Source organism: Manis pentadactyla, chromosome 2 (genome assembly GCF_030020395.1).
Source record: "Manis pentadactyla isolate mManPen7 chromosome 2, mManPen7.hap1, whole genome shotgun sequence".
Classification (NCBI taxonomy): Eukaryota; Metazoa; Chordata; class Mammalia; order Pholidota; family Manidae; genus Manis; species Manis pentadactyla.
Window position 1 is genome coordinate 162,037,957 of NC_080020.1, and position 144,179 is coordinate 162,182,135.

Here is a 144,179-nt window from a genome sequence, read left to right on the forward strand (position 1 = left end):
TACACACACTGCACATATGCATGCATCTGTATATCAGAGATCCACTGCTGTGAACCACAGTCACAGTCATCATTACAAAAGGTTTGTCTTCTCTAACCTCTGTCACCTTCCATCTGAAAATGTTACATGTACTGGTACAAGTCTTCAGTGTTACAAATAATATTGAATCTACTAGAGCCTTGCTAATAACTGTAAAAATTGCTTGAGGAACTGCTTGAATGTCCATTAATAGGAAAACTAAATTATGGAAACCATATAAAACACACCCATTTAGGAGAGTGGGGTAGAGTTACATGTGCTGACATGAAAAACTTTCCTTCTATGGTTAGATAACAAAGATAAAGTTGCAAAAAATGTATGCATAGTACAACCCCATGTGTGCAAAATGATGTATAAACACCTGCTCATGCACAGATATCTGAGGGACACACTCAACTGTAACACTGGTTTTCAGGATGGATGGATGATGGTCTGGAGAGTTGAGTCAGGGTAATTTCCCTGTATTATTTTTTGCATTGTCTGAAGATTTTCAAGGATATATAACTCTTATAATTTAACAGACCCTTTAACAAATATTTCTAAATATAAAACGCTAAATGTTCCATGTTACAGTAAGCACCTTGAATGCTTTGAGAAGGGGAGTGTGTCACATTGAAATCAAAGCAATAAAAAAAAAGCCCATCCAACACTTAAGCTGGGACCTCATAGAGGAGTGCAGTTCCCGAAAACACAGCTCAGCCCCAAGCTGTGATGTGACATCCTCACTGGGCAGACCTCCCAGGTGGGGCAGACATAGGAAGCAGATAATGCCATGTGGCTTAACTCCAGAATCAAGCAGTAGCAGTGGGAGGCACACCCACTCTGGGATTCAAAAGTGGGAAGAACCCGGAACCATGAAGAAATGGGAGAAGGGCACCCACCATGGCTGGAAGTTTTCAGCACAGCAATAGGCAAAAAGAAGGGGACACTTGTGTGCCAGGGCCAGAGAGGGAAAATTGCCTCTACCCAAGCATTAACCCAGGCTACATGCATGTCCCTAGCCCCACCCCCAAAGCCAGGGAGACAGAGAAATGAGGTCCAGTCCCACAGCACTGAAGCTGGCCCCGACGGCTTTAACACATGGCATTTCAAGCAAAGGCAAGAGGAGCCCCGAGCTGAGATAATCTCAGACCCTGTGAGAATGCAGCTGTGGGGCCTGGGCAGAGACTGGAGCAGGCAGCTCCCCAGGGTGCTGAGCCAAGCCAGGCTGAGCTTCTATCCAGTCCTGGGAGTCATGGGACCACAGGAGTGACCGTCAGATCCCCCTTAACAGAATAATCATCACAGCAGGGTGGCTGGAGGACTGGCCAGAAGAGGGACTAGGGTGGAGGCTGTTGATGGCCCCAAGAAGGAGTGCGGCTGGTAGAGGAGGCTTAGCAGCAGGAGAAAGGCCCACCGGTGTGGTGGGCAGGGGACAGGGCCCGGAACAAAGCCTGGGTGGCCGCTGCCCGGTGGGAGTCTCCTCAGTGGAAGGAAGAAGGTCCTTCCTCAGGGAATACCTGCACTATCCTCACCCACGCTTCTTGACGTTATCTCTAATCTCTTTGCCCCTTCTCTGTCACCCCACAAGAGAGCCCTTTCCAAGGGTCATTTCCAAACCCCTTTCCTCCTCAAATCCGCAGTTCCCATCGGCCCCCAAACGCCCGCAAGGCTGCCTAGACAGCCCCCATTCACCGACCCCAGCCCCCTCACTGGGCTGGAAGGTGCCAACCGCGGAAAGGAGGGCCACTGTCTCCTCGGCGGGGCTTCGGGTGACATCACATCCTCCGAACGCGAAGTCGGGCTAGGCGGCCGGCCCAAGGGCGCAGCTTCCCGCCCGGCGCCCCGCAGCTCCCGCACGCAGCCGCCGGCGGCCGGGCTCCGAGCCGCGCCGCGGGGGGCACGCCATGGCCTCGCGGGCGACTGCCCTGCTCCTGCCGCTGGCCCTGCTGCTCCGTGAGTTTGCGACCCTCGGGGAGGGAGGCGGCGCCGGCGGGGGGCGCGGGGCCTGGGCTCAGCCTGGCTGCCTCCCTCCGCAGACCCCGCCGCGACCCGCGCGCTGAGCCAGTTCCGGATGTCCCCGCCCGAGGTGCGCAAGCCTCTGGGCGCGAAGGTGGAGCTGCGCTGCGAGGTGCTGCTGAGGAACCCGGCGTCGGGCTGCACGTGGCTCTACCAGGACCCGGGAGCCAAGGCCAGCCCGGTCTTCCTGATGTACCTCTCCAAAAGCCGGACCAAGACGGCCGACGGGCTGGACAGCAGCCTGATCTCCGGCGAGAGGATCGGGGACACGCTCTTCAGCCTCACCCTGCACCGCTTCCGCGAGAAGGACCAAGGCTACTATTTCTGCTTGGTCTTGAGCAACTCGATACTGTACTTCAGCCCCTTCGTGCCGGTCTTCTTGCCAGGTCGGGGCGGGTGTAGGGCTCACCTCTGAACCCGTTTCTCACACGGACGCCCCGCTTTCCAGCCTCCTAGCGCGCTTGCGGGCCCACTTAGATATTGTTCCCATTTCACAGTCGAGGAAACTGAGGCTAAGGACTGGCTGGGTTAGGGACTGAAGATGGCTTTTTAGGTCCGGCAGATCTGGGCTCGAGTTCGGGCGCTCGTGTGGTGCTGGGCAAGTTACTTAAATTCTCTGAGCTTCCGTTTGCGCTTCAGTAGAATGGGAGTATCAGCCCAAGCCCACAGCGCTGCCGGGTGAGCCCCGGAGCGAGGCTGGGCAGCGAGGGGGTGGGGGGCTCCGGCGCCATCCCGGGAGGCCCCACCCCACGTCCACCCCAAGTGCAGAGTTCGGCGCGGGCAGCGACCTATGGCTCCTCCAGGGGAAAGGCGGGGAACGGTGCGGAAGGTTCTCACGAGAGGCCGAACCCGGTCCCAACTACACTCTGTTGCTCCTGCAGCGAAACCCACCACCGCGCCGGCGCCACGATCATCCACGCCCGAGGCCACCAGCGCGTCGCAGCCCGTGTCCCTGCGTCCTGAGAGGTGCCGGCCCGCGGGGGGCAGCGCAGGTCGGGGCACAGGGTCCCGGGGCGCGGGTGGGCCGTGGGCGATGCGGACCGCGGAGAGCCCCTGTCAGGGCAGCCCTAATCCTGGAGGTAGAGCCTCCGGATGTCCAGGGAACGGGGACACCGAGACCGGGAGCCGGGAGCCGTGCCTGGGCCGGCGGGGTGGTGGGGGAACTCGGCCAGCTCCGAAATGTCTCTGGTGTCTGCAGTGGCCGAGAAGGGGCTGGACTTCACCTGTGACATCTACATCTGGGCGCCCCTGGCTGGGACCTGCGCGGTCCTTCTCCTGTCATTGGTCATCACCGTCATCTGCAACCACAGTAAGTCCTGGGGCATCACGGCGTGTGGTGCGCAGCGGCGCTCCACGCCCTTCCCTTTTGCTTCTTGCTCCAGGCGGCCCTTGAGGGGAGATGACGCTGAGATTTCTGGGACTCTGAGCTACACCGCAGGGTTAGGCATAGCTCATTTCCTGGAGCCTTGGAAAAGCCCCTTTGAGACTTTCTTTACACTCCTTGGTGGGTTTTTAGGGAAACCGAACCCAGTCCCCCGAGCGGCGGCAGCGGATGTGTTCCATCCGCGAAGCCCGCAGCCAGAGCGCAGGTCCTGGTTTGTAACAGAAGCCTGCAGGGGCAGGGGCCTCTGGAGCCCTGGGACCGGTGCCCAGGCGGGCTGGGTCAAAACCATGACGGAATGAAAAACAAAAGCAAACCAGGACGGGTTGAGATTTACCCTTGGCCCCCTCCCTGCTTTGGGTCCCGCGCTGGTGAGTATAGTAATCCGCATTCACCCACGTCTATATTTGCAATGTTTTTTTAAGTTGATGAGAAGAGGGATGGAAAAGAAGCCCTCACCTGGGCTCTCAAAAGTTAAAATCCTAAAGAATAGGAAAAAGGAGGGGGAAACCATATTTGGGGACTACTGGGGGTCAGGGTGGGGGGAGAAGGCAGATAGCCAGTCACTTTACTCCTTCTTTTTCTTATCCAGAGAACCGAAGACGTGTTTGCAAATGTCCCAGGTGAGTCTCTGATAACCCCTGGGCCTGCTAACCCCTGGCAACCCTGGGCACTGGACCCTGGCTTCCCAAACAGCAGGTGGTGGGAACCTTTCCCAGGGAGAGGCCATAGCAGTGGAGTCCTGGGGCCCGGAAGTCAGCATAGTGCCTAAGCAAAGAGAGGCGGAAGGGGAGTAACCTGGAGAAGATGGATGTCCAGGTTGGGCTAATGAGGAGAACAGTGTGACTTGAGTAAATCTCCATCTTATTTGGTCTAGTGCTAAAAATCCTATAGGGAGGAGTCTGCCACTTAATCCTAGCTCATCAAAAGACCTGGTCTCTTTATCTGGATGATTCCAGCTGGGTTTTTTTGTTTTCTTAGAAAACTTTTTTGTCCTACTTGCTTGTTCTAGTTTTTTTTTGGCTCATCTTTTATCACCTGCACCAAATGATGGCCCTGGTGCCAAATTTCCCCATGCCAGCGTAGGGCCTTGATTGCTGCCAAGGGCTGGAATGGAAGAAAGGGGGAACAGAGGCAGGGCAAGTAGCCACCAGGCAGCTCAGGTGACCCCTCATCCAATCCCAGCCATGAGTATTCTAAAATTATCAGGAAACAAATGAGAACAAAACAGTATCAGGAAGGGAAGCCTCAGCATCCTCTCTTTCTTTGTGTTTAGGCCAAGGCAGCCCTAGGCTAACATCTCACAACCGCCCACTTTTGCCCCGCACTGTGATGAGGGTTAAGCTCAGAATCTCTCTTATCCTCCGAGCAACTTCGTGTGGCAGACACCATGGCCCATTTCACAGTGGTGAAAGCTAGGAGCTTTTGGAGGGAAATCATCGCTTATCTCTTTTCTGAAAATTCTCATTTTGAAATGAACTGAGAATAAAACTCTGCCCTAAAATACAAATCTGTACAACTAAACATATCTGACAACTGACTCCACCTACCTGAGTTAACATCCTCAGTGATTGATGGTGACTCAGCTTCAGCCGAGAGGTTTTGGAGGACTGTGTGTGCAGACACGACGCTCACGATGACTTTGCCATTTAGAAGGCACTAGACCAGTACGGAATTAACACACATTTTTAATGTAACATCAAATTTGGGTGTCAAAGGGACTTCTAGAAAAAGTAGTTCTACTTGGCTGACGGCGGTGGTTTGCGCACATTGTCCCCTAGCCCTGTGATCCTCCCATGGACTGAGAATCCCAGCTGATGACTGGTTATCAGCCTGTTTCTCTCACCTCCACGGGGACCTTGAGAAAGGCTCCAAGAAGCTTGGACTAATGGAGCTCAGGTCCTGGCTCTACCACCTCCCGGTCATGGGGCCTTGGGCAAGCTCTCCAACCTCCCGTTCCCAGTGCAGCCCCTCAGGTTGCTGCGAGGATTGAACAAGATGGCCCGTGGCAGGGTTGCCGTGGTCCTTCACCCAGTCCCACGCTGGTGCCCCAGGGGCAAGTCCTCAGAGCCTACATAGGCTGGGGGGCTGGGGGAGCTCGGAGACATGGGTGGAGCTACACTGCACTGCAGGGCCTCCTGTTGCAATAATGGTCACCTGCCTCTCTTTCAGGCCCCTGGTCAGACCGGAAGGCAAGCCCAACCCCTCAGAAAGATACATCTAACTTGCTGATGGGCCCTGTGCAACAGCCACTACAAGACTTCAAACTGAGAACTCTCCTTACAAGGAGAGCAACAGACTTTCCCTTTCAGTTTTGCCAGAACATTCTATATTCATTCTCATTATTATCATTTTCATAGGGGTGGGATGGGAAGGGTTACTTTATGTGTTGACTTTACTTGACATCAAAAAAGCCTATATAATGCACCACAAGGCTTGCAATACTATTGTTCACACATATTGGGGTCAAGGAGTGGAAAGGCCAGAGATACCACGAGCTATGTTCTCAGAAGCAGGTTACTAGAGCTGCCAGGGCCTCAGCACCCACTCCATCCAAACCTCTTTTCCACCAGTTTTGCAAAAGAAGAACAGTCCTGATGGGGAGTAGCTCTGTCAGGGTCACCACCAGGCTCTGGGCTCTTCCTGCACACCATTCAGGCCTTTCTTCAGGAGGCTTCTTTCTTGGCAGGAGTGTTGTCTCAAACCACAAGGGAACAAGTTATTTCTTGGGCACCTGTGGTAGACCCATTACTGAGCCAGAGCCCTGAAGACAGAACCAATGCTCACAGAGTTCTATGTTGAAAGGTATCAGACTTTTCTGTAGTCAGGCATGAAACTGTATAGACAGTAGGGATTCCTCAAAGTGGAAAGGGTGAACCGAATTCTGGAAAATGAGTAACTCCATCCCGGAAGAAAATGACTGAGAAACCCCAGAGTGGGGGCAGAATTGCTCTCCCAGCCCTTGCTTCGCAGGAGGACCCATGAAAGAGAGGCCACCCCCTTACAAACATGGCCTGAGCATCAATGGAGCTGAACTTGAGATACCGTATTTCAACATGTTCATGGGATCGCTGGCGACTCTCTACAGTTTGTGAAGACAGAACTGTCGTCGAGCAGCCAGCACAGTCCCCAGGTTCCCCTCAACCAGCAGAGGTGGGGTGTGACAGAAGAGACTCTGATGAGAAAGAAGCCTAAGACTCAAAACTGCTGCTCTGCACACGCATTTCCTCTCTTAAGGTGTTACACAAGAAATTTGTGCTCGTTGGAAGAAAAAACTTAGGTAAGGAAGTAAGAATCATCTATAGTTCTTTACCTCGGGTATAATCCATTGTTGATATGGTATATGTCCTTCCTGATTATTTTCTATGCATATATATATATGTAATACATACTTTGATTTTTAAAAAATGGGATCGCATATGCTTTTATAAGTGGCCATACTGAACAAACATTCATGGCTTACTTTTTAATGACAAAACAGCATTCCATTTTGGGTTGCGCCTTCAGTTATTTAGCTAAAGCCTTGGTTTCCAATTTTTCACCACCTAACACCGCTAAAACTTAGCACACATCTGTGTTGCTTTAGATTAAGTACCTAAAGTAAAATACTGGTTGGTCCCCATTTTCTCTTTGGATCCTCCGTTTTCCTATCAGTCAAAACAGAACAGCCTCTTCTTGTGTCACCTTCCTTTGTTCTTTCTTGGTAACAGATGAGTGGATGCTCCTCTCCTAATAAATCACAAAATCTTCATTCTTGTTGTCAAGAGTAACACACGCACACGCACACACACAATACACAGATCACAAGTGTGCTGCTCCAAGACACCATTAAGTGAACCCACAGCACCGGGTTAAAAATAGAACTTTCCCTGCCCTCCAGAAACTGCCTTCAGCAACTTGAATTTTTAAAATCAAGATACTTTAGAGAACAGAAAGCAAGAAAGAAAAAGTGTGAGAAAACAGAAGTGAAAGCTGAGGAATGTCTTCAGAGACAAAGTCTGGCTCTTGACCCCTCCTCCCTGAACTTAGCCAGCTGACCAGAACTAGGGACACCCCCCCCCCCCCCCCCCCGGCGCTGAGGCCCAGCTCGGAGCAGGCACCAGGCTCTGAGGCCTCCTGTGGAGGCAGGGCTGGGCTCCAGGCCGGCTCTGAGCTCTCTGGGAGGCTGAGGAGGAACATCCTGCAGTAGGCACCCCTTCCTCATGGGAGAAACTTGTGAGATGGCTGTGGAGAACCAGTGTCAAAGAATCTGGGCCAGGGGGAAGACAAGAAGAGGGCATTCACATCACATGGGGCATTTCTTCTTGATCAGGTGGTGGGCAGCTGCGGAGTCACACTGGGGAGGCTCTGGAGAGGTTAAATACTGACTGATTTTTTTTCATACCTTCTAAAGAAGGCTTTTATTTACCACAATTAAAATGGTGAACATACCAAAATACCAACACAGGAAAAGGCATCCATGAGAGTGGGCCCTCCCTGGGGACCAGGGAGAAAATAGAAAACTAATCTGTAAGCCTGAGGCCTGGAGCATGCAGACCTAATGCATACAAAAGGTAGGCTAAAAGGATTTAGGCTCAGGGCTTGCTTGGTGACCAGAGACATCCAACCCTCTTGTTCTACCAATGGGAAAGGGGCACCCAACTGTTATTATTTCACTTGCCAATCTCTTTGGTTCTACATATTTTCCTACATGGAAGATGCCCACAATATATTTTTTGGACCCTGAAAAATAGTTAAGTAGAGAGATGCTTTAATATTATGCAGTAAACTTGGTTATCAATTAGCTGGAATCCTGCCTCAGTGTGGTTCATTCAACAAAAACATCCTTTCGGTGGAAGAAAAAAAACAAAGAAATTTGCTAATTCTTTCTCCAACTGGTAAACTGCTCTTAAGAGAGCCCACCTTCCATTTGGGAGACCCCTGTGACTCTTCCACAGGGAGAAGACATTTCTCAGTGGGTCAGATATCTCACTGCTTTTCTACCAGCAAGAACCTGCTTCTCCCTCCTGCCCTAGGCCTGTTTTAAGACTAGTAGCAGGCACTTCACCTGCCTCTAAAAGCAGGCTTGAGCAGTGTTTCTCCACCAAAAGGAAGTGGGGAGGCCACAATTGCCTTAGGTTAGGTTAGATTTGGAGGCTCTGAAAGCACTTCCAGGCTCTACTACTTTTTTTTTTTTTTTTTTCAGGCTCTACTACTTTTTAACCATGTGTTCTATATGAAGCGACTCAATGTCTTGATACCTCAGTCTCCTCATTTATAAAATGGGGTAGTAACAGTCCCTACCTCAAACCGCTATTGGGAAGAATATGTGTTTATATATCATTTGTTTTTAAGTGCCTAAAACAGCTCCAGGAACAGTAACATATACTGAAAAAATGAACTTGTCCTCAACTTTTCAAAACTGGTGTCATAGCATTACACTCTGAATGCAGCCACTTGTGTCTGATTGTTCCAGTCTGTTCTCACAGAGGCGTACACAGTAACCATCCTCAATGGATGCACTTACAGTTTACCCAGGGGTCTCGGTGCCCCAAGGCCAGGGAGGACACCCCTTCACACACATCTCACAAGAGCTCAAGTCCCAGATATACTCAGCTCTGCACGGTCATTTGAAGCTTCCCCCAGCCTCACATCCTGAATGCACCCCTGTCCCCCACCCCATGCTGTGGATGGCTGTGCCTCTCTACTGCACAAGAGCTCTACCCCCCACCCCCTTAGTGCAGTTGGATGAAGCTGGCAGAGCAGGAAAAGCACGTGCTCTATCGTTATACCATCTCAGCATCTACTGAAGTCCCATCCCTTCGGGCATATTCCCTTTTCTGTTCTCCCTTAGGCTGGTCATGATCTGCAGATGTCATCTGTCTTACTACACTAATAATAGCTACCAGTTATTTAGCACCCACCATGGGGCAGGTATCTCATTTACGTGCCATCAAAACTATGAGGTAGGAACTGCTATCATTCTATTCTACAGATGAGGAAATGAAGACATAGTAAGTTTCTATCATGTGCCCAAGATCACACAACTAGAATGTGGGGGGATCAGAATCCGAACTCAGGTCAGTCCCACAGCCCAAACTCCTAACTGCTCTGCTATATTGACTATTTTATAGTCTGCTCTTAATTTTTAAATTACACGAATAAAACATTTAAAAATTCTCTTAATATCTATAAGCACCTCAAAACCAAAAGTACTTTTTGCCTGTGTAGCCCAAGAGAGGAAACAAAGGCCACTACCTGCTCTGAAATGAAGCAAACGGGCAAGAAGAGAACCAGAGCAGAGCAGGAGCCCTGCCCGAAGTTAGGGGAGTGTCGTCTCTAACACAAGTGCCACCTGGGGCCAAGAAAGGCAGCTGGAGGAGGCTCAGTGACCACTCACTCACTCCCTACCATCACAGGGCAGGCAGAAGGCTGCACCGATTGCCAGTGCTGCTGCTTCATCCCATCATGTGAGTGGATTTCCCATTTCCTGGCTGAGACGTCTAAGTGTGGCAGAGACTGCAAGCTGATTTCCTAACAACCATTCCCCCCTTCTTCACTAACAGAACTGAACCCTCATTTTATTGTAAGTGAACATGTGCCTAGCCAAGACTACATTTCCCAGACTTCCTTGCAGCTAATTACGCACAGGGGCCCTTTCCAGGAAAGACTCTTCATAAGGGCTAACTTACCCGGAAGCTTTCTCTTTTCCCACTGCCTTCCTTCTGCCTCCTGACTAGAAGTTACAATTAGACAAAGCAATGAAACTGAGGCCCCATGTTAAGGCCGTGGAGAAGGACTGGAGCCTGGGTCCCTGATGGTACAAAGCCACCATACAAAGCCTAGCCTGCCCACTTTGCACATGCTACTGACTAATACCCACTAGCAAAGACAAAAGCCCTCAGCCCCAATTTCCTGAACCGCCTGAAAGGCGCTTTTGTGACAATAATTTTCTGTGAATTCCTCTTTGTGGCTGCTGATGAGTTCACTAATCTAAAATAACTAAAAGCAACATGGTCTGGTGCTAAGAATGAAAGGAAACCTGAACCGCATTTCTAATCTGTTCAGAAGGGGAAAGCTCCTGAAATGATTAGTCTTTAACACTGACAAGTTACCTATTTCCTTTTAAGTAACTATTTTGCCTTAAAGGGGAAACAGTATCAAGGTCCTTCATTCAAATGGCAGCCCTCAGGGATGTGGCTCAGAGCAGTCTTCAAATGGAGTGAAACGACCAGTTCTCACTGGAAATTGGAACATTACACCACCGACATAGCACAGGAGACCAATATAAGTAAGGACAGTGTGGAGTTAGAGATTCACCCTTCTAGCAAGTGTAAATGATAGAAGGAAATGGGAATATATTTTAGAACACTAGAGCAAGGAAGCCCATCACTTTACAAACAAGAACACCTTATCATTTCTCTGAATTACTCAAGGTTCAGAGCACTTTGTGTGACAAACATTGCCTTGCTCTATTTTTTTCATTACATTTCTCACTCTCAGATTATCCTCATCCCCACTGAAAGTAGAGACCAAGTTTGTCTTGTTCACCATTCTCTCCCCAGGACCTACAATGCTCAACAAATAACACTCACTCCCCTTAATTACCTAGTCTACTGGCCTCCCTGGCTCTAGCCTCACTTCCATCCCAACCCACTTCATCCCACTGCAGCCAGAGTAGGCCTTAAAAACATTTAATTTACTGCATCTTCCTCTTCTCTTCCCTCCCAGAATCCTCCAGCAGTTAGGTAACTGGTAAAAACCTCACTACAGGGTCTTGGGACTCTGCTTTTCTGTATCCCCCAGAAGTCCATAGGCTCCAGGAAGCCAAGAACCGTTTCTTCTCAGTACCAGGCACTTAAAAAAAATCCCATGATGTATGACTGAAGAAGCCGTATCACTGCAAGTTAAATGTTTTCTACATTGAACACACACATCTGTTTACTGAATAAAGGATTCCATTGCCAAGCCACTATTTAGAATGAAGCACTGCACTTTTCTAAGCTGGAAGGAAGCCTAAATTCAGACACTCAGAATTCCCCTGGCACACAGTAAGTTCTTGCATAGACAATCCTTATCAATGTTTAGGCATATAACATTTGCACCGGAGTGTAAGAAACACCCCACTGCGAGGAAAAGCTTTTTTTTGGAAAAAGTAAAATATTTCCTGTCACATATATATTGACAGATTTCAAAGAAGCTTTGTGAATGGATCATTTCATCATTGTCCCTTAACAGAACGTTTTTTAAACTGTGGATCTTGACCCATCAGCAGTCATGAAATCAATTTAGAGGTCTGGTGAGCATTAAACAAATAACGGGAACTAGAAAAACCAAAGTGCATTACACACAGTATTAGTCTTGTAAAACTGTGTCAGAACTCTAAACTTTGCATATACAGGGTTATATGAAATTTCTTACTGGGTGCTAGAAAAAAAAAGTTGGGAAACTGTGTCCTCTGGGAAGTGACATTTGTTTGCTGGGTATTATTAAGTTTCTCAGCTGGAGGCTGAGGGGCATATCAAGCTGTTTTGTCTAAAGGTGCATTTTCAGTCTTTATTTTGCCAGTATAAAAATCCATTATTTCACATCTTTGGTGTCCCCTAGTCCATTTTGGTGAGGAGAGGGTAAAAAATGCATTTCGCCATGCTGCAAATGCCAACACTTCTTCAATTACGTGGATGCTTTTTAAAATAATGGTACTAAAACAGAGTTCAGAGCACAGTAAATTTAACTTTTCTTGATTACTCAGAAATGGCATGAAGTAAAACAGGAAGCATCCACGAGGCTCCTTGTATGGGAAGCCAGTTTTCTCAGGTGTGCAGATTCTGATTAAGTAGATCTGGGCCAAGGCCCGAGATCCTGAATTTCTCCAAGCTCTCAAGTAATGCCAATGCTGCCTGGGGCTACACTTTTGAGTCCTAGACAGCCCCCAGGGCTGCAGGCAGGCCTCCTCTGTACCATACACCTGGGGCCACTAGCTCCAAATGCAACTGGGTGGGACCCACACAGATTCCCACAGGTAGGAATCATTTGAAAACCTCAGAAAAGAATGAGTCTAAAAAAATTTACAGAAGCAGCACAAATAGATTCTTAGCCTCTACCACCTTAGCTCATCAAGTAGGACAGGCAATTCAACCTGTTCCTGGCAAAGCTGCGTGTACAGGCCCCACTCCACCAGCAGCCTGGGGAGAACTGTTTCAGGGCTCCTCTTCCCGGTCACACACTCTCCGTCTGGTCATCCATCTACAGGACAGGTGGGAGGGTGCAGGAGCTGGCAACACTAACACAATCCCCTCCTCAGAAGCTGGAGACAGTGCCAACCACCTCCTCTTCTCACATTGCTAGCAGGGCAGTAACAGGATGAGATGGTGACAAAGATATTAAATTCTTTAGATGCAGATGCTGAGCAAATGGAAGATAGCAATGTTCTCTTCTCACAGTGGACACCTTTGTACCCCCTCCCTCATGCCTCTGTCATCTGTCACATTTATACAGACTGGTTCCATAAAACACTTTTTAAATGTGCATTTCTTTAATCTTTAAAAATATACACAGGATAAGCCATGTGTTTTACATAGGAATACACACATTAACAAAGCATTTCTTATAGTTTTCCAAAACCCTATTATATCAGTCTGAAATTTATAAATTAAATACACCAGAACTTTTTAAGTTAAAATGGAATCCCTGAAACTACTGGGTATGCTAGATTTTTTTCCAAAATCAAATGACAGAGAATATGAATATGGTTTGTGTTAAATAAGGTTTATTGTTAGCTTTATTGCCTATAGTCTATAAGATGCAACTTTATTGTGCCTTTGCAAACAGGATACATTTCTTAAAAAACTGATCAAAATTTTCCATACATAGAGCTCTATATGATAGATTACAGTGCAACACTATTGTTAAGTAATTATAGAAATACTACAGAACCCAAGAGCACAGGGTAAGCAAAAGAAATACAATCCTGAGCCATCTGAACAAGATGATTTGATGAATCCTTTTAGTGTAAGTTTAGAAAACACAGAGGAGAAAAAAAATACATGCACACTGCAGTCATGAGCAAATACATCAAATACCTGTTCCTTGCTAGACACAGGTGGGGACAAAGGTGAATTTCAGACAAATGCACACTCACCCTCCCATCTTCTCTTGCTTCCCTCCCATTCACAATACATCCACTCCCACCCCTTCCCAGAAAAAATGATCAGGCACTAAATCCTAGTGAATCCACATCTGCCTTGCTGGAGGACATAAGCAACTGCTAAAATTAGAATGTAGGTCCTCACCCATAATATGAAACAAATCATGTGCTATAAGCCAATTCCAGCTGCTTTTGCCTCTTTGGAAATAACTCACTACAGTTTAAAACTGTAGAGGGAAACATCTTGAAAACAAAACTGTTTTCTCTCCCTATGTCTTGAAGTAAAATCAACAGCAGAAAACTTGCCCTAACACTAATTGCCTCATCTGCTATAAAATACATTTTGTCATTCTATTTTTTGGTATTTATTCAATTATAGTTCAATAAGTACAGTTCATAAAGTTTGTACCTACTTATGGTAAACACTATTTTACCACATAAAACCCACCACAGTTGGACAGGCTTATGAAGCACCAAACCTTCTACGTGTTCCGTGCTAACATTCCCTCAAGACCCCAGCATTCTAGCGTTACCGAAGAGAATGTACGCAGTTCAGTAATGAAAGGTATTTGGTTTGTGTCTTCACCTTACATATCCTAATGATGAAATTAACCAAACCATGCCTCTATGCCTTCCCTGAAAATAACCTGAGTCTGCTGACTAAGCTGACTGACCTGCTTGATAGTAGTCCACTTAATCAGAGGTTGGGCTGGAAAACCAGAGGGCTCATGTCTACCAAGCAGCCTGTCTTGTGCGGATAACCAAGAATCCTTGGATTTTGTAGTATGTACTGTCCCAAAGGCTAAAACAACTGAGATGGAAATAACTCACAGTATAAAGAGTACTAAACTTAAACTGTGTAACCTGTGGGACTACCTAGACAGAAAAAAGGATCCTCATTCCCCACATAACTTGGTGTGGGTCTTAGTGTCTCTGAATACATCAGCTGCTACAGAAAAAAAAAAATCAAAAGATTTACTTTGTTTCTTATCTTCAATCAAATGTTCATACACTCATAAATCACTCACACACCCTATGAATATGAGGTGGCTCTTCAAAATTTTTTAAATCAAGAGGCACCAATACCCGTTCATTTATGTATTACAAATCTCATATAATCACCACTAAAACAACAGAAAGGGAATCTGTGATGATCACACAAAGGAGAAAAATAGACCAAAAGACAACCTTAGCCACTGTGCTTCAGATTATACTTGAAAGCACAGATGCTCTGGCTAAATCAGAATCTAAGGATCTAATAAGGTTTTATTGGTTTAGCATAGTCCCATGGCCTTTGTCCATGACTGTTAAATGGAAATGGTTCCTAAAGAATTCAGGAAACCACTCTGAAAATCTGTTGTCGATGTACATTATAATTAGTCTGACTGTAAAAAACCTTGCTTCTATCGTGACCCACTACAAGTGGAGGCAGTGTGCGATGGACAGCACCCTCCCACACTGCTGACATTCTTAGCCTCAGCGACGGTATGGTCCTGACACCACAGGTGAAGGTGTTTCTGCGGTAGGAAGGACAGCATCTTTGGTTAAGGTCTGACTTCTTCAAATCTACCTCTTCTCACATTTAATCACCAATACATTTTAAGTCCACTCATTGAAAGGTCTTATAAGACATAATTTTCACATGAAACTGGCAGATCAAGAGTTTCAAATTTTTGGCCCTAACCCTGCCTAGTAGGACTACAAGGACCTTGCACAGGAAACTGTAAAGTCAAATGTTTCAGTTAAAACGTATTCTTTTATTCTTTATAAAGTTCCATGAACTGCACACAAAACTGTCAGCAGGATCCTCAACACTGGGAAAGGGACAGAGCAGAGCTCTGGCTTTGTTCTTGAAAGCGGTCCAAGCCAACTATGTGAAGTGTCTGGCTGCCAAAGTATTTACCACCAGCCTCTAGAGCAACATCTCTATCATTCAAACCTTACATGAAGCCTAAATGCTTCACAGGTGTTTGAGGTGGAAAGGTGAGAATAGTGAATAAAGCTGAATCTGGCCTAGCGAGAAAAAGGTAATTAAAAAAAGACACTCTGGGTTTTAATTCAAAAGGAAAAAATATATAATAAACCAGTTTTACATCCTTGGCCAGAGCAGCGCCTAGAATTCTCTACCTTCACTGCTTTAGTGGAGCTATAGAGACCTTTAGAGAGGGTTCCAACAGGAAAGCAGAAACAAAGGGCAAAAAAATTGCTATGGGGCCAAAACTGAGGTCAGACAAAGCAAGCACTATGAGCAGGCCAATTGCAATTCCTGGCTATCCCACAGTAGCCTCAATGTGTGCCTGCCCACATGCAGCAACCAAGTAGGGCTTTTCTGCAGCACCCTCTTCCTTTCCAAACCCATCCCAGCTCTCCCAGGTAAACACTTCAAGATAAACCATCCAGGCTGGTATATTACTGCAAATGTTGCCACTTACCAAGTAACTTAGCACCAAATCTGTTATTGCCCTCCCCCCAAAACTAAGTCAACTGTATAGTTCAAAATATGAAGTGTCACAGTTCTCTTTGCTTCTGTGTTTTCTTCTTTCATTTTCTCATGAAAGTTTCCCTATATTGATGGTCAGTTTCATGTCAGATGTAATAAAGTTGCAAGATATTTGGTGATTTCCATAGAACATTCTTCTCATAATGAAGTAACAATGGGTTTAAGTCAGAATTATGTCCACAGAAGTCTTTTCCATGTAGTTCATCATACAGAGACTCTTACACATGGCTATTTCTGGACAGTGCCTTAAATGAAGATACCTCACAAGAGAAAAGATTGTTATCTGTATCCATTAGAATAATACACAGATTCACAGTCAATGAGATGATACACTTTGCAGAAGAGAGGCATTGAAGAGTATACTATTCAAATACAAAAACAGCAATAAACATATTCTGCACTACAGAAAATTTGCTAGCTTCTAACTTTAAGGATTTAAAGTAATAAGTCTGCATTTTAGGACTGGAACATGCTTTTTCCCTTCCAGATACACAATGTTTGATGCTGGTGCACATATATATACACACACACACAACACTGTGTCTGCAATGATGTACAAATGAAATAGATAGCCGAGTCCTGAAGCAGATTTCAGAAACTAGGGCTATCAAGACCAAGAGAGCAAGTATCAACTTAACACTTCTAACTTGAGAAGTTCATTTTATTGAACACTTTTAAAACAAGCACCTCTTGGAAATAAAATCAAAGAAACAAGTACTCTTTCCACTCTATTCTAGTGGAAGACTTCTCACACCAACCTGCCAAATTCATGATGGGATTTAAACAGACAGCCCACTGGGGCTGCAAGCAGAACTCAAATGCATGTCTGCTAACTTCTTGGTGACAGCTGGAGCAGAGGAAAACATCAAAAAGCAAATTTGGAATCTATCACAGCTTTCTTCCTTAGGCAAAAAAAATGCAAATTAGTTTAATAGCCACAATTCAGTTTTTCCAACTTCTTCTGAAGAGTTTTCATTTAATTATGTATATGTCACAGGAAATAAAACTTTTCACAAACATTCTCAAAGCTTACAATTGTTGGAAAAATGACAAAAGTAAAAGCAGGATAAATATTAAACACATGGCAGGGAGTTCAATTTCTGTTTCTGCTCTTAAAAAGTAAAAAAATCACCATTTAATTAAGTACAAAAACCTGCATTGAATGACAACTGCTGGTGTATTTACTTGATCAAAAATGAAGACCAAGAATATAATAAAGCCCTGTGATAATATTTATCTGGAGCACTCCCCTCGGTGTGTGTACACTAAAATGTTGGCAAAGTTTCTGGAGCATTAGCTTATATAAACACGGGAGTCCTTGGTTAGCTGCATTAAATGGAACGTTCTCTTCTGAAATGTGCCCCCAATTCAGTTTCACTTACAAATTGCAAACTAAAGATATTTCTTCAGAAAAATATCTGTTTGGCATCTCCTGGACTTTGTTCCATTGGACAATATGGACATTTTAATCTAAAGACAAGAAAACATTGGATCAAAGAACAGGATCAGTAACGAGCATTCAATTTCACTAAGTTATAGAAAATAATTGTGTACACACACACACACACACACACACACACCCTGTATTTTCCTTTGAGGGTTAACTGTTTTTCTTACAAAGAACAGTTTCGCTTTTAAGGGTCATAAATAAATATCCAAGACAGACCCTAAACTGACAGGCTCTTCTTCAGTGTCAATCAATGAAAACCAGTTTGTAAACAAAACAAAAAAAACTGTTCTGAAAGTTGCTTTTGGGGTTTAAGAAGTAAATTCAATGTTTATTTTCCAAGGCTTGGGTTGCACCTATCTCTAAATGAGTTTCAAAGGCACTGATCACAGCATCAGCTCAAGTGCAGCACATCTGATGCCAGCTGCTGAGCCGACAAGGCATGCGGCCTACCCAGAGTGGCCTTACATGCCTCCAAGTGGCACATAAACTGGCATGGTCTGAACCAAGATCAGTATCTGGCTGCTAGTGACTACTGACCTGCAGTATCGGGGTCTCTGTGTGGCCTGGAAAGGGCACAAACAGCTTCATTACAATGCCAGGGCCTCCTTTCAAAATAAAGACTACCATAATGGGTTTGAGATGAATTACAGTAGAAAATGCTCTAGCTGCCTCAGCTAAACAGGCTTTCGAGACTGTTTTTAAAAGTTGGGCTCATTATATGTAAATATTATAAATGTAGTTTATAGAAATTATAAATTCATAAAATTTTTAAATTTATAAAATATAAAAATATAAATGTCATGCCTACTGCCCGAGATCTGGTGGAAACACACATACAATGACCTTGGTCACTACACATCATAACTACTAAGGTAGGACAACTTGAGGACCTACTGTGTGCCAACATTATCCTTTGAACCAGCAATTCCAATTCTATAAATTTATGTATCACACACAGATAATTCACTTTATAGTAACAGCTAAATGCTCATCAATAGGGAATTGGTTAAATAAATTATATTTCCATATGGCAGAATTCTCTGCAGCTTTTAAAAAGAATGAGGGCTCTTTCTGTAGCATATAAAAGATCTCTAAGATAAATTATTAAGTGAAAAAAAGCAAAGCTCAGAGCAGTATACAGTATGCTACCATTTGTGTAAAAAGGGAGGTGTTGGGGGAAAGACAACACACCACTATCCAAAAAAGTGCTGGAGATCATGCTTATTAACCTAATCCTCAAATTCACAAACAAATTAAAAAGATCAGATACCACCCACTATGCCAAATGAATAGCTATGAAATCTATTAATTTCCAGATTCTAAGCTACATTTATTTATCCTCATTACCTCTTATCCTCCCACTAAGTTCCCAAAGACATTTTTTTCCCCAGCAATTAAAAATCAGACACTTACTTGCTACCATTAAACATTTTATTCAGGGCATCTCTTGATATAATATGACCACAGACCAATTTCATGGGTGGATTATTATCTGTTGTTTGCTGACGAAGAATAGGACAGGCAAATATAGAGTGGTACCAGCACTTTTTGCCAAGGTCCACTTCAATCTGTTAAAAAAAACAGGAAAGAAGGCTCATGTTTTATTTCAAAAAACCCATCCACATGTTAATATACACTCTGCAACAAACAACATTTACACAACCTACTCATCTGAAGGTAGCACTTTCTATAGCACTCTTTCAACTCAAAGATGGAGAAACTTAGAGATTCAAGTATTACTCTGTAATTCGCAATTAACCTTCAGAATTATTTCTAACATCAGCTTTCAAACCAATTCCACGTCTACCAGTGAAGGTAAGGCAGTGCTCTAGAAGTCACTCTTGAAAATTTGTCAGGATATATGTAAGAGCAAGACGACTTACGCACTTAACTAGGGGGATAACATTCAGTGTAGTAATTCCTTTAAAAGCTGACTCAACAAGATTTACTTCTGTGTGAGCTTCAAATCAGTTTCCCATGTTTTTGGTATAATGGTCCAGAGAACCCACCTGAAACAAGTTTCAGCTCAAGTTCAGCTGGACTATCACAATCTGTGTATCAGAGCCTATGGCACTTACACCTTATTTTTCTTTGCAGTGAACATAAACAGCTATAAAATCACCTGGCATGGCAGTTAGCACATGACAGAGGCTCCACACGTCAGGCATTTGTTTTCTTTCCTTCTAAATCTGAAATGGACATTGATAACCTAAGAGTCTATTCTCAAGAAAATGTATAAAGTGTAACAGAATAATCCAGAGAAAAAATGGCCAGATCATCACCTCCAACTGATCCGTGACCTGACACGCAGGCTTTAGGTGAACTCAGACTTTGTTATGCTCTGTTCTAGCGCAGAGTGTCAGAGATGCTTACAGCATTACTGGGAAACTGCCAGATTCTAGCATGCAGCTGCCCCAACAAAGCAAGTGAAGGCTCAAGTTCCTTTCCTTTGCTCCAATGAGCAGCAGTCAAGCAGGGGTGCTGGCTGTGGCCTGACCACACTCAGGACTGGGAATGCACCTGCGCCTTTAATCAAGACAGATCTCTGAGGAGAAGCAACCAACCAACAGACTTACCAGCTGGAAGAACAAGGTAGCTGCAGAAAGCTGCGTACAAGTGTGACAAAAACGTAGCAAAAAGCTAAATGGCATATTTTCGCCCTTTAGGGTCTGTGACACAATTGTGACAGGAATGCTAATTCCAGTCAGTTTGGGTACCTACTGTCCAAGGTCTGGTGGAAACATACAATGACGTTGGTCACTCCACATCAGAACTACAAAGGCAGCACAATGTGAGGACCTACTATGTGTCAATATTATGCTAAGCATACCTATGTTCTCTCTGGAAAGAGGATGATCCCCATTTCAGTTTGTCTACTGTATTGCAGAACACACTGCATGCTACAGTACCCACCCTCCCCACTTGTTTTCCTTCAATAGCTTTCACTGCCACTGTCAAATATTAAGAAAACTTCTCCAGTGCCTCCAAAATGTGCTAGCTCCCCATTTCTATTGTTTAATCATATTTACATATACATAAAAAAGTCCCTGTTGAATGGCTACAATAAGCATTTTAAACCCTTAACATCCTAGTTCTTCCAAATGCAGGAAAGGCAAATAACCAATAGAATATGGAACTCACAGGTAATTCATCTTTCTGGTTCCAAACTCCAGTGCACTGCCTCTGTTCGATCACAGCTTTGATATTAATTAAAGCTGGCAGCGCCACACAACCTGCTGAGAAACTGGGAGAGCAGAAGAGAAAATGTGTCAGGCCAGATGTCAGACAGCATGGTCTAAGATGTCAACTCCTCCAGTCTCCATGTGCAGAGGGCCCTGGCCACTGGACAGAGTACACAGCCCTCTGCTTTATAAACTAGCGCTACTCCCCCCTAAAAAATGTTTCAAATTTTATAAAACCACCAGATTTTAATGGGCCCTGCCTATCATTAATGACATTCTGAAACATTTTCCTGCATGGTTCCTTGTAGATGTGAACCATTTTCCTATCCACCTTGGAAGTGCTAACTTCCCAGACATGGAAATGCAGGCAGCACTGAGTCCCTCTTCAGGACTGTCCTCAGTTGAAAAAAGCCACATGACCAGGGTCCTATCTGATGGCTGGTCATGTGAGGATACAAAAGCCCAGCCCTATAGCCCCAGTTCGGGACAACTCCACAGGCCCATGTAGCAACAGAGCTCCTCAGGGATGGGCTGAGGCCTCTGGTAAGAATGCATCACAGTCCAGCTTTTCCTTCTGCCTAATCCTGCTTTCATTTCCCACCACTACTCCCTTGGAGGCTGATCCCAATAAACTTCTTGCATGTCAGTCTTCATACATTTCAGAGTCTTTTCCCCAGAGAATCTGCCTTGCGGTCTAGCTGTTCATTATAATTAACTCCATGAGAGTTTCCCACACTCAGATGGAACACCCTATATGGAATGCAGATTGTACCTTGTCTCGTATCCCACACAATCCCCAGCACATAGCAGGGATTCAAAACACTTGATGAATTAAACAGAAAGGCTAAAAAAGTTATTTTCTTAAACCTTTTGGTGTCAGGTTCTCTTTATATGCTTAAATAGTAAGTATCTCAGAGTATTTGTTTTTGTAGTTTATATCTATCATTACTGTATTGTAAACTAAAACTGAGAAATTTAAAAAATATTATTTTAAAACAAACATGTCATGTTATCATAAACATTATAAAAAATAATTTTCCAAACAAAAATAAATTTGTGAGAAAAGTGACACTGTTTTACATTTATACAAATCTATTGAATGCCTCATTTAATAGAAGACACATGTATTCTTTTCTTAAATGTATAGTTGACAGAGTAAGTTTCAGGTGTACAACAGTGACTCTGCATTTATTTTAAATTATGAAATGCTCACCATAATAAATGCAGCTACCATCTGTTACCATACAAAGTTATCACAGTATTATTGATTATATTTCCTATGCTGTACTTTTCAGGACTCATTTTATAACTGGAAGCTGTTGTACCTGTTTCCCCTTCATCTCTTCTCCCACTTCCCCCTCCCTTCGGCTAACCATCAGTTTGTTCTCTATTAATGAGTCTGTTTCTGGGGTTTTGTTTGTTGTTTTGTTTTTCAGATTCCACATATAAGTGAAATCACGTGTTATTTGTCTTTTACTTATTTCACTTAGCACAATACCCTATGGGTCCATCCAGGTTGTTGTAAATGGCAAGATTTCCTTTGCTTTTTACGATTAACAGTTCACTATATATTATACACAGATCTTCTTTAGCCATTCATCTATCAATGGACTCTAAGGTTGCTTCCATATCTCGGCGATTGTAAATAACACTGCAGTAAACCTAAGGGTAATATATCTTCAAATTAGTGCCTTTGCTTCCTTTGGATAAATACTCAGGAGAGGAATTGCTGGATCACATGGTATTTGTTTTTAATTTTTTGAGGAACCTGTTTTCCAAAGTGGCTACACCAGTTTACATTCCCACCAACAATGCACAAGGGTTCCCTTTTTTCTACATCCTCATCAACACTTGTTACTTCTAGTCTTTTTTAGACACTAGCCATACTGACTAGTGTGAGGTGATATCTCACTGTGGTTTTGATTTGCATTTCCCTGCTGATTAATGATGTTGAGCATTTTGCATGTGCCTGTTGGCCATATGTCTTCTTTGGAAAAATGTCTATTCAGTTCCTCTGCCCATTTTTAAACTGGACCTTTTTTCTGGTGTTGAGTTAGTATGAGTTCTTTATGCATTCTGGACATAAACTTATCAGATACATGATTTGCAAATGTCCTCTTCCATCCAGTCGGTCGCCTGTTTCTTTTGCTATACAGAAGCTTTTTAGTTTGATGCAGTCCCCACCTTGTTATTTTTGCTTTAATGTCTCTTGCCTAAGGAGACATATCCAGAAAAAAAATGCTAAGGCTGAGTCCAAGAGTTTACTGCCTATGTTTTCTTTTAGGAGTATTACGGTTTCAAGTCTTACATTTAGGTCTCTAATCCATTTTATTTTCATGTATGGTAGAAGAAAAGAGATCTAGTTTCATTCTTTTGCATGAAGCTAATTTTTCCAGCACCATTTATTAAAGGGACTGTCTTTTCCCTGCTGTATATTCTTGCCTTCTTTGTCATAGATTGACCATGCATATGTGGGTTTATTTCTGGACTGTCTATTCTGTTCTACTGATCTATGTGTCTGTTTTTATGCTAGTACCATACTGTTTTGATTAGGTCTTTTGTGATTCCATATAAATTTTAGAACTATTTGTTCTAGTTCTGTGAAAAATGTCATTTATATTTTGATAGAGATTGCACTGAATCTGTAGACTGCTTTGGGTAACACAAACATATTAACAGTATTTTTAATTCTTCTAATCCTTGAGTATGGTATATGTCTATCTTTCCATTTATTTGTGTCATTTTCAATTTCATCAGTGTCTTATAGTTTTCAGAGTACAGGTCTTTCACCTCGGTTACATACATTACTAGGTATTTAACTCTTTTTGGATGCAACTGTAAATGGAATTGTTTTCCTGATTTCTCTTTCTGGTAGTTTATTGTTAGTATATAGGAAAGCAACATATATCTGTGTATTGATTTTGTATTGCAAATTTACTGAACTCATTTATTCTAATAGATTTTTGGTGGAAACTTTACTGTTTTTATATAAGTATCATGTTGCCAGTAAATAATGGTGATTTAGAAAAAAAAAGAAAGAAAAACAACAACAAAATAATAATAGTGATTTTACTTCTTATCTATTTGGATGCCTTTTACTTCTTTTCCTTATAGCTGATTGCTATAGCTAGGGTCTCCAGCACTATGTTGATTAAGAGTGGTCAGAGTTGACATCCTTGTCTTCTTCCCAATCTTAGGAAAAGCTTTCAGCTTTTCATCAAGTATGTTTGCTGTGGGTTTGTCATGTATGACCTTTATTAGATGAGGTATGTTACCTCTATACCCACTGTGTTGAAGAGTTCTTATCATCAACAGATGTTGAATTCTGCCAAATGCTTTTCTTTATCTCCTGAGATGATCATATGGTTTTCAATCTGCCCTTTTGTTAATGGGGTGTATTACTGTTGATGGACTTGCAGATACTGAACCATCCTTGCATCTGTAGAATAAATCTCACTTGGTCATGGTGACTGATCCTTTCAATTTTTGAATTTGGTTTGCTAGTATTTTGTTGTGGATTTTACATGTATGTTCATCAGAGACAATGATCTGTCATTTTATTTTTCTTTGTAGTGTCTTTTTGCCTGGTTTGGGTATCAGGGTAACACTGGCCTTATAGAATGAATTTAGAAGCATTCTTTCCTCTTTATTTTTTGAAATAGTTTAAGTAGGGTAGGTATTAATTAGCTCTTCTTTAAATGTTTGGTAGAGTCCACCTCTGAAACCATTTGGTCCTGGAATTTTGTTTGTTGGGAATATTTTTATTACTGATTTAATTCGTTACTAGTAATCAGTTTGTTCAGATTTCCTATTTGTTCCTAATTCAGTCTTGGAAGACTGTGTATTTCTAGAAATTTATCCATTTCTTAGTCTAGACTGTCCAATTTGTTGGCATATGACTTTTCAAAGATTTCTCTCATAATCCTTTGTATTTCTGTGGTGTCAGTTGTAACTTCTCATTCATTTCTGATTGAGTCTCTTAATGAGTCTTAAGATTTATCAATTATCTTTTCAAAGAACCAGCTTTTAGTTTCATTGACTTTTTTTTCCTAGTCTCTTTCATTTATTTCCATTCTGATCTTTATTATTTTTTCCTTTTACTAAACTTTAGGATTTGCCTGTTCTTTTCTTGTTCCTTTAGCTGTAAGGGTAAATTGAAATTTTTCTTGTTTCTTGAGGTAGGACTGTATCGACGTATAAGCTTCCTTCTTAGAACTGCTTTGGCTGTGTCCCAAAGATTTTGGACAGTTATTTTTCTGTTTTCATCTGTCTTCACTTTTTGATTTCATCTTTGATTCCTTCACTGGCCCATTAGTTTAGTGGTGTATTATTTATCCTCCACATTTGTTTTTTTCCTTATTTTTTCTTGTAATTGATTTCTAGTTTTATACCACTGTTGACAAAAAAAATGCTTGGTATGATTTCAATCTTCTTCAATTTATAATACTTGTTTTGTGGCCTAACATGTGATCTGAACATTCCATGGGCACTTGAGAAGAACATGTATTCTGCAGTTTTTGGATGAAATGTTCTTTATAAATCTATTAAGTCCATCTGGTCTAATGTGTCATTCAAAGTCACTGTTTCCTTACTGATTTTCTATTTGGATAACCTAATTATTGATGTAAGTCGGGGGGGGTGGTGTTAAAGTCCCTTACTATTATTGTATTACTGTCAATTTCTCCCTTTATGTCTGTATTTGCTTTATATACCTTAGGTGTTCCTATGTTGGGTGCATAGATACTTAAATTGTTATATCCTCTTGATGGATTGATCCCTTTATCATTACATAATACCCTTCTTTGCCTCGTGTTAGAGTCTTGTCCTGAAGTCTATTTTGTCTGATATATAAGTATTGCTACCCCAGTTTTCTTTTCATTTCTATTTGCATGGAATTATCTTTTCCATCCTTTCACTTTCAGTCTACATGTGTCTTTAGGTCTGAAGCAAGCCTCCTGTAGGCAGCAGACAGATAGACCTTTATTTTTTATCCATCAAATCACCCTGTCTTTTGATTGGTACATTTAATCAATTTACATTAAGTACTTATTGACAGGCTATATACTTATTACCATTTTGCTAATTGTTTTCTGGTTGTTTTTGAAGATCTCTGTTCCTTCTCTTTCTCTTCCCTGGTGATTTGACGACTTCAATGTTATGCTTAGATTCCTTCCTCTCTATTTTTTGTGTATCTATTGTAGGTTTTTTGTTTGTGGTTATTTATCATAAAGTTCATATACGGCATCCTATATATAGCACTTATATTGGGTTGATGGTTAAGTGCAAACACATTATAAATTATTCCCCTCTGATTTTATATATATGTCATAATTTATATATTTTTGCATATGTACCTAATTTTACTACTACTGTGTTTTAAACTTCATACTAGCTTTATAAGTGACTAATTGCTGTCTCTACTATATGTTTTTACCAGTGAAAATTTTTTCCTTTCCTTATTTTCTTACTCCTAGCTATGGCCTTTTCATTCCCACTTCAAAGAAGTCCCTTTAACATTTTCCATAAGGTTGGCTTAGTGGTGATGAACTCCTTTAACTTTTGTTTGTCTGGCAAAGTCTTTATCTCTTCTTCAATTCTGAATGATAACCTTGCCAGACAGTTTATTATTGGTCATAGGTGTTTTCCTTTCAGCACTTTGAGTATCATGCCACTCCCTCTGGCCGGCAGAGTTGCTGCTGAAAAAGTCCTATAGGATTTCCCTTGTACATAACTGTTTGCTTTTCCCTTACTGCTTTTTAAGATTCTATCTTTAATCTTTGTGTGCCTTAGGGTGGACCTCCTCGCGTTCACCTCGTTTGGGGCTTTCTGTGCTTCAGTACTTGGATGTCTGTCTCCTTCCTCAGGTTAGGGAAGTTTTCAGTGATTACTTCTTCAACTAAGTTTTCTGCCTCCCTCCACCTCTGTTCTCCTTCTGGGACCCCTATGATGTGAATATTTTGCTTGAAGTTGTCACTGAGATCTCTTAGCTCCTCATTTTTTTCCTTCCTTTTGCCTGTTCAGTTTGGTTGCCTTCGGCTCCCTGTCTTCCATATCACTGATCTGTTCTGCATCCTCTCATCTGCTGTTATTCCCTCTAGTGTATTTTTCATTTCAGTTATTGTATTCTTCAGCTCTGATTGGTTTTTATATTTTCTGTTTCTCTGTGGACATTCCTGCTGAGTTCATCTGCACTTCTCTCTAGTCTGGTGAGTATCTCTTCTACCATTACTTTAAACTCTTTATCAGGTAGATGGCCTATCACCATTTTGTTTAGCAACTTTCCTGCACTCTGTCTTGTTGTTTCATTTGGAACATATTCGTCTACTTTCTCATTTTGTCTGGCTGTGTTTGTTTCTATGTTGTTATTAGGTAGGTCACCTTTGTCTCCTGGTTTTGAAAGCAGTGGCCTTAGAAATGTAATAAATCCTGGCCCTCAGAAGGACCAGGTGCTCCAGGGTTATTTCCTGTGTGGATTGCAAGCACCCTCCTCTTGTGCCTGAGCCACAACTGCTGCAAATGGCTGGTGGGTGAGGCCAGCCCTCTGCCTGGCTGTCAGCAATGGCTGGCACTACTGGTTTGCTAGGCTCACTCCCAGTGCTGGCTGGAAGGCTCAGCTGCCGTCCCTGCTGGTGCACTGGTAGATAGGGTCAGCCCTAAGCTGGCTGCCAGCAATGGCTAGCCAGACTACTGGTGAGCTTGCTGCTGGTAAGGGGTTTATTCCCAGCAAGGCTGCCTGAGAGGCCCTGCTATATCTGCTACTGGGTGTGCTGGCTGGTGGGGCTAGCTTCTCCCCTCCCCCAGGGCAGGAGACACTTCAGAGGGGTAAGGCTTTGGAGGGGGTGCTGGGGCTAGTGGGTTGGGTGGGGAGAATCTGCAGGGAAACGCTAGGGTGGGGCAAGCAGTGCTGGCATAGTTAAGTGGAGAGTGTCAGAACTGGCTCCTGCAAATGTCCAGCCAGCTAGGCTGAGGGAGGACAAGAAAAATGGTGCCCTCCTCCCCTGGAGGACTCTCCTTATCAATCCCTGCCCCTCTGGCACATGCTGAAGTTAATCAGTATATCTCCATGCATAACTCAGGTGCTTTGTAAACTGTTGCTTCTGCACTGGGCCTCAGACAGATGGGCACAGAATGCCGGCCTTCCAAGAGAAAAAGACTCAGCCTCCCACAGCCCTCCAACTCACTCAGAGTTAAGCCCCAGTGATTACCAAAGCCAGACATTATGCGAGTTCATCTTCCCAGTGCAGAGCTCCAGACCAGGCATGTCAGGTGTAGGGCTTTAGCCCCTTACCTTCTGTGCCTTGCTCCCTCCACTTAAGGGCTAAAGTGGGGGAAGAGTTTGGGTGCCAGTCAAGGCTCTGCCCCTTTTACCCTTCTTGATGTGGCCTTCTCTTCATAATTAGCTATGGAAGATCTGTTCTGCAGTCTTCAAGTCATTTTCAGAGTGAGTTGTGATACATGTAGTTGCTGCCTTGGTGTGTACATTGGAGGAGGTGATCACAGTGACCTTCTGGTTCATCTTCCCAGAATCCTCTGGATTCTTTTATCTCCCTCTGCAGATATTCTGTAGCAATGTTTTCTTTGGGTTGAAACAAATGAAAACAGTCTAGCCTTACACAAATATGTAATAATTTAGTTGCCTCTTGAGATAATTGTGAATTTTTGTGTGTATATGATGGCTGTCTTTAATGCCACACCAAAACTCAAGTAGTAGTTTCTTAAAGGTTAGTAGCAGAGGACTCAGAATCCTTATCACTTAATTTTTATACCCTGCTACATTAAAATCCAATGGTTTGTCTCATACATTCACCTTTTATTACTCATGCATGATTTTTTAAGTTCTTACTGAATTATGATCTTCTAAGTGCTAACATATTATCCTACTGTGCATTATTTAAAAAAAAAGAAATTCATTAATATCACCAATCTCATTAGGAAAGTCTATGAATACTGGAGACATTCAAGCCCACAGTGGTGGGTACAAGTTCTCCAAAATTTCTATTTTAGTTTAAAATCCTGAATTTTATCACTGTGGCAAAAGATACTGTCAGTTGTTTTCCTTGACGTGACAGCCTCACTTCATTTGAGAAAAAGGCTGCCCCAAATCTAAGTATGAATAACTGCAGTTTGTCTTCTAGTGATCCTTCCTTCCAAGTAAAAACTGTGTTTCATGAAAAAACTAGTTTATTAATGCACAACTCGAGCAACACATAGGTGCTTCTTCTTGAGACAATTATCATACTTGGCAAGAACCTGAGGTACTGTATGTGAACTTCCCTTTTTGTCACACAGAGTATTAAGAAGATGTGTACTCAAAGGTAGAGGTTTAATAAAACTAGTAATTTTTAATGTTTTGTCAAAAACATTTATAAGTAAAACTAGCAAGTCTTAAGCTCCAAGTGTGTTGTGTTGAGAAACACAGCGGGTCCTTGTGGAGTCTGGGACCACTGCACCTGTCTGTGCTGAGGCTCAAGCAGCTTAATCCACTGTTTCTGTACCACCTGCAAATGTCAACACCATGGGGAAAAGGGTCTTGGGGACCCATAGAGGTTCAGAGCCCATACTTGGGAGAAATGTTGCTCTAAAACTGTTCCACTGCCAGTTGTGATGGTCTCTTGAAAATACCAACTGCATTCCTTTTCAGAAAGACAAACATTCTTTTGGCCTTAACATCAAGAACTAGACAAAAAATTAAGAATGGCCTAATGTAGTGCATATTTCAATAATAGGACCAATTTCCGTACCTGACACTGAGAGGGGACTCCACGGAGAGCCCCAGGAGGGCACAGGCATCCCGTGTGAAGATGTCACAGATGTCAGCCCACTGGTTTGCATCGAGCAGGTGGACATATGGTGAGTTCTCAATCCCTTGTCTCAGATACACAAGGCTCCCCATCAAAACCTGAATGTCTAAACAAAAGCAGCAGCAATTTGGGGTGTGAATGATCGCATCTGAAATACAGCTGGCTTGCAGGTAACAGGCTGAGAAAGGTAAGAATTCCCCCAACTAATATAGCCTAAGTGAATATATTGATGTCTTTTTAAATTCTGGTCTTTAAGCTTGGTTTTGCTCTTCTTCCTAAAGTAAAGCAACAGCATAGAGAGAAAAGGAAAGTACTAACTAATGATGCAAATGCAATGTCTTTTCTGGCTTTAATGTTTTAGTTTTGTAAAGAAAAAGCTCTGAAAGTGATTAACACCTACAATTGTTTTAGCTTATTAGTAAATACATACTAGGTCTAGGTAAGATTAACTTAAATGTCTATAGACCTGGTAGCTGTAAACCTGTCCCAAACAGGAAAAAGACTCCAGTCTCACCTTTTTGATGATTTAGGGCAAACGGCTGAAAATTTTTAGCATATTGTAATGCCTCTCGCTGATTTGTAGTTCCACCCATTAACAAGCTAATAAAATACAGTCTGTGTAGCTTAAATTCCAAGGAGCTGTTTTGGGCTATGAGCATTTCTCGGTTTGATACTGCCCATCTAAAGAAAAAATAAGAAAGATTTCAACAGTAATTAAGAGCAAGGTGTGTTAAACTAGGTTTGAAACCTAGTAACATGGAAAAAAGGTTTGGTCTGCCATCTCGTGGACGCCATTGGTAACATCAATCCCTAGGCCCAGAGAATGTTGTAAAAATAAACGTTACCTGTACACTACGAGGACCTTCAGCCAGTGAAAGAAATTAAGTATTAAGTCAGATGACAACTACACATTTAATAAGGTTTACACCAAGACAAGACTGTCTCTGATAAGTCACATGATATATTCAGAATTGTACAAGGTCATACATACTTCGAAGCAAGGATCAGCCATGAGATTCACCATTGAACTGCTGATATCTACTACTATTTTCCTGTTAAACTGGCAAAACATATATAAATGAAGAGCAAGATTCTCAAGGGGAACCATCTGCTTTTAGACTTTTGTTAGGTACAACATTTTGTGCTATACATTTCTGGATTAGAAACAATAAACATAGGTATTTACCCCCAAGGTGCTTTCAGTCTAATTAGGCAGATAATACTACATAAATATCATATGGCACACCACAATGTGCCAAAAAGATTTGTACAAACAAATAATGCTAATGAGGGGAAGAGCAATTTCAGTTGAGTGATCCAAAGTACGGTAACTCAAGACCTCTCTAGTACGACCAGCTGGAGTAAGCAACCTTTATCTGGGGCAGGTTACGCAGTATAGCAAAAACGCAGGCCAGCCAGAGGTTAAAATCAATTTGCAATTCAGTGCTAAGGAAGCACTGCTTTATTTCTCTAAATAAATTCAGATAGAGAAACTGTTAGTACCACATTCTTCTTTAATTTGACCTTTATTTGGACAAGTATTCCCCACCAAACCTAATTCACTAAGGACCAATGGAAACTGAACTGGGTGTGAATATAAACTGACAACCCTACAAACTACCCCAAGAGTAAAACGCTTCAAGTTATTCGTAATCAGTCAGCTGACTTCACAGACCTGCACTTTTACTGGCCCCCCACCCATCCCTGAAGGGGCTGCACATGCATATGAATATTCTAATCAACATATTTACACATCCACATTTTAAGAGACCCATCATGAAGTTTCTCTAACCTCAAAATCAAAACGATCTTTTAAAATATTAATTACCTATACCTTGGAAATAATTACGTAAATTTAAAGAAGTCTTGGATCCTTACCTGGCACTAAGATGAATGCAGCCAGGTTGCAACACCGGGTTCCATAAACCCTGTTGACACCAACAAGGTACTTCCAGCAGCCACCTTCTGCAAATGTCCGACACCAGTCATCTGTACCCAAATCACTGCACTCTGGGAGCCTCTAGTCTACCAGAACCCTTCCTGGCTTCTAGTTCCAAGGAGTGCATTTAAATCAGGCCACTCACCAAACGTTTATCTACCCCTCTCACTTGTAAAAGCGTAAGTGTATTTTCCTACTAACAAGTAAGGAGAGGTAGTAAGCCTTTTCTCTTTTCTGTTTCTGATGGTATTGGTATATGTGCAAGAGTGTGCAGAGTCAAAGAGGGGAGCTAATGAAAGAGAGTACTACAAACTTACAGCTAGCAGAAAAAGGGCAATGTCCTTTAGTAGGCAATTCACAAAAGAAGAACACAACCTGTTTTACAGGCAAGTGTTCAAGATATAATGTTAAAAGGAGGAAAAAGTTGTGATATATAGAAAAAAATAACTTCCAGTCACCCAAAGTTAACAGTAATAACTCCAGGGAAGTTGGCTTTCACACATTATTTACTGACTAATGTAATGGGCTCACAAACTACAACAGGGCACTCACTAGTAGCGCAGCACCAGCACCAGGCTATAAATCACCAGGTAAGCACACCAGTGAAGAGTAGCTAACAGCAGTCCAGGTGACAGTGATTTGTAAAATGGCCTTGCTGTCCCATGCTTTCTAAGTCTTCTAAACAACATACATTACTTTTATACTTTAAAAGGTAGTAACTTTAATGCAAAAGTAAAAATTTCTTAATTTCCCTTTTTTCATCAAAGCAAGCACTAACAGAGTAATCACAAGTTATTTTTCCTAAATGTAATTCAAGCTACAAATTATGAATTAAAGCTTTTCAAGCTGTAAATATATGTACCTAATTTTCTAAACCCAGAGAGGCATTTATTTAGACCATTTGGTTCCTTACTAACCACTTGAGTTTATTTTTACATATTTTCAAATTTTTCTATAAACAAGACTACAAAATAAGAAAAAACTACCATTGTTAATTTCCATTCCCTCATGAATAAATTTTTAGAAAAGTAAACAGATATCCATTAAAAAAAGGAACTGGGGGAGTGTGGAGAGAATGTAAAATCCAAATTCATAGAATACAAGTTTCCACATGAGTCCTAAAGTCCTATTTCTTCTCATTCTATCCTGAAATGATGTATTACCCACATTTAACTTCTGAATATTATATTAAGCCTAAATCTCACAAAGCAACCAATTCTACACTTTTCCCTCCCTGGCAAAATGTCATTCTGAGACTGATATACCGCATTTTGCCCCCAAACCCATAAGCACATTTGAAGATGAAGGTGAAACCCTTGCCCAATGGGACCTCTCCCTCATACTCCCAGGACTACACCCCCAGCATTCACATTTGCATTTGTATGACCCCAATTCCACAGGTGGCTACAGTTAGTTGGCCAGATAAGCATAAGTTTTAAAGTTTTAAAGTTACCCTGTGTTGCCTCTTAGTTTACTTCCTTTATGATCCCTTCACAATCTAGCATCTTTTGTTATACTTAAGTTCTTGATGGGGTTGCCTTTCTTGACGATAATCCTAACATCTGCCTTATCTCTGGGATCTGGTACAGATTTCAGAGCAGCACTACCCACACTAGAGGGCCTCCCCAGATAGCTTAACATTAGTCAATTCATGACTTCTGGAATGATGAAACTATCTTTTACTGGCAGTAAAGTTCTTCAATCTCCTTGTAAGTACTGTTTTCTTTCAATGAGGCAATTAACTTCACAACTTTGGCATGAATGTTAGCCAAACTGATAGAGGTTTGTTTTAACAGTCTCCGATACAAAACAGAAGTAAACACTCCATTTGAACCATAAGCAGCTTTCTGTTCCTGGTGTGACTTACACTAAAAGTTGAAGTGACTTTACCTTGGTATAACTCTCACAGGAGTTTTTCAATATGCTTTGTACCATAACTTCACGTAGGCCTAGGTCTCATCCTAGCTTCACTTTGCTGTCAACATTTTCCAATCTCTCTAATCACACTCAATTTCACTTCTAGCAATTCATCCTTGTTAACCAAGTCCTCTCAGTTATCCATTTCTGTAACATGTTGCATGGGTTTTTAACTGGGAGATGAGGAGGTAATACAACTACACACTTGCTGTCCAGGGCAAAATGAATAAGATGCACAGTGACCCATCACTGACAGACTTAGAAGGGATGTGACTGGTTATGATCCTGATGTGCATCTTTTGACTTAAGTGCTCTGTGGACTGAAGAGCTAGCAGACTGAAGTTTGTATTTTAAGCAATTTCTCATGGTTAATATACTGTGGTAACTGAAATTTGAACCACGTTGTTTGGTTCAAACTATGGTAAATGAAATTTGGACATGTTGGAATTGTGTAGAGAGGAATGCCCAGAGGTTCAACAGAGAAGACAAATCGGAGAGAAAGAGAAGGAAGATAGGGATCTCAGAGGCAGGAGGTCACTTCATAAAGACAAGGCAGGCCAAGAGTGGGACAGTGGGAGACACATCAGTCTGAGGAAGTGAGCAAGCCAGGGTGTCTATGGCCTACTATCATGGGCCGTAAAGAATCAGAAGGAAAATTAAGATTAGTTTTCTATTTCTCACCCACATACGTGCCCCTCCACTTTGCTGAGAGGAGGGAAGCTGGCTGGAAAACCAAGAGGTTTATGGCCGGAGGGGTTATGCTACACCAAGCAGGGGTGGGGGCAAGAAAGCAGTGGCTGGCCAACAGGGTAAGTTAGGGCATCTGTCATGTGAAGAAATAAAGAAAAATAATAAGCCTGCTGAGAACAGACCGGAGTTAGAGAGAGGGGCAGGCCTAGAAAAACATATGTGAACATCTTCAGATAACCTGATCTAGCAACTCACATTACCGTCAACAGTGACATGTCCAGGTGAATTAAAGCCGGTCCAGATAGGAGACTTGTTTGCTCTGTGAAATTAGAAGCCACAATCCTATCTCCCAGTGTAGGTGCTAGTTATAATTTTTGTAAAGTACAATAAACACAAAGTTTGTAGTTGAGAATAGAGTTGAAAAATTCAAAGCCCAGGCTCAATTACGTTTTCTACAACGTTCCTAATCATCGCTCTGTTCACAAAGCTCTGGCTGTTCTTTATTTGAACCTCTCCCATGGCTCATCTCACAATCTGGTAGGAGAGTTTCTGGTCTCTTCAAGTAGGGACTCTGTCTTGCTTGCCTTGGCATGCCCCCTGCTTTGAATGGGGTGTGCTGATAAAGAGCACTGGTTGGCAGAGTCAAAAATGCATGGACTCAAATCCTAGGGCTGCAGTGTGAATCTGGGCAACCTGTTACTTAATTCTGTTTTCCTTACTGTAAAATGGGGCACTTCAAAGGGTGTGGGCACTAAATGAGGGGGCCAGTAAAGCACAGAGTACAGAGACTGGCACAAATAGACATTCAATAATAAGCTACTTGATTTGTGTTTACTGAATAAACAGTTCCTCAGTCGCTATTTTTAATAAGAAAATTATATTTAAAAAACAAGAGTTACTTGAGTCCTTCCATGTAATATGCAGTACCACTTTGATTTTTATAGCGCTTTTATTTTATAGGGAATATGATGATATGCATGTATCAGTTAAATCCCCTTCAAAAAATTCTGAAGTTTTCTTAGGTAGAAGTATCTGCAAATTTGATTCACCGAGCAGCAGTAAGGGATAGAAGATAGTCACATCCTTAATTAACCTGATAACAACCAAATTCAAAAACTGTAGAGCATGTGCAAGTAAAAAACACAAAACTATATAATCAGCATCAAAAACTTTACCCACTGTCTACAAAACTACTAGAAGACGTAGGTCCAGACAACACACAAAAAAACTAGTTAGATACTAGAATAGGGTGTTGTGTTCTGGAAATCAGCATTTCCAGCAGAAAACTTCTGACTTTTCGTTTTTAGAATATCAACTACCACTATACCACAACCAACAAGCTACCTAAATATTCAGTTAACTATAACTTTACTGTGATTAAAAAAATTAAGTTCTGCTCCCAAATCCATGTGGGGCAGGAGAGCACTATCAGCTTTGTAACTAGTTCTTGTTTAGAGAAACACTGTAGAACAAAAAAACTGACACCCAGTAAGGTCACCAATGTCACAATTACCTCTGTTCACTACTACTGCATTCTCCTAACAAAGAGACCTTTGGTGCCCTTTCATAAAAAGTCCCCAAAACAATCCTACTGACTTAGGTGATAAAGTTAGATGCAACCCACATCTGCACAATTATCCCACAAAACATTAAGCACTAATTATCCTGTCAGGCCTCTGAAAAGACTTGGCACGTTGTTAGCTCCATATTTAGAATTTCCATATTATTCCAAAAATATAAAACAAGATTCCACCTTCGTAATTAGCTATTGTCCCCTAGGAACCTAACTGACAGCATTAGTCTATTTCTCTCTCTCCTCTCACAATTTTGCCAATCCGGGTTGGTGTTTATTTCTGCTAATACTGAAATAAAGACACTTCTCGCCAATCTCCACACTCTGCTCCAACCTTTACAGCATTTTTAAAGGCTAACAAATACCTCCTTTTTCTACTCTCTTTTAGGGCTTTATTCTTGGGGGTGAAAGCTGAAGTTCAGGGAAAAAAGTGACATTTATTTACTCCACAGGGGTGGACCTGCCTGAACAATATTGGTGACTGAATCAAGTGCATAAAAAAAGGCAGAGACTGGCAAAAAGGACAAGAACTACAAGTTGGACAAAAGAGTTAAGAACCCTATAACTTTGATTTTAGAGACTGAAAAGGAGAGTTAACATTCCATTTCTGAGGTATTTTCAAATGGCAATTTCTCAGATAGTGTTCACTGGAACACTAACATTTTACTCACCTCAGAGTTGGCATGAAATATTTCTCGTTATGTGCCATTTAGGAACCCACACAAACTACAGTGTTACACATCTGAATCTAGTTAAAAAAAACACACACACTCCAACTTTACATGAGGTTCCCAGTAATGTAAAATTTGGTTAAGAATGCCCAACAGCTACAAGAGGCAACTAGCCACCATACTGGACAACACAGTTCAACAGATTTGTGATTTTTAAAGTAAAGTACTTAAATATGACATTGCTTTATTTATCACTAGTTTCCTACCACAATAACAAAGATATTTTATAAACCTAAATTAATAACAGATCAGCATCCTACAAGCACAAACTCCATAGCCTTTCCTCTTATAGCTCCCCCTTGCCAGCGTGCTTTAGCACCTTATTCTTTTAAACACTCAATCTCAGAAATAGTTTATTTCAATTTTCCCTTTCTTTTCAATAACGTTAATTTATTTATAGGCATGGCTTGCTCACCCATTTCCAATAATGCTCAGTCCTTGGTGAGGATGTATCCAGATAAGAAATGGCCATGTCTATTTTCCTCCTGAGGAATTACCTTGTTTTGGAACATCATATATAAACTTTTGCCAGCAACAAACATAAAACAATAGAAAATGAGGTTATCATCCTAAACATTTTTTCTCTTTTGGCCTTTATATTCTTTTGTACTATCTTCTCTTCTGTATCTTTTCCACCAACTACCTCTTTCCATTTTCAATTGGCTTATTTTAATAGATTAGCCTCTCTCCAACAAGCTAGCTGCATGGGCACAGACATTTACCCCATTAACTCATCTCTTTCGCCTTTTCAGAATGAAGAATCACCCCCAACAAAATAAAAACAAGAAAACAACAGAAACTCCAACTCTGGAAAAAAATACAACTTGTTCAAACCTTTTCTCCAATGGTACATCTATCAGAGCCTTCTTTCTTCTGTGGTTCTGTATGGCTATTAAAAAAATGCCTGAATTGGCAAGACTGTCCACCTACAGGAAGCCAGAAGTAAGAGCAAGAAAACAGACACCAGAAACTGCTTGATCACTGTCACTCTCACTTCCAGTGGTAGTCCAGGGTCTATGATCAGGCGCTTTGCCCTGCTTCCATCATTTTTATTTTCTTACAAACTGTGCCTTATTTACAGCAAGCTCACCTCACATCCCTCTGGGGTTTTTATTTCTAACCCGGACTAATTACTTGGCTTGGAGATACAGTCCTCTCATATTTCAAAAGCCTGCTTGATACTGGTCCTGGCCTGTCCAATATAGAACCCTTTAGTGGTCTAAATTAATACAGATTTTTTCTCTCTTCTTCTGTGAAAAGTTCCCTAACTTATCTCTCTTTCTCATGACCATTCAGTTATTTTCTTTTCCCTTATGGCATTCTACCGAAGCTTTGCAAACAGAACTGTAAATTCTTCTACACAAGTGCTTTGAGGCCCCTGAGCCTGCTGTCAGTGTTGGAAAAAAACAAAAACAAAAACAAAACAGGCTTCCAAGTCTGCAAAGGTTAGATCTGATCCTAGACTGCGGCAAGCCCACCAAGGTACCATTACTCCTTGAAAAGCCTTTCAGAAGACACCAAACTGACTTTCCCCAAAGACAGCACTTTTTCTCAAAATGTCAGTAACTGGCACATAGCTAACAAGGATGGTTTCTGTTTTTCTAATATTTCTCCATCTCTTTGTATTAAAGGTTATTGTTATTCTATTACTGACACTAGTTATTTTTGACTTTGCTTCTCTCTACTACATGAAGGAAGAGGTCATGTTTGCTCAAAGTTTTCCTTCAAATTATTCCATCACTGAATGCCTACAATGAAGTAAGCTAGGTGCCAAGAAGAATTTAAAATACAGATAAAGCAATCTGGAGAAGAAAAACCTGAACACAGACTCAGAAATAGAAGGACAGTAACAAAAGAGCAGGCAGGGTCCCGACTAGATCTGTATATAGAATAAGCTATTCTGCCACTTCTCTCTGGCCACATCACCATTCTTTTCTGCCTCTTTCCATTGTCTCTCATTATCTGTATGTAATAGCTAAAACTCTCCAAACTTCCTTCTCATCTAGTGCCCCCATGGCCTCCATTCATAATTGATTTTTTGGTTGGCCTCTGCCTCCTAGACTGCCTAGAATTACTGCGAACCTCTCTCCTTCCTCTTTTCCCTCGTCATTCTACAATGCTTCCTCCCAGAATGTACAAACAGAAGATGCCACATAAAACATACCTTCCCCTGTATCTGAATGAGATTTCCCCAAATTGATATCCCATGTCTTTCAACTTTTGCTACAAGTTGAGTAAAATCAACTTTCTGTACCTTGCCCATAAGAGATGCTGAGTAAATATTTGCTTTGCATCCACCAGTAATGGGCAACAACTGGAAAAGTCTGATTTCATTTCTCAAACATATTCTATAGAACTCCAATTCTATGGGTGTTAATAGGTGTTATGGGGGCGAGGGCAGGGAACAAGCATTCTTTGGTCAAATATGTACAGGAAACACTGAGTTTTACAAAGTTAAATGAGTTTCTTTATGGTAGGCTTGCTGATGGCTCATCTAATATACGTCAGTGAATCTCTCAGAGGAGAGTATTAAGGGAATTATCATGTGAAGCATTTCTCATATGACCTTTTTTTCATGGAGTCTTTCAGGCCTCAATTCCTCCTCTGTAAGATAAGTACTTATTTCATAGGGTTATTAATGAGGATTGGATACATTAATACATGTAAAATGCTTAGAACAATGCTAAGAATATTATAAGCACTCAAGAAAAGCTAACTGTAATTACTACTACATTCCTCAATGCTGGTATTTAACATGATAATATTCCCAGAAAAGTGAGAAAATTTTTACTGTACTGTCCTACTGTTACTACCAAGTGGATGGAACAAGTCCTCCCCTTGCCTAAGAGGCACTGTTTGGGACTACAAATAAAACATTTATGTTAATAACTGATATATATGTAATTATCAGTAAGAAGCTTAGATCTTACAGAAAAAGCACAAAGTTAAAATGGTCTTACAGATTTTCTTCATTCTGAAAGGAAAAAGACTTGAGTACTTGGAGGGCTGAGGCAGTCCAAATACTCAGCACAGTCTGTGGTACACAGTAAGCACTCAATAAAAGTTTGATGGGAAAAAAAAACTAAGAAATTAATGGACAAATAAAAATTACCTTGAATAACAACTCAAATATTATTTCCAAATCACTATACAATAACTGGGACACCCACTGCATTTTTATGTTAGGTGCCCTTATTCCCTTTACACATGTTTAATCACATAGGTGGAATATGACAGTGCAGTTGATTATTGAAGAACGCAGGGGCTGGGGTGCCAACCCTCTACACAGTTGAAAACCTACAATGTATATCACTTTGACTCCCTAAAAACTTAACTACTAATAGCCTACTGTCAACTGGAAGCCTTTCTAATAATAACATAAATCATCAATTAACAGAAATTTTTTTTTTGAGAGGGCATCTCTCATATTTATTGATCAAATGGTTGTTAACAACAATAAAATTCTGTATAGGGGACTCAATGCTCAATGCACAATCATTAATCCACCCCAAGCCTAATTCTCGTCAGTCTCCAATCTTCTGAAGCATAACGAACAAGTTCTTACATGGTGAACAAATTCTTACATAGTGAATAAGTTCTTACATGGTGAACAGTACAAGGGCAGTCATCACAGAAACTTTCGATTTTGATCATGCATTATGAACTATAAACCATCAGGTCAAATATGAATATTCATTTGATTTTTATACTTGATTTATATGTGAATCCCACATTTCTCCCTTATTATTATTATTATTATTATATTATTATTATTTTTAATAAAATGCTGAAGTGATAGGTAGATACAAGATAAAGGTAGAAAACATAGTTTAGTGTTGTAAGAGAGCAAATGTAGATGATCAGGTGTGTGCCTGTAGACTAAGTGTTAATCCAAGCTAGACAAGGGCAACAAAACATCCACGGATGCAGAAGATTTCTCTCAGAACAGGGGGGGTGAGGTTCTAAGCCTCACCTCTGTTGATCCCCAATTTCTCACCTGATGGCCCCCCTGAGACTGTGCCTGTCTTAGGTTGTTCCTCCCTTGAGGAATCTTACCCTTCTCTGCCTAACCAGTCATCTTCCGGGGCCATACAGGGAAATGTGAAGTTGGTAAGTGAGAGAGAAGCAATATTGTTTGAAAAGGTTAGCTTTTTACTTCTTTGCAGATTTATGCCCTGTGGCTTCTATGCCCAGCATTTGTCTTGAGGTATCTTTACCACTTGGAAGAATTATGATACTTGGTAAATTCGATATGAATTAACAGAAATTTTTTATGTCATAGGTATCATATATTGTATTCTTACCATAAAGTAAGCTAGAGAGAATGCTTTTCCAAACTGTCACCAATCTCCAAAAAATTTTCCAATGTATTTATTAAAAGAAAATCCATGTATAGGTAGACCTGCACATTTCAGACCCATTCCAGGATGAACTGTATATAGAAGAGTGGTTGCCATATTTTATTTAAGAGGTATCAGAGGTACCTGACTGAATTTAATCCTCCAGGTATGTCACAATCTCAAATGCTAAAAACAAAAACCCAAAAAACTGTAACAGTGATATGTATCACATATACACAATGATACTGCTTAAGTGACAACTATCTTTAAAGATATAGTACCTACAACCTATCTAACAGTTGTAATTTATATAGGGATTTATAACTTACAAATTTACACAGATATCTCTACCTATTCATCTGGGTTGGTTTCAGAACTCTGCATAATTTTCTAAGAACTGAGAAATGATCAGAAACAGAAAAGTAAGCTATGAAGAATTAATGGATTAGTAGAAGAAAAAAATGCATTATATAAAAATCAACAAGTATCTTCCCAATTATTTTCTCCTGATTAAAATGATCTCAAATACCTCCAAATTTAAAACATCAGGATCCTAAGGCTATGACCTCATTACAGTATCACTGCTTCTATCATCCAGTTTCTTTTATTTTTGAGCTTTTCCTTTCTTTAGCCTGGTAATCTGCACATTAAAAAAATGTAGGATAGGGGTCAGCAAACTACGGCCAGGGGCCAAATATGGCTTACTGCCTGTACTATACACCAGATGGCCAAGATGGCTTTGCACATTTTTAAAGAATTGTGACATAAGTCAAAGAAGAATATGCAACAAAGTTTTACTACGTGGCAAAGCCTACACTATTCACCATCTGGCCCTTTACAAAAACCTCGCTGACCTTGTTCTAGAAGATTATGTATCATAGCTCCCACAGTAATTTCAGATAATTCCAATCAATGAATCATTACATTTTACAGTGATTAAGAAAAACAGAATGCCTTCCTAACAGTATTTGCTCTTTTCATGAATACCACTTATTCCAAAACCAATTAAACTGTTTTTTAGAATGCTAACACAAGACCCAGAACATTGGGGAAGTTCAAATTTCAAACTCAGACTGCCTGAACAAGGAACTTCAGTTATGCTAGTCTAAAGTGGTGGTATGGATTCGGGAAACCCCTTTCTCTTGTGGGAATTCACACCAACTGGTAAGTGGAATATGCTGCAACCATTTTCTCATATTGCCCATCCCACATATTCACTTAGTTAAAAGAAATAAAATAATTCTCCCTTTATTTCCCTGAAGTCTATCCCTGGTGAGATACATATATAGCTCAAAAATCTCTGATACGTTTTCTACTTAAGTTTTCTTAAAGAAAGTTCTCTCAAAGTATTCAAAAGAAAACAAACTCAGTAACTCACTCCAGAGCAGGTCTCAGAACTCTGACTTTTAATGCTTCTAATATTCGATTTAATTCCACAAATGGTTCTTTCTGACTTGGATCTACAGAAAGACCAGATTCCTGAAAAAAACAGAAAGAACTTTTGTTAGCAATAATCAGTAAAGATATACAATAAAGTATATTCTAAATTATAACATATGGAGCAAGCCATTGATTTCTGTTTACCATGTATTTTTATAGTAGAGACTGATGATTGAGCCCTAGAATCATTCTTCCCCCTTTTCTAAAGTAGTAGGACCCCCAAATTTTACAGGACACACAACCATATGGAATAAAGCTGGGTATGACTCTGCAAGATATAAGTCTGGTCAATAAAATATAAACACGTATTCCGTGCCCCTTCTTGGAACTAAAAGTGCAGCTAGAGTTCTGCCTGCTTTCCTGGACAACGAGGGCAAGGGGCACCTTAGAAATAGAGTTCAAGGAGCTTAGGTCCCTAAGAGCTTCATGAAGCATAGCTACCATACATGCTGTGGATGGCTTATTACCTTCTCTTTCCACACAAGAGAAAAAAACTTCATTTTTTTTGTTTAAGCCACTGGTATTTTGGATCTTTGGTACTTGTAAACAAACTTATTCGTAAATGACACAATTAACCTTAGGAAATTTATATGTACACACATACAAAATTCCTGTACGGTAAAGAGAAAGACCTGAGCTATCATTTATCTGAACTGTTTAAAATAGAAAAGGCTTAGAGGTTTATTTAGCAGACCAGCTTTAAATTAATCTTTATAGTCCTTTATTTTTCTAAACAGAAATACAACAGTACATAGTGGTTTAGAACAGAGTTTGAAGACACAAATTTGGTCCTGAATCCTATCCGTCACTCAGAACCTGCACGGCCCAAGCAAGTTACTTCTCCATACCTCATACTCCTCATCTGTAGACTAAGAGCAGTAGCTTCTACTTCGCAGGATCTCAGTGAAGAATAAGGGTAGGGCTTGGCTTGCGGCAAATACTCAATAGCTGCTACTATTATGACTAAGTGGTATTGGTAAACTGTTCTGAGATCCCTCAGTTCATATCTAATAGAGATAAAAGATAAATGCTGCTCACCCAGAATAAATTTTAGCTTGAAATTCATTTGATAAATCAAATTCTACAAGTTGAGCCAGATCAGAAGACAAGCATAAACCTCTTTTGTCCTTTTCTTCTTCTCTGCTATACTTACCTTCCCTAACAAAAGAGGAAAGAGAGAAAGTATACCACCTCTGACACTTTGTTGCAGATGACCTGGGACCAACATTATGGGGCAGGAATAAGGAAAAAACAAGTTGGAAGAGAAGTTCTAGGACTGTAATATTCACCAATTAAAAAAAAAAAAAGACTTCCCAGTAAAATGAGGTCAGTCCTGTTAATTAAAATATTAAAAATCTATCTGTGGCTAGAAGACAACTCAGAATCTCCAAGGAGTTCTCATTCATGTTTCATCCCCTCAGAGCTGGCACACTCACCTGGCAGAGCTCCTCCGCCACATCCAGCATTCCTTGTCGGAAGAAGTGCTCCACCATCACCTCATTGAGAAGCCTCTGACTGTCCGCCTGCCAGCAGCCATCTATTCCCACACTGCTAATGTCAGAATCAAAATTCTGAAATAAGAAAAGGAATCATGAATTGACTAGAATACATCACTTTCTATGACTTTCATCCCACCCAACAGAAGCAATGGCCTTCGTTTCACTCTGAGACACCCCCAATAAGTACCCAATTCAGATTTATCTGTAGCCTATGACAGAAGTTCTTTTTCCACTGCTCCTTTCTCAGACTTGTTACTCATTGATTATTGCTGTAAAAGTAAATGGGCACATTTTTAGAGGCTATTTTGGAAAAAATGCATAAATTTGTCAATGATTTCTATGAATAAATTGATTTCCAGGCATTATACTATATAGCATTATGCTGTATTTCATAGGTATATAGTGCTACCTGTAAAAACAGGCTCATGTAGCACTGTCTAAAAAGAAAAGAGAGAAAGCCCAACATACGATTAGTGAAATAATCATGGCACATCCCACAACTGCAGTGCCAAGGTAGGGGCTGGGCACAGGAGAAGGGCCAGGTGATTAAGAGAGCAGGCTCTGGGGGCCAATCTACCTGGGTTTGAAGCTTGGTTCTCTCTCTACCTGTGTGGTCTTAGCCAAATTAGTCAAGGTCTTTGAGCCTCAGCTTCTTTATCTTAAATGAAGAAAACAACAGTACCTCCCTGGTATAGGCTGAATTGTGTTCTCTGAAAATGCCTATGTTGAAGTCCTAATCCCCCAGTACCTCATTAAATTAACCTGAAGTTATTAGGGTGGTCTTATTGGATATAGTCAATAGGACTGGTCTTATTATAGAAAGAGGAAATTAGGACAGGACACAGACAAAAAGGAAGACCATGTGTTATGGACCTAATGTCTGCATCCCCAAAGAATTTTTACATTAAAGCCCTAACCACCAATATGACACTCTGGAGACAGAGTCTGTGAGGAGGCGATAAGGGCTAAATGAAGTTGTAATGGTGGGGCCTTAGTCTGGCAGGGCTGGTGCTTTTACAAACGAAGGAAGAAATGCTAGGCCACTCCATCTCCACCAGATGAGCAAAAAGGTGGTCACCTACAAGCCAGGCGGAGGCTGTCTGCCCTCAACAGGAAATGAATCAGCCAGCACCTTGATCTTGGACTTCCCAAACCCCAGAACTGAGAGAAAATAAATTTCTACTGTTTAAATCACCTAGTTTGTGGTATTCTGTTATGGCAACCTAAGTAGATAAAGAAAGCATGTGAAGACACAGGGAGAAGATGGCTATCTACAAGCCAAGGAGACAGGCTTCCTACAAGCCAAGAAACCAACTCTGTTACTCATCTCAAACACCTAGACTCCACAACTGTGGGAAAATAAATGCCTGTTTAAGCCACCTGGTCTGTGGAATTTTGTTATAGCAGCTCTAGCAAATTAATATATTCCCTTATTGTTTAATGAAATGGTAGTTACTACTATTCTAGCATTACTATTCATAATTAAAAGGTGAGGTTCATTACTCTGTTTCTACTAACAAGGAAAAATGTCTGTCACATCTTTAGTGAAAAAAGGCAAATTCTACAAAATTATGACACAATTTTTGCTTAAAAACTTGCAAATACTTAGGCTAAAAATCTGAAATACACACTAAAGTATTAGCAGAGATTATCACTGGAGATTACTCTTTACATAAAGAGGAAATATTCCTTTTATGAAAAACTAAGTCATTTTTTAAAAGCACACACATTGAGGGGTCCAGGTCTAGGTAAGACCAAGTAAGCACACTACACACCCTCTCTCCCCCACTGAACACATTTATGAAATCAGGCCAGAATGAATGGACCAGCTATTTGATGGCACTAAAAAGTTAATACAGATCTTCAGCTTACAGTGAGTTGATATTCTGATAAACCCATTGTAAGCTGAAAACACCACAAGCTGAAAATGCATTTCATACACCTAACCTACCAAACATCATAGCTTAGCCCAGCCTACCTTAAACATGCTCAGAACACTTATGGTTAGCCTATAGTTGGACAAAATCATCTAACATAAAGTCTATTTTGTGACAAAGTATTGAATATCTCATGTCATTTATTGAATACTGTACTGAAAGTGAAGAACATAATGATTGTTAAGAGTATCAACTGTTTCCCTTCACAGTCTTGTGGCTGACTGGGAGCGGTGGCTCACTGCTGCTGCCCAGGATCACAAGAGTATTGCACCACATATTACTAGTCTGGGAAAAGACCAAATTCAAAATTCAAAGTAGTTTCTACTGAATGTGAGTATCATTTTTGCACCATCATCAAGTTGAAAACTCGTAAGCCAAACACCCTCTGTAGAAGTGAACTGGTGAAGGTCACAGAACTAGTGGTGAAGTTTACTACTTTTCCTACTCATTATCTCTCAGTCTGAATGCAATGCAGCCCAAAACCAGAACTAGGCACCCAGGAGGAGTGGGTGAGAAGCTCCGGCAGAAGCCCTCTAGTTCTGGCGTGAGGAACAGGAATGGGCTTCTCACAATAAAGAGGGTACAGAAAATCAGTTTTCCCTCATTTTCTTGCACCTCTAGCTCAAGGCACTCTACAGGTATATTAGTTTTCTGTTATAACTTAAACAACACAGTTTTATTATCTCACAGCTGCAGAGGTTAGAAGTCCAATAGGTTCAGGTGGTTTCTCTGCTCCAGGTCCCACAAAGCTAAAATCAAGATGCAGTGACCTAGGTTCTTATAAGGAGAATCTGCTTCTAGTCTCATTCAGGTTGTTGGCAGAATTCAGTCCCAAGCAACTGTAGGATGAGAGTCCCTGATTCCTTATTGACTATAGGTTGGCAGCTGTTCTTGAGCTTCTAGAGGCCACCCACATTCGCTAGCTCATGGCCCCCTCCATATTCAAAGTCAACAACAGGGGTGGCCGCCCTCACACTCTGAATCTCTCTGCCTTTTCTTTCTGCCCACCTCTGTTTTTAGGGGATCTTATAAATTACATTGGGTCCACCAGCTAGTCTCCCTATTTTAAGGTCGCCTGCTTAGTAACCTAAATTATACCTGCAAAGTCCCCACAGTATTACCTAGATTAATATTAGTTTAATTGAACAACAAAGGGACAAGGATCTTAGGAGGATTTTAGGATAATGCCTATTACAGCAGGCAACCTAAAACTCTGAGCATTCAATCACAGCTCCAATCAAAGAGCTGTGGTCCCAAGAGAGTGGCAAAAACCCTCACTGCATCTTTGCTCTCAGTCCTTCCACCACCCATGGCCAGATACAGGCATAGTCATGGTAAATGTACAGAGGAACACAGTAAACAGAGCACCAGCTTTCGGGCCTGATAATGAAAAAGAGCCCCAGAGAACCACAAAGTACCAAGGATATTACAGAGAGGGATGACCTCAGAAAGTGAGCCCTTAAAGTTGTTTATGAACTCTGGGGCTCACCCTCAAGTTGCACATGCATGGTCTGACCCTAAGCAGCATACCACAGGCATTGAAAACTAAAGTAGGGAACAGACCTAGTTTGCAGGAACCCAAATGGCCACTGGTTCGCACAGAAACAGGACATATCTGAATAGCTTTGTAATGGCTTTGGAAATGAAGCTGACATTGAACTACAACACAGAGAAGACTGGTCAGAACTTGTGCCTGAACCCAACCAAGTCAATATGCCCACTAAAATAAAAACATCAATACTGCTCACAGAATTTAAACAAGACCCAGAGTCTAATAACATAATATTTAAAATGTCCAGGACTCAATCCAAAATCATTTGGCATACACAGAGCCAAAAAAACTACACTCACAAGGGAAAAGATGTTTAACAGACGCCAGTGCCAAGATGACACAGATGGCAGAATCATCAAAGCCTTTAGAGATGTAAAATTGCTCCAAGAAGGAAGGGCTAACACTTGAAACAAAAGAATGAAAATGTTAACAAAGAAACAACATACAGTAATCAAACTAAAAAATTCACTGGATGGACTAAATAGCATAATGGAGGTGACAGCACAAAGTCTGTGAAGATCATCAATAGAAATTATGTAATCTGAACAACAAAAAAGATTGGAAAATTTTAACTGTAGAAGCAGAACATTTGGTGGCAGGCCTGGTTCTCAGATTCAGCTACTATGTACTGAAGGCTTACTGTGGGAGAGGTCCTGATAGATATCTTCATGTACATTATTTTGGTCTTTACCAGCACTGTGTAAGGTAGGGATTGTCCATAGATGTAGATGTGAAAACTAAGACTCAGTAAAGAAAAAATCTCCAAAAAAAGAACAGAGCCTCAGGGACCTGTGGGACAATAACAGAAGATCTAACACGTCATCAGAGTAACAGAAGGAGAGAAGAGTGTAATGCAGAAGAAATATTTGAAGAATATTTCCTAAACTTGACAGAAGATAACAACTTACTGATTCAAGCAGCTCAGCAAACTCCTAAAAGAATAAATCAAAGAAATCCACACCCAAACACCCTGCAATCAAACTCCTAAAAACTAGAGACAAAGAAAAAATCTTCAAAGTACCTAAAGAAAAGTGATACACTGTTTATAGAGAAACTGTGATTCAAATAACTATAGATTTCTCAACAGAAACCATGGAAACTAGAAAGAAGTGGCACATTTTTTGTGTGTGTCCTGAAAGAAAAGAACTGTCTTCCTAGAATTTTATCAAGTGAAATTATCCTTCAAGAGTGAAGATCAAACAGACATTCTCAGATGAAGGAAAGCTCAATCTGTTGGCAGAAGACTATTCTTCAGACAGAAGGGCAGTGATACCAGAAGGCAACTTTGAACATCAGGAGTGAAGAAAGAACAACTCTACCTTGTGGTCTGAAAGCTTTCCCTGCCCAATTTTATTTCCACCCCCTTAATCTTTCACAGGCATTACCCTCTAATAAATCCAATGCATTTCTTTTTTAAAAAACACATACATGTAATTAGACAAGGTCATTTAGATTTAACTGAAATTACAATCCTAGTCAATTACTGATTTAACACAGTCCAAGCAGCACAGACTTATTTTACAGCACATACAAAAACAGGCAGTTTAGTGACCTGCAACCAAACTGCAAACCACCCACCATCTACAATCACCTCAAAGCAGAATTCTCCTCTTCAAAATTAAGCACTTTTTTTAAGAGCTATTTATTCTTACATGTCAACTCAGTAGTCTGAAACAAAATACAGGTACTAAGATTCAGAAGTCAGACAAAAAACAAAGCAAGATTTCTGTTGGAGTCTTAATTTTTATTCATTTGCTTTTTTATAGACATCTTTGTTGGTCTAGTACAAACTCCGGAATCTACCTATCAGTCTCTAAAGGTGGAAGCATACCATAAAAGCAAGAATCACTGAGACCAAACACAGAGGCATCCTCACCGACCTATTGGCCCCAACCCACCCACCCAACTACAACCTTGAGATTTCTACTTACTCATTTAGTACTTATTTCCAATTCCATCAACCTCAATAAATTTATCAGGTGTCTGTTCTGCAGGAATAGAAAATGTTTGTTCTGTGAAAAAACAACTTTGGAAGGCACACTGTACAGCTCAAAGCACAGAGCATGTTAAAACAGTTTCATCTGGCAGTATACATTACATCAAAATGTTAACAGCGACCACTAGACAGCAAGTGCTCAGACTAAATAAAACAATTCCTTTAAATCTTTCCTTAATATACATAAGAAAGTAAATTTTGATCATCTGGAAAATATTTTAATGTAAGAATCTAATATTTAAACTAATTTAGGCAGTTTTACAATGATGCTCTTCATGACCTTTATTTCCATAAGGTCACTACTATACAGGTTTAAAAAAAAATTGAACACCCTTACACTCACGGTACCTCTACTACATTCAAGTTCTAAAAACTTATTTGCTAGTCTTGGAAAATACAATGAAGAATGAACAAACAATACAACTGGTGAAAATTTCTGAGCTCCCTTCTGCCATTCTGATTTTCCAGCTTGAACCACCAAGGTAAGAAAGTAAACTTTTTCATCTTATTTTCTGCTTACATGTAGTAAAAATTAGAGCTAAAACTACCACAAGAGGTTGAGGAAATGCAATATAGTGTCAGAACTCTGTTGTAACTCTTAACTGTGGCATCAGAGCTAGGATCAGTTCCAGCTTCTGTTGCTAGGTGACCAAAGTCATTTGCATGGCTACCCAGGAAATCAGCAGCACTGCAAACCAGCCAAGAAGTGGCTAATGAAGAGAAATACCTATTAGGAGCACTTCTGTTTTACTGTGCTTTTTCCTTTTGCATTTTTAAAGAAAAAAAAACTTGGGAAGGTGCTCTAAAATGTAAAGTCAGGATTCAAACAAGCATCAAAAGCAATAAAAAGCATACATTCAAGGGTGTGTCTGCATGGAGATGTTATGGAGTGCAAAGAGACATTCCAGACACACTAATCCATAAATCCATACATCGTTTCATATACTTCTAGTATCATTCATATTTTGATGATTTTAAGTTTTAAAATCTGTAAGCTGAGGCAGAAAAGGAGTAAATAACTTTAGTAAAATATCATTATTATGAAACTATGAAATCTACAGATTATCCTGTATCTTTGGCCATATTATGAATGCTTATAAACTGGTTAGACTTTAAGGACTGGCTTTCATTATTCACCATCTAATATCAATGCATTTCTTAAATACATTTTATGAAATTATAATTATTGAGCAGATAGTGCTAAAAATACATGACAAAACTCAGTATTTGTTTTAATTCCTAAGTGCCAATTCTTTAATACTGTTAATAATTTACAATTTCCCCATCTACTTCTGAAAAAAAATTCAGTGTATGACCTAACAATGTGCTACTGTCACACCTACCAGGAATCAATTTTCTCCCAAGCTTCCAGTTAATCTGGCTTAGCACTGATGGGTACACTGCAAAGAACACTTAGAAGATAATAAGATCTGGATGCCAGTTCAACTCAGTTTGGAAAAAGATACCTACTTTACATACAACCCACAGAAGATTTAACATCCAAAATACTTTTTAAGAAATCCAACCCAATCAATAATAAGGACAATCTAATAGAAAACATGGCCAAGAGAAGAGTAAGAAACTCACAAAAGAGAAATTCTAATGGTCAAACACATGAAAAGATGCTTAGCCTCAAAGACGACAAAGGAAATATAAGTAATACATTTGAATAGTATTTCACATCCATCTGATGAATTTTTTTTTAACTTTTTTAGTACCAAGTACAGGTGAGAACTGAAGAAACAGAAACATTCTACATGTTTGATAGGACTGCAAATCGGGAAAATTAGAGCTTGGGAATTAATTTATTGGGAAAATCAAACCCTTAAGGGAAAAATCTAGCAAACCTAGTAGTAAAGCTGCTCATGAGGCACATGCCCTGTGATGAAATAATCCATATTTAGGCACAAACCAGACGGCAATGCTTTACAAAGTATTGGTTGGAAAATAAATTGAGTGTATGTCATAATTGGCATTTGTAGATACATTTTTACATGTAGATGCTACCTTCTTAGACATTCCATTCTCTCCTCTGTATGATATACATACCTCTACTTTTGTTTTCAAAGTTACGGGAGAGGTAGGTTGTGCCAGATCAAGGAAGAGGAAAAAAAAAAAAGCCCCACTGATAAGTTCTTACTTAATGAACAAAGGGAGTAATGTGGCATGGTCAGGGATATGCCAAACTAATCTGCTGGTCTTTTAAGATCCTTAAAATGCTCCATAATCTAACCATCTGTCACATTCGCATCCCTTTCCCTCACAATTATTTTACATACCTTTCTGCTCTAGTCAATCTGCTTTCCCAACTGCCTCATCTGAACCGACTACAGAAATCTGAGCGACTATTTTACTAATTCTTCCAAAGATGGCACATACCTCTTACCATTCTAGATGCATAGGAGAGAAATTCATACAGAGTGGGTGCCTTAGGGTACTAGTGATCGACTCACTCAAGGAAGTCCAGTTGAGAAAGGCTCCTCAAAATCCTAAAATCTGGGTTTTTATCCCAGATTTTTCCATTTGCCTTCTCGTTCTTTGATCTCAGGCAGGATACTGAGTCTTAGTTTTCACATCTACATTTGTGGACAATCCCTACCTTACACACTGTTGGTAAAGACTAAAATAATGTACATGAAGATATCTACCAGGACCTCTCCCACAGTAAGCCTTCAATATACAGTAGCTGAATCTGAGGACCAGGCCTTACCACCAAATCTTCTGATGCTACAGTTAAAAGAATCTTCATCTTAGAAAATGTAAGTAAAAACAAAAGTACAAAAGCACATTAACAGATGATGTATGGAACAAGCTATTTCATCCTCTAGCCTCAGGCAAAAAAGTGGGTCTGCAACTACCTCCAAGTCCAGTGGGATTCTCCAATCCTGCATCCAATTATGAGACCTGACTGCAAAGGCCCAGACTTCCCTCTGTAATTCAACACATTATTATCAACTAAATAATGCAGTTTAATTCTGCTCAGAGAATAAGAACAAATGATGCAATGTAACAGATGGCAAAGAAAGCAAAACTCAACTCAACTTCTCTTTTAAGAATGCTCCTCACACAGAAAAGGACAAAACCAATACTGTTTCATATAAACTGGAGACCTCAGCAAGAGAAGTGAAGAGACCCAGAGGGCTTCTAGCTGTGACTTTTGGTTCCTACAAAGAGAAATCACCTTTGCCCAAACCAGTTAGATTTAAAGAAAGGTGCAGGTAACCAGGGGTAGGGCAGGAGGGCAACTGGACCTACAAAGGTGTCCCTTCCCCATCTCTTGCCTCTATTTCTCTCAAAACATGAGTTTTGTTTCCCAAGACAGACCAGATTCTCTCAAGGGCTACAAATCCGCTAGGCTCCCAGATTCCTGGCCCTTCTTATCCAAAGGAAGGGCTTTCAGACCCATCCTCACGCCATGCACTAGGGCCAAAGCAGACAGGGTATTGGGAATACAGCTGCTCCTAGTCAATCCACATAATTTAAAAAGGAACATCTTCCTTCTTGACCATAAAGATACAAGATTTTTATTAAATGCCTTGCAAAAATTTAGATACATAGTCTACTGAACTTTCTTGGATTACTCTCTATTAGGGAAGGGGTTTAGTTTGATATTTTATTTTACTTTTAGCAATTATGTTCCTGGCTTTTTATCACAGTTGTCTTTTTAAAATTTTGTTAACCATTCCTTTTCAGTAATTCTAAAAATTCCATCTAAGATATAGCAAAAATATCTGCCAGAACTCAACTTACTTTTTCTTCTTAATCAGAGTGAATTTTCTGTCTTTTCAATTTCATTGCTTTCATCATTAACAATAATATCTGTCTACAACATGAGACTTTACCCGTTCTATAACAAAGGTCTTTAGAGCTAGTACCTATCTGACTCACCCACTCTATCATTTAAGGCTAAATCCAAGAACTTATCTCCCACTGTTATCATTTTCTCCTTTCATACCCGTCATACCTATATAAAAGGCAGCTCCAGATGGCTCATGCAGAACTATCCTAAACTATTCTAAGTTTCACTTTTTATAGCATTACTCCATTCATTTTTTTTAATACAGTCGGCATTTTGCCTCACCAATACAGATGTTCCATCTACTGGCAGAAGATCAACTTAGCAAAGTGGCTTAAAAAAATGTTTTTAACCTTATTTTCCCCCTTAAAACATTACAAGCCCTGCAATGGCTTCATTTCCTAGTACGGCACTGCATTTAACAGACTCTTGAGTGAGATCTTTTGCCAAACCTTGATTTACCACTTCAAAGCTGTACACCTGGGGTATGTGCTTATTTTCTGTAATTCAGAAATGTAATGTACTTACATTCTCTGATTTTTAGTTTCCTCATATGTAAAATGGGAATAACATACCCCCATCACAGGATATAAATATGTGTAAAGCACTCAGCTTAGTATCTGGAACACGTTAACACTCAATAAGTGATAGCTGTTATCTTCTACTCCTGACTTCTCCATAGTTTAATTTCATCCTATTTAATGAGGGCAAGTAAATCCCCAATTGCTTTTATCATTCACTCTCTTTTCCCCTAATCTCCTTGGATCAAACTTTAAGCCTTCCATCATTTGCCTTTCCCCAACTGGATCCAACCAAGTCTCACAGGAGCTGCCATTCCAATCAAGTCAGTCCCTACCTCAGCTGTGGTTCAGCACCTTCCCAGCCCCACAGGAAAGCACACGTCACTGCTCTGCTCCTCTCAATCTTATCCATTATTTCAAATCGAATTTAAGATACCAACAACACAAAACAAACAAGAGCACAATGATCGTCCCTTTACATTACAGTAAGCAGAGTCCATCCCATGCAACTTTATGTTGCCTCAGAATTCTTCCAGTTCTTTTATGTGTATAAAAAGCACTTTTACATGACCAGAGCAGACCAGAATCTTCAGAAGAACATGTACTATGTGTTCCACTTCCAACTGTCCCAAGGCAAATTTTACAGACTTTAAAATCTTAGCACTACTTATTTTAATACACACACACACACACACACACACACACACACACACACACACACACACACATCTAAAGCAGTCAATAATCATTTTATTGCCTTTTCTTACTTAGCAAGTTAAACCAAAAAATGTCGAGAGTAAGTAAAACAGTAAACACCCTAAAGGGGACAGAATTCTAGATTCTCTTAAAATAAGAGAGGAAATTTAAGATAGCCCAACATATTATTTGTTTTACTAAAAAAAGTATGCCACAGAACCCAACAGCTGATTATTATTTAAACAGTGCCTATCCTATGGGCATGTGAAAATAAATCAAATTAAAGCAGAAATCTTTTAATAACTTTTTATGTTCACAATAATACAAGCCAGAAAATGTTTTGGCTAACACTACAAACTTCTTTTCTGCTTACAATTTCAGGGAAGTGATGATTACAAAACTTTAAAATAAGCATTAAATCATTTTTTAAAAATCATTTAGCATGTCAGAAAGTTACTAAAATTCATGACTCAAAACCAGCCTGCTCATAAAGGAGTCAGTCACTTCTTTGTCCTTCCCTTAGCAGGGTGGGAATATGTATCCATAATAATGGTGATCACAGGGTGCTGGACAGCATTCCGGTTTATTACTCAAGACTGTTTGTTGTGGTACTTAAAAGACTTGTGCTACAACAGCGTCAGCTTATCCTGTTTGTTCATCACCAATCCATGCGTCCACCCAGCCTTTACAACAGGCAGCCCTGGACACTTGCACAAATTTACCAGGTCCAAACTAAAAGAGAGGGAAAACTTTAGAAGCCAATGAATCTTATACCAGCCTACAAAGAATTCCTTATATATGAAAAGCTCATACACAACTTCAAGGCAGTTCTAGTTGGTAACAGCTCCTCTACAGATGAGGCAAAAAAAAAAAAAAAAAAAAAAAGGCCAAAAAAGAAAAAAACAGAGAGAGAATGTCCTGAAAGATGTTAGAAGACTGGGCTAACAGATTGTCTTGCCAATGGGTTTCAGCCCTGGGCAAGTTTGCTATGGATTCAATGTGACCAAAGAAATTGACAGCAAAACGTTCTTGGGGTGAAAGGGTTATACCCAACTTTATTTCCAGGTGGTAGGTCAGTCACTAGAATCCCATTCACTCAGAGTGAGTCTGCATGCAGCAAGCCGGTCTCTGCCTCTGGGCCCCTCTGTCTACACAGCCATCCTCTAGGCCCCTCTGCACAGTTGTCCCACACAGCCAACCTCTGGGCCTCTCTGCACAGTCGTCCCACACAGCTGTCCTCTGGGCCTCTCTGCACAGCCGTCCCGCACAGCCGTCCTCTGGGCCTCTGTCCTCAGCGCTGCCACCACTCCAGCCTCTGCTCTGCTCTCCTCCCCTGCAGCCTGGCAGCCCTGCCACCGTGTGGCGCACAGAGCACTGGGTGGAGCTCTTATGTAGAGTCAACAGCCATGTATTGCCCACAGGTGTGCAGTGAGCTAGTCAACCAGGGCCAGGTGAGAATCCTGGCCATAGGAACTCTCATTTTATCCACACAGATCCAGGCTTTTTTCTGCTGCCCTGGACTACAATTCAACAAATAACAGTATCAATTTAATAATATGGTTTCTTATGATCAGAAGAATCCAGAATCCAGGTCACCTGGAACCTAAACTACTCTACATAAAACTACAAACAAACAAACTTTAAAAAGCTCTTATGATTTCCAAATACATGAAAAAAAAGTCCTCAATAAAGATATTATGTAAATTAAATTATGTAATTAGGAACAATCATCTCAAAAACATCCCTACCAAAAAAGCCAGGATGTAATTACTTACCGTGTTCCCCTGGTATCCATCCTCAGATACTTCCATTGCTAGCAGCAAATACATTTAAATGCCTTTGTTGCAAAGATTAGTCAAAATATCTGATAACCCTTATGAATATTTCTAAAAGCTTGCTAGGTCAGGAGGAAGACATGCTCAGCAAGTCACCAATAGCTAGGGGAACAAGAATAAAGGAGGGTTCTGGTGATAATTATGACACGATAACAGACATAAATGAAGAAACAGAACATATAGTTACCCTACCCATGGTGGAATATACAGCTGATGAATTATTTGCCCAAATGCTCCAGATCCTGGTGGCCAGCAGTCCATACCCTTTAGGTACAATTGCTGTGAATCTGGGATCTCTCTGATTGGCTGCTTCAGAAGCTTCAGCTCTTCTCACTGACACAGCATTTTCTGGTCATGCTGTCCCCACCTTTTGTCATAACTGCAGGCATCCCTGGTGGCCAAGCAGGTATCTCCAGGAACCTCCTGGGGTTTGAACCATCCCATCAGTAGAATGCCTTGGTCAGAGCCATAGAATCTGAGGCTTCCTAAACACCACCAGAGGTTACTTCACACTCAAGGAACAGAGAGGTCCTCACCCACAGTGATTTAAGGTTATCTCTAAAGTGCCCACTACCATTCCAATAAGGCCTTAAACTAGTTGACAACAATCACTTCAGTTTAATTCAATGCCATAGCCCCCAAAAAGTCTGATGCCAAAGCCACTTCTAAAGCTGTGTTCACTCCCCCTTGGAACTTTCAGGTATCACAACCTCAAAGCTATTTCAGAGACCACTCACTACCTTCCCAGCCTTTGCTGGCAACTGCCATCACTGCTCCAGAAATGAAGCTGCCAACACCACTTCTCTGGACTCTTGCGCTGAGTCGAAGCCCTCAGCACTGAGTGGTGAGCATGCCTACTGGTTAATGGTATCCCCTTAGAAGCATACAATGCTCCTATATATGCTGCCTTGGATCTAGCCTTCCGATACACCTGCTCTACAGGGTAATTTCTAACAGGTTTGCCCATGAGTTAGAGCCACTCTCTGGAATCCATGAATTTCTATTTATGGTATAGCTATCGCCCTCATGCATACAAACCAAGCAACTCAAAGGATTGGTCTTGCCATAAAGAGTTCTCCCCAAATTTATCCTCGCTCCCAGAAGCTTATAATATGTGAAAATGTCCATAAGCAGTCACAAACTCCTTAGTAGCTGAAGTAGTCAGAGGTATCACACATAACCTCAGGACACTTCTTTCAGGCCCCAGAAGGACTATGAGCACCAAGGGAAAACTAGCACTGTGCCAAAAATGACAATGCTTAAAAGTAAACTACAAAGTTAAAAGATTCAAGAAATGTCATAATAAAAACGACTCAACACAAGTGACTGGCCTTGTTGGTGAGCAACCAACCCAATCACTCCCACCAAAAGCAACACTGGAGAAAAGCATAGCATGGCCACAGAAAGACATGAGTTAGGATGCAGGGGAGATGGATGCAGGGTGTTACCCTACTCAGCCCCTACCAGGGCCAGAGGCACAGCCAGGGAACTACTCAGGAAGTAGGAAAAGTTACTTCTTTAAACAAGCTCTCTCATAGTAGGTTAAAAACCTCTTTGGAAATATACTTATCATGACACTATGAGCTTTTGTCATATAAACAAATGGATAAACACAAGGTTGTAAAAAGAGAGGGTTATTTGGTTGGTTTTTATCTTTGTCTTGAAAAACAGGCACACCTCGTTTCAGTGCACTTTGTTTTACTTCACCTCCTAATACTGTGCTTTTTACAAATTGAAGGTTTGTGGCAACTCTGCAAAGAGATCGGTGCCATTTTCCAGCAGCATTTGCTCGTTTCATGTCTCTGTCACATTCTGGTAACCCTCTCATTATTTCAAACTTTTCATTATTATTGTATTCATTAAGGTGGATCTGTCATCAGTGATCTTTGATGTCACTATCTTAACAGTTCTGGGGCACCACAAACTGCGCCCATATAAGACAGTGAATTTAACAAATGTCATATGGGTTCTGAATGCTCCATCAACTGCATGTGCCGGCTTCTCTCCCTCTTCAGATTATCCTTTTTCTGACCATGACAATACTGAAATTAGGCCAATTAATAACCCTGTAATAGCCTCTTAGTGTTAAAATAAAAGGAAGAATTGCATGTCTCTCATTTTAAATCATGAGAGAAACGCTTAGCTTAGTGAGGAAGGCATGTCAAAAGCTGTAACAGGGAGAAAACGAGGCCTCTTGGACCAGTTAGCCACCATGGAAAAGTTCTAAAAGGAAATTAGTAGTGAACACATGAATAATAAGGGAAAAGCCTTATTGCTGATATTGAGAAAGTATGATCTGGATAGAAGATCAAACAAGCCACAACATTCCTTTAAACCAACGCCTAACCCAGAGCTCTAATTCTCTTCAATTCTGTGAGGGATGAGAGAGAAGGAGCTGCAGAAGAAAAGTGTTAAGCTAACAAAGGTTTGTTCATGAGGTTTAAGGGAAGAAGCCTTTATGTCTCCATAACACAAAAGTACAAGGTGAGCAGCAAGTGCTGATGTATAAGCTACAGCACATTATCCAGAAGATCTAGCTAAGATCATTAATGACAAAGACTATACTGAACAGACTTCAACATAGATAAAACAGCCTTATATTGGAAGAAGATGCCACCTAGGACTTTCATAGCTAGAGGAGGAAGGTCAATAAGCAGCTTCAAAGGACAGGCTGACTCTCTTGGTAGGGATTAATACAGGTGACTTCAAGTTGAAGCCAATGCTCATTTACCATTCTGAAAATCATAGGGCCCTTAAGAATGATCTATTCTCCCTGTGCCCTAGAAATAGAACAACAAAGCCTGTGTGACAGCATGCCTGTTCACAATATGGTTTACTGAATATTTAAGACCACTATTGAGACCTACTACTCCAAAAAAAGATACCTTTCAAAAATTACTCCTCCCTGACAAAACACCTGGTCACCCCATACAATAAGATTAATCTTTTTTTCATGCCTGCATGTGTGCTGTTTTTTTTTGTATCACAAAATCCACTCTGCAGCCCATGGATCAAGCAGTTACTTCAACTTTAAAGTCTTATGATTTAAGAAATACATTTCATAAGGCTATAGCTGCCATAGACTGTGATTCCTCTGATGGAACTGGACAAAGTCAATTGAAAACATGAAAAGGATTCACCATTCCAGATGCCATTAAGAACATTCGAGATTCATGGGAGGAAGTCAAAACATCAACATTAAAGGGAATTTGGAAGAAGCTGATTCCAACCCCCAAAGGTGGCTTTGAGGGGTCCAAGACTTCAGAGCAGGAAGTAATTACAGATGTGGTGGGAACAGCAAGAAAATTAGAAGTAGAAGTGGAGCCTGAAAATGGGACTGAATTGTTAAAATCTCATGAAAAACCTGACCAGATGAGATTCTTCTTATGGATGAGCAAAGAAAGTGGTTTCTTGAGATGGATCTATTCTTGGTGAAGATGCTGGGAAGATTGTTGAAATGACAACAAAGAGAATTACATACACTTAGTTGATAAAGCACCAGTAGGGTTTGAGAGGTTTGATGCCAATTTTGGAAGTTCTATTGTGGGTAAAATTTATCAAACAGCATTGCCTGCAAGAAGAGAAAACATTCATGAAAGGAAAACTGATGCAGCAAACTTTGATGTTGTCTTATTTTAAAAATACTGCCACAGCCACCCTGCCTTCAGCAGCCATGAACATCAAGGCAACACACTTCACCAGCAAAATGAGTACAACTCCCTGAAAGCCCAGATGATGGTTAGCATTTTTTAGCAACAAAGTATTTATAATTGAGATAGATTAAAGATGGCGGAACAGGAAGGCAGGGAGAAACCTCTCAAAAACACATCAAAGAGGAAAATACAGCAAATGCTACTAGATATGAAAACAATCTGAAGACTGCAGAACAAATCACCTAAACCTGAGGAAGAGAGGACAAAACAGAAAAGGGCCAGAAAGCATAGCAGAGACATCTAATAAAAAGGAAGAAACAGAGAAACCCTGAAAAAATGAGCAGGCAGAAGGATATGATCCAAACAAAACTATAAGACAGAACCCCAGAGAGAGGGCTAAATGAAACAGAGATCACCAATTTTCTTGACAAAGATTTCAAAATAAAAGTCATAAACATGGAGGAGCCAAGATGGCGGCGTGAGCAGGGCAGCAGAAATCTCCTCCCAAAACCATATATATTTTTGAAAATACAACAAATACAACTATTCCTAAGAGAAACCAGAAGATACAGGACAACATCCAAGCTACATCCACACCTGCAAGAACCCAGCACCTCATGAAGGGGGTAAGATACAAGCCGCGGCCTGGGCCCCTTCCCCCAGCTCCTGGCGGGAGGAGAGGAGTCAGAGCGGGGAGGGAGAGGGAGCCCAGGACTGCTAAATACCCAGCCCTAGTCATCTGCACCAGGAGCACAGACACACAGTGTGTGGGGTGCTGGATACAAGGGAAAGGAACAGTAAAACCTGCGAGCGGGTTCCCACAGCTGGCACCCCTGGGACAAAAGAAAAGCGAGTGCTTTTTGAAAGTCTTAAAGGGAGAGGAGCCTCACAGCTGGACGGAAGCATCCTGGCACACTCAGCCCGGCAGCTGGGAATCCCGGGAAACTCCAGGCGCCCTAACCCCGTGGATGGCAGCACAGCTCTGAGGCGATACTCCCAGTTGACACACGCACCAAATGCCCACGATCACCTCTATCACCATGAAAAGGCAGAAGAATTTGATACAGACCAGAATCACACAGACATCCTCCCCTGAGAGGGAACCTGGGGAGATAGATTTAACCAATCTTCCTGAAAAAGAATTCAAAATAAAGGTCATAACCATGCTGATGGACTTGCAGAGGAATATGCAAGAGCTAAGGAGGGAGAATACAGAAGTAAAACAATCCCTGGAAGGACTTAAAAGCAGAATGGATGAGGTACAAGAGGCCGTTAATGGAATAGAAATCAGCGAAAAGGAACGCAGAGAAGCTGACACAGAGAGAGATAAAAGGATCTCCAGGAATGAAACAATATTAAGAGAACTGTGTGTCCAATCCAGAAGGAACAATATCCGCATTATAGGGGTACCAGAAGAAGAGAGAAAAAAAGGGATAGAAACTGTATTTTAAGAAATGATTGCTAAAACCTTCCCCAAACTAGGGGAGGAAATAATCGCTCAAACCACAGAAGCATACAGAACTCCCAAAACAAGGGACCCAAGGAGGACAACACCAAGACACATAATAATTAAAATGGCAAAGATCAAGGACAAGAACAGAGTACTAAAGGCAGCCAGAGAGAGAAAAAAGGTCCTACAAAGGAAAACCCATCAGGCTATCATCAGACTTTTCAATAGAAACCTTACAGGCCAGAAGAGAACGGCATGATATATTTAATGCAATGAAACAGAAGGGCCTTGAACCAAGAATACTGTATGCAGCACGATTATCATTTAAATATGAACAATTTCCAGACAAGCAAAAGTTGAGGGAATTTGCCTCCCTCAAACCACCTCTACAGGGTATTTTAGAGGGACTGCTCTAGATGGGAGCACTCCTAAGGCCAAATAGATGTCACGAGAAAAATAAAATCACAGCAAAGAAAGCAGAGCAATCAAATACTAACTAAAGGGAAAAAATAAAATCAACTATCCACAAAAGCAGTCAAACGAAACAAAAGAGCACAAAATAAAACACCTAACATATAAAGAATGGAGGAAAATAATTCTTCCAAGTGGTAAAGATACCTCAAGACAAATGCTGGGCATAGAAGCTACAGGGCATAAATATGCAAAGAAATAAAAAGCTAACCATTTCAAACAATAAGGCTTCTCTCTCACTTACCAACTTCACATTTCCCTGTATGGCCCCGGAAGATGACTGGTTAGCCAGAGACGGGTAAGATTCCTCAAGGGAGGAACAACCTAAGACAGGCACAGTCGCAGGGGGGTCATCAAATGAGAAATTGGGGATCAACAGAGGTGAGGCTTAGAACCTCACCCCCCCATTCTGAGAGAAATCTTCTGCATACGTGGATGTTTTATTGCCCTTGTCTAGCTTGGATTAACACATAGGCTACAGGCACACACCTGATCATCTACATTTGCTCTCTTACAACACTAAACTATGTTTTCTACCTTTATCTTGTATCTACCTACCACTTCAGCATTTCATTAAAAATAGTAATAATAAAGAGAGAAATGTGGTATCCACATATAAATCAAGTATAAAAACCAAATGAGTATTCATATTTGAACTGACTGTTTATAGTTCATAATGCATGAGCAAAACCGAAAGTTTCTGTGATGGCTGCCCTTGTACTGTTCACTATGTAACTTATTCATTATGTAAGAATTTGTTCTCCATGTAAGAACTTGTTTGTTATGCCTCAGAAGATTGGAGACTGACGAAAATTAGGCTTGGGGTGGATTAATGATTGTGCATTGAGCATTGACTCCCCTATACAGAATTTTATTGTTGTTAACAACCATTTGATCAATAAATATGAGAGATGCCCTCACAAAAAAAAAAAAAAGGACAGACTTCCAATGGCAAAATAAATAAGTAACCGGGATGTAATGTATAGCATAAGGAATATAGTCAAGATATTGTAACAGCTTGGTAGGGTGATAGCTGGAACCTAGAATTATGTATATATATGTTTTATCACTGTGTTGTACACTTGAAACTAATGTAATGTAATACTGTGCATCAACTACCCTTCAATAAAAAATAATTATCTAAAAAAAAAAAGAATGGAGGAAGAGGAATAAGAAGGGAGAGAAATAAATAATCACCAGACAGTGTCTATAATAGTTCAATAAGTGAGTTAAGTTAGACAGTAAGATAGTAAAGAAGCTAACCTTGAACCTTTGGTAACCACGAATCTAAAGCCTGAAATGACAGTAAGTACATATCTTTCAATAATCACCCTAAATGTAAATGGACTGAATGCACCAATCAAAAGACACAGAGTAATAGAATGGATAAAAAAGCAAGACCCATCTAAATGCTGCTTACAAGAGACTCACCTCAAACCCAAAGAGATTCACAGACTAAAAGTCAAAGGATGGAAAAAGATATTTCATACAAACAACAAGGAGAAAAAAGCAGGTGTTGCAGTACTAGTATCAGACAAAATAGAGTTCGAAACAAAGAAGTCACAAGAGATAAAGAAGGACATTATATAATGATAAAGGGGTCAATCCAACAAGAGGATATAACCATTATAAATATATATGCACCTAACACAGGGGCACCAACATATTTGAAACAAATACTAACAGAATTAAAGGAGGAAATAGAATGCAATTCATTCATTTTAGGAGACTTCAACACACCACTCACTCTAAACGACAGATCCACCAGACAGAAAATAAGTAAGGACACAGAGGCACTGAACAACACACTAGAACAGATGGACATAATAGACATCTATAGAACTCTACACCCAAAAGCAACAGGATACACATTCTTCTCAAGGGCACATGGAACATTCTCCAGAATAGACCACATACTAGGCCTCAAAAAGAGCCTCAGTAAATTCAACCAACCAACTTCTCAGACCACAAAGGTATAAAACTAGAAATAAATTGTACAAAGAAAGCAAAAAGGCTCACAAACACATGGGGGCTTAACAACATGCTCCTAAATAATCAATGGATCAACAACCAAATCAAAATAGAGATCAAGCAACATATGGAAACAAATGACAGCAACAAGACAAAGCCCCAACTTCTGTGGGATGCAGCGAAAGCAGTCTTAAGAGGAAAGTATACAGCAATCCAGGCATATTTAAAGAAGGAAGAACAATCCCAAATGAATAGTCTAAAGACACAGTTATCCAAATTGGAAAAAGAAGAAAAAATGAGGCCTAAAGTCAGCAGAAGGAGGGACCTAATAAAGATCAGAGAAGAAATAAATAAAATTCAGAAGAATAAAAGAAAAAAGTCAATGAAACCAAGAGCTGGTTCTTTGAGAAAATAAACAAAATAGATAACCCCCTAGCCAGACTTATTAAAAGAAAAAGAGAATCTATACACATCAACAGAATCAGATATGAGAAAGGAAAAATCATGACAGACCCAACAGAAATTAAAAGAATTATTAGAGAATACTACAAAAAACTATATGCTAAGAAGCTGGAAAACCTAGAAGAAATGGACAACTTCCTAGAAAAATACAACCTTCCAAGACTCACCAAGGAAGAAACACAAAATCTAAACAGACAAATTATACCAGCAACGAAATTGAAGCGGTAATCAAAAAACTACCCAAGAGCAAAACCCCCAGGACAGATGGATTTACCTCGGAATTTTATCAGACATACAGAGAAGACATAATACCCATTCTCCTTAAAGTTTTCCAAAAAATAGAAGAGGAGGGGATACTTCCAGACTCATTCTATGAAGCCAGCATCACCCTAATACCAAAACCAGGCAAAGACACCACCAAAAAAGAAAAATACAGACCAATATCACTGATGAACGTAGATGCAAAAATACTCAACAAAATATTAGCAAACCGAATTCAAAAATGCATCAAGAGGATCATACACCATGACCAAGTGGGATTCATCTCAGGGATGCAAGGATGGTACAACATCCAAAAATCCATCAACATCATCCACCACATAAACAAAAAGAAAGACAAAAACCACATGATCATCTCCATAGATGCTGAAACAGCATTCGACAAAATTCAACATCCATTCACGATAAAAACTCTCAGCAAAATGGGTATAGAGGGCAAGTACCTCAACATAATAAAGGCCATATATGAAAAACCCACAGCCAACATCATACTGAACAGTGAGAAGCTGAAAGCCTTTCCTCTGAGATCGGGAACAAGACAGGGATGCCCACTCCCCCCACTGTTATTCAACATAGTACTGGAGGTCCTAGCCACCGCAATTAGACAAACCAAAGAAATAAAGGAATCCAGATTGGTAAAGAAGAAATCAAACTGTCTCTATTTGCAGATGACATGATATTGTACATAAAAAACCCTAAAGACTCCGCACCAAAACTACTAGAACTAATACCTGAATTCAGCAAAGTTGCAGGATACAAAATTAATACACAGAAATCTGTAGCTTTCCTATACACTAACAATGAACTAACAGAAAGTGAAATCAAGAAAACAATTCCATTCACAATTGCATCAAAAAGAATGAAATACCCAGGAATAAACCTAACCAAGGAAGTGAAACACCTATACCCTGAAAACAAGACACTCTTAAGAGAAATTAAAGAGGACACTAACAAATGGAAACTCATCCCATGCTCTTGGCTAGGAAGAATTAATATCGTCAAAATGGCCATCCTGCCCAAAGCAATCTATAGAATCAATGCAATACCTATCAAATTCCCAACAGCATTCTTCAACGAACTGGAACAAATAGTTCAAAAATTCCTATGGAACCACAAAAGACCCCAAATAGCCAAAGCAATCTTGAGAAAGAACAACAAAGCAAAGGGGATTATGCTCCCGAACTTCAAGCTCTACTACAAAGCCACAGTAATCAAAACAATTTGGTACTGGCACAAGAGCAGACCCATAGATCAATGGAACAGACTGGAGAGCCCAGATATAAACCCAAGCATATATGGTCAATTAATATACGATAAAGGAGCCATGGATATACACAATGGGGAAATGACAGCCTCTTCAATAACTGGTATTGGCAAAACTGGATAGCTACATGTAAGAATAAAACTGGATTACTGTCTAACTCCATATACAAAAGTAAACTCGAAATGGATCAAACACCTGAATGTAAGTCATCAAACCATAAACTCTTAGAAGAAAACATAGGCAAAAATCTCTTGAATATAAGCATGAGCAACTTTTTCCTGGACACATCTCCTCGGGCAAGGGAAACAAAATAAAAATGAACAAGCAGGACTACATCAAACTAAGAAGCTTCTGTACAGCAAAGGACACCACTAGCAGAACAAGAAGGCATCAGACAGTATGAGTATCAGTAACTCATCTGATAAGGGGTTAACATCCCAAGTATATAAAGAAGTCATTTGCCTCAACACACAAAAACCAAATAACCTGATCAAAAACTAGGTGGAGGACCTTAACAGACGCTTCTCCACAAAAGAAATACAAATGGCCAACAGGAAAAGATGTTCCACATGGCTAATCATCAGGAAAATGCAAATTAAAACCACGAGGTATCACCTCACACCAGTAAAGATGGCCAACATCCAAAAGACAAGAAACAACACATGCTGGTGAGGACGCAGAGAAAGGGAACCCTCCTACACTGTTGGTGCGGCTGCAACTTGGTGCAACCACTGTGGAAAGGAATATGGAGGTTCCTCAAAAAACTAAAAATAGAAATACCACTTGACCAAGTAATTCCACTCCTAGGAATTCACCTGAAGAAAACAAAATTCCTTCCTCCAAAAGACATATGCACCCCTATGATTATCTCTGCAGTATTTACAATAGCCAACATATGGAAACAACCTAAGTGCCCATCAATAGATGAATGGGTAAAGAAGATGTGGTACATATACACAGTGGAATATTTTTCAGCCATAAAAAGAAAAGAAACCCTAAAGACTCCACTCCAACACTACTAGAACTAATATCTGAATTCAGCAAAGTTGCAGGATACACAATTAATACACAGAAATCCATGGCTTTCCTATACACTAACGACGAACCAGAAGAAAGCGAAATCAGGAAAACAATTCCATTCACAACTGCATCAAAAAGAATAAAATACCTAGGAATAAACCTAACCAAGGAAGTGAAAGACCTATACCCTGAAAACTACAAGACACTCTTAAGAGAAATTAAAGAGGTCACTAACAAATGGAAACTCATCCCATGCTCTTGGCTAGGAAGAATTAATATTGTCAAAATGGCCATCCTGCCCAAAGCAATATACAGATTTGATGCAATCCCTATCAAATTACCAACAGCATTCTTCAATGAACTGGAACAAATAGTTCAAAAATTCATATGGAACCACCAAAGACACCGAATAGCCAAAGCAATCCTGAGAAGGAAGAATAAACTGGGGGGGGGGATCTCGCTCCCCAACTTCAAGCTCTACTACAAAGCCACAGTAATCAAGACAATTTGGTACTAGCACAAGAACAGAGCCACAGACCAGTGGAAAAGAATAGAGTCCAGATATTAGCCCAAACATATATGGTCAAGTAATATATGATAAAGGAGCCATGGACATACAATGGGGAAATGACAGTCTCTTCAACAGCTGGTGTTGGCAAAACCAGACAGCTACATGGAAGAGAATGAAACTGGATCACTGTCTAACCCCATACACAAAAGTAAATTCGAAATGAATCAAAGACCTGAATGTTAAGTCATGAAACCATAAAACTCTTAGAAAAAAAGATAGGCAAAAATCTCTTGGACATAAACATGAGCGACTTCTTCATGAACATATCTCCCCGGGCAAGGGAAACAAAAGCAAAAATGAACAAGTCTGACTATATCAAGCTGAAAAGCTTCTGTACAGCAAAGGACACCACCAATAGAACAAAAAGGCATCCTACAGTATGGGAGAATATATTCATAAATGACAGGTCCGATAAAGTGTTGACATCCAAAATATATAAAGAGCTCATGCACCTCAACAAACAAAAAGCAAATAATCCAAATTAAAAATGGGCAGAGAGCTGAACAGACAGTTCTCCAAAGAAGAAATTCAGATGGCCAACAGGCACATGAAAAGATGCTCCACATTGCTAATCATCAGAGAAATGCAAATTAAAACCATAATGAGGTATCACCTCACACCAGTAAGGATCGCCACCATCCAAAAGACAAACAACAACAAATGTTGGTGAAGTTGTGGAGAAAGGGGAACCCTCCTACACTGCTGGTGGGAATGTAAACTAGTTCAACCATTGTGGAAAGCAGTGTGGAGGTTCCTCAAAAAGCACAAAATAGAAATACCATTTGACCCAGGAATTCCACTCCTAGGAATTTACCCTAAGAATGCAGCAGCCCAGTTTGAAAAAGACAGATGCACCCCTGTGTTTATCTCAGCACTATTTACAATAGCCAAGAGATGGAAGCAACCTAAGTGTCTATCAGTAGATGAATGGATAAAGAAGATGTGGTACATATACACAATGGAATATTACTCAGCCATAAGAAGAAAACAAATCCTACCATTTGCAACAACATGGATGGAGCTAGAGGGTATTATGCTCAGTGAAATAAGCCAGGTGGAGAAAGACAAATACCAAATGATTTCATTCATATGTGGAGTATAAGAACAAAGAAAAAACTGAAGGAACAAAACAGCAGCAGAATCACAGAACCTAAGACTGGACTAACAGTTACCAAAGGGAAAGGGACTGGGGAGGATGGGTGGGAAGGGAGGGATAAGAGGGGGGAAAAAAGAAAGGGAGCATTATGATTAGCATGTATAATGTGGGGGGGGGGCACAGGGAGGGCTGTGCATCACAGAGAAGACAAGTAGTGATTCTACAGCCTCTTACTACGCTGATGGACAGTGACTGTAATGGGGTTTGTGGGGCGGAGTTGTGATGGGGGGAATGTAGTAAACATAATCCTCACGTAATTGTAGATTAATGATACCAAAACAAAAAATAAAAAAAGAAAAGAAAAGAAATCCTGCCATTTGCAACAACATGGACAGATCTAGATAGAGGGTACTATGCTCAATGAAATAAGCCAGGCGGAGAAAGACAAATACCATATAATAACACTTATTTGTGGAATATAAAAACAGAAGAACAAAACAGCAGTTGACTTATGGACACTGAGAAGTGACTAGTGGTTACCAAGGGTGAGGTGCAGCAGAGGGGGTAAAGGAGCAAAAAAAAAAAAGAAGAAGGAAAATAGATTAGTGACTGGGTTGCCTCGGACTTGCAGTGGTGGGGGAGCGGGCAAGAAATGGAAGGGCCTGCTAACAGGGCTTCTTTTTGGAATGATGGAAATGTTCTGGAATTTGGTTGCATGACATTGTGAATACACTAAAATCAGTGAGCTATATTCTTTAAAACTAAGAATTTTTATGTTATGTTGTGTGAAATTTTATGTTATATGAATGTTTCAATATACGAAGTAAATGACTAAGTAAAAGAGAAAAAACTATTTATAATTAAGGTATGCACATTTGTTTTAGACATAATGTTATTGCACACTTAGTAGACTACAATAGAGTGTAATCATAACTTTAACATGCACTGGGAAACCAAAAAACTTGACTTGCTTTATTACAACATTCCCTTTATTTTGGGAAATAAAACCAAACCCACGATATCCCTTAATGTATTCCTGTAATAGCAATAAGGAACTTTAAAAATGGCATAATAAAACCAGATATGCCAATGTTACTAAAAACAACAGAAATAATTTAAGAAAGCTTATGTTATAAAAGCAGAGACAAGAGATGAAGGATGAAGCTAAAAAATACAAAACTTCCTTCGACACCATACCTTATCAATGGCTTTTCCAACTCGAGAAACACTGCTGTGGATGTCTTTGTGGTCTGAGGCCAATTTCTGAACAGTATCCTTTATTCTTTTACAGCACTGTGTCAAAACAAGTGAAAGTGTCCCTGATAATTCAGCATCCTGGCCTATAAAGAAAGAAAGAAAAGACTGGTTATTCACAAAGGCAAACCCAAAGATGGAAAGCTTCAAATAGGCCCTTTGGAACATGAAAAGACGGAAGAAATGTGAAGAAAAATCAGTGTCTACTTTGAGGCAGATGGTCACATTCATAGATAGATAATATTTTTAAGTATATACTAAGAAAATTATTTAATCTTTTTTTATTTTTTGGAATAAATAAGAAAATTTCACTATGAAGTCAACCACTAAAATCAGCACTGACTAAATACTGGGGCAAGGCATTTTTCAAGATGTATGTTGAAGTGAATAAATTCACTTATTCAATCCACTTAAACTGTTCGAGTTATTCTCAAAACATTTTGTTGCTAAATTTCCTTAAGAGATTATTTAGTCTAATGCTTCATATTCCATATAAAGTAAAAACACACACACTTCTTTGGATAACACCATAAAAGAACACAGAAGACAGGAGTTAACATTTCCCCCCCACCCCCACCTGTACACAACAGTGAGCGATTCTTAACCATCAGGGTGGTATGAACTGTCCCAAAACCCAAGTTCCCAGATCCTAGCCAAGGTCCCTGCTGGCAATGCTGGCCCTTGGCTGTCATCTGGAACTTGGATTTCAGAGGGGCTCCACCAGCCTAACTGGTAACAAGGCCTCACTGTGCCTAAACTGCCTGTATAATGTGGTTAATGCTGAACTGCCTTTCTTCTGGGAATCTGGAATTATTAGTATGTGCTAGGCAGAGTGCCTATATGACCAATTCCCAATCAACACCCCAAGAATTAGGTCTCCAATGTGCTTCCCTGGTAGACAACACTTCACACTTGTTATAATTTGATGCTGGAGGAATTAAACATGTCCCATGTTGCCTCCACTGGGAAAGGACTCTTGGAAGCTTACTCCTGGTTTCTTCTAGATTTATCCCCATATGCCTTTTCCCTTGGGCTGACTTTACTCTGTACTCTTTTGCTGTAATAAATCTTAGCCATGAGTGTGACTATATGCTGAGTCCTGCGTGTCCTCCTAGTGATTAATGGAGCCTAAATGTGGTCTTGGGGACCCTTGACACACATGATAGATCAACTGAAAGTTACTACAGTTTACATCCTATTTCCCTGTGCTAGCTCCTCAGGAAAAGGGGAGGAAATGAGAGAAAGAACAAATTCAGTTATATTTATCAGTTACTTCGTATACAGCTACATGTCCCACCTATAAGCAACAGGCCTGGCTAAAATCCTATACATGTTGATATAGCAGTGGTTCTTAAACTTCAAGTTACACCAGAATCACCTGGAGGCCTGGTTAAAACTACAGAGTTGAACCCCCATCTCAAGGGTTTCTAATTCAAGAGGTCTGGGATGGGGCCCAAGATTTGAACAACAAGCCCAAAGTACAGTAAGCCCTAGGAAGTTCATTCATTCAGCAAATACTTAACTGAGCACTCAGTGAGTAACAGGTACAGCAGTGAAACAAAACCACCAAAATCCCTGCCCTAAAACTTAACTTTTTGTGAGCAAGATAAACAAATACACAAAATAAGTCAATTACACAGTATGACCAAGTAGAGTAAGTTGATAGGGAGTCTATATGGGTTAAAGCAACTGCAATCTTAACAGGGTGGACATAGTAGGCCTTACCAAGATAGTGACATCTGAGAAAAGACTTGAGGGAAGTGAGAGAATTAGCCATGTGGCCACCACCTTGGGCATGAAGAGTAGCAGAATATGCCACCCCAAAATATGCTGCTTTGTCATAAGGATTATTTTGAACTGATTGTTTTGAGAAATAGACACAGGAGAAACTCTGAAAACAGAGAAGTTACCCTTTTGTAAGGGAAATATACATTTATAAGGGAAATCTCCATTTATAAGGATGCCTCCCTCTCCACATCAGGAAGAGAAGGGTGACTCTAAATCACAGAAAACTTTTTATCAATGGAGAAGGTTCAGCCTTAGATCTGTATAACAAACCTTTCTCTTGTTTATTACTGTGCTTTTCCTGGTAACCTCCTCCTACTGGCCTCCCCATACCTTTCTTCCATCCTAGCTGAAGATGGTAGTTAAGGTTGAATTCTAAGTTACCTCTCTGAGAGTTTCTCATTTTCCCCTGGGAATCTGCCATGTATAGATGAGGTACACATGTTAATAAACTGCTTTTCCCTTGTCTTTCATTATAGAGGTCTCAGCCCAGAATTCACAAAGGTAGAGGGAAAATTATTTTTCTTCCCCTCCAGGGGAAAGCATTCCAGGCTGAGGGGACAAAGCTCTATTGCAGAAATATACCTAGACTATTCAAGAAATAGCAAAGAGGGCAGTGTGGTTAATGTATATTTCTGTCAAAGGAAAACAGTACAAGATATAATGGGGGTTCTGGTCTTGTGGGGCCTTTCTGGCAAGACTTTGGCTTTTACTTTGAGTGAAAGGGTTATCTACTGCAAGGTTCTGAGCAGAGCAGGTATATAAACTGACATTACATTTTAATATGGCCCTTCTAGCTAACGATAGGAGTTTAAGAACAGAAGCAGGAAGGTAAGTTAGGAGGTGTAGAGCAATCTAAGAAGAGATGACTCTGGCTCATCCCAGTGGTTAGACAGATGTGGAGATGGTGAGAAGTATCTGGATCCTGGATATATGCTGAGGGTAAAGCCAATAGGATTTCCTCACTGCATAAGAGAGAAAAGAACTCCTACATTTTTAGACTGAGTCAACTAGAAAGATGGAGTGGTCTTCAATTAAAAGAAAAAAGATTAAAGGCTAAGCAGGTATGAGGGAAAGGGACAGAAATAAGAGTCAGTTTTGGGCTTGTTAAATTTGAGATACTGAACAATCACCACAGTGCATACGTGGAGTGAGTTGGATTTATAAACCTGGAGTTCAAGAGCAAGGTCAGGGCTGCATATACAATTTGTGAGTCACTGGCACATTGATGATACTTAAAAGTCATGAGACTAAATGAAATCACCAAGAGAGTCACTGCAAACACAAAGTGGTGCAAAGTGGTAAAAGGAGAGTCAGGAACTCAAGGTTATGAAACTGAGAAGTGAAAATGGAAAGAAGACTAAAAAAGACTACAGAAACACTAACTGTGATGAGTGAAATCAAAAAAGCATGGTGGTTGGGGAAGCCAACTGAAGAAAATGTGTCAAGGCGGAGGAAACAGCCAACTATGTTGAAACTGCTGCTGAATCAAGTAAGACGTAGACTGAGAACTGACCATTGGATTTGCAATGTGGAGTTATCAGTGACCATGACAAGAACAGTTTCTCTACAGTTCCAAGAAAAGAAATCTAGAAGGCTGTAGGGACTGCAAAAAGGGAGTACAGTAAGTCTGGTTTAGTGACAACCACCGAGAGAAGTTAAAAAGATAGGCAAACCCATATGGGGTGGCCAATATAGAAACTGCCCTCATTTCTATATATGATTGCATGAAGTATTTACCTGGTGCTTCCAAACTCCAGTAACATAATTTAGGCTAAGAGAAGACTTCGTAATTCAGAAAATTTTCAAAATCTTAGTCTAAAAGATGTTTCAGAGGCGGAGCCAACATGGCGGTGTGAGTAGGAGTGTGGGAATCTCCTCCCAAAAACATATATACTTTTGAAAATACAACAAACACAACTGGCCCTAAAAGAGAGACCAGAAGACGCAGGACAGTGGCCAGACTGCAGCTACACCAGCGAGAACCCAGCGACTGGTGAAAGGGGTAAGATACAAGCCCCGGCCCGGCGGGACCCGAGCGCCCCTCCCCCCAGCTCCCGGCGGGAGAAGAATAGGCAGAGCGGGAGGGAGACGGAGCCCTGGACTGCCGAACACCCAGCACCAGCCATCCGGGCCAGAGCGCAGACACAGTACGTGCCCAGGGGGCCCTGGATACTGGGGGAACAGGGAGTAAGACCTCTGAGCGGGTGCCGAAGCTGATGCCCCTGTGACAAAGAAAAGCGGGGGCTTTTTGAAAGTCTTAAAGGGACAGGGACTTAACAGCTTGACGGAAACAACCCAGGTCACAGTACAGCAACTGGAAATTACAGGGAAAACCGGGCGCACTAACCCCCTGGGCAACAGCTCTGAGACCCCTCACGGAGGTAAACAGTCAAGCAGCCCCCCCATCCATTACCCCACCGGGCGCTGCGAAAGCAGAGAAGCAGCCTGAGACAAATTCCGCCCACAGAAAGGGAAATTTCTCCCTTCCGGCCAGGCAAGACACAAAGACCCACTCTACACGCAATTACCCAACACAAGCCACTAGGGGTCGCAGTTGTCCCAGTAAAGAAAGGCCAGTAGCAAGTGAAAAGTTTGGCCCTCCCAGCTGACAGTCAATAGCACCTGTCAACATGAAAAGGCAAAAAAATACGATCCAGACAAGACTAACCCAGACAGCTTCGGCATCTGCTACATCTTCCCCTGAGAAGGAATCTGGGGAGATAGATTTAGCCAGTCTTCCTGAAAAAGAATTCAAAACAAAAGTCATAACCATGCTGATGGACTTGCAGAGAAATATGCAAGAACTAAGGAAGGAGAATTCAGAAATAAAACAAGCTCTGGAAGGACTTCAAAACAGAAGGGACGAGATGCAAGAGACCATTAATGGACTAGAAAACAGAGAACAGGAACGCCGAGAAGCTGATGCAGAGAGAGATAAAAGGATCTCCAGGAATGAAAAAATTTTAAGAGAGCTGAGTGACCAATCGAAAAGGAACAATATAAGAACTATAGGTATTCCAGAAGAAGTAGAAAGAGAAAAGGGGATAGAAAATGTCTTTGAAGAAATAATTGCTGAAAATTTCCCCAAACTAGGGGAAGAAATGGCCTCTCAGACCACAGAGGTACACAGAACTCCCATGACAAGGGATCCAAGGAGGGCAACACCAAGACACATAATAATTAAAATGGCAAAGATCAAAGACAAGGACAAAGTATTACAGGCAGCCAGAGAGAAAAAAAAGGTTACCTACAAAGGAAAACCCATCAGGCTATCATCAGACTTCTCAACAGAAACCCTACAGGCCAGAAGAGAATGGCATGATATACTTAATGCAATGAAACAGAAGGGCCTTGAACCAAGACTACTGTATCCAGCACGAATATCATTTAAATATGAAGGAGGGATTAAACAATTCCCAGACAAGCAAAAGTTGAGGGAATTTGCCTCCCACAAACCACCTCTACAGGGCATCCTACAGGGACTGCTCTAGATGGGAGCACTCCTAAAAAGAGCACACAACAAAACACCCAACATATGAAGAAGGGAGGAGGAGGAATAAGAAGGGAGAGAAATAAAGAATCATCAGACTGTGTTTATAATAGCTCAACAAGCGAGTTAAGTTAGACAGTAAGATAGTAAAGAAGCTATCCTTGAACCTTTGGTAACCACAAACTTAAAGCCTGCAATGGCAATAAATTCATACCTTTCAATAATCACCCTAAATGTAAATGGACTGAATGCACCAATCAAAAGACACAGAGTAATAGAATGGATAAAAAAGCAAGATCCATCCATATGCTGCTTACAAGAGACTCATCTCAAACCCAAAGACGTGCACAGACTTCAAGTCAAGGGATGGAAAAAGATATTTCAAGCAAACAACAGAGAGAAGAAAGCAGGTGTTGCAATTCTGGTATCAGACAAAACAGACTTCAAAATAAAGAAAGTAACAAAAGACAAGGACATTACATAATGATAAAGGGCTCAGTCCATCAAGAGGATATAACCATTATAAATATATATGCACCCAATACAGGAGCACCAACATACCTGAAACAAATATTAATAGAACTAAAGGAGGAAATAGAATGCAATGCATTCATTCTAGGAGACTTCAACACACCACTCACTCCAAAAGACAGATCCACCAGACAGAAAATAAGTAAGGACACAGAGGCACTGAACAACACACTAGAACAGATGGACCTAATAGACATCTACAGAACTCTACATCCAAAAGCAACAGGATACACATTCTTCTCAAGTGCACATGGAACATTCTCCAGAATAGACCACATACTAGGACACAAAAAGAGCCTCAGAAAATTCCAAAACATTGAAACCCTACCAACCAACTTTTCAGACCACAAAGGCATTAAACTAGGAATAAACTGTTCAAAGAAAGCAAAAAGGCTCACAAACACATGGAGGCTAAACAACACGCTCCTAAATAATCAATGGATCAATGACCAAATCAAAATGGAGATCCAGCAATATATGGAAACAAATGACAACAACAACACTAAGCCCCAACTTCTGTGGGACACAGCAAAAGCAGTCTTAAGAGGAAAGTATATAGCAATCCAAGCATATTTAAAAAACGAAGAGCAATCCCAAATGAATGGTCTAATGTCACAATTATCGAAATTGGAAAAAGAAGAACAGATGAGGCCTAAGGTCAGCAGAAGGAGGGACATAATAAAGATCAGAGAAGAAATAAATAAAATTGAGAAGAATAAAACAATAGCAAAAATCAATGAAACCAAGAGCTGGTTCTTCGAGAAAATAAACAAAATAGATAAGCCTTTAGCCAGACTTATTAAGAAGAAAAGAGAGTCAAAACAAATCAACAGTATCAGAAACGAGAAAGGAAAAATCACAACGGACCCCATGGAAATGCAAAGAATTATTGGAGAATACTATGAAAACCTATATGCTAACAAGTTGGGAAACCTAGGAGAAATGGACAACTTCCTAGAAAAATACAACCTTCCAAGACTGACCCAAAAAGAAACAGAAAATCTAAACAGACCAATTACCAGCAACGAAATTGAAGCGGTAATCAAAAAACTACCAAAGAACAAAACCCCTGGGCCAGATGGATTTACCTCGGACTTTTATCAGACATACAGGGAAGACATAATACCCATTCTCCTTAAAGTTTTCCAAGAAATAGAAGAGGAGGGGATACTCCCAAACTCATTCTATGAAGCTAACATCACCCTAATACCAAAACCAGGCAAAGACACCACCAAAAAAGAAAACTATAGACCAATATCCCTGATGAACGTAGACGCAAAAATACTCAACAAAATTTTAGCAAACCGAATTCAAAAATACATCAAAACCATCGTACACCATGACCAAGTGGGATTCATCCCAGGGATGCAAGGATGGCACAACATTCGAAAGTCCATCAATATCATCCACCACATCAACAAAAAGAAAGACAAAAACCACATGATTATCTCCATAGATGCTGAAAAAGCATTTGACAAAGTTCAACATCCATTCATGATAAAAACTCTCAGCAAAATGGGAATAGAGGGCAAGTACCTCAACATAATAAAGGCCATCTATGAAAAACCCACAGCCAACATTATATTGAATAGCGAGAAGCTGAAAGCATTTCCGCTGAGATCGGGAACTAGACAGGGATGCCCACTCTCCCCACTGTTATTTAACATAGTACTGGAGGTCCTAGCCACGGCAATCAGACAAAACAAAAAAATACAAGGAATCCAGATTGGCAAAGAAGAAGTCAAACTGTCACTATTTGCAGATGACATGATACTGTACATAAAAAACCCTAAAGACTCCACCCCAGAACTACTAGAACTGATATCGGAATACAGCAAAGTTGCAGGATACAAAATCAACACACAGAAATCTGTGGCTTTCCTATATACCAACAATGAACCAACAGAAAGAGAAATCAGGAAAACAACTCCATTCACAATTGCATCAAAAAAAATAAAATACCTAGGAATAAACCTAACCAAAGAAGTGAAAGACTTATATTCTGAAAACTACAAGTCACTCTTAAAAGAAATTAAAGGGGACACTAACAGATGGAAACGCATCCCATGCTCATGGCTAGGAAGAATTAATATCGTCAAAATGGCCATCCTGCCCAAAGCAATATACAGATTTGATGCAATCCCTATGAAACTACCAGCAACATTCTTCAATGAACTGGAACAAATAATTCAAAAATTCATATGGAAACACCAAAGACCCCGAATAGCCAAAGCAATCCTGAGAAAGAAGAATAAAGTAGGGGGGATCTCACTCCCCAACTTCAAGCTCTATTATAAAGCCATAGTAATCAAGACAATTTGGTACTGGCACAAGAGCAGAGCCACAGACCAATGGAACAGACTAGAAAATACAGACATTAACCCAGACATATATGGTCAATTAATATTTGATAAAGGAGCCATGGACATACAATGGCGAAATGACAGTCTCTTCAACAGGTGGTGCTGGCAAAACTGGACAGCTACATGTAGGAGAATGAAACTGGACCATTGTCTAACCCCATATACAAAAGTAAACTCAAAATGGATCAAAGACCTGAATGTAAGTCACGAAACCATTAAACTCTTGGAAGAAAACATAGGCACAAACCTCTTAGACATAAACATGAGTGACCTCTTCTTGAATATATCTCCCCGGGCAAGGAAAACAACAGCAAAAATGAACAAGTGGGACTATATTAAGCTGAAAAGCTTCTGTACAGCAAAAGACACCATCAATAGAACAAGAAGGATCCCTACAGTATGGGAGAATATATTTGAAAATGACACATCCGATAAAGGCTTGACGTCCAGAATATATAAAGAGCTCACACGCCTCAACAAACAAAAAACAAATAACCCAATTAAAAAATGGGCAAAGGAACTGAACAGACAGTTCTCCAAAAAAGAAATACAGATGGCCAACAGACACATGAAAAGATGCTCCACATCACTAATTATCAGAGAAATGCAAATTAAAACTACAATGAGGTATCACCTCACACCAGTAAGGATGGCTGCCATCCAAAAGACAAACAACAACAAATGTTGGCGAGGCTGTGGAGAAAGGGGAACCCTCCTACACTGCTGGTGGGAATGTAAACTTGTTCAACCATTGTGGAAAGCAGTATGGAGGTACATCAAAATGCTCAAAACAGACATACCATTTGACCCAGGAATTGCACTCCTAGGAATTTACCCTAAGAATGCAGCAATCAAGTATGAGAAAGACCAATGTACCCCTATGTTTATCGCAGCACTATTTACAATAGCCAAGAATTGGAAGCAACCTAAATGTCCATCAATAGATGAATGGATAAAGAAGATGTGGTACATATACACAATGGAATACTACTCAGCCATAAGAAAAGGGCAAATCCAACCATTTGCAGCAACATGGATGGAGCTGGAGGGTATTATGCTCAGTGAAACAAGCCAAGCAGAGAAAGAGAAATACCAAATGATTTCACTCATCTGTGGAATATAAGAACAAAGGAAAAACTGAAGGAACAAAACAGCAACAGAATCACAGAACTCAAGAATGGACTAACAGGTACCAAAGGGAAAGGGACTGGGGAGGATGGGTGGGTAGGGAGGGATAAGGAGGGGCAGAAAAAGAGGGGTATTAAGATTAGCATCCATAGCGGGGTGGGAGAAAGGGGAGGGCTGTACAACACAGAGAAGACAAGTAGTGATTCTACAACAGTTTGCTACACTGACGGACAGTGACTGTAAAGGAGTATATAGGGGGGACCTGGTATAGGGGAGAGCCTAGTAAACAAAGTATTCGTCATGTAAGTGTAGATTAATGATTAAAAAAAAAAAAAAAGCAGTTCCTATGTGGTGACCTCTAATGAGTTCTACACAATGATATAAAGGGCATATAAAAGTGTAGGCAAAGGGTCTGTTTGTGTTTATACAGAGGATCAAAGCCTAATTTGGCTACCCCGAAAATGAACTAAGACACGATATGAAAAAGAACTTCCAACATCAGCACTCTCGGGAAGACTCATGACAGAAGATGATCAGCAAAAAAAAAACTCCAACAAAGATCCACGCACTGCCACAGGTGTAGATGCACTCATCCCACCAGTTCCTGGACTTGCCATGGGAATGATGAAGGAGATATCTAAGCTGGCCTGTGCATATAGTAAAACAAAAAATTGGACTGGATCTATACTGTTGGAACTCAACCAAGAATTAGGAGATGTGCAAATTGTAGCACTCCAAAATCTTACAACCACAGACTATTTATCATTAAAAGAACATATGGGATATGAACAGTCCCCAGGAATGGGTTGTTCTAGTTTATCTGAATTCTCTCAGACTGTTTAAGTTCAGTCGGACAATATCCACCATATCATAGATAAGTTTTCACAAATGCCTAAGGTGCCTAACTGGTTTTCTTGGTTTCACTGGAGATGGCTGGTAATTACAGGTATGCTTTGGTTAGGTAACTATATTCCTATTATGTTAATGTGTGTGCACAATTTAATTAGTAGTTTAAAACCTATCCATGCTGAAGTTACTCTACAAGAAGATATGTCAAAGAAATAATCAATCTTCCCAGGTTTTCTTCTGCCTGCTACTTCTATAGCTTTTCTTCTTCCTACCTAATCACAACCTTTAAATAGAACTCGAGCCACATGTCGAATTTACCGAGTATCATAATTCTTCCAAGTGGTAAAGACACCTCAAGACAAATGTTGGGCATAGAAGCCACAGGGCATAAATATGCAAAGAAGTAAAAAGCTAACCTTTTCAAACAATAAGGCTTCTCTCTCACTTACCAACTTAACATTTCCCTGTATGGCCCCGGAAGATGACTGGTTAGCCAGAGACGGGTAAGATTCCTCAAGGGAGGAACAACCTAAGACAGGCACAGTCGCAGGGGGCCATCTGGTGAGAAAATGGGGAGCAGCAGAGGTGAGGCTTAGAACCTCCCCCCTCATGTTCTGAGAGAAATCTTCTGCATACATGGATGTTTATTGCCCTCGTCTAGCTCAGATTAACACATAGTCTACAGGCACACACCTGATCATCTACATTTGCTCTCTTACAACACTAAACTCTGTTTTCTACCTTTATCTCGTATCTACCTACTACTTCAGCATTTTATTAAAAATAATAATAATAGAGAAATGTGGTATCCACATATAAATCAAGTTTAAAAATCAAATGAATATTCATATTTGAACTGACTGTGTATAGTTCATAATGCATGAACAAAACCGAAAGCTTCTGTGATGACTGCCCTTGCACTGTTCACCATATAACTTATTCACTATGTAAGAATTTGTACTCCATGTAAGAATTTGTTCATTATGCATCAGAAGATTGGAGACCGACGAAAATTAGGCTTGGGGTGGATTAATGATTGTGCATTGAGTATTGACCCCCCTATACAGAAATTTATTGTGGTTAACAACTATTTGATCAATAAATATGAGAGATGCCCTCACAAAATATATATATATATATATATATATATATATATATATAAATAAACACACTTCCAATTGTAAAATAAATAAGTAACCGGGATGTAATGTATAGCATAAGGAATATAGTCAAAATATTGTTAACAACTTGGTATGGTGATAGCTGGTACCTAGAATTATCATGTATATAAATGTTGAATCACTGTGTTGTACACCTGAAACTAATGTAATGTAATACTGTTGTCAACTACCCTTCAATAAAAAAATAAAAATAAAAATAAAAATAAATAAAAAATAAAAAAATAAAAGATGTTTCATACATGCTCTGCACCAAAAAAAAATCTGTTTCAGCAGCTCCTCTGTGGCCATTTCTTATCCTTCCATATATAACCATACCTAACACCTCAGTGGCTTTTATCTCTTCCATGAACCTCTCTGCCCACAGACTTCCTTAGTCTTCTCAATTTCTATTGAATTCTGTTCTCTCCACCACTCCTCTACCATTGAATCATATGCCATTTAACAATTTCATGTATTTATACCATCATTAGTATCAACTAGATATAAGGCCCTAAGAGAAGACAGGTTCTCACAGTAAGCTGTATATTATCATATGTCTTGCACATTTGCAGGCATCAGTAATGTACGTGGATAGGAAATAAAGCAAGGGAAAAGAATAGTTTAAAAAGTCATATTCGACAAACAGTGCTGGGATAAACAGATATCCATGTGCAAAATAATCATCCCTTATGCAAAAAATTAACTCAAAATGGAATCAAGACTTAAAGAGCTGAAACTATTAAATACTTGGAAAAAAATGGGTGTATTCTTCAACATGAATTGAACAATGGTTTCTTAGATATGACAGCAGAAACACAAGCAGTCAAAGAAAAAATAACTAAATTGGATTTAATCAAAACAAAACTTTTGTGCTTCAAATACCACCAAGAAAGTCAAAAGACAACCCACAAAAGGGGGAAAAAAAAACCCACAGAAGGGAAAAAAAAAATCTATCAGATGAGGGTCTAAGTATCCTGAAGGTACAAAGATTTTTACAATTCAACAATAAGACAAACAACCTAATTTAAAAATGGGCAAAGGATATGAATAGACATTTTTTTCAAAGAAGATATAGAAATAACCCCAGAGTACAGGAAAAGATGCTCAACATCATTAGTCAATATGGAAAGGCCAATCAAAACTACAATGAGAAACTGCAATATGCACTGAGATGGCTATTGATGAAAAAAATGGACAAGAAGTGCTGGGGAGGATATGGAGAATTCAGAACGCTCACATATTGCTGGTGGAATGCAAAATCACCACTGCAGAAGACAGTTTGACAATTCCTGAGAAAGTTAAACAGAATGACCCAGGAATTCCACTCTAGGCATATAACCAAGAGAAATGAAAACCTATGTCCACACACAAACTTATACATGAATGTTCACAGCAGCATTATACATAATAGCCAAAAAGTGGAAACAATCCAAATGTCCAAGTGATGACTGGATAAACAAAATGGGGACAAAATAATATCCATACAATGGAATATTATCTGGCCATAAAAAGCAATGAAGCACTGATATATGCTACAACATGAATGAACCTGGAAAACATTGTTAAGTGAAATATGCCAGACAAAAAGGTCACATATTGTGTGATTCCATCTATATGTAATATCCAGAAGACGCAAACCTAAATACAGCAGCAGATTCATGGTTGTCAGGCCCTGGAGGAAGGGCAGAATAGAACAATGACTGTTAATGAATATGATGTTTCTTTTAGGAGAGATAAAAATATTCTGTAATTAGATCATGGTTGTGGCTGAGCAACTAAATACACTAAAATCTAGTGAATTACACCCTTTTAAAGAGTGACTTCTACATTATGTAAACTGTATCTCAATATTTAAAAACTGAAAAATGCAAGCATAACTCCTATGCATCCAGACCTGTTTGTTTCTACAGTCAATAGACAACAAAGCAAACAAAGGGCTAAAGAACAAAAAAAGCAGAGACCAAGCTGGAGGAGAGAGGTCACCTGGAATCTACCAACAGAACTTGTGTGCCCCAACCTTGAAATCCATTGATATTTTCAAATCTTAGCAACTCAGATATCTGGAATTTGATGCTGCTGTTAGTTACCTCTTCCTCTGCCTTTACCACATACAAGTCTCTTTTTGATTTTCAAGTTTATAAACTATAGATACTAGTAATATAAGGTCAATGAATTAATACCAAGAGTTCTCTGTATGCCCCAAGGAAAAATAGTTTCTACAAAGTATTTGGAAGCACAAGAAAAGTAGAATGGAGTAATCCAAAAAAGAACCCTGGGAAAGCCCTGTCTGTGCAGAGAAAGATTCCACTAATGCATTTTCAAATGGATTTAGTGGAAAGCAGTCAAAGGCAAACACAGGTTTGAAAATCACTGTAATAACCAAACTGACTGAGACCAAACTTCTAAGCCCTACAGGGTCTGAAACAAAACCTGCTTCTCAGAGAACCTTTCTGAGAAAGAAATCTAGTGGGATTCAGTTCCTAGAAGTAAAGCTGAGGAGGTGCTGTGACAGCCATCTTTACCATACAGAACTAAACTAGACCTGACGGTGGATGCTGGCATCCAGGTTGGCCATGGTGGTGGTCACTTTTTATATCCAGGATGAAGTCTTGTGCCAACTGCGTCCTTCATTACAATAAACCTCCCTGGACTCAGGCCCCATACACAGGCAGGAAAGACACAATTCTGAGACAGTGCTCATCACTTTCAGACACCACAAGTACTTTTTCTTAGAAGACTTTATTTTTTAAGAAAAGTTTTTGGTTTACAACAAATTGAGAAGGAAGTACAGAGATTTCCATATATATAACCTTGCCCCACCACGGGCATAGTCTCCCCATTATCAACATCACATTACCCATCTGAATGGCACTTTGATTTGGGGGGATGTTTGTTTTGTTTTTTTTAACCAAGGATGAATCTGCACTGACACATCATAATCACTCAAAGTCCATAGTTCCCTTAGGGTTCACTCTTGGTGTTGCACCTTCTGTCAGTTTTGGCAAATGTACAAAGGGATACATAATATATCCATCATAATATCACACAGTATTTTCACTGTGCTGAAAGTCCTCTGTGCTCTGCCTATTCATCTCTCTCCTCCACCCCACCCCTGGCCAACAACCGATCTTTGTGTCTCCATAGTTTTGCTTTTCTTTGAATGTCATATAGTTGGAATCATAGAACAAGGGAGCCTTTCAGGCTGGCTTCTTTCACTCAGTAGTATGCATTTAAGGTTTTTCCAAGTCTTTTCATGGCTTGATAACTTGTTTTTTAGCACTGAATAATATTCCATTTTCTTAGTGTACCACCTTTATTTATCCACTCACCTACTGAAGGACATAAATCTTGGTTGCTTCCCAGTTTTGGCAGTTATGAATACAGCTGCTATAAATAACCATGTGCGGGTTTTGTGTGGACCTAAGTTACCAACTCCTTTGGGTAAATAAAAGGAAAATGACTGCTGTATCTTAGAGCAAAAGTAACATTTAGTTTTTAAATTGCCAAACTGCCTTTCAAAGTGGCTGTACCACAAAAGTACTTTTATGGTCACTTTTAATATGACGTGATTCAACAGATAAAGTAATTAGCATGTCAACAAGAGATTTTTAATCCAAGCAAAGAATCAACACACAGTTTAAGTGCGGTATTCCCAGAAATTGGAATAGTCACAGTCTCCTCCAAAATCAGACATCTGTCAAACTAAACATACTGGAGTTAACTCCTACATTGTTTTTTAGAGAGTCCAGCTGACTTCAAGCTCTGCCCTTGGGCTTCACTGTCTAGACATTTCAGGATTTACGTCCATGAGTTTCACAGAAACAATAAATTAGAAAACTGTTTCCATCGTAACCTGTACTTCCCTATTAGGGTTTCACACTTCACTGTAAGTATTTGTCTATTAATACCATAAAATTACTTGAAATAGGAAACATGATTGTTTAATCTCCAGTTTAGCATGGTAACTGGCACATATGAGGCATTCAGTAACTATCTACTGAATGACTAGAAAAATAATAAATTCTCTATTGCATATTCTTAAATTCAAATCCAGCACTGGAGACTCTGGCACTACCAATGCACCCTGAACCAACACCTTCTGAAACTGCCAGAGGTTTCACATTCAGCAGCTCACTGATCCTCCTACAGGATGTTCAGTGCATACTACACAACAGCACTGTAGCCAAAGTTTTCCAAATATCAAACAAATAATCAATATACACCAATTTTCAATTAAAACATTCACAAAATAGAGCCCGCCCACTCCCTGAGAAATAAGTTCCTTCTCTTTTCTAAATAAGAACTCCCCCCAACCCCCAAAATATCTTAAACATGTAGGTAAAGACTTGAAATAATAATTCACAGGCTTGTGTTTTGAGCCACAGTTTCCTTGTTTGTGAAAGAAAATTATCCCAGTTTATCAATGAATATATCTCAACTTTCTATAAAAGGGTACCCCAAGTTAGAATGTAGGAAGGTAGAACTTACACATTAAAATGGGTGCCTGGTTTCCACAAAGCAAACTTAGAAAACTCCTAATTATACCTTGGTTTTACAAATAATTTCTAATACAGTTCTATCATTTTGTACATGTATTTGTTTAATTATTTTTCTTCATTACTAATCACATGGCTTAAGACAACCATGTGTTCACCATCTACCTCTGTGACAAGATTTACTCGTCATTTTGGGCGATCTAATACAATCAAGAGAAAAATATTAACATTGAAAACTATATTTCTCATCCCTACTCAGTGTTTGCATTTTTCAATTTTGTTTGCCACTTCTTTTTATGGCAAAGGGAAAAGACCCTCAAATAATTGCACACATGCTTTTAAAGACATGCTGCTAAAACTAAAACAGCTGTTTGGTAGGCAGCACTACAGTGTTGTGCTTAATATGTCTGCTCACCATCAGATGATCAGAAGTTCTAACTTGATCTGAAAAGACAGTTTAGTTTAGAGGTGGTAATTACACTATGAAGTGCATGCTGCCTAAGAGTCAAACACAGGAAGGCTGAGACCCACTATAACTGAGAGAGCTCTATAAACAATGGTAAAGTCCAACACAGAAAGGTTTTGCTATGATGATGATTATTCAGATTTCCAAAAAGGCTGAAAACCTTACCCTAGGACTAAAATATTTTGGTAAAAGTAAATAAGAGTCCCCAGAAATCACCAAGACCTGATAATATTTTTATGAATACTATGAAGAGAGGAAAAAATTTAAACCATCAAGTTTATGACAAATATTACATATATTACATTTGAGCTCCTTTGACATTAACTCCACTTTCATAAAACAGAGATCTTAAATTTGGGAGTTAAGGAGAAAATAAAATGGCACTCAAGTTGTGATGCACATAAATACAAATAAATCCATTTAGTAAACTTAATCCTAACTGTACCTAAATGAAAACTCAGGCCTCAGCGATCTTTACTCGAGAATTCATTCTACATTAAGGCTATATGGGGAAAAAATTCTACATAATGTCACTTATAATAAAAATACCCTTAGTACCTTAAAATAAACAAGATGAAACCAGGTAAAGACAGAACAGGAAAAAAAACTAAAGTCAATAGGAAGGGAGAACCATGACTTTAGATTCAATTAACATTTACTGAGTGCTGAATGCCTGTGTCAGCAGTGTTCAGGGTACAGATTAAATGTTCTGGTCATATTAAGAAATATAGGGTGGGAATAAAAGGAGATAAAGGATAAAAGGGTCTAAGATTGATTCTAAAGAAGTCACTGACAAGGCAAACATGGATATGCTCGCAAAATAACAGAAAAACTGGAAACCTGAAAAGGTATTAAAAAATAATAATAAAAGCATTATCTCATACTGTGAGTAGCTAATAACTAAACTGTGGCCTATGGAAGTTTGGGGCTTCTTATGAGCTATCTCAGTACCCAGGGCACAGCACCTACACAACACAGATTTACTCAGAGGAGGGAGGCAAAGGCACAAATAGAACACACTCATTTTTTTCCCAGAGGCAGTACACACTGAAGATGAAACCAACTTTTTTTAGTATTATTAAAAGCTGGCAAATCTACACAGTAAAGTATAGCATTTGTTGGCCAACCTCAACCTTTCAAAACAGAAAGCAAGATTCACAGATAGGTGTTCTGACCCACTGTACCAAATCACAGCCTAGCATGCTGCAAAATCAAGCCTCAAAAAAACTCAGGAAAGAAAGTTTATATAAGAGCTAAATTACATGGTACAGCCTAAGAGCGCTCCTGGAGCAGAGCACTAGACCAAAATGACTGGCATAGGGGAGAGAAGAAAAAGAGGATACAGACACAAGTTTTTAGATGTCTGCCAGGTAGTCCCACTCTCGCTCCCTTCAAAGTATAGAGAATTAATCTCTAGGTATCTATTTATCTCTGAATGAATGACTGAATCAGATAAGGTTTCTTTTGGTATTTAAATGTGGATTTCATATTTAAAAATTAAACTCAAATTTCTACCTTCCCCTCTCCTAAACTTCCAATTTTCTTCCTGATTCCATAATTGTCTACCTGTCAATCATACTCAAAACCTTAGAATAATCTTGATTTTTCCAACCCTTCTCTCCCACTCTGCCAAACTCCATCCATGCCTGTTAATTCCTTCCCTTAAGAGATTCCATGCAAGGGTACCTTCACATCTCTACCACCTATACCCACAGAAGGTTCCATCCCACCAGATCTAGGTTGACACTTAAGCAGTCTTCTTCCCTCTAACCAAATCTGTTCCCAACTCCAATCAACCTAAATGCTGCTAAATGTTCCCAAATCACATTCCTGTCCCTTCCCTACTCAAAACGTGCCCACCACTCAAGGCATTCAGTGTCTTCCCAGGCTACTGCTTTTCCTGGTATTCATGACTCCATAAAACCTGATTCCAATTGAATTTTAATTCTTTTACCCCTTTTCTCCCTACTTTGCTCCTTCATTGTTCCCAGAATGCCTCTTATACTCTCACTCCTCTGCACCTTTGTTCTTGCCAACCTCCTCTCCTGGCACCCCATCCTATCTTCCTACCATCCACATTCAGTCACTGAAACTTCCCACAGGTCAGAAGACTCTCTCCCCATCTCAAGTCCAACCCTTATCTGTGCTACTCGGCATCTAGCCTCTATACATAGCCTTGCATCTGTTTGTTTCTTTGTTAGTTAAAAACATACCAGTTTAAAATGTTGGTGAGGTTGTGGAGAAAGGGGAACCCTCCTACACTGCTGGTGGGAATGTAAATTAGTTCAACCACTATGGAAAGCAGTATGGAGGTTCCTCAAAGAGCTCAAAATAGAAATACCATTTGACCTAGGAATTCTACTCCTAGGAATTTACCCTAAGAATGCAGCAGCCCAGTTTGAAAAAGACAGAAGTTTCACCCCTATGTTTATCACAGCACTATTTACAATAGCCAAGAGATGGAAGCAACCTAGGTGTCCATCAGTAGATGAATGTATAAAGAAGATGGGTACATATACACAATGGAATATTATTCAGCCATAAGAAGAAAACAAATCCTACCATTCGCAACAACATGGATGGAGCTAGAGGGTATTATGCTCAGTGAAATAAGCCAGGCAGAAAAAGACAAACACCAAATGATTTCACTCATATGTGGAGTGTAAGAACAAAGAAAAAAACTGAAGGAACAAAACAGCAGCAGATTCACAAAACCCAAGAATGGACTAACAGTTACCAAAGGGAAGGGGACTGGGGAGGATGGGTGGGAAGGGAGGGATAAGGGTGGGGGAAAAAAGGGGGGGTATTACAATTAGCATGTATAATGTGGGGGGGCATGGGGAAGGCTGTGCAACACAGAGAAGACAAGTAGTGATTCTACAACATCTTACTATGCTGATGGACAGTGACTGTAATGGGGTTTGTGGGGGGGACTTGGTGAAGGGGGGGACCCTAGTAAACATAATGTTCTTCATGTAATTGTAGATTAATGATAACAACAACAAAAAAGATCATGGCTTAAATGAGTCTTTTAACTAAGAGTCAAACCACACCCCCCCATACACAGAGGTTTAGATGCTTATACACGTTAATCACTTTCACAAATGAAACTGTCTTTACAAACTTGCAAATTGAGATAATACTAAACTTAAATCACAGTAAGTAGAACTTGATGTGTCCAGTGACTCAAAGTAAAAATGAATAGTGACAAATAATCCTTTTCTTGAATTCTCTTACTAAAAATTTGTATGGAAACTTGCATCTCTGTCTTTGAGGTAGGCAACTAGTGATCATGAATAAGAACAAGTGGAAGTATTTTACTGGGTATCCTTTTTCAGCATTTGGCTTTACACCACTTGAGTGTTACCATCTACTCTAAATAAATAAAATTTTAGAAAATTCCTTGAGAATCACTTTTAGAAACTACATTAGAACTCACTTTAATAACAGCCTAAAAATAATTTTTAAAAATACTGCATACCCTTTACTCTTACAAAGATCGTAATTTCCCCGAGTACACTGTAAACATGTCACATAAACTGCTACCCAATTGTTTCAGTCTAATCTTCTTTCACCAAATGTAAAGCTAGAATATCAGCAGCATATGATAATTTGGTTCATGTCTCTTTTCCCTCCCAACACATTATAATCAGAAGTCAAATCACCAAAATGTATTCATACTACTTATCTGTTAATCAGGTGATGTCCAAAGTGTGGTTCCCACCATGGATGTGAATGGTGATTTTAGCTATATGTGAAACAGTACTTTAATAATTATGAATTTATTTTTAATATGTAGTTTTTTTTATACCTGACACACCCAATCTGACTTCACAAATATCAGAGCCTAGAATGAGTATAAATCGCCTTAGGCAAAATCAAGACTCCATCTGAAAAGAGTACACCTGTGTGAGTGAATTCTGAGAAGCACCAGTGCATTATTCAAATCCGATCAAGGGCACACTGGAAATGATTGCCAAACAGCACCCATCATACCGCCTCTTAAATTAAACCAAATTTCAGGCTTTCCGTGCCTATACGGAAGCATGCTTACAATGCTTCTCATTGAAAGGCTGGAACAACTGAATGACTAAAGCACTCTCCTCTTCCCTCAGAGCTGGGGAAATTAAGAGAACCTTAAGTTTAATCAAAACAATTAAGAATAGGAATCAGAGCTCAGTACTGGAAAATGAGGCTTACAAATGATATTCCTTTCCCAGACCAAACACCCCAACACAGACCTTTCATTTGCCACCAGTGGCAATCTCTAAGCCCTTTTCACTCTGCTGGCTCCGGCTCTGGATCACAACCCCGGCATGTCTACCACCCCAAGGTCTCTAAGGCATGCCCCAGGGCATAAAGAAAAGCCTTTAGAGTCAGTCTGGGAAGAGGAACAGATCAGAGTTGGGCAGAATTCCTTGAGTATTCTCTCATTCTTTACTGCCTCTTCATACTTCCATTACCGCTACACTGCTCCAAACCACCACATCCACAACCTCGACTGGCTATGATACCCAAAGTCTGCACTTATCTCTCAGCACCTTATACTCCGTAATTGTTCCTCTGCCATAGGCCTGACCCCATTAAAAAACAAACAAACAACAAAAAAAACACCTTCCGATTATAAAATAACCACAGGGATAAAAGCACAGCATAGGGAATATAGTCAATAATATCGTAATATCTTTGTATGATGACACATGTTAACTACACTTACCGTGGTGAGCATTTAGTAATGTCTATACGTGTCAAATCACCATGTTTTATACCTGAAACCATTATAATTATGTACGTCAACTATAACTCAATTAATTAAAAAAAAAGATTTTCCTTTTCCCAGGCTGGACTTGGTTGGGGCAGATATTAAATGGCAGAACACAAACTAATTCACCAGGTATAAAAGACAATTTCACACCACCTTCCCCAAAGATAGTTGAATTAAGAAATTTGCATTTTAAAAGAAATGGTTAATTAGAGAAAGTTGACATGAAAGAATTCCAGGTGATACAGAAGAAATCTACAGCAGATGAAAGCTATTTTAGGGCTCACTGCAGGATTATTTCCAGGCCAGTTGCCAGGCGAGCCCCCTTTGGGCAGTGTTCACGATCTGGAATAAGGATGGTGAGAGGAGACAAGAGTTGTCAAAGGGCTTACTAACACTAAACTTCATTTATGTATTACATTTTCTACCTAACTGCCTGCCCGATTGATATGGTTGCTCACAACTTTTTTTACAAATGAGAAACTTAAACTTACGGAAATGTAATTCATCTTCAAAAACTAAATTGATCCCCTACACTTTGGAATCAGCCATTCACTCACCAACAGTATGATGGAATGTTGGGGGAATCTGTGCGGTCCCCAAGTTTCTACTTTATTCACATCATATTCTTAGAAATATATTACCACAAATAAACTCACAGAATGAGATCCAAAGCCCTGAAAAAGGGTCCCAACTGGAGAAGCCCCTTTCTCAGATCACAGGAGCCCATCAGATCACTGAGCCAGACAGGTAGATTCATAAGTCCTGGAAACCTCCCTTTGAACTTGAAAATGGAGTTCCAAATTCAGATTTCAGTAGCTAGAACTTTGAACAGTATAACTAAGATTCAAATGTAATACCCACCACATCCCCTGCAGAGAACTTTAGAAGTTCTCTGCTTTGGAAAATACCAAAACCCAGGTACCAGAGCATGATGTTTGTCCTCACACATAAGAATACAAGAAAGAATATTTTATTTTGGAAACTAGACCGGGCACTCATGGTATTTATTTTTCTTTCATGTTTTGTAACTGCCTTTAGTTGCTTAATCCTACTATTAAAGAATTAAAGAAAATCAAAGAGATACCAGTATAAGACTGCAATCTGGTAGACAAAAGGGTGAAAAATAGGAGGCTGAAAAGGAACACATGCAATTCACCAGGTCAGCCTATTTGAACAGCATGGCATACTTTGTACCTCAGACCATAAATACCTTTAATATTTCCCTGGTAACAAGCTAAAAAGACTATAACATTCTTACTTTGGCAATTCCTCGCAGTTGTTTTATGCATTATGTATCTGGGATGTGCCCCAAATGCTTGAAAATAAGGTTCTCAATCACACCACCCTTCAATTAATACCCCTCTCTTTCTTATGGAAAAAGGGTATTTTACTTTCCATCTCTGCTCTCTCAAGCTTTGCCTATGGAACCCTACATCCTTCACTCATTATCTTCCTTTCATCCTTTAACAGGACAAAGACTTCCTGTCCAGTGGAGGGTGGAAGGGACACCTTTCACCCAGTACTTAAGCAGCCTTGGGCCTCCTTACATCTCAGTTTGCATATTTTTCTTAACTCCCAGTAATCCGCTTTATTTTAGCAACTCTTTGAAAGTGCTGGCACAGGCAGTCATTGACTCCCAAAAGCCAAACACCAGCTGACCAGCCTCTTCTAAGTCCCTGCCCTTTTCTGTCTCTGCTGGTCCCTCTGTGGCCCTCTACTCTCCAAGAGTTCAAGGTCGTGCTCAGATCCTACAGTCTTTCCTCCCTGCAGCCTAAGTGATCTTCCTTCACTTTCCTCTGTAGAAATGACACCAGGAAACCATCTTAGACCTTACTTTTCTTCCAAGCTCTTGACTCTTATCTTCATTTGCCCTTCAGCTTTATCTTACACGATCAAAACCCAATTCACCAGAGGCTTCCCAGGATTTCCACCCCACCCCATCTCCCCTTCCCCTTTATCAGGCAGCCATCTAGGTCTGTTCATTTTTCCACGCTAACATTTCAACTCCTAGCCCCTACTATGGTTGCAGGTTTTCTTCTTCCTGGGATTTCTAAAGTGACTGCCAAGTCCAGAATGAGATGTTATGACACTTGCTTACCACGGACAGGCACTTACTCTCAACTCCAAGCTGTCTGTGACAGGAAGGTGGAGAAAAAAGGAGAGAAGATAAGCTCAGCTAGGCCCATCGCCCTCATCTCTCCTGCCTCAGTTATCTGCCTTTCACCCCAGCTACCAAACTTTCCTTTTCATCAATTTCTGTCCACCCCCAAGTTGAGAAGGCACTCCAGCCAACCCCTTTATTCAAACTCACTAATAAACTATTTTTTAACTAGAAGGAATCATTGCTGAATATTTTAACCTAAGGATATCAGACAATGTTATTTTAAAAATCCAAACCAAAAGCCCTTCCCAACTAGCTCCCAAAAGTTAACTTTGGGAAAATAACCGTCCCCAGGGCCTAGGGCAGTAATGAAATAATCTAGATAAAACACTGAAAATCTGTTTTCTCAAAAGAAAACGAGGAAAAACTTGACCAACGGAGGCAACTAACAACTTGTGCCGCAATTTGCTTGTGCCAAGTTGCCTGTTCTTCCTCAGTCTCATCACAGGCTACACTCAGAGGGCTGAACAGTCCGATTCGGCTAGTCTCCTAGAAATCCTGTCTGTGCTACTGCGGAGTTGAAGAGCTGCTTCCACATAGCAAATCATGAAGTTGCAGGGGTGGCTGTTCTGTTCACCCACAGCTAAGAATAACACTCGACTTTCTAATTTTAAAAAAGAGAGAGATTAGGAAAAAAGACAAGGAAAACAAGTACCTGGGCCATGGGGAGGAGGAAGGGGTTTCCCGCACTTGACCCTCTTATCACCCAGATTCTTGGGTCCAACACAATTCGCTCACCTCCCGCCCGCGAGGATGACGGGAGACCCCTGGGCCTGGCGTGGGTGAGGGGCACCCACCCCTGGAAGGCAGCAGGTTGCAGGTGCAACGAACCTGCCCCACGCACGTTAAGTGGCTAGAGCCCGCAACTCCGGGATTGGGTGTCGGGCTCCGTTTGCCCTCACTCTTAATTGACAACGAGGTGGCGGCAGGTTCGAGGCACATCAACCAAGATGAAGAGAAAAAGTCACATGGGCCTGCGGGGTCTCCGCGCCTCGCGGGACGCTGGGGCCGGACCCTTCCAGAGCACCGCTCCTGGCCCGCGACGGCCTGAGAGGCACCAGGGGGTGGGGTGGCTGCCCCTCGCGCCCACCCGGTCGTCCTACCATGGCTCTGCAGGATCTCGTGCTTGAGGCCGCCCGTGTAGTCGATGAGCTCCTCCAGGCCGCGCTCGCACAGCTGCCCGTAGCCTGAGAACTTGTGCAGCACCTTCTCCAGCTCGCGCTCCACCGTCACGCACTGATCCATCCCGGAGGCGGCGGCGGCGGCGGCGGCGGCGGCGCTCGGCTCCCCGGCGCCCGGGTGTCCGCAGCTGTTCAGCCCGGGCCCGGCCGAGGCCGCGTTCTGCTCCTCGTCCCCCAGGCGGGCGGCCGGGGTGGCTGAGGCGGCGGGTGCACTAGCCGCGGCGCCGGGGGAGCCCCGCGCAGCCCGTGCCTACCGGCCCCATGGCCCCCTGCCCCCCGGCGCGTCACCACCGCGCCCGCTAGCTCGCCCCTCCCGACCCCGCGACCTGCTGCTCCCTGCTCCCCACGTTCAACTACCCGCCGCGGCGCCGCCGATTGTTTTTGTTTTCACGGGAACCGACCGATGACCTGGATCTCCCGGGCGGCACCAAGCGCCGCGGACCCGGGGGGGATAGTCGCCCCAGCAAGGGAAGGAGGCGGCGCGGGCCGTACCAAGCGTGCCCAGGAGGGGGAGCAGACTGGAGAGCGCGAGCGGAAGAACGCGACGGGCCTCCGTTCGCGCTCCGCTCTGGAGGTGTGGGCCGTACCACGCGGGAGGCGTGCAAAGGGAGAGGGCGAGGGTGGAGCAAGGACCTAATTGGTCCGGGTGGCTAAATCGGGAACTTTGGAAACAGCCCAGGCGTTCGGAGAGCGCTACAATTACGCGCTCCGTAAACAAGAGGGAGGAAACCGCCCTAACCACACCGCCCAGAAGCGGGGAAAACGAACCAATGGGCGTGAGGAATACGTAAGGAATCAACGTCCTCCAATCCCTGACCGAATCGTAAATCTTCATCCAATCTGGGCCCAGGGGCCAAACCAATAGCTTCGCTGTTGGAGGGGGTGACTTGGACAGCATTACTGGGAAGCAAGTCGTTTCTGGAAAGCCATGAAGGAAAACATGACAGAAATAAAAAGGTTTATTCTCCACAGGACTTCGCCCTAGCCACAAATTACTTAATCTCCCCATCACTCCTAGGGGTACTGCCATTCTGAAGTTTGAAAGACAAACTCGCCGCCCCAGACGGAAAACCCAGACAGGCGGGGCGGCGTGGGAGGTGCTGCGGACTGGGTCCCTAACAAGGATTACCCGCGGGGGTGCCTCTGGGGGCGGGGCTAGGGAGCTGCTTGCTGGGCCGCACGGGGCCGAGCTGGGAAGGGGCCGGCGCGGTCGACTGAGCTGTCTGGGCGCTTCGCACCCCCCGCGGGCCTTGGCCCTTTGCCGCGGGGCCTGGTAGCTCCCCTGAGGGATCTCCTCACCCTCGTGCCAAGTGCGGGCTGCTTAGCGGGATGGAAACTCAAGTCCGAGAGCGGGACAGTCTGGCCCCTGCCTCTTAGGCGCCTTATTCCATTGAATCGGATTGAGTTACTTCCTCTGAGTTAATCCATCCCGAATTGCTGTGGCGCCTCCAACCTTGGCCCATATCCCCATGCTCACTAGGCTTCAGCTGAGCAATGTTCCAACCGCCAAGCTAGTTACTGCCTCAGGCCCTCTGCACTTACCTTTCCTAGGCCTGGAAATCTTCCACCTAAAGTTCTGAGCTTGTCCCCTCAGACGGGTCTCCCTCTAACACAGCCTTTATACTTATCTGCACTCCCTCCTTCACTGCAGTATCATGTTTATTATAGTATCAATAATATCACTAGTTTTACTATTTTCAGACCTCATTAAAATTTGAAACGATCTGATTCATTTATTTATTTTCCGTCTGCATCCATTCAATAAAAGCTCCACAAAGGCAAGCACCTTGCCTGTCCTTTTCTGTGCCCAGAACAATGCCTGATAACATAGTAGGCAATCTGTTTTCTTTTTAAATTAAGGTAAAACCTTTTGAGCCTCAATTTACTATTTTGCAATTTGAAGATAATTGGAATCAATAATACCTCACTAGATTCTTAGGAAAATTAAGTGAGAGAATAAATGTAAATGCCCACAATAAGCACATGATAGCCACATGAGAAATGGTGGTGGTAGTTGTTACTATCCTCAGTTCCCAGAAGTAAATCTGAAATAAGAGATGCAAGTCATGGACTTATATTGGTTGAGCCCCAAAATCCTTTTATTCATCTCTTGGTGATTCTCAAGGGCAGCCCCAGCTGTTCCTGTTACATATCTCCTTTCTTCTATTCCCCTAACCAATTTCCTTTACTACCCACTTTCTTGGCAGATGGCCCTGAGTCCTGCTTCACTGAGAAGGTGAAAAACATCTTGCTCCCGCACTCTCCCACTCTTCTCAAAGTGTTTCTGTAGGTACCATCCATTTTGTGAACTGTTGTCAAGTATCCAAATGCACAACAGTACTCTGTCCTAAGCCACCAACCTGTGGTCCTGCTAGCTGCATCTCACCTCTGTCCAGATCTTTGTCCCCTCCTTTGCATTAGGTTCTTCCTTCCTCCTTCAACTGAATGGGTCTAACCTACCTGGGGTTTGGAGGGAAGGTGGGGGCATCTTCATTTAACCCTCCACAAGCTGCTTCCCTTTTCCTCTTTGTCCTTACACTGCCAAACTGTCCAGATAAATCTTCTATACTTGTTCTTCCCTTTCCTCCAAGGACCTCCTTGATAAGCTGTTTCCGTTTTCTCAGTCTTTTTTGTTCCTTGACCTCCCCGTAACACATGAACATTCAGACTCACCGTCATCTTTGAAATTCTCCTTTGACCTCCAGGGCTTTGCCCGGGTCCAGTTCAGTCACCTTTCTCCCTTGCGGGCTCTTCTTTCTCATTTAGCCCTCCATGTGGGTTGTCATTGGCCTCAGGTTCTATCCTCAACTTCCTCTTTTCCCTTTACCTGCTGTCCTGGGAGAATACATTACAACTGCCCCTCTCCGGCCCTAATCTGCCTCAAACTCTACTTTCAGATTCCCTCCAACCAGGCAGACATCATAATCCAATCAACATGTCAATACCATAATTCATATCTCCCTTCCCAAACCGACTGTCTTCCCCTTGACGCCTTAGTTTTTATCAGCATGACTTAACTCTCCCAGGTTCTTCTACCACTTCATCCTCATCTTTAACTTACACATAGGATTCTTAAAAACCTTTTCCTCATCGGATTCCTCAATTCCACTAACTTGCTTCCACTGCCTCTCATCTACATCCTTCTTGAGTTGCCTTTGGTAAGTCAACTGCGTTCCCTCAGCCCAGAATCACTGATGCTCCCCAGGATTTTATTCTCATCAGTATCCCTGGGGATACAGATTTGCTCACTCCCTTTTTCATTCACCCTCCACATCAAGTTCTATTGAGTCTAATTTTCTAATGTCTGCAATGAGGCTTTCTAACTTCTATACCCTCACCTTCACCAATACCTTTGACATGTTTCCAACATTATAATTGCTTCTCTTACCTACCATTAATGTTTTACCCCTACAGTGCCACCAAATGAATCTTTAATAATTAAATGAAATAATCCTCAAAAGGTTGGTATAGTAATTAAATGAAATAACCCATGTACGGCACTAAACATAATGCTCAGCACATGGTGAGAACTATTATCCACTCGTCAGAAATAATTCTTCAAATACCAAATCATTATGTTGGACATCTGAAACTAATCTAATGTTGTATGTCAGTTATACCTCAACTTTTTTTTTATTATTTAACTTTATATTATTTTGATATCATTAGTATACAATTACATGAGCAATATTATGGTTACTAGACTCCCCACATTATCAATTCCCCACCACATACGCCATTACAGTCACTGTCCAACAGAGTAAGATGCTATAGAATCACTACTTGTCTTCTCTGCTATACTGCCTTCCCCATGCCCACCCCCCTATATTATGTGTGCTAATCATAATGCCCCTTTTTCCCCTTATCCCTCCCTTCCCACCCATCCTCCACAATCCCTTTCCTTTTGGTAACTGTTAGTCCATTCTTGGGTTCTATGATTCTGCTGCTGTTTTGTTCCTTCAGTTTTTTCTTTGTTCTTATACTCCACATATGAGTGAAATCATCTGTGATACTTGTCTTTCTCTACCTGGCTCATTTCACTGAGCATAATACCCTCTAGCTCCATCCATGTTGTAGCAAATAGTAGGACGTGTTTTTTTCTTATAGCCTGAATAATATTCCATCGTGTATATGTACCACATCTTCTTTATCCATTCATCTACTCATGGATACTTGGGTTGTTTCCATTTCTTGGCTATTTAAATAGTGCTGCGATAAAAATAGGGATGCATATGTCTTTTTCTACTGGGCTGCTGCATTCCTAGGGTAAATTCCTAGGAGTGGAATTCCTAGGTCAAATGGTATTTCTGTTTTTAGTTTTTGAGGAACTTCCATACTGCTTTCCACAATGGTTGAACTAACTTACATTCCCACCAGCAGTGTAGGAGAGTTCCCCTTTCTCCACATCCTCGCCAACATTTGTTGTTGTTTGTCTTTTGGATGGTGGCGATCCTTACTGGTGTGAGGTGATATCGTGTGGTTTTAATTTGCATTTCTATGATGATTAGCGATGTGGAGCACCTTTTCATGTGTCTGTTGGCCATCTGACTTTTTTCTTTGGAGAAGTGTCTGTTCATATCCTCTGCCCGTTTTTTAATTGGATTCTTTGCTTTTTGTTTGTTGAGGTGCATGAGCTCTTTATATATTTTGGATATTAACACCTCATCAGATATGTCATTTATGAATATATTCTCCTATATTGTAGGATGCCTTTTTGTTCTACTGATGGTATCCTTTGCTGTATAGAAGCTTTTCAGCTTGATATAGTCCCACTTGTTCATTTTTGCTTTTGTTTCCCTTGCCCGAGGACATATGTTCATGAAGAAGTTGCTCATGTTTATGTCCAAGAGATTTTTGCCTATGTTTTTTTCTAAGAGTTTTATGGTTTCATGACTTACATTCAGGTATTTGATCCATGTTGAGTTTACTTTTGTGTATGGAGTTAGGCAGTAATCCAGTTTCATTGCCTTACATGTAGCTGTCCAGTTTTGCCAACACCAGCTGTTGAAGAGGCTGTCATTTCCCCATTGTATATCCATGGCTGCTTTATCATATATTAATTGACTATATATGCTTGGGTTAATATCTGGACTCTCTATTCTGTTCCACTGGTCCTTGGGTCTGTTCTTGTGCCAGTACCAAATTGTCTTGATTACTGTGGCTTTGTAGTAGAGCTTGAAGTTGGGAAGCGAGATCCTCCGTTTTATTCTTCCTGCTCAGGATTGCTTTGGCTATTCGGGGTTTTTTGTGGTTTCATATGAATTTTAGAACTATTTGTTCCAGTTCATTGAAGAATGCTGTTGGTATTTTGATAGGGATTGCATTGAATCTGTAGATAGCTTTAGGCAGGATGGCCATTTTAACAATATTAATTCTTCCTACCCAAGAGCATGGGATGAATTTCCATTTACTAGAGTCCTCTTTAATTTCTCTTAAGAGTGTCTTTTTGTTTTCAGGGTATAGGTCTTTCTTTTTCTTGGTTAGGTTTATTCCTAGGTATTTCATTCTTTTTGATGCAATTGTGAATGGAATTATTTTCCTGATTTCTCTTTCTGCTAGTTCATTGTTAGTGTATAGGAGTGCAACAGATTTCTGTGTATTAATTTTGTATCCTGCAACTTTGCTGAATTCAGATATTAGTTCTAGTAGTTTTGGAGTGGATTCTTTAGGGTGTTTTATGTACAATATCATGTCATCTGCAAATAGTGACAATTTGACTTCTTACTTACCAATCTGGATGCCTTTTATTTCTTTGTGTTGTCTGATTGCTGTGGCTAGGACCTCAAGTACTATGTTGAATAAAAGCAGGGAGAGTGGGCATCCTTGTCTCGTTCCAGATCTTAGGGGAAAAGCTTGCAGTTTCTCACTGTTAAGTCTTTTGTTGGCTGTGGGTTTGTCATATATGGCCTTTATTATGTTGAGGTACTTGCCCTCTATACCCACTTTGTTGAGAGTTTTTATCATGAATGGATGTTGAATTATGTCGAATGTTTTTTCAGCATCTATGGAAATGATCATGTGGTTTTTGTCCTTCTTTTTGTTGATGTGGTGGATGATGTTGATGGATTTTCGCATGTTGTACCATCCTTGCATCCCTGAGATGAATCCCACTTGGTCATGGTGTATGATCCTCTTGATGTACTTCTGAATTCTGTTTGCTAATATTTTGTTGAATATTGTTGCATCTGTGTTCATCAGGGATATTTGTTGTAGTTTTCTTTTTTTGTGGTGTCTTTTCCTGGTTTTGGTATTAGCGTGATGCTGGACTCATAGAATGAGTTTGGGGGTATTCCCTCCTCTTCTATTTTTTGGAAAACTTTAAGGAGAATGGGTATTATGTCTTCTCTAAATATATGATAAAATTCAGTGGTGAATCCATCTGGTCCAGAGGTTTTGTTCTTGGGTAGTTTTTCTATTACCGATTCAATTTCATTGCTGGTAATTGTTCTGTTTAGATTTTCTGTTTCTTCCTTGGTCAGCCTTGGAAGGTTGTATTTTCTAGAAAGTTGTCCATTTCTTCTAGGTTATCCAGTTTCTTAGCATATAGATTTTCACAGTATTCTCTAGTGATTCTTTGTATTTCTGTGGTGTCCATAGTGATTTTTCCTTTCTCATTTCTGATTCTGTTTATGTGTGTAGATTCTCTTTTTCTCTTAATAAGTCTGACTAGGGGGTTTAGCTATTGTGTTTATTTTCTCAAAGAACCAGCTCTTGGTTTCATTAATTTTTTCTACTGTTTTATTCTTTTTGATTTTATTTATTTCTTCTTTGATCTTTATTATGTCCCTCCTTCTGCTGACTTTGGACCTCATTTGTTCTTCTTTTTCCAGTTTCAATAATTGTAAATCTAGACTATTCATTTCATTTGGGATTGTTTTTCCTTCTTTAAATAGGCCTGGGTTACTATATGCTTTCCTCTTAGAACTGTCTTCACTGTGTCCCACAGAAGTTGGGGCATTGTGCTGTTGTTTTCATTTGTCTCCATATATTGCTTGATCTCTGTTTTAATTTGGTTATTGATCCATTGATTATTTAGGAGCATGTTTTTGAGCCTCCATGTGTTTGTGAGCCTTTTTGTTTTGTTTGTACAATTTATTTCTATTTTTATACCTTTGTGATCTGAGAAGTTGGTTGGTAGAATTTCAATCTTTTTGAATTTACTGAGGCCCTTTTTTGTGGCCTAGTATGTGGTCTATTCTGGCAAGTGTTCCATGTGCACTTGAGAAGGATGTGTATCCTGCTGCTTTCGGGTGTAGAGTTCTGTAGGTGTCTGTAAGGTCCATCTGTTCTGTATGGTTGATTTGTCCTTGGGAGTGAGTGGAGTGTTGAAGTCTCCTAGAATGAATGCATTGCATTCTACTTCCCCTTTTAGTTCTGTTGGCATTTGTTTCAGGTATTTGGGTGCTCCTGTGTTGGGTACATAGATATTTATAATGGTTATATCCTCTTTTTAGACTGACCCCCTTTATCATTATGTTATGTCCTTCTTCGTCTCTTGTTACTTTCTTTGTTTTGAAGTTTACTTTATCTGATACAAGTACTGCAACACCTGCTTTTATCTCCATATTGTTTGCATGAAATATCTTTTTCCATCCCTTCACTTTTAGTCTGTGTATGTCTTTGGGTTTGAAGTAAGTCTCTTGTATGCAACATATAGATGGGTCTTGCTTTTTTATCCATTCTATTACTCTTTGTCTTTTGATTGGTGCATTCAGTCCATTTACATTTAGGGTCATTATCAATAGATATGTACTTATTGATTATACCTCAATTTTAAACAAAAAAAAAATACCCACGACTCTCTATTATCTTCAGCTTCAAATCCTAACTCTCAGTTGCATGACCTGCCTAGTGTAGCAACCATCACAATCCATTATCCAAATGCTGGGGACTTTCACACATTCCATGTAAACTGAGCACTGTTCATTCATGCTTTTTCTTCTGGAATGGTTTTCTTTATTCTCAGCCATTCAAATCCTCTATTTTCCTCAAGAAACAAGACAAGTCCTATTATATTGATACCTTCTAGATCTTAGCTTTTACTCCTCACTACAGCATTCACTAGCTATAGGTAGCTATTTAAATTAAATTAAAAATTCAATTAGTCAATTGTAGTAACCACATTTCCAGTACTTAGTAGCACATGTTGCTAGTGGCTGCAACATCCAATCAGCACAGAATGAACATTTCCATCACTGTAGAAAGTTGTATTGAACAGTGCCTTTCTAGATTGGGACCATAGTAATGTTACCAGCCATTCCTTGAACTGTTGCTGGACTTGTGTAGTAAGTCATTTCTTGCCGAAGTGCTTACTATTTTTGGTTACCTTTTTCAGTATGTGCCTTGTTTACTCAACTAGACAGCTCCTAGATCAAGGCTGACTTTTCTTTTTCTCTCTCCAGATTTAATTAGCATAGGAAAAGTGCACTAAGTATGTGTTAAAGTAAAGAGAATAAACAAGCAAGAGGAGACAACACCTCAAATTTAAGCAAGACAGGAAAAATAGTACTTGTAAGGGCAGAGATCTTTATGTTCCCTCTTTTCTTTGTATTGGCCCTTCCTACCTAGTGCATACTAGCTTTAAGCCTAAACTTGATTTCTCAGAGAAGGAACTTTGGGAAAAAATTCAGCTTTCAGAACAACTCGATGTTATTTTTTTTTGATATTTTATTTTTCTATGATAGCGTTTTCACTATACAACAAAAAAGAATTCACATAGAAACAGCTAAACACAAACAGTTCTCACTCCAGTAGGACATCTGCCCCATATTCTCTTCCCTCTAGAGAATAGCAGTTTCTCATTTGCAATCCTTCTGGACTTTGAACCTCCCCTCCACTCCAAATTCAGTTCTCTGTAACATTTAAGTAAACATTAATCAGAAGAGAGGAAAAAAATTTGTCTTCTGACCAAAATACATATTCATTGTAAGAAAATTAGAAAACGCAAGTAAACAAGTAATAATTCTATGAAATCCCAGAACCCAGAAAAAAAAAATCTGTTTTAACAGTTGGGGTGAATTTTCAGTTTTTCTTGTGTGTACACATACACCCATATGTGCATTGTTATAAAAGATAGTTCTCATTATACATAACTATTTAGTAAATTGTTTTTGTTGTCCACTTTTCTCTAAGCAAAAAAAAAAAAGCTTTTAGAACTGCTTTTGACATCTTTTTATAATGTTTAATAGCTGTTATGCATAATTATAGCTTGACACTCACCCTTATTCAGTATATCTCATACATATCTTTTCACTTTGATTTATTCTTAGAAGCCTGAAACTAGACAGAGGCAAGATAAAGTGAAAATTTCATGTTTCAGATTTGAGAATCTATTTAAGAACTGCTTAAAATGTCCTTTTATGCAAAACACACTTTCAGATAAGGATAAGAAAGATTATAATTATAATTGTTAAAAAAGACCTAATGGAAAAGACTTTGCTAATATGCTAACTGTTCTACCTGATAGCCAATATAAAAGTAAAGGTAAACTGACAAAATATGTTAAGAAATGCTGGATTACAAAATAAACCGTTCTTTTCATCATTTAAAAAATCAATTTCATCACTTTCAAGCCAAAAAAAAAAGAATATCCACAGGAGATATTTCTGGAAATTGCTACTGACACCAGTTTAAGAAACAAGTGAAAGCACAAGTACTAGCAAAATATATTGATCTGAATGTTTTCCACTTCTTTTATAGCTCCTGTGTGGTTTGGGGCATATTGCCACTTATAAGCCTATTTGTTGGCCAGATGGATAAAACTTGACTGCTATTATGCCCTACCATCAGGGATTGGATAGGCAGTGTTGAAAATAGCACCTTTTCTTCTCTATTCGCCACCCCCTTCTTAGAACCCTGCTAATGTTTGTAGAAGGTAGCCTTCCTAAGTAGTAAAGCCCTCTCCAAGAAAGCCTTCATCACTCCTGCAGCATAGGGTACTTTGAATTGATTACCTAGTAGTTAAACTATCCCCTTATAGATCTCTGTGAGGATAGTGTGTATGTAGGCATTGCCCTTGGATTGGGGCCCAGTCTGCATGGGGGGATTTATAGCTTTTGGACCTGCTCCCTCAGGCTTTATTGGTCTGAATCTTTTTCTTTCTGGGATCTGGGGTGTCTTTCTACACTTTGTTTCCTGCTCACTTTTTTGTGTGCTTTACCAGGTATCACAAGAAGAGTGCTAGCACTGTAACTCTGAAGTAATTCATTCAACCACTCCAAGCCTCAGTTTCCTTATCTATAAAACGAGAAGTTTGAAATAGATGACCTTTAAGTTCCTTTCAGTTCTAAAATTACAGAGATGCAAATGTTTATTAAGCAACATGTGAGGTGCTACACAACCAAACAGGAATGGACAGATGCACCCTCCCTCCCTTTGAAAGCTTTGAGTCTGAATCATTACTTCCTCATTAGAGAAATGTATGGGTTTGGATTTTTTTTTTTTTTGCTTTGCTTATTTATTCCTAATAATAATGATAGCTACCATTTATTGAGTGCTTACAATATGCCAGGTATTTTGCTTTAAATGTCTGATTATCCAAAGCAACCATTTGAAGTAAATATTGTTGTTATCCACATTTTACAGATGAAGAAATTGAGGCACAGAGGGCTTAAGTAATTTCTCCAAGATTACTTAACTAATACATAGTAGAGCTGGAATTTGAATTTGAATCTGACTCCAAAACCCATAAGCCACTATACCTTAAAAAAGGTAAAATTATGCTCTGCTACTTGTTAAGCATGGCATTTCTAGTAGAACAAAGAAATATTTACCCTAAATAGTATAGTTTGGTAACAGGAAAACAGGACTAAAATTCACAAAAGTCATAACACTTCTACTTATCAACTCTTCAACCTTAGGCAAGAACATTAACAAACCAGCCTTTATTTTTTTTTAATAACAGTATCTACTCCACCTACAACACTGTTGATATGTGTGGAGATATATATATATATATATATCTCCACACACACACACACATATATATATATATATATATATACACACTTTATATAGTAAATGTATACATTTAATTAGTAAATAAATAAATGTGTGTGTGTGTGTGTGTGTGTGTGTGTGTGTGTGTGTGTGTAATCCTTGAAGCCCTAGAGAAATGTAGGGTGTTATTTCCTCTTATTTTGTATGCATTTGATCCATCTGTTTCTGTATCTTACTATGCTTCTGTCCGTGTAGAGTCTAGGTTGTAAAGTGCTGAAATACAAATTTCATAACTTTTGACAACCTGGGGAAATTCCAGGTAGCAAACTAAGCAAGTACTTAAAAATGGCCTTTTGATGAGGCTTCAATTCCACTATCATGAAGTAATCCCATTCCTCTAGGTCATCCCTAAAAAGTCCTGGACATAGCACAAAAAATAAGCATAGGAATATTTTGAAAGGTAGAAAGAAGTTGGGCTGCATAGGGATCTTGGGACTTGAGGAATGACATGGTAGTAAATTCCCAGGTTTCTTTATTTCCTTTCGTATCTTAGGCAGCCCAGCACTATGAGACTAACCCAGCAATACAAACAGGCACAGACAATAAAATCTGTTTTCCCTAGCCAAAGGATGGCAAAAAGCATGGTCTAACAACAGAAAACTGAACTCATAATATTGGGACAACACTCTAGCCAAACACAGAAAAACTGCACCCTCTCCTCCCAGCATGGTTTTAGCAGAGCTGAGCAGAGAGTTAATTTTCCACTCAGTCCCCCTAATCCATGGAGAGAGGAGGCAGCCCTCCAATTCCCATGCAGGGTGGTTTTGGCAAGGCTGAGTGGGTAGCTTCTATCTCCTGCCTGGCAAAAGCAGGTGGTGCTTCAATTCCCCCAGCAAGTGGTATCAGCAGATTAAGCAGGGAGCTGGGTTTATATCCTCATTCAGAGTCAACAAGACAGTGGGAGTTGGTGCCCCACTTTCATTGGGAAGTTGTTAGTGGAGCAAGGGCAGAGCTGAACTTCCACCCCATCCATTTACAACAAGGCAGTGTGAGTCAGTGCTCTGCTTTTTCCAAGGTGGTATTGGCAGAACTCAGAGAAGCTTAACCTACGCATCCAGCAGCCCCTGTGCTAAATCTCAGTGAAAGACTGCCTACAAAAGAAAAAGGAGGACCAAGAGATGGAGGAGGAAGGGGAGGGGAAGGAAATGGGGAGGAAGAAGAGGAGAAGAAAGATTAAATAAAATCCAGAGCCTCATAATGCACTATTCAAAATGTCCAGGATATAAAAACAAACAAACAAAAGCATTCATCTGAGAACCAGGAAAATCACAACGTAAATGAGAAAAGACAATAGATGCCAACAATGAAATGAATCAATGTTGGAATTAAATGTAAAACAGCTCTCATAAAAATACTTCAGCAATCATTTATAAATTCTCTTGAAGCAAATAATTCAGCAAAGAGAAATTTTCAAAAAAACTAAATGGAAATGATAGAATTAAAAAATACATAAGTAAAACAATAAACTTGCTGTATGGGCTTAATAATAAATTGAAGAGAACAGAGGATAGAACTAAGGAACTTGAGGAGCAGACCAATAGAACTTCTCTAATCTGAATGAGAAAAAAATAGTCTGAAATGAAATGAACAGACTCAGGGACTGTGGAATATTTCTAAAGGGGGTGGATAGCAACCATATCATTATAATCACAGGATTGGAGAATGAGAGAAGGACTGAAAAAGTATTCAAAGAAATAATAGCTGGAAACTTCCTTAGCTTGGCAAAAGAATAAACCTATAAATTCAAGAAGTTGAACAAATCCCAAATAAGAAATATGCAAAGAAATCCACTCTAAGACATGAAATTTAAACTTCTGAAAACTAAAGACAAAGAAAACATCTTGACAACAGTCAGAGAAATGATTCATTACCTAATAGTGGAACACCAAAATGAATTACAGCAGATTTCTCACCTGAACCATGGAGGCCAGAGGGAAGTGGAACAACAATCACATGCCAAAAGGACTGTTGTCAACCCAGAATCCTATGTCCAGTGAAAATATTCTTCAATAATTAAAGAGAAATCAAGATTTTCAGATGAAGGAAAACTAAGAGAATTTTTCACCAGCATGCCTACCAAAAAGAATGCTTTTTAAACAGAAGGAAAATGATAAAAGAAGGAAACTTGGAATACCAGGAAGAAAGAAAGAACCTAAGAAAAATATTATGTACAACAGACTTTCCTTCTCCTCCTGAGTTTTCTAAATTTCCAACTTGACAGTGGAAGCAAAAATTTTGACAGTTTTGATGTGGTTCTAAAGAGTAAATAAGACAATTATAAATAGGGATGGTAAAGTTATAAAGGGAGATTAAGTTTTTGTATTTAAGTTGAACTGGTAAAATGATGACACCGGTGGACAGCAATAAGCATATATAATGTAATACCTAGAGCAACCACAAAAAAATCTATACAAAGAGTAAATAAATATACCATAGATAAGAAGGAAGTGGGAAGTTACTGTTTAAAGAGTACAGAGTTTCTGTTTGGGATAATGAGAAGGGATCCAAAAATGGATAGTGGTGATGGCTGCACAACACTGTGAATGTATTTAATGCTATTGAGTGGAATGCTTAAAAATAGTTAAAAATGGTATATTTTTGTTATGTATACTTTACCAAAATGAAAAAATAGTTAATATAAATAGGTAATTAAAAAACTATAGAGGTGGTAATCATTTTGCAATATATAAGTGTAACAGGTCAACATATTGTATACTTTAGACTTACACAATGTTATATGTCAATTATGTCTCAAACTGGAGAAAAATCACCACAGATAAATTGAAATAGAATTCTTCAAAAATGTTCAAGTAAGCCACAGGATGGCAGGAAAAAAGAAACTAGAGAAATGGAAAACAGTACACACAGAAAACAAAAAATTATATGTCAGGCTTAGGCTCTAACATAACAATAAAAGAATTCAGAAAGACATATTGTACAAACATTAATCAAAAGGAAGGGCTATATTAATATCACAGAAAAACTTCAGAGCAAGGAAAATTACCAGAGATAGAGATGGTCATTATATCAAAATATATTTGCACCAGACAACAGAGGTGCGAAATATGTAAAACAAAAACTGATAGAATTAGAAAAAGAATTAGACAAATTCACAAAAATAGTTGGAAACTTCAACACACCTCTCTCAATGATTGATAGAACAACTAAACAAGAAATCAGCAAGGATATAAAAGAACACTACCAACAACCAGAAGGATCTGGCCAACATTTATAGAATACTCCTTCTATCAAGTGCCCATGGAACATATACCAAGATGTTCATATCCTGGGTCATAAGACAATTATCACTCAATTTAAAAGAATTGAAATCATATGTTGTCCAAGTACAATGGGATAAAACTAGAAATAAATAACAGAAAGATAACAGGAAAATCTCCAAACACTTGGAAACTTAACAACACAATTCTAAATAATGCATGGATCAAAGATGAAGTCTCAGCTCAAGAAATTAGGAAAAGAAGTCCAAATAAACTCAAAGCAAACAGAAGGAAGAAGATAATAAATACAAAAGCAGATAGCAATAAAATTAAAAATAGGAAAACAATAGAGAAAATCAGTAAAAGAAAATGAATAACCTCTAGCAAGACTGACAAGAATAAAAAAGAGAAGACACTAATTACCAATATCAGGAATGAAACAGGGTATCACCACAGATCCTACAGACATAAAAAGATAATAAGGAAATACTACTACAACTCTCTTTATATAAATTCAACCACTTAGATGAAATGAGCTAGTTCTTCAAAAACACAAACTACCACAACTTGATTATTATGAAATAGATTCATTTGACTAGACCAAGGCTATTAAGGAAATTGAATCCATAATTTTAAAACTCTCACAAAAAAGATTCTCTAGGCTCACATGGTTTCACTGGAGAATTCTGCCAAACCATTACAGAAGAATTAACACCAATTAAATACAATTTCTTCCAGAAAATATGACAGGAGGGAATACTTCCCAATTCATTCTGTGAAACTAGGTTTAGCCTGATGCCAAAACCAGATAAAGACAGTAAGCCAAAAGAAAACTATAGATCAATATCTCTCATGAACTTAGTTGCAAAAATACTCACAAAATAGTAAATTGGTTCCAGCAATATGTAAACCTTCTTATATATTGGTGTAGTGGGGTTTATTTCAGGGATATAAGGCTGGTTCAATGTTCAAAATCAATAAATGTAACCTCCCATATCAACAGGCACAAGTAGAAAAATCATATGATCACATCAACTGATGCAGAAAAGGCATTATTTGACAACATTCAACATCCATTCATGATAAAAACCCTCAGTAAGCTAGGAATAAGGGGAACATCCTCAACTTGTTAAAGAACATCTACAAAAACTGTTGCTAACACCACAGTTACTGGTGAAAGGCTGAATGCTTTTCCCTGAATATGTCCTAGAATGTCCCCTCTCACCATTGTAGCAAAGTGGCTGGAGCTCTTGGCTAGTTCAATAATGAAGAAAAAAGAAATAAAAGGCATGCCACACAGATTGGAAAGGAGGAAATACTGCTGTCCCTATTTGCCAATGACATTAGTGTTTATGTAGAAAATTCCAAGGAATCTATACACACACACACACAATCACAGAATAAATGAGCTCAGCAAGGTCACAAGATGCACAACCAACACACACAAAAAACAGTTGCATTTCTATATACTAACAACATGTGGAAACTGAAATTAACCATTAATGCCATTTACAGTTGCTCCAAAGAAAAATGCTTAGATATAAATCTAATAAAACATACAGGATCTGTATTCTGAAAATTTTTTAATGAAGATGAAAGAAATAAAAGAAGACTCCCTAACTAAATGGATAAACATACAGTGTTCATGAACTGAAAGATTCATTATAGTATAGATGTCAATTCTCCCCAAAATGATTGCTATAGACTTAATGCAGTTCCAATCAAAATCTTAGCAAGTTAGTTTGTAACATAGACATCTTGCTGTAAAATTTATATGTAATGGTGCAGGACCTAGAATACCTAAAACAATTTTGAAAAAGAATAATAAAGTGGGAGGAATCACTCTATCTGATGTTAACTCTTAATACATAGCTACAGTAACCAAGACTGTATGGTATTGGCATAGGCATAGACACATAGATCAGTGGAAGAGAATAGAGAACCCAGAAATAGGCCAACACAAATATGTCCAAGTGGTTTTTAACAAAGTTGCAGAAGAAATTCCATAGAGGAAGGACAGTCTTTTCAAGCAAGGTGCAGCTGAAAAGTAACTGGGCATTTATAAGCCAAAAAATGAACCCTGACCGTCTCACACTTCTTACAAAAATTATCTCAACATGGGTCACTGACTTAAATGTAAAACAAGTAAGGTAAAATATAAAACTTAAAAAAAAATAGGCAAAAATCTTTGGGACATAGGGCTAAGCAAAGAATTCTTAGATTTGACACCAAAAACACAACCCATAAAATGAAAAATCGGTAATTGAACCTCATCAAAATTAAAATCTTTTGCTCTGTGAAAGATCCTGTGAAGATTGAAAAGACAAACTATAGACTGAGAGAATATATTTGCAAACCACATTACTGACAAAGGACTTGTATCTAGAATATACAAAGAACCCTCAAATCTCACCAGTGAAAAAACAAACAATCTAGTCAGGAAAAAGGCAAGGGACATGATCATACTTATCACTGAGGAGGATATACAGATGGCAGATAAACTCATAAAAAGCTATTAACAATCATTAACAATTACCAAAATACAAATTTAAATTACAATGAGATACCACTACATACACTACATACCTATTAGGATGGCTAAAATAAAATATAGTGCTTTAGCAAATGCAGGGGAGCATGCAGAAAAATTAGATTACTCAGTCATTGTTAGTGGGAATGTAAAAAGTTATAGCCATTCTGGAGCAGAGTATGGCAGTTTCTTATAAAAAATAAACATGTACTTACCATGTAACCCATCAACTGTACCTTTTGGTATTCATCCCAAAGAAATGAAAATTTTTATTCAGGCAAAAACTTGTATACAAATGCTCACAATTTTATTTTTGATAGCCTGGAAACAACCTGCATGCCCTTCAATGGGTAAATTGTTAAACAAACTGTGGTACATCCATACCATGAAATACTACTCAGCAATAAAAAGGAATAAACTATTAATATACATTGCAACATGGAAAAATCTCAGGGAAATTTTGCCTATTGAAAAAAAAAACAGCCTCAGAGGTTCTTTTTATATGACATTCTTAAATGAGAAAATCAGGAGATAAACAGATTGGAGGTTGCCAGGTATTAGAGATAGCAGGAGGGACAGGGGTGGCTGTGGCTACAAAACAGTAACATGAGGGATCTTGGTAATGGAACTCTTCTGTATCTGATTGTGGTGGCCACACAATTCTACATGTTGATAAAACTGCATAGAAGTAAGCCTGCACATGAGCACAAATGCACACACACCAAGGCATGTAAAACCAGTAAAAACTAAATAAATTAAATGGCTTTTACCAATGAAATTTCCTGGTTGCGATATTGTGCTATGCAGGATCTTTCTCTATTATTTCTTCAATTGCATGTGAATCTACAATTATCTCAAAAAAACCTCCACATTTTAAAAATTGGACTTCTGAGGATAATCATCATAATGAGAGAGAAAAGCAACCCATCTTTTTATGTCCCCAATTTTTATATCTGCAGCCTCTTCTCTTAGTTTTTAGGGTTACCTGTTTACATTTTCTAGTGATTAATTCTGAGTTATGCATAATGCCCTTTTTCTATCCTCTCATTTTTCCTCTCAAATAATCAATAGGTTACTTGGGTCTGATATGAGATTATTTAAAGTTACATTCAAACATAGAAACTTGATTGTGGTTCTCAAACTTATGACTAATCTTTTTCATTGTCCTTAGTGCAGGGAGAGCATCGTGATTGTTGGGCATTTTGCATAACGAGTGTGCTTCTGCTGGCACAAAAGACAGATGCTTCCATTACTAATCCTCTATATCACCTTGTGTGTTGAAATAAGTGAGGTGACTTTTCTGCTCAACTCATTCTGAGCTCCTGCCTTTGCCTTTGGTTGAGGCTCTAGGATTATTTTTCTAAGAGTAATGGCTCACTAGAATTCAGAGGGCAGTGTTTAAAGGTCAGAATAAGAAGACCACATAACTTACTATAAACATTTGAAAGGAATAGTGACGTGTGTCCTTGGCAAGTATGATGCCATTTTTGCCCCCATAAGTTAATATATGCTATTCCACCTGCCTCGAGTGCCTCCCATGTTTCAAAGCCTGTTTAGGTGTCTGTGAGTCCTTCTGACCCCTTTATCCTACAGATCTGATCATTCCCTATGATGTACTACTTGTATAAAAGGTGCCTAATTCTACTATGTATATAAAACTGAAAGGAGCTGTGCAATACAGTGGTTAAGAATTTGCACTCTGGCACCAAACTGAATTTGAATCCCAGATCCACTAGCTGTGTGTCTGTGACCAAGTTATTTAACCTCTTGTTGCCTCATAATGATAGTGATAATAGTTACCTCACAGATTTATTGTAAGGATTATTCTATATATGTAAAATGCTTTTTAAAAAGTACCTGGTGTACAATAAGCATGATATAAGTGACAGCTGTTATCTTTATTTATGTGTTTATTTCACTTAATTATATCATAAGCTACTTGAAGGCAGCTATCTATTGCTGTATTCAGATTACTCTAAAATTTAATGACTAAACTAACAAATAGTACCTCGTGGTTTTTGTGGGTCAGGAATCTAGGAGCAGGAGTCTGAGAGCATTTCACTGGGTCCTCTAGTGTAGGGTTTCTCACAAGGCTGCAAAGTGTTGGCTAGACTGGCAGTTATCTGAAGGCTCAACTAGGGGAGGTTCACATGTTTATTGGCAGGATTAAATTCCTCAAAGACTGTTGGGCTGAGGCTTCAGTTCCTCACTACCTGTTGGCCAAAGACACCCTCAGTTCCTTGCCTTGAGGCCTCTGCATAGGGAAAATCACATCACAGCCAGCTTCCACCAAATGAACAAGCAAAGGAGGATGAACAAGGTTTTGTAACTTTGGTTGTAACTCTCTCAGAAGTGACATCCTTCACCTTCCCTTGCATTCTATTTATTAGAAGTGAGTCATTAGGACCAGCCCAAATTCAAGGTGGAGGGATTACAAAAGAGCAAAAATAAGAGGAGGCAAAGATCATTGGAAACCATCTTAAAGGCCACCTCCCCAGTGATTCACATTCCTCCCACATGCAAAATACACTTAGTACCTCCCAAAGTTCACAGAAGTCTCATCCCATTATAGGCTGGGACAATGTCTTACTCGTATTTGTAACCACAGTCATCTTTGCTTATTGATTTGAACAAAAGAATATGGATAATGTTCTTTGTTACCAAAGAAAAGTGTAGAACCTCCTATCACTAAAACTTAAGCTATATGAATAAAATCTTATAAATAAAAATGTAATAAAGAACAGTATTTTTCTTAGCTGTTACCTTGAATGCCCTGAAACTTTTGGAGAATTTAGTAACTAGACAAATTTTAAGCATTCATCACTTTATTTCACTTTCATGTTTGGCTTGAGTATGAAGATATTACAAGAGATCAGAAGGTAAAATCTGATCTTACATCTTAAATTTCTATAAGCTCATCTGTATGTTTATCTTCTCTGTTTACAACTGGATTCATGATGCCAAGAAATGTGGATAACTTAAACACCTTTCTGCAAATCAGCTCCTTATCATGGTCATCTAATAATGTACAATCAACTAAAACAGGTCATTGCATTGAAATAGAATTCCTCTCGTCCTTCCATCTCTAGAGCATTTCTCCACTCTCTTGACTGCAGGTACATTCACCCATGATATGAAAGAAACACACTAGGTAGTTACAATACCACATGACCCTTTGCTCTCTATGCCCTTGCTCGAGGCGCACATTTTTCGGAAGCATAAGCAAAAGCCACAGAACCAACTGCTTTGCCATGGAGCCTCTGGTTGGATCCCACCTGTTGGGGTGGGATTGTAGGAAAAGGATAAGGGGAAAGGGATTTCTTCTTATGAAGAGCTGAGGCAAATCAGAGGAACAGAACTTGCAGGTAACAGGTCTGCTCAAGGTGTATGTTTCGATGGCACAATGAGATCTATTTTTCTTGTTCTCAGCCCAGTAGACCAGAAAATATTTTTTCCCCTCTTTTAAAACTTGCAGATTTTAAGACAAACTTAAGTTTTTAGATTGAAATGATCAAAATAAAGAGAGGTTTTCAAGCTACTTCGTCTATCAGGACTAGCGATCCTAGTGCCCTATACTTATTTACCCCTGCTCAAAAAAAGTAATAAAAACCTTTTTCAGGGATCTTTAGGATAGTGATATTTTCATGAGAAAATATGAAGAATATTATTCATAAAAAAGTCAAATGGTATGAGTAATAAACAGCTCTGTCCATAGACCCGCAGGCTCCTGATATAGTGCTTATAGAGATCTCCATGCACCGCCCACTTATTAAATTCAGTAACCTTCCTTGTCCTGCTCCCTCCAGGTCCATTTGTTCTCAGAACTACTTCCCAGCATAAACCTTCAGTTCTGATCTAAGTCCTCATTTTATCAACTTACACTGTTCTTGCTTCTGTCCCCATCCCTCTGATAATGCCCTTCTTTCAATCCCATGAAGTCCAATCCTCCCTCTCAGAGCCCAGTTTAAAACTTGATTTTTCCTCAAAGCTTCCCCACATCATGAAAGCCTTCTTGATCTCTTGCTTCTGTGGATTTTTCTTGTAGATAAAATTTTCAGTGCTTCCCTTGTTCCTTAACCAAATATTTTCTTTTTAGGTTATCATATAACCTTTTCATGAGTAACCATCTGTCACGAAGCTGTCACCTCATATTTGTTTTGCAGTTTTAGACCTCTGGAGAGTAATAGGTTATGAAACGTGACTTAGTCCTGCAGATACTGTACAATGCTAACAAGTGGTGGTAAACAGTGGGGTATATTCTTGGTATTGAAGGGTACAGGAGCAGAAGAATGTATCTTTCCAGAATTAAATAGTGGGTTTTTGCCTGACCTTATATAAAACATAGTCTTCCAAACCAAAGGACAGAAATGAACTGAAACAACTTGCACTTAGTCAGCTAAAGCTGTTACATCTTTAGCTGAAGCTGTTACATACTTATTAAAAGTATGCTATGCATCTGTGCTGTGTGCATGCATGTGTATGTGTGTGTTCTGTGACACATATGGCATTCTTTCTTCATAGTTTCTAAAACTCTTTGACTTTTAAATTGTCCTGAACTTTAAGCTAAGTCCTTTTGTAGGGTGTTTGCCAAGTTTACTACCTTCTCTGGCAAGAGTTTTACGTGACTATTCCTGAGGCTTGGGAGTAAAACATCTAATGCTTCTGAACTAAACTGCAATAGCAGTGACAGTTTTTTCCACCCTTACTTGGGTAGCTTCTCACATAATTTTTCAACCTCTCACTTTGCTCTCTAGTTATTTCTTCATATAAAATATACAAGACAGTTTTATAGTCAGCAGCCCAAACTTCTTGTACATTTTCCACTAAACAGAAGACAGTATTCAGCTACTTAGGAAACTTTATCTTAATTTTACCCTCTTTCAAGGCCACCTCAGGCAAGGAGCCGGTTCAGCGATATATTTACTGACCTAAGTTATCAATATAACAACTCTTTTGCCAGTTTCCCTTGGCAAATATAGTGTGTGTGTGTGTGTGTGCAAGCAACTATTTCAGTGGTTTGCTTCATATTGAATTTAAAGTTACAGTATCTTTCAGGGGAGCAGAAAAATAGCTGAGTTCATCATACTCCATCACTAAATTGTAGGTTTCCCTCTCATTTTCTCTTTTCTGCAACTCTCCCAACTTAGCACAGATGTTTAAGTCTACGGTAGTATTAAATTAAAATTCTGTTTATAATACAAAACTTAGAATATGTCAGAGTTCTGGCTGTTACAAAAAGTTCTAGGTGTCCTCGCCTTCTATTAACTACCACTGATATTAACCATAATTTCATAGATTTCATTTGTTGGAAAAGAAATTAAAAATTTTAAGACTACTGCATAATTAGTTGAGCGAATTATATTTAATACCTATTCGTGAGGGTTTAAAGACAGTGAAACTGCTTAATTTCTCAAAAAAAAGTGCTGTTTGTAAAAGCCTCCATGTTCTTCCTGTGTTTAGAGTTTGGTTCTCTCTTTAGAATTAAGGCAGCTCCTAAATTCCATGACTCAACATGCTTTGGAAAAGTGATAAAGCAGTGACCCAATAGTTGCCAAGAATAAAACTCTGTAACAATTTTCTGGGCTGGGTCTAGGAGAGGAAGGAGTTGGCAGGAAATGTCATAATAGAATTGCTTTATTAGCTATCTATTATGTAACAAATTATCCCAAATCAGCTTAAGACAATAAACATTAATTATCTCACATAGTTTCTGGTGCTGGCTCAGCATCTGAAAAAATAGATGATTCTTTTTATTGCATATTAATGTATACATAAATATAGGCATATAGTTGCAAACAAGTAAAGACATTTTCTTTTATGTGAACATTACCTTTAATTTGAATATATCATGTCTTTCATTCTCGTTTCAATTGATTTCTGATTTTTTTTTTAAGTAGTTTCCTGGAATGTGGTTCTGGATGTGTCCCCATTAGAGCAACATTTTACTGTAATGTACATGTAACTATCCTTTATGTTTTACTTTAAAGTAAGCATTAATGAATTAATCAATAATACTAATTGATAATCATGGTATTGATGACAATATTTTATTTGCCCAGTATTTTTTAGTTTCATGTCAAACATAGTCACATTCCAATGTTTACTCATGATTTACGTACATGATCATTTGCAGAAAACATTTGAAATTCTGTATTTTCCGAAGTTTTAGTAGCAAGAGGATTCTATAAAGATGGAATGAACATGAGTGTCTTGAGAAAACCCACTAAAGAAACAACAGGAATGTAGAAAACAAACAAAATGAACTTGAACAAGAATTAACAAGGTTAGACTCAGTGGCATAAGCAAAGTGAGGGGAGGGGGAGCCCTTTACCCTCAAGAGCCCAGAAAAGGACAAAAATGAAAAAAACGTAAGAATCACAAACATTAGATTGAAGCAACTCTATCAACTATAAGGAGGAAAAAACCATGAGGATGTGGAGAAAGGGGAACCGTCCTACACTGCTGGTGGGAATCTAAGCTAGTTCAACCATTGTGGAAAGCAATATATGGAGGTTCCTCAAAAAACTAAAAACAGAAATACCATTTGACCCAGGAATCCCACTCCTTGGAATTTACCCAAAGAATACAACTTCTCAGATTCAAAAAGACATAGGCACCCCTATGTTTATTGCAGTACTTTTTACAATAGCCAAGATAGGGACACAACCTAAGTGTCCATCAGTAGATGAATGGATAAAGAAGATGTGGTGTTGTGCCCCGTTTCCTTGAGTCCCCGTGTGGAGCCACAGTCACCAAGCTCAGTAGCTAGATGCAAAAACAAAACAGGTTTTTATTGCTAGTTGGAACTAGGGTCGCAGCAGCCAGTCAAAACACAGGACACAATCTGAGACTCTGAACAAAGTTCCCTTTTTGCTTTTATATGTACCAAAAAAACAGGTATGGGCTTTCCAAGGGGGTGGTTCATTGTGACCTTAGCTGATTGGCTGAGGAGGGTTGCTGGGCAAGGTTTCCATGGGAATGGGAGTGGCTTGAGAGGGAAACTCAAAATGGGAGACACAAAACAAAATGGAGGGACATAGTTATTCAAAATGGAAGACACAAAATGGAGGCAGGGGTCATGTAGGGGCCACAGCTATTCAAGATGGCAGACACAAAATGGAGGCAGGGGGTCATGTAATTATTCAAGATGGCGGACACAAAATGGAGGCAGGGTCCCACAGTGGTACATATATACAATGAAATACTATTCAGCCATAAGAAGAAAGCAAATCCTACCATTTGCAACAACATGGATGGAGCTGGAGGATATTATGCTCAGTGAAATAAGCCAGGCAGAGAAAGACAAGTGCCAAATGATTTCCCTCATTTGTGGAGTATAATAACGAAGCAAAACTGAAGGAACAAAATGGCAGCAGACTCAGAGACTCCAAGAAGGACTAGCGGTTACCAAAGGGGAGGGAGGTGGGAGGGAGGGAGAAGGGGATTAAGGGGTATTACATTTAGTACACATGGTGTGGGGGTATCAAAAACAGTGTAGCACAGAGAAGGCAAATAGTGAATCTGTGGCATCTTACTACACTGATGGACAGTGACTGCATTGGGGTATGGGTGGGGACTTGATAATATGGGTAAATGTGGTAACCACATTGTTTTTTCGTGTGAAACCTTCGTAAGAGTGTATATCAATAATAACTTAATTAAAAATTTTTTAAAAAAAGAAAAAGAAAAACCATGCAAAAGCAAAACAAGACCTGAGCACTATGAATTAAGTAAAGGTGGTGTTATCAAAAGGTCATTGTCATAGAGGAGCAGGATGGGGGAAAAGGTTATTAAAAGCTTTTTCAGGCAACACAGGTCTGCTCCTCCCAGAGAAATGCAGTGTTAACTTTAAACATAAAATTATTTTACTAGCGAAATAAGTTAATTGGAAATAGCAGAGAATTGCAATTCAGAACATGCAGGCTATGGTGAACCAAGTCCAAACAGACAAAGGGAAAGTCAGCTCTCTTAGATTTCAGGAGGAATTTGGAGAGAGTTGTTTTGAACAAAAGTTCATTGAAGAACAAGAGTTCGAGGTCGTGGCTGTTTCTCATTGGCTGCCAGTGGTGGCTAGTGCGTTGTTGCTGGAGTGAGGAGGCACCTCCCTTCTTGTTCTTAAAAGCAGGAGATGAAATTCCTATATGAAAATGCCCTCCCTTGTCAAGCTAATTCAGATCTTCCTTCTCCCTGCCAGTGGTGCAGGCTGCAAGGAGAGGTAGGTGCGTGAGAGCGCCCCCTTCAAGGATTTCCAACTCCATTTTAAAGGAAGTTTCCTTTGTTTTCACTTGAGCAACATAACAAATAATTAAAAAAGGAAAATGCAAATCAACTCTCAGTAACAAATCACTCAATCATTGTGAGATTAAGTGGAGAACCATTAAGAAAGACTGACAGTCCATAGCAGAAAGATAAAAATGATGTAGTTCTAAGTGCAAGAAACAGAGACTCAAGTGTGAGTTCTAGCCCGTTCTACTTAGCTTTATGTGAAACATTTAGTTCTCTGTGGTTTTGCTTCCTTAACAGTAAATTGAAGAGGTTGGAAGATCATGGTATCTGAGATCTCTTCCTAAAATAATGTGACTATGCATCTAAGCTCTAATTGACAGTACAGAGGCATACAAGAAAGCAAAGTCAAACAAAATGCACAACTTGAGGAAATAATTGAAAAAAATTCTGAAGCAAAACAAAACTTAATTTAGATGTAGGGAAAGTTCAAGTTGCCTCCAAGAATCATTCTCAAATACTCACTTCCACCACTGCCCATTACATACAAAAGAATAGTCTATCATAAATGAAACAATAAGCAGAAGTGTAATTATAAAGACATAAAATCATTTTCAAAAGATTATGATAATAAAGAAATATAATAGATACAGTAGATTTGAACAATGCAGTGAGTAAAATGTAACTGACACCAAATCTATAAATGTACTTCCTTTCAAATGAGTCATTTAAAAGAACTATACAATCAAGTGTAAAGGACATCAATTCTATAAATGACTGTATATTATTTCAAATAATTTTTGAAGTACCTAACCTTGAGGGAAAATGGTTAAACATCGTTTTCCAAAATATTCTGTTGAGAGGAATTACAGAATATAATAATGGAATTTTTGTATTAGCTTTATTGAGGTGCAGTTAACAATAAACTGCACATATTTAAAGCGTACAACTTGATAACTTTTGACATACGTGTACACCTGTGAAACCACCTCGACAATCAACACAATAAGTACAGCTATCACCGCCAAAACATTCCTTAGCCCCTTGGTAACGTCTCTCTTCCCCACTGCCCTGCCTCCTGCGCATCCACATGATCTACTTTCTGTCATTAAAAATTACATTTTCTCAAATTTTACGTAAATGGAATTATATAGTTATGTACTCTTTTTTGCCTGGACTTTACTCAGCATAATTATTTTGAGATGTATCGATGTTATTTTGGGTATGAATAGTTCATTCATTTTTATTGCTCAATAGTATTATATTGTGTATTATATACTATAATTTGTTTCTCCATTCACCCATTGATGGACACTTGGGTTGTTTCTAGTTTGAGGCTATTATAAATAAAGCTGATATGAATATTTGTGCACAAGTCAGTGTGGACATATACTTTTACTTCCCTTGAGAAATTCCTAGGAATAGAATGGCTGGGTTATATGATTTAAGTGTGTGCTTAAATTTTAAGAAACTGCAAAACTGTTTTTCAGAGTGGTTGTACCATTTTTCGTTCCTACCAGCAGTATGTAAGAATGACAGTTTCTCCACAGCCCTGTCAACACTTAGTGTGGACAATCTTCTAAATTTAAGACATTTGAATTGGGTTGTAGTGGTATCTCATTGTGGTTTTTAATTTGCATTTTTCTAATAGCTGGTGATTTTTGAGCATCTTTTCATATATTTATTTGCCATCTGTGTACCTGTGGTGAAGTGTCTTCTTTTGCCGATTTTTTATCAGATTGCCAGATTTCTTAAAATAATTTTAATTGTTTTGAGAGTATTTACATACTCTGGACACAAGTCCTTTTTCAGATATATGTACTATAAATATTGCTCCAAGACTGTGCCTCATCTTTTCATTCTTTTACCAGTGTTTTTCAAACAGCAGAAGTCCTTGATTTTGATAAAGTCAATTTTTTTTCTTATGTGGATTATGCTTTTGGTATTATTTCCAAGGAACCTTTGCTTTACCCAAAGCCACATGACTTTCTTCTAGATTTATAGTTTAAGATTGAATTAATTTTTCTATGATCTAGCTTGAATTAATTTTTCTATATAGTGTGAGATATGGATCAAAGTTCATTTTCTTCTTCTTTTCTTTTTTTGGCACGTGGATATCCAATTGTTCCAGCAGAATTTGTTGAAAAGAAATGGAATTTCAGCTTGATGTCTGCAAAAAATTGGTTGCTGATATATGTAGGTCTATTTCTGGACTCTATATTCTTTCTACTTACCTATTTGTCTATCTTGACACCAATTCCATACTGTCTTGATTACTCTAGTTTTACAATGTCTTGAAGGCAGGTAATGGAAGTCCTTCAACTTTGTTCTTTTTTCTCAGAGTTGTTTTGGCTGTTCTAGGTAATTTGTATTTACATACAAATGTTATAATCAACTTTGTTTTACAGAAATGCCTACTGAAATTTGGTTGGGATTACAGTGAACATATAAATCAATTTGGGGATATTTGGCATCTTAATGACGTGGAGTCTTCTGACCCATGTATAAAGTATATCTCTCCCTTTATTTTGGTCTTCTTTAATTTTTCTCAGCAATAATTTGTAGTTTTCAGAGTACAGCTCTTGTACACTTCTGTTTCAGGTTTATCACTAAGTATTTCATATTTTCAATGCAATAATAAGTGGTCTTTTAAATGTTTTTTACATTTCCAATTGTTCTCTGACAATATATAGAAATACAATTGAATTTTGTATATTGACATTATACTGTACAGCTTTACTAAACTCATTTTTGCAAATTCCACTGAATTTCCTAGATGATCATCTTGTCTGCGAATAACAACTGTTTTACTCTTAACGTTACAATCTGGATGCATCTTATTTCCTTTTCTTGCCTGATTATACTGGCGGCATTCACCAGTACCACGTTGAATAGCAGTAGTGACAGTTATACATCCTTGCCTGTTCCTGATCTTAGGAAGAAAGCAATATCACCATTAAGTATGATATTGGCTGTAGATTCTTTAGATGCCCTTAATCAGGTTGAAGGAATTCCCCGTGTTTTTACTTATACAACAATAGTATGACTCCTTTCAGGTTCCCGGACCCAGTTCCTATGTGTGTGTTGGAATGTGGGGAGGAGAGAGGGGGTCTTTCCACACACAATGAAAGAGTAAACCGGGACCGACTCTGTGCCCTCCATTTTGAGTAACTATGTCCCCGATCCAGCCCCGTTCCCGCTCAAACCACGCCTGGCAACCTGCGCAACAAGGCCCTGACCCTTCCCCAGCCAAACGGCTAAAAGCCATAACCATCACCCCCCAACTGCCCCTAGACCCCTATAAAACCTTTGTGCTTTTGAAACACGCTCTCTCTCTCTCCGGCATCTTGCCGCTGCGTCAGTGCAGATAGGAGACTGAGCTCGAGCTAGCTTGAATAAAGGCGCTTTGCTTTTGCACCGGACTCGGCTCCCTGGCAGTCTTTGGGGATCATGAATTCTGCGCAAAGCAACAACACCAAGCAATTCTCAAACACCAGCAGGCTGTCCAAGAACTCAACTCAATTCTGACACTATCTGCCCAGAGACAGCACCAGATTTTATAGGTTAAAGGCTCCATCCTACATGATTGCCCTCCACTCCCAACTCCAGACACCAGTTGCAAGCCCCAGGCAGTTACCTGTGCTTCTGACCAATTGGCTAGAGAGTGGAGGTTCCCACGACCTCCCCTTTAGGTTTGGTATTTGCTAGAGCTGCTCACAGAACTCAGGAAAACACTTAACATTTACCAGTTTAATAAAGGATGCTAGTTAACAGCTGGATGAAGAGATACATAGTACAAGGTCCCAAATAAAGGCATTTCTATCCTCCTGGAGCTTTCTGGTTCCCCAAGCATTGACGCTGTCTCCAACAGAGAGGAGGTGCATGAGCGAGATATGCTCTTCTCATGGGTTTTGTGAGGGCTTCGTTGCATAGTCGTGATGTACTAAATCATCGGCCATTGGCTGATTCAACCTCCAGGCCCTGCCCTTGTGTGGGGCCCAAATGTCCCTCATCCACAAGACACCATTTCACCTGAAGGCTCTGAAGTATTTTCAGGAACTGTGGATGAAGACCAGGTATACCTGGGAAATATATATTTGGTCAACTGAATGACCAAACTTGTATATCTTATAACTCATTATATTGCAGTCCACCCCCCTGGTCTTCAAACTTGGTGGATTGCTTACACCAAAACTATCATACCTGTCACAGCACTTACATCTAATACAGCATTTATACAACAGATAAAAAATCGTAGCAGTGCAAATAGGCCTAACAGTTGGCGAAGCCAGTGTGGGTTGGGGACAGATTTAAAGAGACAAGGTATTTATCCAATAAAGTCACCACAAACATTTTAATACTGACCCAGTTTGTCAACATATCTTTTGACCAAAGTTTCTCCCAGAACAATGTAACTCCAGTTTTCAGGCTGTCATTCAACCTTGTTAGGTTCCAAAAGCAGAGGTGGTCCTTACAAACATATAGCTTCACCCTTCTGAGAATCTGGGCATTCTTTTGCTAAGAGATTATATTGTTCTCTTGCTCTGAGCCTCTCTCAAGGTATTAATAAACGGTTGGATCTCCCTTGTTGCATGACCCGCTTATTCATCCCTTTACCCTCAGCTATAATTTCTCCTTCTCTCCATTTGTCATTCATCTTTACCCAGACTTTTCCACCTGTGGAAGGGACATTAGATTCAGCTACTGTACTGTGAGCCCTAACCTAGTGGGGAGGGGGTGAAGGAACAATTCACCCCATCAGGCCCTTAGGGATTCTGACCTAAAGATTAGTTTCTAGTTTAGTAATCTTTCCCACTTCAGGAACCCACAGTTGCAGCCCTGGTCCTGGAACCACTGCATCTAGCAGGAAAAAGGAAAGTTGTGGTGATGTGGGGAAGGACTGTAGAGTCACACTGGCATCTTCCCCCACCCCTCTTCCTCAGGTCCTCTGGAACAGCAGAGGAATTTATCCAGTGGGGACCCTCCCTTAGCCCCCCTCATGTTACATGTGAGCACACACCCTTGAAGTCATGTCAGCCATCCCCTCATGCCTTTATCTCCCCCCCATTTTAGATAGCAAATATTTCAACTGCCCATTCCAATTTTCTATAAAACCATTGCCCTGAAGATGATATGCAACATGGTTCATCCATCTGATGTGATGCCTCTCGGCCCACTGGTGAACACTATGGGCTGTAAAGGGTGTCCCCTTGGTCTGAAGAGATACAACTTGGTGGTCCAAACTGGTACAGTGTCTTCTGTTCCAATCCTTTAGTGGTATTTTTGGCATTTGTATCTACCACTGGGTATGCAAAGCCCAGTCCAGAGTAAGTGTTTATTCCAGTTAGGACTCATTTATAGCCCCCAGAGGTTACTGGCATTGGTCCAATGTAATCCATGTACCACCTATGTGTGGCGCCTCCCCACCCAGGTAATGTTCCCCATAGCCAACTGCAGTCTTTGTCTCTTGTTGGCAGATGGAACAGGTCTTGTTGGCATTCTGTGTCTCACAGGGTGAAAAAGGAATATGTCTAGATTCATCCCATCTCTGCACTGCTGCAGCTCCCCTCCACTCATGAAATGTCCACTCAATTCACAGACCCAGGTGGCCACCTCAAGGGAGCCCACCAACAGGTCCACATGGTGGTCTAGTCACCTTCTGATACTGGAAGGGGATTCTTCTGCTGGGGATTAACATGTCCTACTTTAATGCACCCCTTAAATCCCCAGAGTGATTTCCATAGGGCTGCACCCCACTCAGGCATTTCTTTTAACAGTCCAGTTTTCCATTGCCCATCTACCTGACCTTACAGTCAGGCTATTGGCTACAGCCCATGAGTCCATAAAAATCCAAACACAGAGGCTTTTATCATTGTTCAATTCTTCTGTCACTGCCAGGAAAACAGTATGCAGTTCAGCCCACTGAGCTAATTTGTTCTTACCTTCCTCAACCAAAGTCTTGCCATCTGCTGGTCTTAATGTGGCAGCTTTCCAAACAGGATATTGTCCATTCATCTTGAAACTACCATCTGTAAGCCAAGCAATTCTTTGTTGTTCAGCTGTTCACAGGGCACAGTCCATATAGCAATCGGTTCTGGCAGCTCATGGGGTGGCTCCAACATTGGTCCCAGAGGAAAAGAGGCTCCCTGCTCATGGATACAGTGCGGGCCTCCTTGCATTCCCCATGCAACCTGCTCCTGTATGAACCACTCCCGTTTTATTATGAAACACTCCTGGCACTGCTGTCCTTATTAGAATCTTTCTCTGACACCACCCATGACATTATGGGTACCTCAGGTTTCAAGATTATTTTATGTCCTTCAGTCATTGAGACAGTCTCAGTTAATGCCCAATAGCATGCTAATAATTGTCTCTTAAATGGTGTGTAACAGGCAGCAGCATCTGGGAATTTTCTGGTCCAAAATCACAATAGTCACTGCTGGGAGGTGCTCATGGGCTTTTGCCCTAAGCTCCAGTCTGCATGGGTACAGGGAGCAGACACTTCCACAGTCATACGACTAGGGGGACATAAGGGCCCAAAGGTGTTGAGAGAGTGGCTGCCTTTTGTAATTCAGACATGGCCTGTTTTTGTTCCAGACCCCACTCAAATAGAGCTTTATTTCATGTAACAGTCTTACAGACGGGAGCTAGAATATTCCCAGGTGTGGAAAATGTGTCCTCCAAACCCAAATAAACCAAACAAGGACTGGGCTTCTTGTTTGGCTCCAGGGGTGGGAATGAGACCAGTTGATTCTTAGTCACACTTGGAATACCCAGGGTGGCTCCTGCCCACATTATTCCTAAGAATCTCACTGTCTGAGCAGGCCCTTGGACCTTTGCTGGGTTCATTAACCAGCCCTGGTTGGTCATGTGAGTCAATCACTACTGCATTCAAATCAGTCCTGGCCTGCTCTTCTGTTCCGGATATTATCATATTGTCATCAGTATAGTGTATTATTATGCTCCAGCCCTTCACCAAGTCCAAATCCCCCCTGACAAGTTGTGACAATACCTGGTGAGTTCAGATAACCCTGTGGTAACATAGTAAAAGTAAATTGGGATCCTTCCCATGTGAAGGGAAACTGTGGTTGGCTCCTCTCAGAGATGGAGAAGGAGAAAAGCATTTGCAGGGTCAGTCACTGAGTACCAGCCTCTTTCAGCCTGCTGTATATTCTGGATGGTTAAGACCATGTCTGGAACTGCTGAGGCTATGGGTGGTACCACTTTATTTAAGCCTTGATAGTCTACTATTATTCTCCACGAGCCACCTGTCTTTTTCACAGGCCACCCAATACTCCTGTACAGCAAATTCACTGGCACCAGCACTCCGTGTGGGTAAAATTGTAACATTTCCAGAATATCTCACCTGGCTTTAGTATATCTGCATATCAATAGGTGTTCAGAGGTGGAAAGAAGTATGGCTTTAGTGCATTTGCATCATTCCTCAGGGGTGGAGAGAAGTTCATTTCCATATCAATGGTAATTACCTGGGCAAGGAGGGCTTATCTGTATCTGAGAGGTGAGGGGGAGGGCCAGTTTTTCTGCTGCTGGAGCAGGAGAGAGAGAGATGGGCCAGACTGCAGTTTCTTAAGCAATAAACGGTTGTAAACTTTATTTCTCCCTTTGACTGATTTTGGTTTTTAGAGGTATTTTGCTCTGGTATTTCCTTTCCCCAGACTTACACTCCAACTTCTAGCATGTCACTAATTAGGGTGTGATCTCTTTTTTGTCTACCAAGTATTCTATACTGCTTCAAGTTAACCACCTGTGTAGGCTCCCATTTAGCATGCCTGACTAAAACTGGCCTTAAGGCAGGCTTACATGCCTTCTGTTTCACAGGACTAGGTAGGGGAAGCAATCCCCAGTCAGATATAACATCCATCCCAATAATACATTCAGGTAAAGGAGATGTAACCACTTCACACAAAATCGGATCAAATACCCCAATTTTCATCCAAACTTTCACCTTAATCCGGTCAACTGTTGCATCTCTATATCCTCCCAATCTAACCTTAGTGAAAGGAAAGGAGCGACACACAACAGCAATTCACCGGAGAATTCCGCTTTATTAGGGAAAGGTGCTGGGTTATATAGGAAGGGGCAAGAGCTGATTGAGGTGTCACTTCTACGGGGCTGGTGGCTATTGGCTAGGTGCTGGGATTCGGAGGGGAGCAAGGGGTGATTGGGCTTCAGGTGGCGCCGGCGGGAACCGAGGACCCAGAAGAGAAACAGGAAGTTAGCCATCTTATGGGTGGGGGCCCTTCACTTAGCACTCAGTAAGATTTCACCAACAGGTTTTGGAGTCACAGTGCATTGAGCTCCTGTACCAAGGCATCCCAGGGAAGTTTCTTCCCTTCCCCCTGGCCATTTTACCCATATATGTGCAAATGATCTTGGGTCCCCGGCTAGGGGGTGTAAGATAAATTTTAGCCGAAATAAGCAGGCGACTAGAGGCAACAAAGGGCCAGGCAGTTTATTTGAGCACAATTCCCATGTGATGTTCCCAGGTCTGAAACACAGGCTGGGGAAGTCACACCCGGTCAGGGAGGTGGGGGCTTATAAGGGATTAGGAGGGGGAGGAGTGGGCAAGCTATCCTAGGGGGCGTGGAGAGGTATGATTGGCTAAAGGTGACATAATAGACAACTAGAAACTTTTTTCCTTCCAAGAGGGAGGAGGCTGACATCCGGGTCTTAGTTGGCACATCAGAAGGATGGAATTCAGGAAGAGCTGTCCCCTTTCCATATAAGGCACGGACCCTGGGGTCTGGTCTGTTCTCCTTTTATGGTATCTCTCTGTTTTGTTTGCATGTCCTTGTTTTTCCTTCTTCCAGCCTAAGGTGGGGGGGGGATCAGAAGACCTTGGCTCTTTTGTCAATCTTTAACTTGATGAACCTGCCTGACCACTACCCCAGGGTATTCCTGGTCAAGTTTCTCATTGTAATCTTGGCCTCCAGGTTTTTAAAATTCCTCCAAACTGGGATAAATAGAGTGGACTTGACTGGGACTCTGTAATTAAAGTTGGGGGAACAATAAGGGGGTTCTGCAGACCCACTGACCTCTGGTAGTGCTGCATTAACACCATTGTTTCAACTCCATCAATGTCTACTTTATTCATCCCATTTTTCAAAAAGCATCTTAAGACTTCCATTCTGTTGGGTTGAGTCCCTTGACTCTCCCCTTTGTCCCTCCCCATTTTCTTAATTACTTTAATGTTCTTGGTATGGTAAGACCCATGTGGGGCAGCAAAGGTAACATATCTGATAAAGCTTTTCGAACTGATGTTCAATTTGGTAGCAGTAAAGTTATGTGGGGTGCAGTGGATAAAATGAAGTTTCCTGTGGCCAGGATTCTCACCTGGCCCTGGTTGCCTAGCTCACTACACAGGTGTGGGCAATGCATCATTACTGACTCTATATAAAGAGTCCTGCCCAGTGCTTGGAGATGTAGTGGCACAGCTGCAAGGCTGCAGGAGAGCAGAGCAGAGACTAGAGTAGTGGCAGTCCTGAGGATGGCTGTGCGGACAGAGGGGCCCAGAGGATGGCTGTGTGGGCAGAGAGGCCCAAAGGCAGAGACCTGCTTGCTGCATGCAGACTCACTCTGAGTGAATGAGATTTTAGTGATTGACCTGCCACGGTGGAAATAATAAAGTTGGGTATAACCCTTTCACCCCAAGAACGTTCCACTGTCATTCCTTTGGTCACGCTGAATCCATAGTGAACTTGCCCAGGGCTGAAACCCACTGGCAAGACAGGTGCCCACATAACAGGGGTCCCCTTAATCACAGCATTCACCATAACCTCTGTATCTCAGTCATCATAAAGCCAACCCCACATGGCTTGCATATGAAGCATATCAGCTGCTTTGTCTGGGGTGTTCCATTTGGCATTTATAGGGGATGTAGGGCAGTCCCCCTTCTCAGGATAAACAGACCTCACAGAGGCTTTTATCCCATCCAGGGTGGCTGTTCCCTCAGGAATAACCTCTTGTGTGTCTGGATCACGTATGTTGGGGGAGAGGCGTTGTGTATTTTTCTTGGTTCTTGTCCCCACCATGACAAAGAATTGAAGGGCAGAGACACAGTAGTGAAGCAGAGTAAAAGTTTTATTTAAACTTACTTAGAGAGAAACTGCAGGCGACCTCAGAGAGAGAGAAGCTCCCTGAAAGGTTGAAGAGAAAGAGTTTAAGATTAAAAGGTTACACACTTAGAAAGTGCGGGGGACCTCAGAGATAGAGGAGCACAGTGAAAGGTTGGGGATTCCCCCTTTTAAGGATTTTTTCAGGAATGTGACAAAGGGCTAGGGGTGTGGACTTGTTAAGTGGTCTCAAGTATCTTTGATGAGACATTAAGTTTCTTATCAGTCCTCTAGGTAATTCTGCAAAATTAACACAAGAAATTTACTGCTCTGGTCTCCTCCCAGGATAGCAGCTTCCTGGTTTGGGAGCATATCAATCAAGACTGTCTGCCCTCCCTCCAAGGTGGGCAGAGTTACTTGTTTGCTAAAGAGTATGTTAAGAATCTTTCTTCTTAACTTCCTGTTTTCTTTTTTTCAAAATGCAATTTTGTCTTTAAGGTGGGATCTCCCTGTCTTTATTATGCCATTTATAGGTGGGTCTTTTAGCAGACTAGAGTAAATCTTACAATGATCTAATTGGCACAATGAAACATGAGCTATGCTCAGATACTTTTCCTTATCTGAGGAATATTCAAATATTCAAGGCCAAGTTGCTCTTGACATTTTGACTTTAACCAATTAACTGATTAACTCTGAGTCTTTTCTGGATTTCTAGTTTTGACTGGTTAACTGGGTCCTTTCTAGTTCTAAGTCTAGAGAACTGACCTTGTTCTCTTTCCACCCCGCTGTTTCCACTTCCCTGCCTAACATGCACAGCCACCTGTGATTGTTCAGCAATGAGCTATGGGTCCTGCATCAACCCAAACATGCTCTCTCGCTCTGAAGCATTCAAAACCAGAGACACAGCCCCCAGACTGGTTACCTCACAGGCCACTTCACTAAAGCTTCCTCAGGGAGCTGGTGATACCCATCTACAAAATGAGCCAGTTCCTTCATTTTATCCCCTGACTTCAGTCATTTCCTGGTTTTCTTCTCCGCCTACATTAACTACCTTCTTGGTGATAAGAGGCCTTAGAGGTACTTCTTATTGCTTCCACATAATTTTTCCCTTTTAGGCAGCTTTGAGGCTAATGGCTGAAGCTCAGATTGATCCAAATCCAAGCTTGTTTCAGCATTAAGGCCCTGACCCAGGGCTTTCTTTTATTTTCAGTTTGACTATTACAGACAATAACAAGGGACTGGAATATTTAGTCTGCTTATTAGTTCTCATTTCCTTACATATGCAATGAGCCAGCTCCTCAGGAGTTGGGTCCCCTGCCATTTCTAAATTCTACTGGTAACTTTTACTTTTAGTAACTGATTTCAGTGCAGCTGCTGTTTCATACCATGAGTGACTAGGTAGCAATCCAGGAATCAAAGGTGGTTCCTCATCCCCCTGCCCTTTCATTCTTTCTCTTCAGAAACCACATACTTCCATGAACCTGGGCCATTCTAGCAACTCCCACTACACCAAGTATGTTTATTTCCTACACAATAGTATATGCATCAGTAATAGTACAACTCCTTTCAGGTTCCCAGACCCAATTCCAATGTGTGTATGAGGGGGGTCTTCCCATATACAACACCAAGCAATTCTCAAACACCAGCAGGGTGTCCAAGTACTCAACTCAATTCTGATGTCATCTGCCCAGAGACAGCACCAGATTCCCCAGGGTAAGGGCTCAGTCCTGAGACAGGGACCATGGGCTTAGACAGAGTAGGGTGAGGGTCTCTGGAAAAAGCAAGGCAAGATATCTACAGTCAAAGCAATGTAACAATGTAAAGTCCCTATTGAAAGTCTGTGTTCAGCATTATGCAAAGTCAAGGTCACACTAATTCTCTAGGGTAAAGATACTAAACTAGGAATATAGACATCTTCAGTGAGATCAGTTAAAGGTCAAAAGGCCAGGAGCAACTTGGTCTGGAATGTTTGAGTGTTCCCCAAGGGTATCTCAGCATAACCCCTGACTTCACTGTAAACAGCCCTAGCAGACAGACAATAGCCCAGCCCACCTTGAGGGCAGGGCAGGGCAGATGGTACAAGTCCACACACTAAGCCCTCAGTTCCCCAAAATCCTCAACTGCCTATAAATCCCCTAGACAATGCACCACCCGGGGCTCTCTTGTCCCCTCCTGGCATGAGCCAGGAGCTCTTTCTTCTCACTTTATTTCTAAATAAAGGCCTGTACCTTGCTGTCCTACCTTGAGTGTTTATGAAGCTTATTCTTCAGCTTTGTGAACAAGAGCCCCGGCATCAGTCCTACAAGACTGCTCTCCACCCACCCCCAGTCCAGACACTGGGCATTTACCTGTGCTTCCGACCAAGGGGCTACAGATTGGAGGTTCTAACAACCTCCCTCTTAGGTTTGATATTTGCTAGAGTGGCTCAGAGAACTCAGGAAAACACTTATATATACCAGTTCAATAAAGGATACTGTAAAGGACACAAGTTAACAGCCAGATAAAGAGATACATGGGGCAAGGTCCCAGAAAAAGGAGTTTCTATCCTCCTGGAGCTTGGAACCTGGCATGATAGCACATGGAAGCTTTCTGGTTCCCCAAGTAAGGAAACTCTCTCTGACAGAGAAGCAAGAGTAGCAGAATGCAAGAGAGTGATAAGCTCTTCTCAGGATTTTTTGTGAAGGCTTCATTGCCTAGTCACAATTGACTAAATAATTGGCCATTGGCTGATTCAACCTCTAGCCCCTGCCCTTAGGTGGGGTCCCAAAAGTCTCTCATTAACATGACAAGATACCCATTTCACCTTTAAGGTTCTGAGCTGTTTTCAGGAACTGTAGATGAAGACTAAACATACCTGGGAAATACTTAAGACCAAGTATGTATTTCTTATCACTCATTATATCACACCCCCTACTCCTAATTTTCTGAGAGTTTTTATTAGCAAAGGATATTGATTTCTGATAAATGCTTTTTCTTCATCTATTGAGATAATCATGTGGTCTTTCTTTTGACTAATTGGTTAATTAGAAGTCTATTATTTAGTCTCCAAGTATTTATTTCCCATGGTTTTCAGCAGTCATTGATTTCTACTTTAATTCAACTGTGGTCAGAGAACATAGTTTGTATAATCTGAATTTTCTTTAGTTTATTGACATCTGCTTTATGGACCAGAATTTGCAATATTTTGATAAATGTTCCCATGTGTTCTTGAAAATAATATATGTTCTATGGTTTGGGGTGGAGTGGTCAATAAATGTCAGTCAAGTGAAGCTGGTTGATGTGTTAGTATCTTTTATACACTTACTAATTTTCCATCTATTCTTTCAGTTATTGAGGATTATTGAAATCTCTGTAATTGTGAGTTTGTCTGTTTTTCTTTGAAATGCTATCATTGTTTATTTTATGTATTTTAAAGTCCTGGGATTTGATGCATAAATATCTAAGATCGTTCTGCTCTTTTGATGAATTGATGCCTTCATCATTGTGAATAACTTTCTTTATCCTTGGTAATATTCTTTGCTCTGTACTATATTGTCATATTGATATAGCCACCCAAGCTTTCTTTTTATTAGTGCTAACATGGTATATTTTTTCATCCTTTAACTTTTAACCAATTATGTCTTTACAAAATGTGTTTCTTATAGAATGCATATAATTAGGTCATTTTCTCATCCAATCTGACAATCTCAGACTTTTGAGGTGTTTAGACCATTTATATTTATATAATTATTGAGATAGTTAGGTTTAAGTCTAACATTTTAATTCCACATATGTAATTTGTTCTCCTTTATTTTCTTTGGATTGAGTATTTTTATGATTCCTTTTAATTTGTGTTGGGTATTGCTTATTACTTTGCTTGTTCAGTGTTCAACCTAATGTTTATAGTATATTGTCTTTAGCTTACCACAGTCTACCTTGAAGTGGCGTCATTCCAATTCATGTATAGTATACAAACCTTATAATACTTTAATTTTTACCCTTCTTGTTTTTATACTATTGTTTCATATATTTGAGTTACAGGTGTGTAAGAAACCCCACAATACATTGTTCCTGTTTTTTCTTAAACAGTTAGTTATCCTTAAGAAAAGAGAGGTAAATATTTACCATTTCCCGTGTTTTTCATTCCTTTACATAGATCTATATTTCCATCTGATATAATTTTCCTTCTCTCTGAAGGGCATCCTTTGACATTTATTTTAGTCCAGGTCTGCTTCCTTTCATTTTCTATATGTTTGAAAAAGCCTCTGTATCAGTTCCATGCTGGCCAAAGCGCAAGTCTATTAATCTTTTATAAAAACTGCACAACAATCTTAAATTATACAGAGAATCCTATGTAAATAATAAACACATTCTGGAGTACCAAATTATGTGAGGAAATAATAATAATTATGTTAAAAAATATTCTCTTCAGAAAGTCCAGAAGGAATAATGGGAATACTTTTAAACAGTGAAAATCCTAGACACAACATTTCAAGATCTTTGGGATAGAGACAAAAACAATATGAACATTGACTGAAGTGCTTACATTCACAACAAAAGGAAAGGAAAACCAAATTAATCAAATTGATACATTAGAAAAATAGAAAAGGAAACTAGGAAAGGTACAGTAATAAATTTAAATAGCATATGCTACATTGTAATAAAAAAGATACTTAGGAAAAAAATTTATTCAACTCAGATCTAGAAATCTTAAAAGAAGTAAGAAGAAAAAAAAATGTATCCAGTTGATTCACAGAAGGAAAAATTGGAGTGTCCAGTGAAGGGCTGAAGTGTTCAACCTCACTAGTAATCAGAGAAGCACAAAATCTTTGGGTTTGCCTAAGTCAATTAGTCTGGTAATGTCATGTGTTGGCAAGGATGTAAGATCCAGGAACTCTCAAAATGTGATAGCAGTAGTATCACCCCTTGGTTCTCTGTGAAGGTCTCTGAGACAGAGCTCTGTGTACAGAGGTTATGGGTTGTATACTTGAGAACCACACCTCTAAGGAAGGAGAAAAGTGGCATTCAGAAGAGGGAGAAGTTAAACTGCTATACATGTGCAACAGAGATGGGGGAGTTCTGGAGCTAGGGTGATCCAGGACTTTGTATTCCTCTATGGACCAGTTATTAGATGTAGGTCATCCCTGGCGAGGGGACATAATCCTGGGTGAGGAGGTTCCTTTCAGTCAGGGATAATTTCTGGAGAGAGACTCAGCTGTGAGCTATTGGAATGCAACACCTCCAACAGCAGAAGGAATTAGTACCTGACTCTCCAGGGGTTCTGAGCAGAGCCCCCCAGAATCCATAATAGGTCCTGTGTTAGCCTAGGTAATATCCTCCCAAGTATGTTCATACTCTGGTCCCTGGAACCTGTGAATATATTGCTTTACATAGTGAAAGGGAATTTGCAGATATGATTAAGTTAAAGATTTTTTAGATGTAGAGATTATCCTGGATTATCTGGATGAGCCCAGTATAATCATAAGGGTCCTTTTAAGAGGCCGGAGAATCAGGGTGAGTAGTCAAGAGATGTGACAACAGAAGCGAGAGGCTTTGGTGGTATAAACTAATTTGGCCTGAAATAACCATCATTTTATTGGCTCAGAATTTTGTGGATTAGTGATTTGGGCTGGGTTCAACTGCATGGTGTTTTGTCTGGCCCAGCATGGGAACACTCATATGACTGTAGTCATTTGGATTAACCTGAAGTCATCTGGCAGATTGGCTGGGACTGTATAGTCTCAGATGGCTTCATTCGTGTGTCTGGAGTCTGGTGATGGTTGGAGGGTGGGCCTTTTTCTCTCTATGTGGTCTCTTGTAGAAAAGAGGCTAGGCCAAGCTTCTTCACATGGTGGTGGCAGCATTGCAAGAGGGCAAGAGCAGAAACTTGGTTAAAACCAGCCACCAGGCCAGCAGAGATTCAAGAGGAGAGGCAATAGACTCCGTATCTAGGAACATCTAGGTCACATTGCAAAGAATGGTATAAACAGAGATAAGTGGAATGTGTGGTTATTAAACAATTTAACCAATAATTTCTAGCTAATCCTGATTCCAGGGTTCTTGTTCATGGAGTGGAAGAATGAAATTCACAAACCCTCAAAGTAGGAGAGCAAGGGAGAGGCTTTCATTTAGAGATAAAGTGAGAGGACAGCACTCCTGGCTCACACCAGGAGGGGACAAGAGAGTCCTAGTTGTGTGTTGTCTAGGGGTTTTATAGGCAGTTGAGGATTTTCAGGAATGTGATAAAGGTCTTAGGGGTGTGGACTTTTAAATGGTCTTAGAATGTTCATCCTTGATGAGACATTAAGTCTCTTTTCCCATCAGTCCTTCAGGAAATTCTGCAAAATTAACGTAAGAAATTTACTGCAGATTTCTTTCCCAGAATAGCAGCTTCTTGGTCTGGGAGCATATCAATCATCAATCAAGACTGCCTGCCCTGCCCTGCCCTCATGGTGGGCTGAGTTACTGTCTGTTTACTAAAGAGTTTAAAAGGCCATCTAAGATGGAATGTTTCTTGCTTTTACTATGTTGTTTATGGCTGGGCTTGCTTGCCATTATTAATTGCCCAGGTTGCAAATCATCTGATCAGATCTGAAGGAGGAAAAACAGCACATAGGCCTGGGCTTTTTAGCATGCTAAAGTGAATCCTACACATGATCACAAATGATTTGCGTAATAAAAACATGGGCTATGCTGAGGTACTTTTCTTTATCTGGGGAATATTAACTGATCTCACTGAAGAATGACTCTAGAGCTCAATGTTTGGCACAGAGTTTTGGTAAGGGGTTTCTTTGCATATAGTTACATTGCTCTGACTGTAAATATCCTGCCTTGCTTTTTCGGGAGACCTTCACCCCACTCTTTCTAAGCCCACAGTCCCTGTCTCAATCCCCTGAGGAACATATAAATCATATGTATATACCACTGATCAGGATTGAAGAAAGATCCAAAAACTATAGCAGGTTTTATATGCATGATTTTTCTTTCTGTAAAATTTAAATAAAACTAAGAAAAGAACTTTATGTTCCAAAATACACTGATTTCACCACATCAAAAGGAAACACAGAAGACTATGTTGTGTACAAGCAGCGCTCATAAAAGATCCCAGTCAAATAACTGATGCATCTTGGATTCTATATTTAATAACAGAGCAGATATGGCAAGGACAGGATTGGCTTTCCTGCAAGCTTCAAAGATTTTCTGAAAGATTTCCCACAGTTTGTTATAGAAGAAAATGCCACATAGGTCATAATGAGCAAAAGTTTTTATTTCACCTAGAACTTCTTAGAAGTATTGTCCTATACTACCAAAAGATCCCCCTGCCAGTATTTCAGATTTCTTCCACTCCATGAACAGGTGTCCTCACATTCTTATTTCTAAAGACTTTGTACTTCACATCTGTGCACACTGATACCCACTATTGTATTTCTTTTGCCATTTCATTCTGATTTTTTCTTGCCTAGATATATGCCTAGGATTTCTCCTAGATACAAGGAGGTACAGCTTGTAAAATAGTGCAACTAAACCCAAACTCACTTTCGGCCTCACTCGGTTAATGGCATCATTATTCTAGGCTGAAAACTCTGGATCCACCTTCATTTCTTCTCTCTCACTTTCCTGCTACCATCCAACTGGCTTCCTTGCCCACTGAGCTGACCTCTTCAAAGTCTCTCCTGGCTGCTCCCATTCTAATCCTCAAGGGAGCCCGATTCAGGCTCTTACCAGCTCTTGTGTGATACAGCTGCTTCTCATCTCTCCATGCCTCATGCTGACATCCATATTATCTTCGTAACAGAGCTGTCCTGATACCCTGATGAGGAAATTAAGTACCATTTGTCTTCTAGGTTGCAGACAGAAGGGGATATTTGCCTTCGCTGCTCTTGGCAAGCTGGGGTTTTGTGTGCCAAAAGGTTGGACACCAAGTCTGAGCTCTTGGAGAGGCGGGAGGGTTGAGGCTGAGGTGCACCTAGGGTTATGGTGTAATGCTTTGTATACCAAATGTGGTCTGCAGACCAAGCTGCACCAGCAACACCTGGGAGTTTGCAGAACTGCAGAATCTCAAGTCAGAATCTCCATCTTAGCAATATCCCCATGTGATTTGTATTCACGCTAAAATTTGGAAAGCATTATAAGGGATACTCCTGTGCACCCTTTTAATACTGTTGGCCTCACTTCTTGCTCCAGTAGTAGTCCCTGGTAGGGGTGGTCAGCAATGGCCAGATCACTTCTACATCTATATGTTGCCTTGTCCTCTTTTCCTCTTTTGTTTTCCAAATCTTTAACTCCTGCCCCGAGTCAACTTGCCAAATGAACTACTGCACTAAAGTCTTTGATCCAAGTTCTACTTTTAAGAAAATCCAGGTAGGCGGAAGATGGCGGCGTGAGTAGAGCAGCGGAAATCTCCTCCCAAAACAACATATATTATGAAAATATAACAAAGACAACCCTTCCTAGAATAAAGACCAGAGGACACAGGACAATATCCAGACCACATCCACACCTGAGAGAACCCAGCGCCTCGTGAAGGGGGTAAGATACAAGCCCCGGCCCCACGGGAGCCGAGCGCCCCTCCCCCCAGCTCCCGGCGGGAGAAGAGCAGGCAGAGCGGGAGGGAGACGGAGCCCAGGACTGCCGAACACCCAGCCCCAGCCATCCGGGCCAGAGTACAGGGCGCTCGATACTAGGAAAACAGGGCAGCAAGAACAGTTAGCAGGCACTGGAGGCTGGGCGACAGAGGACATAAGAAAAGCGCGCGACCATTTTTTTTTTGCTTGTTTGCTGTTTTGTTTTGGCAAGTGCTTTTTGGAAGTCTTAAAGGGATAGGGACCCCAATACTAGGGAAACAGGGCAGAAAGACCGGTGAGCAGAGGCCTGAGGTTAGCACCGGAGAATAAAGAAAAACGAACGACCACCCTTTTTTTTTTTTTTTTTTAATTAAAAACTTTTTTTTTTTTTATTAAAAAAATTTTTTTTTTCTTTTTTTTTTGGTGGGCATTGTTTTGTTTTGGCAGGTGCTTTTTGGAAGTCTTAAAGGGGCAGGGTGGGTCACTTAATCCAGAGGTAGGGAATCCGGGATCTCTGGGCACCCTAAACCCTGGGCTGCAGGGAGCAGGGAGGCCCCTTACGGAGATAAATAGCCTCCCAGCAGCACCTGCTCCAACGCGACTCTACCATTTTGGAGTAGCTCCCCGAGCTAGGCCACGCCCACAGCAACAGCGGAGATTAACGCCATAGCAGCCGGGCAGGAAGCAGAAACCCTGTCTGCGCACAGCTGCGCAGCACAAGCCACTAGAGGTCGCTGTTCTCCCAGGAGAGGAGGGCCACAAACCAACAAGAAAGGAAGTCCTTCCAGCCGTCACTCGTCCCAGTTCTGCAGACTATTCCTATCACCATGAAAAGGCAAAGCTACAGACAGACAAAGATCACAGAGACAACACCAGAGAAGGAGACAGACCTAACCAGTCTCCCTGAAAAAGAATTCAAAATAAGAATCATAAACATGCTGACAGAGATGCAGAGAAATACGCAAGAGAAATGGGATGAAGTCCGGAAGGAGATCACAGATGCCAGAAAGGAGATCGCAGAAATGAAACAAATTCTGGAAGGGTTTATAAGCAGAATGGATAGGATGCAAGAGGCCATTGATGGAATTGAAACCAGAGAACAGGAACGCATAGAAGCTGACATAGAGAGAGACAAAAGGATCTCCAGGAATGAAACAATATTAAGAGAACTGTGTGACCAATCCAAAAGGAACAATATCCGTATTATAGGGGCCCCAGAAGAAGAAGAGAGAGGCAAAGAGATGGAAAGTATCTTAGAAGAAATAATTGCTGAAAACTTCCCCACACTGGGGGAGGAAGTAATCAAACAGACCACGGAAATACACAGAACCCCCAACAGAAAGGATCCAAGAAGGGCAACACCAAGACACATAATAATTAAAATGGCAAAGATCAAGGACAAGGAAAGAGTGTTAAAGGCAGCTAGAGAGAAAAAGGTCACCTATAAAGGGAAACCCATCAGGCTAACGTCAGATTTCTCAACAGAAACCCTACAGGCCAGAAGAGAATGGCATGATATATTTAATACAATGAAACAGAAGGGCCTTGAACCAAGGATACTGTATCCAGCACGACTATCATTCAAATATGACGGTGGGATTAAACAATTCCCAGACAAACAAAAGCTGAGGGAATTTGCTTTCCACAAACCACCTCTACAGAACATCTTACAGGGACTGCTCTAGATGGGAGCACTCCTAGAAAGAGCACAGCACAAAACACCCAACATATGAAGAATCGAGGAGGAGGAACAAGAAGGGAGAGAAGAAAAGAATCTCCAGACAGTGTATATAACAGCTCAATAAGCGAGCTAAGTTAGGCAGTAAGATACTAAAGAGGCTAACCTTGAACCTTTGGTAACCACGAATTTAAAGCCTGCAATGGCAATAAGTACATATCTTTCAATAGTCACCCTAAATGTTAATGGGTTGAATGCACCAATCAAAAGACACAGAGTAACAGAATGGATAAAAAAGCAAGACCCATCTATATGCTGCTTACAAGAAACTCACCTCAAACCCAAAGACATGTACAGACTAAAAGTCAAGGGATGGAAAAACATATTTCAAGCAAACAACAGTGAGAAGAAAGCAGGGGTTGCAGTACTAATATCAGACAAAATAGATTTCAAAACAAAGAAAGTAACAAGAGATAAAGAAGGACACTACATAATGATAAAGGGCTCAGTCAAACAAGAGGATATAACCATTCTAAATATATATGCACCCAACACAGGAGCACCAGCATATGTGAAACAAATACTAACAGAACTAAAGGGGGATATAGACTGAATGCATTCATTCTAGGAGACTTCAACACACCACTCACCCCAAAGGATAGATCCACTGGGCAGAAAATAAGTAAGGACATGGAAGCACTGAACAACACAGTAGAGCAGATGGACCTAATAGACATCTATAGAACTCTACATCCAAAAGCAGCGGGATATACATTCTTCTCAAGTGCACATGGAACATTCTCCAGAATAGACCACATACTAGGACACAAAAAGAGCCTCAGAAAATTCCAAAAGATTGAAATCCTACCAACCAACTTTTCAGACCACAAAGGCATAAAACTAGAAATAAACTGTACAAAGAAAGCAAAGAGGCTCACAAACACATGGAGGCTTAACAACACGCTCCTAAATAATCAATGGATCAATGACCAAATCAAAATGGAGATCCAGCAATATATGGAAACAAATGACAACAACAACACTAAGCCCCAACTTCTGTGGGACACAGCAAAAGCAGTCTTAAGAGGAAAGTATATAGCAATCCAAGCATATTTAAAAAAGGAAGAGCAATCCCAAATGAATGGTCTAATGTCACAATTATCGAAATTGGAAAAAGAAGAACAGATGAGGCCTAAGGTCAGCAGAAGGAGGGACATAATAAAGATCAGAGAAGAAATAAATAAAATTGAGAAGAATAAAACAATAGCAAAAATCAATGAAACCAAGAGCTGGTTCTTCGAGAAAATAAACAAAATAGATAAGCCTCTAGCCAGACTTATTAAGAAGAAAAGAGAGTCAAAACAAATCAACAGTATCAGAAACGAGAAAGGAAAAATCACAACGGACCCCATGGAAATGCAAAGAATTATTGGAGAATACTATGAAAACCTATATGCTAAGAAGCTGGGAAACCTAGGAGAAATGGACAACTTCCTAGAAAAATATAACCTTCCAAGATTGACCCAGGAAGAAACAGAAAATCTAAACAGACCAATTACCAGCAACGAAATTGAAGCGGTAATCAAAAAACTACCAAAGAACAAAACCCCCGGGCCAGATGGATTTACCTCAGAATTTTATCAGACATACAGGGAAGACATAATACCCATTCTCCTTAAAGTTTTCCAAAAAATAGAGGAGGAGGGGATACTCCCAAACTCATTCTATGAAGCTAACATCACCCTAATACCAAAACCAGGCAAAGACCCCACCAAAAAATAAAACTACAGACCAATATCCCTGATGAACGTAGATGCAAAAATACTCAACAAAATATTAGCAAACCGAATTCAAAAATACATCAAAAGGATCATACACCATGACCAAGTGGGATTCATCCCAGGGATGCAAGGATGGTACAACATTCGAAAGTCCATCAACATCATCCACCACATCAACAAAAAGAAAGACAAAAACCACATGATCATCTCCATAGATGCTGAAAAAGCATTTGACAAAGTTCAACATCCATTCATGTTAAAAACTCTCAGCAAAATGGGAATAGAGGGCAAGTACCTCAACATGATAAAGGCCATCTATGATAAACCCACAGCCAACATAATATTGAACAGCGAGAAGCTGAAAGCATTTCCTCTGAGATTGGGAAATAGACAGGGATGCCCACTCTCTCCACTGTTATTTAACATAGTACTGGAGGTCCTAGCCACAGCAATCAGACATAATAAAGAAATACAAGGAATCCAGATTGGTAAAGAAGAAGTTAAACTGTCAATATTTGCAGATGACATGATACTGTACATAAAAAACCCTAAAGACTCCACCCCAAAACTACTAGAACTGATATCGGAATACAGCAAAGTTGCAGGATACAAAATCAACACACAGAAATCTGTGGCTTTCCTATATACTAACAATGAACCAACAGAAAGAGAAATCAGGAAAACAACTCCATTCACAATTGCATCAAAAAAAATAAAATACCTAGGAATAAACCTAACCAAAGAAGTGAAAGACTTAGACTCTGAAAACTACAAGTCACTCTTAAGAGAAATTAAAGGGGACACTAACAGATGGAAACTCATCCCATGCTCGTGGCTAGGAAGAATTAATATCGTTAAAATGGCCATCCTGCCCAAAGCAATATACAGATTTGATGCAATCCCTATGAAACTACCAGCAACATTCTTCAATGAACTGGAACAAATAATTCAAAAATTCATATGGAAACACCAAAGACCCCGAATAGCCAAAGCAATCATGAGAAAGAAGAATAAAGTAGGGGGGACTCACTCCCCAACTTCAAGCTCTATTATAAAGCCATAGTAATCAAGACAATTTGGTACTGGCACAAGAGCAGAGCCACAGACCAATGGATCAGACTAGAGAATCCAGACATTAACCCAGACATATATGGTCAATTAATATTTGATAAAGGAGCCATGGACATACAATGGCGAAATGACAGTCTCTTAAACAGGTGGTGCTGGGAAAACTGGACAGCTACATGTAGGAGAATGAAACTGGACCATTGTCTAACCCCATATACAAAAGTAAACTCAAAATGGATCAAAGACCTGAATGTAAGCCATGAAACCATTAAACTCTTGGAAGAAAACATAGGCAAAAACCTCTTAGACATAAACATGAGTGACCTCTTCTTGAACATATCTCCCCGGGCAAGGAAAACAACAGCAAAAATGAGTAAGTGGGACTATATTAAGCTGAAAAGCTTCTGTACAGCAAAAGACACCATCAATAGAACAAGAAGGATCCCTACAGTATGGGAGAATATATTTGAAAATGACACATCCGATAAAGGCTTGACGTCCAGAATATATAAGGAGCTCACACGCCTCAACAAACAAAAAACAAATAACCCAATTAAAAAATGGGCAGAGGAACTGAACAGACAGTTCTCCAAAAAAGAAATACAGATGGCCAACAGACACATGAAAAGATGCTCCACATCGCTAATTATCAGAGAAATGCAAATTAAAACTACAATGAGGTATCACCTCACACCAGTAAGGATGGCTGCCATCCAAAAGACAGAGAACAACAAATGTTGGCGAGGCTGTGGAGAAAGGGGAACCCTCTTACACTGCTGGTGGGAATGTAAGTTAGTTCAACCATTGTGGAAAGCAGTATGGAGGTACATCAAAATGCTCAAAACAGACTTACCATTTGACCCAGGAATTCCACTCCTAGGAATTTACCCTAAGAACGCAGCAATCAAGTTTGAGAAAGACCAATGCACCCCTATGTTTATTGCAGCACTATTTACAATAGCCAAGAATTGGAAGCAACCTAAATGTCCATCAATAGATGAATGGATAAAGAAGATGTGGTACATATACACAATGGAATACTACTCAGCCATAAGAAAAGGGCAAATCCAATCATTTGCAGCAACATGGATGGAGCTGGAGGGTATTATGCTCAGTGAAACAAGCCAAGCGGAGAAAGAGAAATACCAAATGATTTCACTCATCTGTGGAATATAAGAACAAAGGAAAAACTGAAGGAACAAAACAGCAGCAGAATCACAGAACTCAAGAATGGACTAACAGGTACCAAAGGGAAAGGGACTGGGGAGGATGGGTGGGTAGGGAGGGATAAGGGGGGGAGAAGTAGGGGGGTATTAAGATTAACATGCATGGGGGGGTAGGAGAAAAGGGAGGGCTGTACAACATAGAGAAGGCAAGTAGTGATTCTACAACATTTTGCTATGCTGATGTACAGTGACTGTAAAGGGGTTTATAGGGGAGACCTGGTATAGGGGAGAGCCTAGTAAACATAATATTCGTCATGTAAGTGTAGATTAGTGATACCAAAAACAAAGGCAAAAAAAAAAAAAAGGGCAGTTCCTGTGTGGTAACCTCCAACGAGTTCTACACAAGGGTATAAAGGGCATATAAAAGTGTAGGCAAAGGGTCTGTTTGTGTTTATACAGAGGATCAAAGCCTAATTGGGCTACCCCGAAAATGAACTAAGATACGATATGAAAAAGAACTTCCAACATCTGCTTCCAACAACTTCTCTCTGGAAGACTCATGCCAGAAGATGATCATCAAAAAACCCCAACAAAGATCCACGCACTGCTACAGCTGTAGATGCACTCATCCCACCAGTTCCTGGACTTGCCATGGGAATGAAGGAGATATCTAAGCTGGCCTGTGCATACAGTAAAACAACAAATTTGACTGGATCTATACTGTTGGAACTCAACCAAGAATTTGGAGAAGTGCAAATTGTAGCGCTCCAAAGTCTTACAACTACAGACTATTTACTGTTAAAAGAACATATGGCATGTGAACAGTCCCCAGGAATGGGTTGTTTTAATTTGTCTGGTTTCTCTCAGACCGTTCAAGTTCAGTTGGACAATATCCACCATATCATAGATAAGTTTTCACAAATGCCTAAGGTGCCTTAATGGTTTTCTTGGTTTCACTGGAGATGGCTGGTAATTACAGATATGCTTTGGTTATGTAACTATACTCCTATTATGTTAATGTGTGTGCGCAATTTAAGTAGTAGATTAAAACCTATACATGCTGAAGTTACTCTACAAGAAGATATATCAAAGA

General features: G+C 40.2%; 2 protein-coding genes across 3 annotated transcripts; one reads left to right on the plus strand and one right to left on the minus strand.

The window, feature by feature from the left end:
* The first annotated feature begins 1,775 nt into the window (after nucleotides 1-1,775).
* Nucleotides 1,776-7,468, plus strand: CD8A (CD8 subunit alpha). Of its 2 annotated transcripts, none has more exons than XM_036931120.2 (6): nucleotides 1,776-1,974; nucleotides 2,058-2,423; nucleotides 2,919-3,029; nucleotides 3,236-3,346; nucleotides 4,011-4,041; nucleotides 4,695-4,939. In XM_036931120.2, exons 1-6 carry the CDS (start codon nucleotides 1,926-1,928, stop codon nucleotides 4,708-4,710), a joined length of 684 nt encoding a protein of 227 aa, XP_036787015.1. In that variant the 5' UTR covers nucleotides 1,776-1,925; the 3' UTR covers nucleotides 4,711-4,939. The 2 variants fall into 2 exon arrangements, with proteins under 2 accessions (XP_036787015.1, XP_036787014.2); XM_036931119.2 differs by lacking the exon at nucleotides 4,695-4,939 and adding an exon at nucleotides 5,591-7,468 and having other exon boundaries at nucleotides 1,789-1,974.
* A 5,442-nt stretch (nucleotides 7,469-12,910) lies between these two features.
* RMND5A (required for meiotic nuclear division 5 homolog A) lies at nucleotides 12,911-94,402 on the minus strand. The gene is made up of 9 exons (XM_036931029.2): nucleotides 93,731-94,402; nucleotides 69,374-69,516; nucleotides 43,544-43,678; nucleotides 42,046-42,146; nucleotides 29,992-30,158; nucleotides 29,418-29,583; nucleotides 20,636-20,738; nucleotides 18,908-19,062; nucleotides 12,911-17,514 (listed from the first exon to the last, which is right to left on the minus strand). Exons 1-9 carry the CDS (start codon nucleotides 93,870-93,872, stop codon nucleotides 17,451-17,453), a joined length of 1,176 nt encoding a protein of 391 aa, XP_036786924.1. The 5' UTR covers nucleotides 93,873-94,402; the 3' UTR covers nucleotides 12,911-17,450.
* Nucleotides 94,403-144,179: the final 49,777 nt, after the last annotated feature.

Bases quoted from the DNA above. Each gene is read 5' to 3' on its own strand.
- RMND5A (XM_036931029.2), bottom strand. From the start codon at position 93,872: ATGGATCAGTGCGTGACGGTGGAGCGCGAGCTGGAGAAGGTGCTGCAC. The intron at 69,517-93,730 runs GTAGGACGACCG...CTTTCTTTATAG, and splicing joins CGAGATCCTGCAGAGCCATG to GCCAGGATGCTGAATTATCA. The intron at 42,147-43,543 runs GTGAGTGTGCCA...TGTTTTTTTCAG, and splicing joins TGGCGGAGGAGCTCTGCCAG to GAATCTGGTCTTTCTGTAGA.
- CD8A (XM_036931119.2), top strand. From the start codon at position 1,926: ATGGCCTCGCGGGCGACTGCCCTGCTCCTGCCGCTGGCCCTGCTGCTC. The intron at 2,424-2,918 runs GTCGGGGCGGGT...TTGCTCCTGCAG, and splicing joins CGTGCCGGTCTTCTTGCCAG to CGAAACCCACCACCGCGCCG. The intron at 4,042-5,590 runs GTGAGTCTCTGA...CCTCTCTTTCAG, and splicing joins CGTGTTTGCAAATGTCCCAG to GCCCCTGGTCAGACCGGAAG.